The sequence below is a fragment of the Nyctereutes procyonoides genome, unplaced genomic scaffold, assembly GCF_905146905.1.
Source record: "Nyctereutes procyonoides isolate TBG_1078 unplaced genomic scaffold, NYPRO_anot_genome, whole genome shotgun sequence".
In the NCBI taxonomy this organism is placed as follows: Eukaryota; Metazoa; Chordata; class Mammalia; order Carnivora; family Canidae; genus Nyctereutes; species Nyctereutes procyonoides.
The window spans coordinates 50723009-50859334 of record NW_026575044.1 but is presented as its reverse complement, the minus strand read 5'-3'; the positions used below and the strand labels follow the sequence as shown (position 1 = coordinate 50859334).

At 44.4% G+C, this 136326-nt stretch overlaps 4 protein-coding genes across 5 annotated transcripts; 2 read left to right on the top strand and 2 right to left on the bottom strand.

Moving 5' to 3' along the window:
* Positions 1-5756: 5756 nt before the first annotated feature.
* LOC129508578 (prefoldin subunit 1-like) lies at positions 5757-6125 on the top strand. Its single transcript, XM_055323455.1, has one exon. The coding sequence runs from the start codon at positions 5757-5759 to the stop codon at positions 6123-6125; it is 369 nt and encodes a 122-aa protein (XP_055179430.1).
* Positions 6126-29655: 23530 nt separating this feature from the next.
* On the top strand, positions 29656-68829 carry AFG3L2 (AFG3 like matrix AAA peptidase subunit 2). 2 transcript variants are annotated; one of them, XM_055324533.1, is made up of 17 exons: positions 29656-29954; positions 35333-35432; positions 35813-35890; positions 38851-38957; positions 39093-39245; positions 41530-41604; positions 44977-45101; positions 46547-46820; positions 48058-48195; positions 50566-50719; positions 53382-53489; positions 53588-53713; positions 55859-55969; positions 59151-59266; positions 62356-62556; positions 64471-64665; positions 68176-68829. In XM_055324533.1, exons 1-17 carry the CDS (start codon positions 29838-29840, stop codon positions 68416-68418), a joined length of 2421 nt encoding a protein of 806 aa, XP_055180508.1. In that variant the 5' UTR covers positions 29656-29837; the 3' UTR covers positions 68419-68829. The 2 variants fall into 2 exon arrangements, with proteins under 2 accessions (XP_055180508.1, XP_055180509.1); XM_055324534.1 differs by lacking the exon at positions 29656-29954 and having other exon boundaries at positions 35332-35432; positions 35813-35889; positions 38849-38957.
* A 2447-nt stretch (positions 68830-71276) lies between these two features.
* On the bottom strand, positions 71277-88259 carry TUBB6 (tubulin beta 6 class V). Its single transcript, XM_055324535.1, has 4 exons — positions 88130-88259; positions 87673-87781; positions 85732-85842; positions 71277-72747 (listed from the first exon to the last, which is right to left on the bottom strand). The coding sequence occupies exons 1-4, from the start codon at positions 88184-88186 to the stop codon at positions 71684-71686; spliced, it is 1341 nt and encodes a 446-aa protein (XP_055180510.1). The 5' UTR covers positions 88187-88259; the 3' UTR covers positions 71277-71683.
* Positions 88260-113684: 25425 nt separating this feature from the next.
* CIDEA (cell death inducing DFFA like effector a) lies at positions 113685-131335 on the bottom strand. Its single transcript, XM_055324059.1, has 5 exons — positions 131269-131335; positions 122933-123077; positions 121975-122121; positions 116176-116357; positions 113685-114281 (listed from the first exon to the last, which is right to left on the bottom strand). The coding sequence occupies exons 1-5, from the start codon at positions 131304-131306 to the stop codon at positions 114179-114181; spliced, it is 615 nt and encodes a 204-aa protein (XP_055180034.1). The 5' UTR covers positions 131307-131335; the 3' UTR covers positions 113685-114178.
* Between the last annotated feature and the right edge of the window lie 4991 nt (positions 131336-136326).

The following is a 136326-nucleotide window of genomic DNA, read 5'->3' as shown; positions in this document are numbered from 1 at the left end:
GTTGAACAGGCCCGTGGCTGTCAGTGCCCGGCAGTGCCAGACACATACCAAGTGTCCAGTATGTAGTGGTTCTTATCACTATCTAGACCCAGGCCAAGCTCCCCTCCCACCCTCCAGTCTCAGGTGACCCCTGCTCTTCTTCTGGGTCCCCTGTCCCCTAGGCACCTGCTCCACAAGTCATCTCTTCTGTAGCACCCATTTCTCCCACACACAGAGCATTTCACTCCACATCCACCCTGGATTATAAATACAGCCAACTTTCGACTTGAAACCCACCCTCCACAAAGCCCTTCAAATCTCCCCCTTGACTCTGCACCTGTCTGTGCATCCTTAGAGGAGCCCAGGACCTGAGCTCTTTCACTCACCTACTCATCCCAAACAAACCAGGTGGGTTGATTTTTCCTTGCTCGGGATTTGCAGAAAACTGAGGAGCAATTACTAACCACCCTCCACTGAAATAGGCAAATATTTGTTATTTTTAATTAAATGTAAAATGAGGGGCATCTGGGTGGCTTAATAGGTTAAGTATCTGCATTCGGCTCAGGTCATGATCTCAGGAGCCTAGGATCTAGCCCCGTGTGAGTCTCCCTGCTCAGCAGGGAGTCTACTTCTCTCCCTCTCCCTCTGCACCACCCACCACTCATGCTCTCTCTCTCAAATTAATAAATAAAATCTTTTAAAAAATAAAACAAATGTGAAATGACACAATGTTCTTGTTCCATAGATTTATTTGAGCAGAGATAGAGCTAGCTCAGAGGCTGCTGGGCAGACTCACTGCACCCCTCCGCAGTTCCTGAACACTTAGCCAGAGGTGTAGCGAGCTCTGCACAGCAGCCAAGACAGATTCCAGCAGGTGTGCGGGTGTGCTCAGGGCCAGGTGACACACAGGTCTAATCCAGTGCCACCCAACAGCTCTTTGTTGTTGTTTTAGTTTTATGGTTTCTGTAGAACTCGAAAGGTGCCAGTGAAAAGAACAACTGGCCACGTGTTAGTTGGTTAAGCCGAGCACAGGATACGGTTGTTTCCCCAGTAATCATTAGGCAAAGGTGACAACAGATTCTGCTGTTGACTGAACATCCCGTAGCAGCGCAAATCTGGATTGGTTGTTGTCATAGCAGCTGTGGGAATAAAAGAAAGATTTCCAAGGAATGGAGGACTTAGGAGCAAAAGTCATTCCTCACCTTGATCTTTGGCTGAAATTCCTCTTCCATATTTTTTGGCTTGAAAACCAGGGTCACTTGCATGGTTACAGAAGCAATGAGGGAAAGGATGAAGTACACATGCCATCCTAGAAGTTTATGGTGAGAAATGCCAAAGCTGTGTGTGTGAAGCTTGAAACTTCTCTTTAGCTACTACACTCCCCTGTAAGTATTATGAAATTTTTCTCCCCACTTCTCACCTCAGAAGTGTTCACATTTGCTCTTCCCGCTTTGTTATTGCTTATTAAATTCCATGTGCTATCATGGGCTCCTGAGATCATAGGGTCTCGTTAGGGTCACCAGAAACCATCACATTCTTTGATCCAGTGGACATTGTTCAGCCCTGTTCCTCCTAGACCTTTCTAGTGCACTTGAACTACTGAGCTCTGACTCCTTGAATCTCTGCTACCTTGGCTCCAATGACATCTCATTGCTCCGTCATATTCCTTCTTGGTCTCCTTTGCAGATTCCTCTTCTTCCTCTGCCTTCTTCTGTTTTTCTCACTCTACACCTTCTCCCTGAGTGAACTCACCCAGTTTCATGGTTTCTACTAACTCCCAAATTTATATCTTGATCTCATTTCAATCGCAAGCCTCACACCCATCTATCCAGTTACCCACGGGATTTTCCCTAGGTCCATACCTCAAACTCATCATGGCCCAAGAATTTTCTACCATAAGCAAATTCCTTTCCAGAATTCACTGTCCAGGGTTCTGGTATCACCCAGGCACCCCAAGCTAAAGTAGCTCCTTACCCTCTACATCCTACATCCAACCAATCATCAAGTCCTTTGAATTTACCTCTTACGGATTGTTTTAATCCATTCATTCTTCTATATACTCTAAGAGCCAATGTGACTTACTTTTTAAAAGACTTTTTTTAATTCATGAGAGACATAGAGAGAGAGGCAGAGACACAGGCAGAGGGAGGGGGAGAAGCAGGCTCCCTGCAAGGAGCCTGATGTGGGACTTGATTCCAGGACCCCAGGATCACAACTTGAGCCAAAGGCAGACGCTCAACCACTGAGCCATGAAGGTCCCCCAAGCCAATGTAATTTAGTCGTTGTAGTTAAAGGCATAGGTTTGCAGATGAACAGTCCTGCCTTCCTTTCTGCAAATTGCTTGACCTCTCCAAACATCCATGTCGTGATCTATGAAATGGGAATACTAGCAGTAGCTACCCTGTAGGACTTGTGAGAATTAAATGAGAGTACAGGGAAAGTCCTTTAGCACAGTGACTGGTGGGCAGTAACAAGTGTCAGCCATTCTCATGGTTAGTATTGGATTACCATCTGCCACCGCTGAGCTAGCCCAGCCCTTCACCACCTCTCTTCTGCATTACTTGGCCCCCTACCTGGTCTCACTGCTGCTCAGCTAGCCCCACACAATGGTGCCATCTCCAGGCCCAAACATCACTCTTGTGTCATCAGCCTATGTCACACCCCCTTCTAAAGCTATGTTTGACTCCCTCTGGGTGCTGCTCCCTCCCAGGCCCTCCTGTGATTGCTCCTGCATGCTTCCACCATGACTCTCAGTGTACTGTTCTATGATGATGACATCCTTGTTTGTGTTTCTGCCTCTCCCACCAGATTGATGCTTATTAAGGCGGCAGATTTCTGGGTTCCACCTCTTACCTTTTAAATTGGCACTTTGAGGGGAAACCTAGAAATAGGCATTTTTTTGATGAGCAGCCTAGGGAGTGGTAAGGCTCCCTGATGTGGGGAACGGAGTCCTCCACACGACTGTGAGCTCTTCAAGGATGAGGCCCGAGCCTTACTCAGTTTTGTATATCCAGGACTGTCCAGGACCTGGCAAACAGTAAGCATTTGATAATTGCTTGTTCAGTGAGTCAGGGATGACTTCAGGGCAGTCATGAACCTGGGAGTGGCCTGGCTACAGGGCGGGTGTGTCTCCACCTGCAGTAACCAGTGGCAGAGCCATGCAGTCAAGTGCTCCAGGAAGCCAGATGGCCTCTTTCTGAAAGTCTTTCAACTGATAGACCTACTTTTTGTTTTATCAGTTTGGATTCGATATATTGAGATCCTGTGTCAAAATTCCATTTTTACAAGAGTCTGATGCTAAAAAAATAAGTTGGAAAACTGCTGTGCCAGAACACTTTTTTAATTTAGAGAGAAAATAACCTCCAAGTAGGTAGGAAGTTTTAAAGAACTTTTAGAACTGTTTCTTGCCAGCCCTGGTGGTGCAGCGGTTTAGCGCCGCCTGCAGCCCAACGTGTGATCCTGGAGACCCTGGATCGAGTCCCACATCGGGCTTCCTGCGTGGGGCCTGCTTCTCCCTCTGCCTGTGTCTCTGCCTCTCTCTTCGCTCTCTCTGAATGAATAAGTAAATAAACCTTAAAAAAAAAAAGAACTGTTTCTTGCCCATTTGCCATGGATATTGCTTCATCCCAGGATTATAACAAAAATTAGGTTGTGATTTTTTTTTAAAGATTTTATTTATTTATTCATGACAGACACACATATACACAGAGAGAGGCAAAGACACAGGCAGAGGGAGAAGCAGGCCCCATGCAGGGAACCCGATGGGGGACTCGATTCCAGGTCTCCAGGATCACATCCCAGGCCGAAGGCGCCACTAAACCTCTAAGCCACCGGGGCTGCCCTAGGTCATGATTTTTAAAAAAGCTTTTATTTTGATTCCAATTAGTTAACATACGGTGTTACATTAGTTTCAGGTCTACAACATAGTGGGTGAATGGTTCCACACAGCACCTGCTGCTCTTTAGACTCTGATGTGTAATTGATCCTCAAATACAGGTAAAGACTGGATTTACAGAGATTTCACACGGCCGTGCTGTCAGAACAAGATGGCAGAGGTCCATTGGCATCTAGATCTTCTAAGATCCTACATATATAATACCTTTGGAATCCAAAGATATGTTCTCAAGCTAAATTCAGAACTATCCTGAACCTCAACACAGCCAAGATCCTCTGGCACATTACTAAAATAGAGCATATCTCCGTGACCTTTTACTTTCTATGGCGTATGTTTCCATTACATAATTAATTCCTCTTCTCAACCCCTACATATAATTTCTGAAGTAAGTCCCTCCAATACACAGCTTAAATTTTGCTCCTTATTTCTTCTTCTGGGTACTTTATCCCACACAGCCTATGTAGTTTTTCATTAGAAACAGAAGATACCATTTCCTACCCAGCTTGCAAACCACCTTCCCATTATGCCTGCTGGCATTGCAAACGATGGCTTATGACTAAGGGGGCGGTGTCCAAAACAATCATCAGTTTTCTTACAAGAAGACAAGACTGAGCAAAATCTAGGAGCTTTAGATTTGCGTACGGTATTGTGGCCAACACTTTTAGAAAAATATTTGATTGTTGGGGCTCTCGACTAGCTGAGTTGGTGGAACATGTGACTCTTGATCTGGAGGTTGTGAGTTCAAGCCTCATCTTGGGCATGGAACCTACTTAAAAGAAAAAAATTTCATCATTACCAAGTAAAATGGCGATTAAAAAGATTCTAAATGTTCTGCTGTTGTCATTCATGAAATTTGCACTGTTACAACTTGCACTGATGTCATGTCCTTCTTTTATTCATTATTATCTAGGAGATATTAATATTATGTCTCTAGGTTCCTTTACCAAGTTTTTGAAATGCACAATGCACGCTTGTCTGAGAGATGGATAGACCTCTCCTGCCACCTAGTGGGGAAATTCGGCGGCACAGCTCTGCATGAACTGTTTCTGGTTCCTGGTCCCAAACATCTGTAAAAGATTGATTGATTTATATTTTTTCTTTTAAAATATTTTTTATTGAAGTTCTATTCTAAATGATTTTTTAATAAGTTTTTTTTTTTTAATTTATGATAGTCACATAGAGAGAGAGAGAGAGGCAGAGACACAGGCAGAGGGAGAAGCAGGCTCCATGCACCGGGAGCCCGACGTGGGATTCGATCCCGGGTCTCCAGGATCGCGCCCTGGGCCAAAGGCAGGCGCCAAACCGCTGCGCCACCCAGGGATCCCCTAAATGATTTTTTAAAAAGTGTTTGCTTCGTCGTGGATGGAACTGGAGGGTATTATGCTGAGTGAAGTAAATCAATCAGAGAAGGACAATCATATGGTTTCACTCATACGTAGAATATAAGAAATAGTGAAAGGGATTATAAAGGAAAGGAGGGGAACTGAGTGGCAAATAATTAGGGAGGTAAACCATGAGAGACTCCTAACTCTGGGAAACAAAGAGTTTGGGAAGAGGAGGAGATGGGGGATGAAGTGACTGGGTGATGGGCACTAAGGAGGGCACTTGATGGGATGAGCACTGGGTAGCAAATTGAATTTAAGTTAAAAAAAAGAAAACTATTTTAAAAACAACTATATTCAACCTAAAAACAAAAAACAAGTGTTTACCAATCTCTCTGCTAGGAAATCATCCTCTGAATAGATACTGGCATATAGGTATAAAAATATAGATATGCATATAGATACATCAATAAGAATGTTCATTGTAGCGTCTGATGTACAAATAAACTGGAAACAGTGTAAACAGCCCTTGGCGGCGCAGGCGCACCGAGTGAACCAAGATGGCGGCTCCCGTGGATCTGGAGTTGAACGAGGCCTTCACAGGACTTCAAGCCACAGTTATTGACATTCAGCAGAAGGTGAAGCCTGCAGACTTACAGACTGAACAGCTAAACAGAACGAAAAAGCACGCACGTCTTACAGATACAGAGATTGTGACTTTGGTAGATGAGACTAACATGTATGAAGGTGTAGGAAGAATGTTTATTCTTCAGTCCAAGGAGGTAATTCTCCATCAACTGTTAGAGAAACAGAAAATAGCAGAAGAAGACATTAAAGAACTGGAACAGAAAAAATCCTACCTGGAGCGGAGTGTGAAGGAAGCTGAGGACAGCATCCGGGAGATGCTGATGGCACGAAGGGCTCAGTAGGAAATCTCCAGCCCAAGCTTCCTGCCCCCTCCCATTCCTGGCAAGGGCAGGTGGGGGGCCACGTGGAGAAACTTCTCTTCTGCCCTGGTGGACTTTTTTTATTTGGATGATCTCATGACCCTGTTTTCTACTTCATCATGATACCCCTTTGGACCCCAGTTCTGTATTTTTTATCCTGGCTCTATCTGCCACCCCTGTCCAGAACACTCTTCTCCCTTGGGGGTGAGTCACAAACTCCCAGGAGAGGTAAGATGGGAGCCATACAGTAGGGGAATATAAATAATAGTGAAAGGGAATAGAGGGGAAGGGAGAAGAAATGTGTGGGAAATATCAGAAAGGGAGACAGAACATGAAGACTCCTAACTCTGGGAAACGAACTAGGGGTGGTGGAAGGGGAGGAGGGCGGGGGGTGGGGGTGAATGGGTGACGGGCACTGAGGGGGACACTTGACGGGATGAGCACTGGGTGTTATTCTGTATGTTGGCAAATTGAACACCAATAAAAAATAAATTTATGATTAAAAAAACAAAAAGATGGGAGCCATACAGATAGGGGAGTTCTGCCCAAGCCTATTAACTAGTTATGCTCCTTAGACCAATGAAAGGCATGTGTTCCCCCAGCCGCCCTACGAAGTCTGCCTTTCTTGAGCTGAAGGATGAGAACCAAGGGCCAGAGAGGTAGAGGCTTTCAACCTCAACTCCTCCCTGACCTCTTTATTTAAGCCTTTGCTGATTCTTTTGTCCCTTTCTGTTCCTTTGAGTAAATCCCTCACCTTCTGAACCTCCATGCAAATAAGAAGGAAGACCGGGGGGATAGCTGAATTTAAGTAACCTTGGTGGCATGTTGAAAATGTTCTTCAAGAAAATGCAGTAATAAAGCAGCAGCACATCCAAAAATAAAAATAAAAACAAACAAACAGCCCTTGGTTAAAGCCAGTTCTATGTTTACCACAATGGAACTGATTAAAGAATGGGGTGTCACTATATGTTATAAACATACAAAAATACATGTTAAAAAAGCAAGGTGCATAAAGTATGATTTTATTCATGTAAAAATACGTTTTAGATGCTTGTAAATACATATAAAATAGATACAGAAAAAGAACTTTTAGAGAGTTAGCTTTAAGCAGTAAGAATAAGAGATTGAGACTTTTACCCTCCATTTTGTGACTTCATATACTGATTGAAAGAAATTTTATCCTGAACTTATTATATTTCTCAGTTTTATTTGTTCTTGGATATAAAACAAATATGTATTTATTATAGGATATTTGGGAAATAGAAGCATTAATTATTTTTTAAAATTACTTGTAACCTCAGCACTGAGGTTACATATAAAATATAGTACTTCCATGTTTTTAAGTTTTATTTCATTTGGAAATTTTATGGCTCAAAAACAAGCAACAGTATGAAAAAGTACACACAAAGAAGTCTCAGAATATCCATGCCATCCTGCCACCTGTAAATAAGTGTTTTTACTAGTTTCTTGGATGTGTACTCTATCGACCAGCCCCAGCCCCCAGCAGTCCCTGATCCACTCCTTACATTGCTATGGATTTGCCTATTTTATCTCAAAGGATATTCTATCTAAATGGATATTCTATCTAAACGGATTCATACATTTGTGGTCTTTTGTAATAGGCTTTTTTTTCACCAAACATAATGTTTTCAAGATTTGACCATGAATCAGTACTTTATTCCTTTTTATGGCTGAATAATAATCCATTGTGAAGATATGCTATTTATCCACTCATCAGTTGATAGACATTTGGGTTGTTTTCACTTTTTTCTATTATAAATAATATTACTATGAACAATTGTGTAAAAGTTTCTGTGTGGGCATATGTTTTCATTTCTCTTGGGTATACATGTAAGTGTGGACATGCTGGGCTATATGGTAATTGTACATGTAACCTTTTGAGGCACTGACTGCCAGACGTTTCCAAAGCAATTTCATACTTTTACTATCCTGCCAAGACGAGGGTTCTGATTTCTCCACCCTCTCATCAATACCCACTATCTCTTTTCAATCAATCATCCTACAACGTGAATTAATCTCACTGTGGTTCTGATTTGACTTTCCCCAAAGGCTAATAATGTTGAGCATCTTTTACTGTGCTTATTGGCCACTCAACTGTCTTCTTTGGAGGCATGTCTATTTAAATCTTTTGCCCATAAAAAGCTTTAATGAGATATAATTCACATAACATACTCACCTATGTAAAGTGTATAAACAACAGCAAAAAAAGAAAGTGCACAAATCAATGATCTCAGTTAATTTGCAGGGTATAGAACAACCATCACCACAACCAATCTTAGGACATTTTTATCATCCCAAAAAGAAACACATATCCTTTAGCTGTCACCCTCCCAATCTCTTTCCCTCCTCCCATCAGCTTTCGGCAACTACTAATCTACTTCTATTTTTATAGATTTGCCTATCTGGAACATTTCATGTAAATGGATTTGTACACTATATGGTCTTTTGTGTTTGGCTTCCTTCACTTAGTATAATGTTTTAAAAGTTCATCCATGTTGGGGCATATATCAGACAGAATTCTGTTACTTTTTAAGGCTGAATAATATTCCATTACCTGTACATTACCATACTTTGTTTATCCATCCATCACTTGATGAATGCTTGGGTTATTTCCACTTTTTGGCTGTTGTGATAATGCTTCAATTAACACTGCTGTACAAGTATGTTTGAATCCCTATTTCAATTCTTTTGGGTAGAAACCTAGGAAGGGAACTGCTGGGTTGAATGGTAATCCTACATTTAGCTTTTGGAGCAAATGCCAAACTTATCCACAACAAATGCACCATTTTACACTCATATCAGCAATAAATGAGGGTTCTGATTTCTCCACATTCTCACTTTAAAAAAGAATTATTATAGCCATTCTAGTAGAAGTGAAGTAGTATTTCCTTGTGGTTTTAATTTGCATTTTCCCAATGACTAGTGATGTTGAGCATCTTTTCATGTGCTTATTGGTCATTTGTATATTTTCTTTTGAGGAGTATCTATTCAAATCCTTTGCCCATTTTTAAGTTGGGTTATGTCTTTTTGCTACTGAGTTGTAAGAGTTAGTTATGTATTCTGGATATTGAACCCTCATCAGATATATGATTTACAAATCTTTTCTATCATTCTGTAGGTTATGCTTTCATTTCCTTGATAACGAATGACCTTTGATATACAAAAGTTTTTAATGTTGATAAAGTTCAACTTATTTTGTTGTTGCTTGTGCTTTTGATATCATATCTAAGAATCCATTCCACGTCAAAAGTTATAAAGATTTACCTCTGTGTTTTCTTCTCAAAGTTTTATGGTTCTACTTGTTATACTTAGGTCAGTGATCCATTTAATTTTTTGTAGATGGTGTGAAGTACGGTTCAAACTCATTCTTTTGCATGTGGATATCTAGTTGTCCTAACACCATTTATTGAAGAGATTATTTTTTCTTTAATTGAATGGGCTTGGCACCTTTGCCAAAATCAGTTGGCCATAGATGCATAAGTTTATTTCTGGATTCTCAATTCTGTCTCGTGTGTCAATCCTTATGCAAATACCACACCATTTTGATTGTTATATAGGTGAGAAGTGTGAGTCCAACAATTTTATTCCTTTTCATGATTGTTTTGACTATTTGGGGCCTCCTGCAATTCCATGAATTTTGAGGATTGGTCTTTCCTTCTCTGAAAAAAAAAAAAACCTCTAGAATTATGATACAAATTGCACTGAATCTGTAGATTGCCTTGGGCAGTATTTCCATTTAAATAATATTAAAAAAATAAATAATATTAAAGCTTCCATCCCATTAACCTAAGATGTCCTTCCAGTTTGGGGGGGTTTCTTTCAGTGATGTTTTTTAGCTTTCAGTGTGCTAGTCTCTCACCTCCTTGGTTAAATCTCTCCCTACATATTTTATTCTATTGGATGCTATTGTGAATGGAATTGCTTTCTCTTTTTTTAAAAATTTTTTTAAAGATTTTTAATTTATTTATTCATAGAGACACACACACACAGAGAGAGAGAGAGAGAGAGAGAGAGAGAGAGAGAGAGGCAGAGACACAGGTAGAGGGAGAAGCAGGCTCCATGCAGAGAGCCCCACGCGGGACTTGATCCAGGGTCTCCAGGATGACACACTGGGCTGCAGGCGGCGCTAAACCGCTGCGCCACGGGGCTGCCCTGGAATTACTTTCTCAATTTCCTTTTGGGATTGTTCATTGCAAATATGTAGAATGCGTGATTTTTTCCCTATTTTTTTGCGCTAAAATGAAATTATAGTTAGTTAACATACAGTGTAATACTAGTTTCAGGTGTACAATATAGTGATTAAACACTTCAATACAACACCCCGTGCTCATCACAAGTGTCCTCTTTAATACCTATCACTTATTTCACCCATGACCCCACCCACCTCTCCTCTGGTAACCATCAGTTTATTCTTCATAGTTGAGAATCAACTTCTAGGAAGCACAATTGATTTTTGTGTTTTAATCTTGTATATAAAAACTTTGCTGAATTTATTTATTGCTTCTAGTGACTTTTATGGATTCTTATTTTGTAAAAATAGAATTATGTCATCTGTGAATTCAGATAGTTTTACTTCTTCCTTTCCTATATGAATGCCAACTATTTCTTTTTCTTGTCTATTTGATCTGGCCAGAACTTCCAGTAAAATGTTGAATAGTAGTGGTGAAAGTAAGCACCCTTGTCTTGTTCTTAGAAAGTTTTTACTTTTTTACCATGAAGTATGAAGTTAGCTGTGTTTTTTTTTAAGATCTTATTTATTTGAGAGAAAGAGAGAGAGAGAGAGAGAGAGAGAGAGAGAGAGAGATGAGAGAGAGATGGAAAGACAGAGATAGTGAGAGAGAGCATCAGTGAGGAAGAACGGGAGAAGCAGACTCCCTGCTGAGCAGGGAGCCCAATGTGGGACTTGATCCCAGGGCCCCAGGATCAATGACCTGAGCTGAAGGGAGATGTTTAACAGACTAAGTCACCCAGGTGCCCCAAGCTGTGGGTTTTTCACAAGTGCCCTTTACTATGCTGAGAAGGTTCCCATTTACTCCTTGTTTTCTAAGTATTTTCTATCATAAGATGGTGTTGGATTTTGTCAAATGCCTTTCCTGTATCAATAGAAATGATCATTTTTACCATTATTTTAATGTGATGTATTACATCGATTTTCTTATGTTGAACCAACACATTCTGAGATAAATACCACTTGGTGATGATGTATAATCTTTCAAATATGTTATTGGCTTTGGTTTGCTGGTATTTTGTTGAGAATTTGCACATAAATACTCATGAGGGATATTGGTCTGTAATTTCCTTTTCTTCTCATGTCGGTCTTTGGTTATCAGGGTAATGCTGGCCTCATAGAATGAGTTAAAAAGTGTTCCTTCCTCCTATATTTTTGGAACAGTTTGTCAAGGGTTAGGGTTCATTCTTCTTTAAATGTTTTGTAGAATTCATCAGCAAAGCCATCTAATCCTGGTCTTTTGTTGTTGTAAGGTTTTTTATTCCTGGTTCAATCTCTTAACTTGCATAGGTTTGTTCAAATTTTCTATTTTTTCTTGAATCAGTTCTGGTAATTTTTGTGTTTCTAGATATTTTTCCTAAGTTATCTAGCTATCAGCATATAATTACTCATACTATTATATCATTTTTATGTGTGAGTTTGATAGCAGTGACTCACTTTCATTTCTAATTTTAGATATTTGTGTCTTCTCTCCTTTTTGTCAGTTTAGCTAAAGGTGGATCAATTCTCTTGATCTTTTCAAAGAACCAACTCCCGGTTTCATTGAGTTTCTTTACTGTTTTTCTATTCTATTTTTTATTTATCTCTCTTCTAATCTTTATTTTTCTTCCAGTCTTGGGTTTAGTTTGATCTTCTTTTTCCAGTTCCTTAGGTATAAAGTTATGTTGATGATTTGATATCTTTCTTCTTTTTAAAATATAGGCATTTACAGCTACAAATTTCTCTCTGAGCAATGTCTTCACTACTTTCCAAGTTTGGGTATCTTGTGTTTTCATTAACACAAAAAACTGCTGCTTGGGGTGCCTGGGTGGCTAGGTCAATTAAGCAGCCAACACTTGGCTCTGGCTCAGGTCATGTCAGGGTCCTGGGATTAAGCCTCACATCACGCTCCCCTGCTCTCTCTTGCTCTCTCTCTTTCTCTCATAAATAAATAAATAAATAAATAAATAAATAAATAAATAAATAAATAAATAAATAAATAGTTTTTAAAAACCCCAAATCCAAAAAACACTGGTGCTCTACAGCACCATCCTCCTCCTCTTTATGTTATCATAAATTGCACCTTTAATGTGTGTTCAATAACCTAAATTTATAATGAATTTTATGTACTTGTCTTTTAAAACATGTAGGAAGTAAAAGATGGAGTTAAAAGACAAAAATACAATGATATTGGCTTTTATATTTATCTATGTGTTTACCTATATCCTACATCTTTATTTCTTCATACAGTGGAGTTTCTGTTTAGTGCCCTTTCATTTTAACTTAAAATATTTCCTTTAGCATTTTTTTTTGTAGGATAGATCTAATGGAAATGAACTCCCAGAGCTTTTATTTATCTTGAATGACTAATTTCTGCTACATTTTTTGAAGGACAGTTTTACTAGATACAGAATTCTTGGTTGACGTTTCTTTTTTTGTTCCTTCAGTACTTCAAATATATCATCCCCTTTTCTTCTAGGCTCCATGGTTTCTGATGAGAAATTGGCTGTTTATCTTTGATGATCTCTTGTATGTGATGAGTTGCCCTTGTTGCCATCAAGATTATCTCTTTGTCTTTGTCTTCAATGATTAGATTATAATGTATCTCAGTGTAGAGAATGTTGAGTTTCTTGGATTTGTAGATTCATGACTTTCACCACATTTCAAAGTTTTTGGGCCATTATTTCTCCAAATATTCTTTCTGTACCTTTTTCTTTCCTCTGTCTATGACTTCCATAATGCATATTTTATCCTTTTATGGTGTCCCACAGGTCCATTAGGCTCTATTCATTTTTCTCCATTTTTTTTCCTTTGGGGTCTTCAGATTGCAGAATTTCAATTGTCCCATCTTCAAGTTCACAAAGTCTTCATCCTGCTCAAATGTGATGTTGAACTGCCCCAGTGAAAATTTTATTTCAGTTACTGTACTTTTTAGCTCCATAATTTCTATATGGCTCCTTTTAATAATTTGTCTCTTTAATGACATACCACATTTGTTCATACATTGTTTTCCTGATTTTTTCAGTTCTTAGTACACGCTTTCTTTTAGCTCTTTGAGTGTATTTAAGGCAGCTGATTTAAAGTCTTTATCTGGAAAGGAGTTAAGATGGCAGAAGAGTAGGGGGCTCCTAAGCTTGTCTCATCCCTCAAACATAGCTAGATAATTATCAAATCATTCTGAACACCCAAGAAATCAATTCGAGGTCTGAGAGAACAAAAGTTGAAAGTAGAAAAGTAACAACCTTTTGGAAGGTAGGAGGTTCAGAGAATTGACTTGGCCAAGATATAGCTGTGGATATGGTAGTGGGGAGGGAGCCTCCTTATGGAGGTTACCACAAAGTATTATAGGCAGTGGAGCACAAAATCTGCAACTTTAGAAGTCTGCTACCATGGAGGACATGCTTGGCTTAAAGGTGCTTATTAGCAAAGTGGGGCAGAATCTCAGGAGTCACAGCATGGTCTGAGGATCCCCTGGGTGGCAAGAACTGCTGGCATCAACCTGCTGTGCTGTTTCCAGGCAGAGCAGCTGGGAAGCTGGCTGAGAGCAGTGGGTCTTGGTGCCAGCTTTCAGCTCTATTTTGCCATGAACTGCCAACTGCTGCACAGTCATGAAACCACTTTCCTGAGACTGGCCAGCAAACTGCAGAAGTGCAGCAAGACCCTCCCCTGGAAGAATGCATGGGTCCATGCAGTGGACAACCCTAAAATTTGGAGTTTTGAAACTCACTTCCACACCTGAGATAAAAAAAAGCTTTGACATAGGCTGGGTGAATACAGCATTCGGGTGAAAGCTGGGGACACAAGTGGGGTGATTGCTTTTCTATGAGGGCTCACTGAAGAGTGGGGGCTGTGAACTTGCAACTCCCAGGCTAGAGAGTGAGTCACACCATATTCATCCTGCCCATCCTCGCTGAAAGGAGAATACTTTTGTTCTTTATTTTAAAATTTATTTTCTTATTTTTTCAATTCCTTTTTAAATTTATTATTATTTAAAAAATTTTTAGCTTTACATACACACTTTGTATATGCTTTTGTTTATTTTCAGTTTTTTTCTTTTTCTTTTTCTCTCTTTAAATTTTGGGATCTAGATTCTTTTAACAAGGAGACAAAAATGTACTCAGGAGATAGATTTTGGGGGTTGTTTTTGCTTGTTTTTCTTGTTTTATGGTTTTTTTTTCTTCTTTTCTTTTCTGGACAAAATGATGAGATGGAGAAATTCACCCTAAAAGAAAGAACAGGAAGTAGAACTCATGTCCAGGGATTTAATCAATACAGCTATAAGGAAGATGTCTGAATTAGAATTTAAAACAACAATTATAAGGATTACTAGTTAGCCTTGAAAAAAACCATAAAAGACACTAGAGAATCTGTTGCTGCAGAGATAAAAGAACTAAAGTCTAGTTAGGCAGAAATTAAAAATGCTATAAACTGAGATGTAATCCCAAATGGAGGCCATAAAAATGAGGGTGGACAAATCAGAGGAGTGGATCAGTGATATAGAAGATAAAATTATGTAAAATAATAAAGATAGAAAGAAGAGGGGGAGGAAGGTAATGGACCATGACGGGAGACTTTGGGAATTCAGCAACTTATTAAAATGTAATAACATTTGTATCATAGGAGTCCCAAAAGATGAAGAGAGCAAAAAAGGGGCAGGTTTATTCGAACAAATTATAGCTGAAAGCTTCTTTAATCTGGGGAAGGACATAGACACCAAAATCCAAGAAGCACAGAGAACTCCCATTAAACTCAACAAAAGCCAACCATCAACAAGGCATATCAGAGTCAAATTCACAAGATCCACACACAAGGAAAGAATCCTAAAATCAGCAAGAGAAAAAAGTCCTTAACCTACATGGAAGACAGATCAGGTTCATACCAGATCTGTCCACAGAAACATGGAAGGCCAGAAGAAAATGGCAGGAGATATTCAATGTGCTGAATGGAAAAAATATGCAGCCAAGAGGTTTTTATCCAGCAAGGCTATCATTCAGAATAGAAGAGACAAAGAGTTTCTTGGACAAAAACTAAGGAGTTTGTGATCATTAAACCAGCCCTACAAGAAATTTTAAGGGGGACTCTCTGCATGGAGAAAAAATGACCAAAGCAACAAAAACTAGAAAATACCAGAGAACACCACCAGAAATACCATCTCTACAGTTAACACAATGGCACTAAATTCATATCTTTCAATAATTACTCTGAATGTAGGCAGACTAAATGCTCAATCAAAATATAGAGGGTATCAGAATGGATTAAAAAACAAGATCCATCTCTACGATGCCTACAAGAGATTTGAGACCTATAGAGATCTGCAGATTTAAAGCGAGAGGATGGAGAACAGTCTATCATGCTAATGGATGTCAAAAGAAAGCTAGAGTAGGGCATCCCTGGGTGGCTCAGTGGTTTAGCGCCTGCCTTCAGCCCAGGGCATGGTTCTGGGACCCCGGGATAAAGTCCCATATCGGGCTCCCTTCATGGAGCCTGCTTCTCCCTCTGCCTGTGTCTCTGCCTCTCTCTCTTTTTGTGTCTCTCATGAATAAAGAAATCTTAAAAAGCTAGAGTAGCCATACTTATATCAGACAAACTAGATTTTAAAACAAAGACTATAATGTGAGATTATTAAGGGTCTATCCATCAAGAAGATCTAGCTAGTTGTAAATATTTATGCCCCACTCAAATATATAAATCAATAATAAACATAAAGAAATTCATTGATAATAATGTCATAATAGTAGGGGACTTTAACACTCCACTTACAGCAATGGACAGATAACCAAGCAGAAAATCAACAAGGAAATAATGACTTTGAATGACACACTGATTGATTGGACTTCATAGATATTTATAACATTTCATCCTAAGGAGCAGAATACACATTCTTTTCAAGTGCACATGGAACATTCTCCAGAATAGAACACATACTGGGTCACAAGTCAGCCCTTAACAAATATAAAAAGGTCGAGACTATACCATGCATATTTTCAGACCATAACACTATGAAACTTGAAGTCAACCACAAGAAAAAAATTGGAAAGATCTCAAATATATGCACTTACAGACCATCCTACTAAAGAATGAATGGGTTAACCAGTAAATCAAAGAAGAAATTTAAAAGATACATGGAACCAAACAAAAATGAAAACATGACAGTCTAAAATTTTTGGGATGCAGCAAAGGTGGTCTTAAGAGGGAATTCTATCAGACATTTAAAGAAGAGCTAAACCTATTCTATCTCAAACCGTTCCAAAAAATAGAAATGGAAGGAAAATTTCAAAAATCATTCTATGAAGCCAGCATTACTCTGATACCAAAACCAGATAAAGACTTCACTAAAAAGGAAAATTACAGGCCAATATCCCTGATGAACATGGATGCAAAAATTCTCAAGAAAATACTAGCAAATCAAATTCAACCAGTACATTAAAATAATTATTTGCCACGATCAAGTGAGACTTATTCCTGGGCTGTAGGAGTTGTTCAATATTCATAAATCAACCAATGTGACACACCACATTAATTAAAGAAAGAATAAGAATCATATAATCCTGTCAATAGATGCAGAAAAGGTATTTGACAAAATATAGCATTCTTTCTTGATAAAAAACCCTCAACAAAGTACAGATATATGGGATATACCTCAACATCATAAAGGCCATATATGAAAGACCCACAGTTAATATCATCCTCAATGAGAAAAAACTTAGAGCCCTTCCCCTATGACCAGGAATAAAACAAGGTTATCAGCTGTCACCATACTATTTAACATAGTTCTAGAAGTCTTAGCTTTAGCAATCAGATAGCAAAAAGAAATAAAAGGCATCCAAATTGACAAGGAAGAAGTCAAACTTCACTATTTTCAGATGACATGATACTCTGTGTAGAAAACCTGGGAGACTCCTCCAAAATATGCTAGAACTAATACATGAATTCAGCAAAGTTGCAGGATATAAAATCAATGTGCAGAATCTGTTCTATTTCTATACATCAATAATGAAGCAGCAGAAAAGGAAACCAAGGAATTGATCCCATATATAATGGCACCAAAAACACTATCCAAGATACCTAGGAATAAACATAAGAAGGTAAAAGATCCATACTCTGAAAACCATAGATCATTTTATTGAAGACTACACAAAGAAATGGAAAAGCATTCCATGCTCACAGATTGGAAGAACAAATATTGTTAAAATGTCTATAGTACTCAAAGCTATCTACACATTTAATGAAATCCCTATCAGAACAGCACCAGCATTTTTTCACAGAGCTAGAACGAACAATCCTAAAATTTGTATGGAACCTTGAAAGACCCTAAGTAGCCAAAGTAATTCTGAAGAAGAACAAAACTAGAAGCATCATGATTCCAGATTTCAAGCTATTTTACAAAGCTATGGTCATCAAGACAGTATGGTACTGGCACAAAAACAGACACATAGGGTAACCTGGGTGGCTCAGCAGTTTAGTGCCACCTTCAGCCCAGGGCATGATCCTGAAGACCCGGGATTGAGTCCCGCATCGGGCTCCCTGCATGGAGCCTGCTTCTCCCTCTGCCTGTGTCTCTGTGTCTCTCTCTCTCTGTCTCATGAATAAATAAATAAAACCTTTAAAAAAACAGGCACATAGATCAATGGAAGAAAATAGAGACCCAAGAAATGGACCCACAATTATATGGTCAACAAGTTTTTAACAAAGCAGGAAAGAATATTCAATGGAAAAAAGTCTCTTCAACAAATGGTGTTGGGAAAACAGGACAGTGACATGCAGAAGAATGAAACTGGACCACTTTCTTACAGCATACACAAAAATAAATTCAAAATGAATGAAAGGCCTAAATGTGAGACAGGAAACCACCAAAATTCTAAAGGAGAATCAGGCAGAAAGCACTTTGACTTCAGGCCATAGCAACTTCTTACTAGACATAACACTGGAGGCAAGGGAAACTAAAGCAAAAACGAACTATTGGGACTTTATCAAGATAAAAACTTCTGCACAGGAAAGGAAACAACAAAACTAAAAGGCAGCCTACAGAATGGGAGAAGATATTTGCAAGTAACATATCCAAAATCTAGAAAGAATTTATCAAACTCAAAACCCCCAAAACCCCAAATAATCCAGCTAAGAAATCAGCAGAAGATATGACTAGACACTTTTCCAAACAAGATATCCAGATGGCTACAGACACATGAAAAGATTCTCAACACCACTCATCATCAAGGAATTATAAATCAAAATCACAATGAGATAACACCTCACACCTGTCAGAACGGCTAAGATTAACAAGGGAAACAAAGGTGTTGGCAAGGATGAGAAGGGGGAAACCCTCCTGCACTCTTGGTAGGAATGCAAAGTGGTGCAGCCACTCTGCAGAAAAGTATGGTGCTTCCTCAAAAAGTTATAGAACTCCCCTATGACCTAGCAAATTACACTACTGGGTATTTAACTGAAGGATACAAAAACAGATTCAAAGGGGTACATGCATTTCAATGTTGACAACACCATTATCAATAATAGCAAAACTATAGAAAGAGCTTGAATGCCTATCAACTGATGAATGGATAAAAAGATATGGTATATGTATTTGCAGTGGAATTTTACCCAGTCATCAAAAAAAAAAAAAAAAAAAGGAAAGAAAACTTAACATTTGCAATGATGTGGATAGAGTTACAGTATATTGTGCTAAGCAGAATAAATCAGTCAGAGAAAGGCAAATACCACATGATCTCACTCATATATGGAACTTAAGAAACAAAACAGATGAACATATGGGAAGGGGGAAAAGGAGAAAAGAGAGAGGGAAGCAACCATAAGAGACTCTTTTTCAAAAAGATTTATTTATTTATTGGAGAGAGAGAGAGAGAGCACACACACACACGCATGCACGTATGTGTTTGCACAAGCTGAGGGGAAGAGCAGAGGCACTAGGAGAGAGAATCCTCAAGCAGACTCCCTGCTGAGCACAGAGCCTAACACAGAGGTCCATCCCAGGACCCTGAGATCATGACCTGAACCAAAATCTGCAGTCAGATGCTTATTGACTGAGCCACCCCAGTGCCCCCCACAAGAGACTCTTAACAATATATAACATACTGAGGGTTGATGGTGGGAGGTGGGCAGGGTGATGGGTATTAAACAGGGCACTTGTGATGAGCACTGGGAGTTGTATATAAATGATAAACCACTGAATTCTACTCCAGAAACCAATATTGCACTGTATATTCACTAAAATTTAAATTAAAAAAAAGCAGGTGCTTGGTGACTTGGTTGGTTAGGTGCCTTACTCTTGATTTCAGCTCAGATCATGATCTTAGTGTTGTGAGATCAAGCCCTGCATCAGGTTCCACATTCAGTGGAGAGTCTGCTTGAGATTCTCTCTCCCTCTCCCTTGTGCCCCTCCTTTCCCACTTCTCTCTTTCTCTCTCTCACATACATACATAAATGAAAGAATAAAGTCTTTGCCATAAGTCCAACGTCTGGGCTGCTTCTTCTTTTTTTTAAAGTAGGTTCCACATCCAGTGTGGAGTCCAATGTGGGGCCCAAACTCACAACCCTGAGATTAAGACTGGAACTGATACCAAGAGTCAGACATTCAAACAACTGAACCAATGGCACCCCCAATGTCTGGGCTTCCTAAGGAATGGTTTCTATTAAGTGATTTGCTAATATTTTCTCCTGGTACATGCCTTGTCTTCTCATTCTTTTAATGATCTGTTCATTCTTTCAAAAATCCAAAGTTCTCAATTTTGATGAAGACCAATTTATTAAATTTTCTTTTATAGACCATATTTTTGATGTTATATCCAAGAAATCTTTGTCTGACTCAACATCATGAAGATTTTTTAAAATATTTTATTTATTTATTCATGAAAGACACACACAGAGAGAGAGGTAGAGACAGAGGCAGAGGGAGAAGCAGGCTTAATGTAGGGAGCCCAATGCGGAACTCAAACCCCGGGACCGCAGGATCATGCCCTGAGCTGAAGGCAGGCGCCTAACCGCTGAGCCACCTAGGCGTCCCAGCATTATGAAGATTTAAAAGTATTTTTTCTGCTAGAAGTTTTATAATTTGGGGTTTTAGATTTATGATTCATTTTGAGTCAAGTTTTCATTATGCTGTGAATTACGATTCAAATGCCATTCATTTTGCATGTGGATATCCAAATTTTCCAGGACCATTTATTGAAAAGTCTGTTCTTTTTCTAATGAATTAGCTTTATTACTTTATTGAAAATCAATTTACCATGCATGTGTGGGTGTATTTCTGAACTCTGTTCCATCCTATAGATCTATTTGTCTATATCAATACCACTACCCACCATCTTGACTACATACCTTTAATATAAATCTTGCAGTTAAATAGTATTGGTCTCCCAATTTTGCTCTCTTTCAAAGTTGTTTTAATTCAGGCTTTTTGCATTTCTAATTAATTTTAGAGTCAGTTTGTCAATTTCTAATCCTCCAGGGAATTTCTAATCCTGCAGGGATTTTGATTGGGTATACATTGAACATACAGATTAATTTGGGAGACCATTGACATCTTAACAATAATGAATTTCCCAATCCATGAACATGCCATATATCTCCATTTATTTAGGACTTTAATGTTTCTTAGCAAATTTGAGCAGCTTTCAGTGTTCAGATTTTAGTCAAATTGGGCTGCTTTAAAAAAAATACCAGACTGTGTGGCTTAAATAAATTAATTTTCTCAATGTTCAGGAGGCTGGAGAGTCTAAGTTTAAGGATCTGGAAGATTAAATTCCTGATGAGAATTCTCTAGGTTTGCAAATGCCCACCTTCCTGCTGTGTCCTAACATAATGGAAAAAGAAAATTTTGGTGTCTCTTCCTCTTCTTGTAAGGGCACCAACCCTATTAGATTAGGGCTTCACCCTTATGAACTAGTTTAACCTTTATCATCTCCTTTCTCCAAATATAGGGACTCTGGGATCATGCCCTATGCCAAAGCAGATGCTCAACGGCTAACCCACCCACGTGTCCCAATTTGTCTTTATATTTAAGGTGGGTTTCTTGGGGCACCTGGGTGGCTCAGTGGTTGAGCGTCTGCCTTCAGCTCAGGGTGTGATTCCGGAGTCCTGGGATTGAGTCTTGCATCAGACTCCCCACAGGGAGTCTGCTTATCCCTCTGCCTATGTCTTTGCCTCTCTGTGTCTCTCATGAATAAATAAATAAAATCTTAAAAAATAAATAAATAAAGTGGTTTTCTGTATGCAGATACGATTGATTTTTTTTTTTAGCTATTCTGAAAATCTCTGCCTTTAAATTAGGCTGACAATTTACACTTAATATGGTTATTGATATGATTGATTTTTAAAAAAGATTTTATTTACTTAGTCATGAGAGATACAGAGAGGCAGAGGCATAGGCAGAATTAGAAGCAGGCTCTCTGCGGGGAACCTGGGACTCTGGGATTACAACCTGAGCTGAAGGCAGATGCTCAAGTATTGAGCCACCCAGGCATCATGATATCATTGATTTTAATTTCTTGCAATTTGCTTTCTCTTTGTTTTAACTCTTCTTTGTTCTCTTTCTTGCCTTTCTTCTCCCTTCTTTTGGATTGAGTATTCTTTTATTCTATCTCTTCTGTTGACTTTTTAGCTGTAACTCTTTGTTATGTTATTTTTGTGGTCATTTTAGGTTTTACAATATACATCTTTAACTTATCACAATGTAATATCATGATAATATACCTCTCTGCACATAGTATTAGAACATTGGGATGCCTGGGTGGCTCAGTGGTTGAGTGTATTCCTTCAGCTCAGATCATGATCCCAGGGTCCTGGGATTGAGTCCCACATTGGGCTCATTGCAGGGAGCCTGCTTCTCCTTTTTCCTATGTTTCTGCCTCTCTCTCTCTCTCTCTCTCTCCCTCTCATGAATAAATAAATAAAATCTTAAAAACAAAAAAAAGACATTGCAACATTATATGCCCATTTTTCACCTCTGGGCCATTCTGCTTTTGTGACCATACATTTTACATCTATTTATATTTTTTTAAAGATTTTTATTTATTTATTCACACATACAGAGAGAGAGAGAGAGAGAGAGAGAGAGAGAGAGGCAGAGACACAGGCAGAGGGAGAAGCAGGCTCCTTACAAGGAGCCTGACGTGGGACTCCATCCCGGGTCTCCAGGATCACGCTCTGGGCTGAAGGTGGCGCTAAACCGCTGAGCCACCTAGGCTGCCCGTCATTTATATATGTTATACAACCCAGAATACATTCTTATTATTTTTATTTTAACAATAGAATATCTTTTAAAAATATTAAAATAATAAGAAAAAACCCTCTTTTTATTTAAGTATGTAGTTATCCTCTCCTGTGCTCTTCATTCTTTTGTGTAGATCTAGATTTCCATCTGAAATACCTTTCCTTCTGCGGAAAGGACTTCTTTTATCATTTGTTTCAGTAGATCTTGTGATGGATTCTTTCAGCTATTGTTTGCCTGGAAAAGTCCTTAATTTGCCTTTGTTTCTACAGCTATTTTAACTGGATAAAGAATTTTCAGTTGGCAATCAAAAAAACATACTTCAAAGATACTGTTCTTCAAACGTATTGTTCTTTGATATCTTTTGGCTTTTATTATTCCCCGCAAGCTATCAACCTTACCTTTGTTCCTCTGTACCTATATTTTCCTTCTATGGATGATTTTAAGATCTTTTAAGTTGCTAGTATTGAGTAATTATGTTGTGCCTTGCTATAGCTTTCTCCATGTCTCTTGGGCTCATGATTCATTGGGTTTCTTAGATCTATGGGTTTACAGTTTTCATAAGGTCTAGAAAGTTTCTGGTCATTATTTCTTCAAATATTTTTTTCTGTCCCTCCTTTTCTGTCTTTTCCTTTGGGAACTCTAATTACATACATATTAAATCAGTAATTCCACAATTTGCTGATGTTTTGTTAATTTTTGTTGTTCAGTCTCTTTTCTTCTCTGTTTTATATTGGAGAGTTTCTATGGTTATGCCTTTTTTCCCCCAAAAAAATTTTATTTATTTATTTCACAGAGAGAAAGAGCACAAATAGGGGGAGCAGCAGAAAAAGAAGCATGCTCCCTGCTGAGCAGGGAGCCCAACACAGTGCTCAATCCCCAGGCTCCGGGACCAGGACAGACGCTTAACCTACTGAGCCACCCAGGTGCCCGTATTGTTATGTCTTTAAATTCACTAATCTTTTCTTCTGCAACATAATCTGCCATTAATCCCATTCAGTGTATTTTTCATCTCAGACATTGTAATTTTCATCCCTAGATGTTCAATTTAATTTTTATATTTTTGAGTTTCAAGTATCTATTTAATATGTTCAATCTTTCCTCTAGTTTCTTGCAGATGCAGCAAGAGACAAAATTATAACAGAAGATAGTTATAATATCTCTGTTATGTGTCTCTGTCTACTAATTCTATCACTTGTATCATTTTGGGGTTAATTTTCTTTGCTCATTTTTCTTCACATTATGGATCTTCCCAGGTTTCTGGATCCATATCTTAAACTCAGGAAAACCACTAGGCTCTGCCTGGTTTTCCCTCTGTACTTCATTGCCTGGAGACTGTCTCCTATGATAGGGTGGGGTAATCCTAGGGTTCACCTTGTTTGTCCCCTATCTCTCAGCAATTACTATCTTTCATTGCCTGAGGTCTAATGTCTTAAAAATTGTATTTCATGTATTTTGTCTTTCCTCCCTTCCAGTTGTTTCAGGCCCTATTGCTCCTTGTTGTAAGGGAGCAGAAGTTTCTCTCATTTAAAAAAGTTGGTGCTATATCAAATATCTTTTTATCCATTATAGCAGTATGAAACTAGAAGTCAGTTATGAGAAGAAAACTGGAAAAACCACAAACACATGAATACTAAATAACATGTTACCAAACAACAAATGGGTTGAGAGGAAACCAGAAAATACCTTGAGAAAATAAAAATGGAACACAACTTTCTAAAATCTATGGGATGCAGCAAAAACAGTTCTTTTTTTTTTTTATTTATTTATGATAGTCACACAGAGAGAGAGAGAGAGAGGCAGAGACATAGGCAGAGGGAGAAGCAGGCTCCATGCACCGGGAGCCCGACGTGGGATTCGATCCCAGGTCTCCAGGATCACGCCCTGGGCCAGAGGCAGGCGCCAAACCGCTGCGCCACCCAGGGATCCCAGCAAAAACAGTTCTAAGAGAGAAGTTTATAGTGATACACGCCTACCACAAGAAAGAAGAAAAAGATCCCAAGTAAACAATCTAAGCTTCCATCTTATTTTTTTTTAAGATTTTATTTATTTATTCATGAGAGACACACACAGAGAGAGAAGCAGAGACACACAGGCAGAGGGAGAAGCAGGTGTCATGCAGGGAGCCCAATGTGGGACCCGATCCTAGGACTCCAGGATCACACCCTGGGCCAAAGGCAGGTGCTAAACCGCTGAGCCACCCAGGCGTCCCTCTAGGCTTACATCTTAAAGGAATTATAAAAAGACAAACAAAGCCTATAATTAGTGGAAGGAAGGAAATAATAAAGATCAGAGCAGAAATAAATAGAGATTAAAAAATAATAGAAAAGATCAAAGAAACTAAAACCTGATCCATTGAAAAGATAAATATAATCAATAATACTTTAGCCAGACTCATCAAGAAAAAAAAGGAGAGGAATGAAATAAATAAAATCAGAAATGAATGAGGTGAAATTATAATGGATATCTCAGAAATACAAAGAATTATAAGAAGCTATGATGAAAAATTTTATGCCAACAAGTTGGACAATCAAGAAGAAATGGTAAATTCCTAGAAACATGCAATTTCCCAAGGCTGAATCATGAAGAAATTAAAAATCTGAATAGTAATAACAATTATAAGTAATGACATAAAAGCAGTAATTTAAAAACTCCTGAAAAACAAAAGTCTAGGACCAGAAAGCTTCACAGATGAATTCTGCTAAATATTAAAAAGAAAAAGCATTAGTAGTTGTTCTTTTCAAATTACTCCAAAAAATTGAAGACTTTATGAACTCCAAACTCACTTTATGAAGCCAGCATTACCCTGATACCAAATACTAAGACACCATGCAAAAGAAGAGAACTACAGGCCAATAGTCCTGATGAACATAGGTGCAAAAATCCTCAACAAAATACTAGCACACTGAATTCAACAATACATTAAAAGGAGCATAAACCATGATCAAATAGGATTTATTCCAGGGATGTAAGGATGGTTCAACATCTACAAATCAATCAATTTGATAAACTACATTAAAAAAATGAAGGAAATAAATCTCAATAGATGCAGAAAAACTGCATTTGATAAAATTAAACATTCATTTGTGATAAAGGGGGTATAAAAGAATGTACCTCAATATAATGTGTACGGGAGAAGCAAAGTGTGTATATCAATATAACAAAGAAGAAATGTATCTCAATATAATAAAGGCTATATATGACAAACCTACAGCTAACATTATATTCAATGGGGGAAAAGCTAAAAAAGCTTCTTCTCTAAGATGAGGAACAAGACAGGAATACCTGCTCTCATCACTTTTACTCAACACAGTATTGGAAGTCTTAGCCATAAGAATTAGGAAATAAAATGAAATAGAAGGCATCAAAATTGGAAGGGAAGAAGTAAAACTATCACTATCTGTAGATTACATGATAGTATACATAGAGAAGACATAGAAGAAGGTGCCTGGGTGGCTCAGTTGGTTAGGCATCTGCCTTCAGCTCAAGTCATGATCCCAGGGTCCTGGGATCAAGCATGCTTCTCCCTCTCCCTCTGCCTGCCGCTCCTCCTGCTTGTTCTCTCTCTCTCTCTCTCTCTCTCTGTCTCTGTCTCTCTGTCAAATAAATAAATAAAATCTTAAAAAAAAGAAAACCCTAAAGATGCCACCCACCACACACACACACACAACTATTGGAACTAATAAATGATTTCAGTAAAGCTCAGGATACAAAAACAACAGGAAGAAATTGGTTGCATTTAAACCTACTACTATTAGGGATCCCTGGGTGGCGCAGCGGTTTGGCGCAGCGTTTGGCGCCTGCCTTTGGCCCAGGGCGCGATCCTGGCAACCCGGGATCGAATCCCACGTCGGGTTCCCGATGCATGGAGCCTGCTTCTCTCTCTGCCCCCCCCTCTGTGACTATCATAAATAAAAAAATAAAATAAAAAAATAAGCCTACTATTAATGAGCTATCAAAAAGAAAACTTAAGAAAAAAATCTCATTTAAAATTGCACCAAAATAGTAAAATACCTAGGAATAAATTTAACCAAGGAAGTGAAACAAAATACTTGTACTTTGAAAATTATAATATATTGAAGAAAGAAATTAAAGATGACACAAATGGAAAGATATTCCATGCTCATGGATTGGAAGAATTGATGTTATTTAAATGTCCATACTACATGGGGGGATGGGCAAAGTAGGTGATGGGGAATAAGGAGTGCACTTGCTATGATGAGTACTGGGTGACGTATGGAATTGTTTAAGCACTATATTGTACCCTTGAAACTAATGTAACACTGTTTGTTAACTATACCGAAATTAACAGAGAGGCAGAGACACAGGCAGAGGAAGAAGCGGGCTCCATGCAGGGAGCCCGACGCGGGACTTGATTCTGGGTCTCCAGGATCAGACCCCGGGCTGCAGGCGGCGCTAAACCACTGCGCCACCGGGGCTGCCCGAGAAAAACCCCTGGGTGGCGCAGCGGTTTGGCGCCTGCCTTTGGCCCGGGGCGCGATCCTGGAGACCCGGGATCGAATCCCACATCGGGCTTCCGGTGCATGGAGCCTGCTTCTCCCTCTGCCTGTGTCTCTGCCTCTCTCTCTCTCTCTGCGACTATCATAAAAAAAAAAAAATTTTAGAAAAACCAATTCTAAAAATTGTATAGAACCATGAAGACCCCAAATAGCCAAAACAACCTTGAGAAAGAAGAACAAAGGTGTAGGTATCACACTTCCTGATTTCAAATTATACTACAAAACTATGGTAATCAAAACAGCTTGGTACTGGCACAAAAACAGACATAGATCAATGGAATAGAATATAGAGCCCAGAAAAAAACAACATACACGTATCATCAATTAATCTATGACAAAGGAGGCAAGAATATATGAAAGGGAAAAGACAGTCTCTTCAATAAATGGTGGTGGGAAAACTGGACAGCTACATGTAAAAGAATGAAAGTGGATTACTATACACTATGTACAAAAATAAACTCAAAATGGATTAAAGACTCGAATACAAGACCTAAAACCATAAAACTCCTAGAAGAAATTATAGGCAGTAAGCTCTTTGACATCAACCTTAGCAATATTTGTTTGGACCTGTAACCTTAGGCGAAAGGGCAACAAAATCTAAAATAAATAAATACATGGGATTACAGGAAACTAAAAAGCTTTTGCACGGTGAAGGAAACCATCAACAAAATGAAAAAGTAACTAGTAAATGGGAGAAGATATTTGAAAGTCATACATCTGATTAGCAGTTAATATCCAAAATATATGAGGAAGTTACCCAATCTAATATTTTAAAAAACCCAAATAACCCGATTAAAAAATGGGCAGAAGACTCGAATAGGCATTTCTTCAAAGAAGACATACAGATGGCCAACAGGTACATGAAAAGATGTTCAAAATCACTAATTATCAGGGAAATGAAAATCAAAACCTCAATGAAATATCATCTCATACCTGTCAGATTGGCTATTATCAAAAACAAAAAATAATATGTGTTGGTGAGGATGTGCAGAAAAAGGAATCCTTGCACACTGTTGGTGGGAATGTAAACTGGTGCAGCCACTGTGGAAAATGGTGTGGAGTTCCTCAAAAATTAAAAATGGAAATACCATGTGATCCAGCAATTCTACCTCTAGGCATTAGTCAAAGAAAGCAAAACATCAATTGGAAGAGATATATGCACACTTATATTCATTGCAGCATTATTTGTAATAGCTAAGACGTTAGCAACTCAAGTGTCCATTGAAAGATGAATGGATAAAGATGTGTGTATATATATCGTATATATATACACAATAAAGATGCATGTGTGTGTATCTATATACACACACTGGTGTATCATTCAGGTATAAAAAAGTGAAATTTCACCATTTGCAACAACATGCATGGACTTAGTATTATGTAAGTGAATAAGGCAGAGAAAGACAATAATTAGGACTATAAGCAGTGCTATAATTATTAATTTTGTGCTCACAGCACTTTATATGTGTGCAGGCTCATCTTTAGAGCCCATTTCCAAAAATGCAGTATCGGGGTTAAAGAATACATCCACTTGACATTGAGGCAGACATTGCCAAAACCCTTCCATAGGTTTTCAGCACTCTGCGTGGCCACCAGTTATTTCTGAGAATGCCTGCCTGCAGAGTGAGTTGTCAATATTTTGGATTTTGCCACTGTGGCAGGTGAGAAATTCCTTACCATTTTAGTGTCTGTTCTTCCAGATTTTTTTCCCTGCTTGCATATGTGCATATAAGAATAAATTTCTGATGCCACCTTTCAGCTTTCACCCTTTCAGCGTCACCTCCTGCCTTTCCTTTTCCTCCCCATCTCTAACATCAACCACCATTTATATCATACATACTCCTGGCAGAACTCATAGAAACCTGACATGTAAAACTCGGCTCTGAGGTCCTCTCTCTACTCCACAGCCGTGGTGTGCGAAACAGCGTGCAGATGCACTGCGTTCATCAGAGCATCACTTCTCTCTGAAGCGGCTCCCGAGGGGCCCAGGCTGGATGACACGGGCTCCGCACCCTTACCACTGCATGTAGTGCACCGCTGTGGGATTGCTGGGTTGGGTACGGGGGCTTTAGCATCTGCAGAGCCTGGGGCGATGCCGCCAGACTAGGCGCCCAACAAAATAGTTCGCGAGGGACACGCTGAGTGTGAATGCCTAAAGCGCCGAAAACGGCCTAGAGCCCAACAGGCAAGGTCCACGGGCGCCCCAGCAGCCTCCGCGGCTCTCTCCCCGCAGCTCCCGGCAGGCCCCGCTCCCAGCCCCGCCCCCCGCTCGCCCTCCTTCCTTTCGCCCCGTCTCAGCCCCGCCCCGCGCTCCACCTCCGCCACGCCCAGCACCCTCGCGCTCCTCCCCTTAGGCCCCGCCTCCACCCCTACGCCCCGCCCCGTCGGCCTCGCCCACCGCCCTCACTCGGCTTCCACGCTCCTCCTCCTCAGACCCCGCCTCCGCCCCGGTGGAGCGCAGACTTTCCGGAGCCGGAGGAGCCGCCCCCGACCCGGGCGCACGCTCTACGGCTGACGTCAGCACGCCGGGGGGCGGGGCCGGGAGAAGACGCGCGCGTCGGAACGTGGGCTCACCTGTGATCTGGGGACCCGCCGCGCCGTTTGCTGACTCTGCTCTGAGCTGTCTCCCGCGGTCCCGGGCTACCGGTCGCTGCCCGCCCGCCGGCCGCGGGCCGCAGAGCCGCGCCTGCGCAGCGCCCGGGCCCGAGCGGGTGGCGCCGGCGGCCATGGCGCACCGCTGCCTGCGGCTGTGGGGCCGGGGAGGCTGCTGGCAGCGCGGCCTGCCCCCGCTGCTCCTCGCTGGCGTCCGCATGGGCCCCAGCGGGCGGTCCTGCCTCCGGACGGTGAGTCCCAGTGCCCTCCGCCCCCGGCCCGGCCCGACCGGCCATTGGGCCTGCTTCCGGCCCGGGAGAGCAGGGCGTCAAGGTCACCGGCCCCTGGGCGCGCTCGCGGCAGTCCCGGCGTCCAGGGCGGTTCCCCGCGGTGATGGGCCGCGTGCGCCGCGTTCAGTGCCGGGGCGCCCAGCCTTGCAGCTGGTTTACCCCGTGGTCCCCGTAAGCACGCGGTGCCTGTCAAACCCTGGCTGTGGGATTGGATTTCTGAAAGCAGAACCAGATACTCGTGCGCAAGGGAGCTTCAAAAAGATCCTCTGGGGCAGTCCTCCGACTTCATTCAGGGCGAACCCATTTTAGAGATAGAGCAGCCGAGACCTCACGACGTTAAGGAACTCAATCATATCTCCAGCATACGTTGCTTTCTTTCACCTGCTTCCACGGTGTTGGAAGATAGCAGCTGTTGTGCATTTGTTTTAAGGGTCACAGCGTGAGCATGATTTAACGAAAAGCACAGGTTTTGGGGGTAAGCTACTCCAGTTCTCTGAGCTTCCGTTTCTCATCTGTTGAATGGGGCTGTCTGTTGCTGGCATTCTGGGTCTGGCATGTAGTAGATAATACATAGGAACTGTGACTATTAATGACATCACCTCCTCGGATTAGAGAATGTGTGTTTTGTTTCATAAGAAAGCCTGTCCTCAGGAGGAGGCTCTTTTGGTGGTAACCATATACAGGGCTGCACCGTGTGAGCTGTGCTAGTCCGCTTTCCTGAAGTGACGATAGTGTGCTCTTACGGAACCGCGGCCAGAATCTGTCAAGTTCATGTAATGGGTAGTCGGTATCAGCTATTTCAGGAACACAGTCTCTCCTGCATTCTACCGGTTTTTTAGAGACCAGCCTTGCGGTGGTTTACTTAGAGGCATGGGGCAAAAGAGCATGCATAGTGGTTAAGGCCTGGAGTCACTCACGGGAAGCTGTCACTTACTAGCAAGATGCCCTTGAGGAAATTATCTCAGCCTTTCCACTTAAAAGGGGTATTATTATTATTTTTAAAGATTTACTTAATCATGAGAGACACAGGCAGAGGGAGAAGCAGGTTCCCTGCAGGAAGCCGGATGTGGGACTCCATCTCAGGACCCCGGGATAACAACCTGAGCTGGAGGCAGATGTTCAACCACTGAGCCACCCAGGCAGGCATCCTCACAAGGGGGTATTAATAGTCCTGGCATTCAAGATTTTTTTCAAAGCTTTCTTGCCAGTCTTGGAATGTCTTCATCCCCTTCTTACTCAACTGCCTTGCACTAGGCCTAACGTTTTGTGCATTGCAATCCATGTTGCCATCTTACCTTCTTGCCCTCTCCTTTAAACCCTAGAGAATATTGGATTCAGGTAATAAGCTGGTAGAGATCTATCTGCCCTGTGAGTTTGCAGTTTTTATGTCAGGAATCTTCTCTTAAAGCCCTTTCTCTTTTGAGTGGTACTAATGTACTGTGATGCTTTGATGCTGAGGTATAAGGAAGCACCCTGTGCTGATGGGAATACCTGATTGGGGATCTGTGACACATTCCGTGGTGTTGCTTTGAAGATCTGTCTGGGGACATTAGGGCATTACTGTGCTGCCTGCAAGAGAATCTGAAAGAACAGATTTGCCTTTAGGTCTGTGCTGCTGTTAAAGGTCAGGCACAGAGCATAATTCTCACGGTTTTTCTGGGAAAAAGATTTTTTTTTTAAAGATTTTATTTATTTACTCATGAGAAACACAGAGAGGGAGAAGCAGGCTCCATGCAGGGAGCCCGACGCGGGACTCAATCCCAGGACTCCAGGATCATGCCCTGGCTAAAGGCAGACGCTCAACCGCTGAGCCACCTGGACATTCCAAGGAAAAGATTTTGATATGACATGTCCATTCTCAGGTTTTACGCTCAGAAGAATAAGACTGATGAAAAAGCATCTAAAAAATGTTCATACTGTCAAACATAAAAGCTAACTTGCTAAAATGAGGTCCTCTAAACTTAAATTTTGTAAGTTGATATTATTTATGTTATCCTTTGAATGGGCTTGGATTAGATAAGCAGAGAAAAGTTTTATTGATGGTGCCCTTAGAGAAAATAACCTCAGCATTAAAAGCAGTTACAGGATTATTGCTAGAAGTATTCCAGGTCAATACAATTATGAAAATAGAAGGTTTATTGGTCAATAAATATTTATAAAGTACATAGTTTGTGCCTGACTTTGTACTTTATGGTGACATAAAGACTTACTTTATATAGTGGTGTAAACAACCCTTACTCTCAAATAGCTTTCAGAATAACTGGGGGACACCTGGGTGGCTCAGTCAGTTAAGTGTCTGCCTTGGGCTCAGGTCATGATCTCAGAGATCTTGAGTTCAAGACCTGCATCAGGCTCCCTACTCAGTAGAGTCTGTTTCTCCCTCTTCCTCTGCCCTCTGTTGGTGCTCGTGCTTTCTCTCTTTCTCTCTCTCTCCCTCTCTCTCTCTTTTGCAAATCTTTTAAAAAATTGGAAATAATAATTTAAATGTAGGTATCATCATAGGATTTTAACAGTGCTTTTCCATACACTAATCCATTCAGTCCTGAAGGTGGCATCCCTGGGAACTAGTTGGTTCTCCCATTACAAATGTGTAACTGAAGTCCCTAATACGACATGTGTTAAAGATCATTGTTTTCAAAATTCAGATTTCTAGCTTTAACAAAATTAAAAATTCTGACACTGTCTGGTGATTATAGATCCTTCAAATCCCAGGCCTAGATGTGACTTGTAACGCCCTTAGGTCCCTTGAACTCTCTTCTCTGTGCTACCTCTGTTGCATATACGTAGAGGTTTTGTATTGTTTTGGATGTGATATACTATCCTGTAATAGATGTCCTCCGTACTCTCCCTTACACTCCAGAGTTTCTCAGATGTAGAGCTTGGTGCTGACCTCCTGACCTCCACCACTTAGCAGTGCATGACCTGGAGTAGATGGTTCAGTGGGCCTATGTGACTTGATTTATCCATCTTGACTAACAGGTCATTTTAATCTAGACTCTTAATGGATTTGGTATCGGAAAGCTTCATTCCCTTATGATACATTCTTATTTATTGTTAGTGGTTATTTCATAGGCCAAGTGTTCCCAGGGGTCAAGGAGGGCCTAATGTAACAGAAGCTCCAAATTCTGTCACACTAGCATTGCTGTCAAACAGGATCAATGTCAGTGTTTCTGTCCTATTTTGCTGTGTAGAGTTATATATTAACTTGAAGTTAAATCAGCTCATTCTTTGTATGTTTGTTGAAATTTTTTTATTCACATCCCATAAAATTAATCATTTTAAAGTGTACAGTGGTTTTTGGTATAGTCTCATGGTTCTACAAATCATCACCACTGTCTAATTCCAGAACATTTCATCACCCCAGAAAGAAGCCCTATGAACACCAATTAGAGTCACTCCCCAACCAGTCCTTTAGCCCTAGGCAACTACTAATCAAATCAATCTACAGTCTTTATGGATTTGCCTATTTTGGACATTTCATATGGGTGAAATCATGTAATGTGTGGCCATTTGTATCTGGTTCCTTTAGCGGCATAAATTTTCAAGTTTATTCATGTGGTAGTATTTATCAGTGCTTAATTCTTTTTTATGACTGAGTAATATTCCATTGTTTGCATATACCACATTTATGTTTTCATCGTCACTTGGTAGACATTTGGGTTGTTTCTACTTTTTGGCTCTTGTGAATAATGCTGCTATGAACATTCATGTACAAGGTTTTGTGTGGACAGTTTTCCATTTTTTTTGGAGGGGGGAGCAGACTGAATGGATCACGTAGTAACTCTGCCTTTAACATTTTGAGAATGCTGAACTTTTTCAAAGTGGCTGAACTGATTCCCATTCCCACCAACAGTGCATGAGGGCTCCCCTTTCAGCACATTTTCCACATTCTCACCATTATTGTCTTTTTGATTATAGTCACCCAGCACATGTGGTTTTGTGATGTTATATTTTCCTCATCAGACCATAGAGACAATGCTGGTGGTTACTAATACAGATGAACTTCTCTTTAAAAGTTCTCATCTGTATTTAAAAGTTTGTTCTCCCCAAAAATGGTGATGAATTTTCACTTTGCCAAAAGATAGATTACTTGACCTTTTTCATCTACAAATTTGGATGTATCTCCCCCAATGCACCTTGCTTTTAATTGTGGACCTAAAAATTTAGTAGGGAGCTTGTTCAGTTTATGTTATATTGCGATTTACCTAGACTGTATTTTAAAAATATAGCAAAAACACTCTTTCTCTCTCTGTGACTATCATAAATAAATAAAAATTAAAAAAAAAAAAAAAGGGATCCCTGGGTGGCGCAGCGGTTTGGCACCTGCCTTTGGCCCAGGGCGCGATCCTGGAGACCCGGGATCGAATCCCACGTCAGGCTCCCGGTGCATGGAGCCTGCTTCTCCATCTGCCTATGTCTCTGCCTCTCTCTCTTTCTCTCTCTGTGACTATCATAAATAAATAAAAATTAAAAAAATATATATATATAGCAAAACACATTTATTTATTTATTTATTTTAAGATTTTAAGATTTTATTTTTATTTATGAGAGTGAGAGAGAGAGAGGCAGAGACACAGGCAGAGGGAGAAGCAGGCTCCATGCTGGGAGCCCGACGCGGGACTTGATCTCGGGATTCCAGGATTGGGCCCTGGGCCGAAGGCGGGTGCCAAACCGCTGAGCCACCCAGGGATCCCCCAAAACATGTTATTTAAAGCAGAGATGTATCTGTAATGGGCTTGTATAACCAGCATTCTCACCAGGATGGCAATATATTTAATATCTTTAGCAAATGTTACTAGGGTAAAGATTATCAGCAATGTGAGACCATGTCTTCCTTATTGTGGAACTAAGATGAATTTAGTGTTATATTTACAAGCAATACTGTTACAATTTTAGGTGAATAGTCTTGTGCAGTTTCATGGACCCTGCACACAAGACAGCAAGAAGGAGCAGATTTTCTGTGTCAGTTTGTCTTTTGAATGCTACAAATTGAGTAAATAGTGCCAATGTGAATGTGTTGGTAGAGAATAGTAATTGGGCCACAGTTCTAACTTAAGCATGATTTTGAAGTATTTTTGTTTTCTGGATCATAATTTATGTCTCCTGGTTTGGTTGCTGGAATAGAGTGGCACAGTCCCAGGCAACCATACTTCTCCCTTTTAAAGGTTTGCGGGGAGGGGGCGGGCATCCCCTCTGCTAATCTGTAACCACCTGCTGAAGGGAGAAACATTTCATTCACTTTGCCATATTAGGAAAAGAAGTCCTTTTAAATCTTTTATCTTGATATGCCTGTATCAAGTCCTTGTAAATCTTTTATGCCTGTATGTGTCATGTTGCAGCTTTATCGATACGCTACAACTCAAGCAACGACCAGCAGAAATTCTCTTTTGACAGATGTAATTGCTGCTTATCAGAGATTCTGTTCTCGACCTCCAAAAGGTAAACACACTCAGGCGTGATCATAATGTTCTATATTTGTTAAAGATGTGCCAGGCGCAGGTGCTTACTAAATAGATGCATAGCTGTTGTTTCAGGTTGACTCTTCTGTCTTCTCTAAATCATCTCCTACCTCCTTCTATCTGATTGCAGTGATGAAAATGTATCCCCTTCAATTATAACAGTTGAAGGAAATGAAATTGGCATGCAAATGAGGCTTTTTTTCTTCAACACCTCTAGTTATTTAGGTGTTGAGTTATTCCTACACAAGAAATGCTGTACTTTTAGCTTAAGCATTTTAATGATGTATCAGCTTTAAAAATGACCATACATATATAAAAGCTAATGAATTTTAGTTTGAGGGTATTTTTTTTTTCTAACAGGATTTGAAAAATACTTTCCTAGTGGAAAAAATGGGAAAAAAGCTAGTCAACCTAAAGAAGTTACAGGAGAAAAAAAAGGTACTTTTTAAAAAGATAATGTTTGAACTAACTTCTTTCCTCTAGGATATGCTGTTACTGATGGTTTTCACTGAACGAAGGAAGTGTTCTCTTGAGACGGTTCTGAAGTGGAAGGTTACAAGTGCACACAAAATTCCACAGACCCTGTGTTTCATTTCACCTTTATTTTCTGTTCATATTTTCTTGTCATTTTTTTCAAACTGAATTAATTTGAGTTCACCTTAGAGTATTGACTGGTCAATATCCATCATATTTAACTGGAAAATATGTTTTACACATAATCTAAATTGTTGAGACAAATCTTAGAAACCTAATACATGCAATTTATGTGGCACATATTTTTTTGTTTTCAAATTGTTTTCAATACATTGTTCCTCGGAGTTTGTCTTACCTTGGGTTTCAGGTAGGGTATCTTAGAGCTTGGTTGGCTGGGGGAGCTGTGGTGGGTAGGTCCTGAGTCTCCTGTCCCCACTTCACACATATGATAGCATTTAGCACAATGCCTAGCACATTTCATCTTTGTTTTTAGGGAAATGTAGGGAAAAATATAAAACAGCCTTTGTTTTTAGATGCACTTGAATCTAGGTGGAGAGACAAATACATGCTCAAAAAATGCAGGGAGTGAAAGCAAGGCCAGGGGATAAGAGAAAGGAGAGGCACTAGAGTGACCTGGCCAGAGTCATAGGCAATTTGTGTGGTGTTTCCCAGAGGTATGGTAGCTTGTCTTTTTATCTTGGTTTGGGGACAGATTAGGAAAGGTCCATTTTTAAAATATAGCCTATTTTGTACCTTTTCCATATGTGTTACTTTGTCCTATAGTAGTAGGGAATCTTACTGAACTACGTTAGAAATGCACTTTACAGGGATCCCTGGGTGGCGCAGCGGTTTGGCGCCTGCCTTTGGCCCAGGGCGCGATCCTGAAGACCCAGGATCGAATCCCACGTCGGGCTCCCGGTGCATGGAGCCTGCTTCTCCCTCTGCCTGTGTCTCTGCTCTCTCTCTCTCTCTCTCTCTCATTCTGTGTGATTATCATAAATAAATAAAAATTAAAAAAAAAAAAAAGAAAGAAATGCACTTTACAGTTTCTCAGCCCTGTGCTTCATGACAGGTAGGACTTACCTCTCTCAGACCCTGCCTCACCAAACTCGGGTGCAGAAGCTCCTTGTGTGCATCATGGTAGGGTAAACATGTCAGGAACCTCCTATGCTGCAAAGCAGAGGGGTCACTTCACAGTAGTTGAAGATGTTAGAGTAGGATTTGTGATTCTTTGAGGATAGAAAAGGGTGGGGGGAGAGATGTTAATGACATATTAGTTTCCCAAGGCTTCTGTAACAAAGCATCACAACTGGGTGTCATAAGCAGCACAAATGTTATGTCTCACAGTTCTGGAGGCTGGAGGTCCAAGATCAGTGTGTTGGCAGGGTTGGTTTCTTTTGAGTGTCACGAGGGAAGGATCTGTTTCAGATCTTCCTCCTTGGCTTATAGGTGACTATTCTCCCTTGCTGCCTTCTCCTTGTGCATTCCTGTGTCCAAATTTACTTTTTTTTTTTTTTAATAAGAATGCCAATTATATTGGATTAGGATCCACCCATATGACCTCATTTCAAACTTGATTATTTTTCCTCTAAAGATTCTATTTCCAAATAAGATCACAGAGGGCTAGGACTCCCAACACATGAATTTGGTGGAGGACATGACTCAGCCCATACAGTGACTAATTTCAGATTCTTGCAAACTAATTTATGTGGGTAAGGTGTTTTGTTTTCGTTTTTGTTTTTCTGTAGTTGATTATCAAAATCATGCCTTGCTTACAGAAGAAACTGTTAACAGTGTTCACTTCATGAGAGTGGGAAAGGGGAGCACCTACTTTCTACCTTCAAGTGGGAACTCAGGAATTCATTTACCTTCACCTCAAACACAGCTCTGTCACTCACTCAGTGTTACTTAACACTGCAACCAGTTATTACTAAGTTTCTTAAGCTACGCTTTTTTACCTATAAAATGGGTGTAAGTAGCATACTTGCCACGTTATTGGTGTATTGAGCAAGTATCGCAGGATGGTGTGTGTAAAGTGCTGGCATGCCTCCTTGAATGCTAACTCTGTATTACTCTCCTTTCAGCAGCCTTATCAGTTGCCATAAGCTATTTTACAAGAAGCCCCCCCCTTTTTTAGATTTGTATGTTTTAATTTTTTTTTAAATGGAATTTCTCTCTCAAATAGGGAAGATGGCATCATTCACATGTTATTGTTCCTCCTTGATGAGAGTACAAAGAGATACTAGGTTAAATCTCAAGGTGTCAAAGTAATTTGAAAAAAAGCCTGGATTCCAATCCTAAATATACTTCTGATTCCCCAGTCAAGGTCAAAACTCGTTCTAAAACCACAATAACAACAAAATTGATGCTCCTGTCTCCTTGGAGTATAGCTATTCTGTGCTCAATGACTTTTATACTTGGTTTAAATCTAGATAAGGTACAGGATTGGATTTCATTACAAAGACCCAATGTAACTCAAATAACAAAGTTAACATTTATTGCTGTGCCTGATGAAACTCTGCCTTCTTATTTTATAGTAACATCAGACATGTATGTGAGGTATAGCAGAGTGAAACAGTATTTCCTTCAAACTCATCTAAATTTTGAATGCTGAGTGTTGTCATGTCACTATAACACAGGCTGATTCCAGGATTGCTGGTTGATGAGTAGCTGTGACAAAGGACGCTGAAGGGTTTCCTATCCCTGATTCCTAGAAATAAAAGGCTTATGTTTATTTCTAAGCATATAATACAACAGAGAGGTCCCAGCTGTTAATAGTTGGCTCTAGATATATCTTAATGAAAAAGATTAACAAATTATTTTGAGAACTTTTGTAGTGTTTTATTAAGCCATATTAATGAAAACTTTGTTGAGAGATATAAAATGCTGCTGTGCTGCTGTATGTGCCCTCTGTTTATGAACAGAATCAAAGCCAGCTGCTACCCCGAGCCCTTCTGGAGGAGGAACTGGTGGCAGTGGAAAACGAGGTGGCAAGAAAGATGATTCTCACTGGTGGTCCAGATTCCAGAAGGTTTGATTCCAAACTGTGTATTAATTTGGAGGGTTTGGGGTGGCCCCAGGAGAGGTTGGGAGGAAATTGTGTCCAATATACCATAGATCAAATGGTGACATTTCATTCTTGACAGAGACTGTCTCCTTTGCCCAGGGTGACTTTCCATGGGATGACAAGGAATTCAGGATGTACTTTCTCTGGACTGCTCTATTTTGGGGTGGAGTCATGTTTTACTTCCTGTTCAAGAGCTCTGGGAGAGAAATCACATGGAAGGACTTTGTCAATAACTATCTTTCCAAAGGAGTCGTAAGTATTTTAGGAGATTGGTGGTTTATAGTGGTTCCAAAGGTGAAATTCAGTGGATTGGACCGGTAAAGTACAGCAGTCAACTAGTTACCCAGCTTCTTCGTTGTAAAGTTACTATTTTCATCTTGATTTTTTTAAGTGCTGGAAAAAGTACTGCGACTAAACACCCTGTTTGTTTTGGCTCAGCAGTCCCCACATTTACCACAAAATCCTTTTCTTTCACTTCATCTAGAATCTAGCTTTTGATTTGCTCTAAAGATGGAGTCGTCCTCCATCTACTTTCATCATTTTATCATTTTCCTGTGTGCTCCTCAGTCACCTCTTTCCCCCGTTGTAGTGTGCCAGCCTCTCCCTTGCTCCTTTATGCCTTCAGGGCTCTTAATCTCCCATGGACTTGGATTTGGGTAAATAAGTGACTCCAGGTGTTGAAAGTAAGAGCAGAAGGGCTCTTAGTGGGGCCCAGGTAGGGTTGCTCAGGAGCGTTTGTCACTTCTAGCTAGTCTTTACCCAGTGAGACTCTACTCCATCACCTTGTAGATGCTGTGGACTGTAAGACATTTTATGTATTTCTGAGAAAAATCTAGTAAGCTGCCAACAAAACTATAAAATAATACCAGTTGTCAAACGTACCGTAATTTCTTAAAATATGAAAAATGTCCATCTTAGAGTTGATGAAATGAAGTGATAAAGAATGAGGGCTAGGGCTGCTGTGTTGCTATTGGGAAATTATTTAACCTCTCAGTACTGGGCTTTTCATCAATGATACAGATAAAATAAAGGTAAGATCGTAATACTGATAGCATGAAGAATCAAAAGTTATTTTTATTTGTATTTAATTTTTTTAAATTTATTTTTTAAAGTTTTATTTGAGAGGGGAGGGGGCGGTCAGGGGGAGGAACAGAGGGAGAGGGACAAGCAGACTCTGCACTGAGCGAGAGCAAGAGCCCAATTCAGGGGTAAATCACTGGACCCCAAGATCATGACTTGAGCCAAAACCCAGAGTTGGAGGCTTAATTGACTGAACCAGCCAGATGCCCCTCAAAAATTATTTTTAAAGGTTATACAGTAAGATGAGGATGGAAAAAAATGGAAATGATTATTTACTCAGAATTTTGGGGCAATTGTTTCTCTTAGAAGCCAAGATATTTATGTATAAATCCCAGATGTTGTGGGAAGCCAGCTTTCTAAGAAGTAACTCCTGTCCCTGTATGGAAGGGGCTGTTTTTGTCCTTCCGAGGGTGATGACAGGAGCTTTGGGGAAGATTCTCTAGAGAGGCATCTCCTTTTTGACCCACTGGTTCTTTAAAATCAGTCTACTGTTGTCCGAGCAGTTTTACAGGGAGTCGAGTACTTTAGTCACTCCTTTCCAGGTGGCCTTAGGAACAGATAGCCCCCAACCCAGAGCTCCCTCACCTTCCATCAGACTTCCTGCCAGAGCAGACTTCATGACAGCAGGGAGCAAGCCTCTTCTAAAGGCTGCATGCTCCAAGTCAACTCAGAACTTTGCGATGAGGTTTTTAAGTGTTCTTAAGAACCCTGTATAGTTAGGATGTTATAGAAAAAAACACATTTATGTCACTTTATATGCATAGAATGGCAAAAATTAAAGTCTTCTAATAGCAAGTGAGGACATAGACCAATAGGAATATTGTGCAGTGTGAATTGGAGAGCCGCTTTGGAAAGTAGTTTCTCAGTGTCTAGTAAATTAAGTATATCTTGCAACCCAGCCTTACTGAATCTATCTACAGGTACATGTCCAGAGAAATTTGAAGATGTGCCCAAGAAGGTATATGCAGGACTGTTCATAACAGCATTGTTAGTGGTAGTGAACATTTGAAACATTCTACATGTCTGCTAACAGGAGAATGGATCAATAACTTGGGGTGAGCTCATAGAGTGAATACCATGCAGAACTGACATGTCAGCAAGGTTAAACCTCACAAATAGGAAGGTAAAAAAGTTGTAGGAGAATGTATACCAAGCAGGACCATTTTTAAAGCCTAAAAACAGGCAACAGTGAGTGTCTGTTTAGGGTTAAGCACCAGGACGTGCTTTGGGACAGTCAGTACCTAATGCCGAGAATGGCTACCTCTGGGAAGAGGATGTGACTGGTGGCTTCAACAATGTGTATTTTTCAACCAGAGTGGGGAACATGGGTTCTCCTTATGCTGTCATTCTTCTTTGTATGTCTAAAATACCATATGCAATTTTAATGTACTTAAAAGAATATCTCAAGTCCTTTCTATAAACTTATGTCTGAATATTTAACTTTTTTAAATTCCAGGTAGACAGACTAGAAGTCGTCAACAAGCGTTTTGTTCGAGTGACTTTCACACCAGGAAAAACTCCCGTTGATGGGGTAAAAATGATTTTTTTAATTGATGTGGATTAGCTATAAATTAACTTTTCAGATTTAGAGTTGAAAAGCAAACATTACTCACATTGCAGTAGCTCTGTGCCCTGGATGTACAGAATTAGGCCGCACAGCACTTGCAGATTTCACCCACATAGGTGAGAATGTGAATGCTGTATATGTGGTTGTGTTATGAAGACTGGGTCAGTTGTTTTGGTCTGGTTTTGGTAATCATTTGTACGTTTAGGAAACCATGAAATCCCAGTTTTCAGTATTTCAGTATTGTCTATGATTTTTCAAGACTGAGAAAACAATTGGTTGGGGAAAAACTATTATATCTGAATTGCTTATGTTTTTGAGACAGCTTTTAAATTGGTTTAAGAAGCATTCTGATATCTTTCCCAACTGTTATATGATATTGGATTATTTTACTTTACATTTCTTTTCCCATTTGAAAAATAATTTGTATATTCTCTTCAACCAGTATGAAGTCTATTCCAGACACCCTAGACCAAGTTGAGGGGATTGTAGGGGAGTTCAGCAAAGAGACAAATGAAGTTCCCATGGGATTCCCAGCCTTCCCTGGGCCCTGTCTGTGGGGCTGTCCCTAGTGCCTTGGTGTCCTGCTGTCTTACTGTCCTCCCCCCAGGGCCAGACCTCTTTATTAGGTTGCATCCTCCCTTCCAGATGGCTTTGTTGAACTGTTTTTCTAGTCATCCTGCCTGGATGGGGCACCATTTAAGGAAAGGTAAAACTGATAGTGACCACCCTCTGTCTGAAGCACATCGGTAAATAGAGCAATATCTGTAAAGCTGTGTGGCTCTGATATTTCAGTCACTTGTAGGATTATTTTCCTGCCTTCATTTCTGCCCTCCTCCCCACTCTCTTTACCTTATGGTGAAATGTTCATTAATAACTACACTACTTTTTTTTTTCTTCTCAGAACTATTCCTCAGAGGTTTAGTGCTGGGAATTAAATTGGCACTCCCTTTCAAGAGAACAATTTGACAGTGTACATTTCAGCAGTTTTGAAAGTACTCACACACTTAGTCATGTTGTTTCTAGGACTGTATCCTAGGGAAATAATTAAAGATGTTTATACGAGGATGTTCTCCAAAACATAGTGTATAGAGCAGAAAATTAGAAATCGATAAATGTTAGGCACCTGGTTAATGTTAGGGGCACCTCAATTCTCTTTAATCTCGCCCCTGGAGCGGTGGTTCTTCCCTAGACTAGTATTGGCATGCCCAAACATTTATGTATTGAAATTCATACCATTTTATTATAAATTACTTTCCTTTTGTTTCTCCTTTATATTGCAGTTAAGGTTTTATATCAATTTCATAATTTTGCATGTATTTCAAGATTATAAAAGGGAATATTATGAAGTCTTGAAGGAATGGCATCAAAATTGCTAATAGTTTTTGTCCCTGGGTGTTGAATTTATAGATGCTTGTTATTTTCTTTATGTGTGTATTTCCTTAGTTTTCTACAGGGCATATGTTACCTGTTTAATAAAACTTTATTTTGAGCTTTCAGAAACAGATTTTCAGTGTTCTGCTCCTGGAGGAGCAGTGTTGGTTGCTGTGCTGTATAAGCATAGGCTTTGGAGTGTGACAGACTCCGCTTCAGATCACTCTACTCTTTACTAAGCTCTATGGCCTAACTCCCCTAATCCTGGGTTTATTGCTAAGATCAGAACAGCAATAACTCTCTAAGGTTTAGTGCTATATGAGAGCATGAACATCAGTGGGGGTTTTCAAACTAAAGTATGTGTAAGATCATTTGGAGAGCTAGGACCCACCGTCAGAGGTTCTTATCTAGATCTTGTCCCCAAATCTCCTGCTGCTGGTCCTTTATCTGCTCCAGTTCTCTGATGTAAGTCATCTGTTCAGCCCAGTGTCCAGCTGATAGTAGGTGCTAAGTAAGGAAGGGAATGCTCAGTTACATGTAGGTAACCAATTATTGACTTGTTCGGGGGCTTGTAACCACAGGAATTTTGTAGCTTTGACAGTGAACAACTTAGCAAGAACTGTTATATAATTTTATAAGACTTAAAAATATATATATGTATTGCAAAATTTACTCTTATTTTTAGATACTTGGAGAGAAATACCAGAGTGATATTCCCCACTCAGTAGCACTGGTTGGTTAAAAGAATGTGTGATGGCATGTTACTCTCTTCTGTGTACACTTTTGAATTGTCTGAGTTTTATATCATAGATTTATTGTTTTGATATAAAAAACCTTTTTAAAGTGATTGCAGGTTAAAGAAGGAGCATAGTTTTTTTGTGCTATAAAATACAACTAGCAGAGTGCTTGGAATGGGTTCTGGTATATTAGAAACTCCATAAATGTGAGTTGTTATGATATGTTTGTGGTTGTAGAGGAGAGGCAGTGTGACATGTCAGTTAGGGTCACTGGCTCAGGAGCCAGACTGCTTGAGTTTGGATCCAGCCTCTTACTAGATGCATAACCATGGGCAAGTGAAGTCACTTCTATAGTTTTCTCATTTGTAAAATGGGGACAGTAGGAGGGCTGATCTTCAGGCAGTAAACAACTAGCACAATGTGGGGAATGCTTCTGTGCTGGTGGGTAAGTAGCCATTGGCTCAAGCCCTTCAGCTGGTCTTCCCTCACCTGATTTGGTGAGTTACTAAAGAGTAACCTCTGGCACGGCAAAGTATGCTTCTCTTCTCATTGGTTGGTGGGGGTGCCTTCCTAATGTTCAGATTTTGAATATGACTTCTGGCGTGGTTCTGAAGATTGAGTTTGTGTATATAAAGGACCAAGATCAATGCCTGACATTTAATGTTCAGTATTCTTTAGTTGTTATTACTGTGTCACATTAGTTTTTAGTTTGGAAATAGGCAGCCGAGAAATATGTGGGAAATGAAGAAGGAAAGGGATTGTCTTTTTAAATAGATTCTTCATTTCCTTGAGTTTATAGTTGTAGAACCACTAAGGAATGTAGCTTAAATGATTATTTGTAAGGATTTTCAAGTGTTCTCACTGAGTGAAACTTAATCACTGCATCATTAAACCAATCTTTTATTATTGTTTTTTTTTTTCCAATTTCTAAATTTTCAGTATTTCTGAGAAATTCTTTAAAAATTGAACCTTCCGGGATCCCTGGGTGGCGCAGCGGTTTGGCGCCTGCCTTTGGCCCAGGGCGCGATCCTGGAGACCCCGGATCGAATCCCACATCGGGCTCCCGGTGCATGGAGCCTGTTTCTCCCTCTGCCTGTGTCTCTGCCTCTCTCTCTCTCTGTGACTATCATAAATAAATAAAAATTTAAAAAAAAAAATTGAACCTTCCAGTAAATTAAACTTTGATTCCTTTTTGTTCTCAGGATATTTTGTTTTTATGTTTTTACAGCAATACGTCTGGTTTAATATTGGCAGTGTGGACACCTTTGAGCGGAATCTGGAAACCTTACAGCAGGAATTGGGCATAGAAGGGGAGAATCGGGTTCCTGTTGTCTACATAGCTGAAAGTGATGGGTAAGAAGACTGTTCACTGTGCCCTGCCTGGTTCACTGTTCTGTCACCAGGTGGCAGGTTACATATGACATTCTCAAACAGGTCTTTCTTGTTTCAGCAAGAATCATTTTAAATTTAAATTTTAAATCATTGGCAATTTACTGGTTTTTGCTTGTTACTGATTTTCTACACGTTTATATTTATCTTTGATTAAGCAATAGATTGAGGTATGAACATTGTTCGGTAGGATTCTAGCATAAAGAGCACCTTTGTGTTAAAAGAGTGGCATTGCCATCTTTTAACCATCATTTACCTTTGTGTTTCAGAGTTTCCCAGGAATTTTAAGGAACTCTTTCTCTCATCAGAACTTGCTGCTTCTCTTAGGGGCTATTTGTCTTTAATAGGACCACTTACAATTCTGAGTCTTTCAAGAAGGGCCTATTGATTTCAAGAGTCACTTGTCTTTGAGTTCTGTGGGGATTATATTGTCTTTGGGTATTCATCCGCATACCTATACCAGGTTAGAGTTCCTTGCAGTCACACCATGCACATTGAGGTATACCTTGGCTATGGGATTACCTGCTCAAGAGCAAAAGTAGAAATAAATCTTAAATTTTCTGAATATGTGAAATAGCAGAAAAACAGATTGCTAAGTGTGCTAATTGAGCTGGTAGTGTTACTTTGTTTTAGACTTTTTTGTATCTCAGTTTGTATAGACCTAAAATGTACCTCAGAGTTTAGATCCAGATAGCTATCAAGGTTGTTTCACATATGCTATGTCCCTCAACCCCTGGGGCTGTCCTATAATCATTTAACTTTGCTGCTAAAACGTTCTGGAAATCTTTGTTGCACCATTCTTTAAACTTTTAGTGTCATTACATATTTTTTCCCCTCCAGAAATAAACCAAAGGTGAAATTTTCACAGTTCTTACTGCCTGCTATAGGAGCATTTAAAATACTGTAAAAGATGAAAACTTAGTAGATCCTGGTTTTTGTTTTTGAGCTAACCCTTCTACAGGTTTTGATCCAAATTACTTAGGGTGAGTTCAGCTAAATTGTATTATATTAAGCATTATAAGTACGTATCCATACTCAGAGTTGTGTTGAAATTATTAAGTCAGGCAAAATGTATCCCCAGGCTTTAAGTCCTATCTGAGCAGTGTCCTTCAGAGCAGGCACAAGTTTTGTATATGTGCTGCTGAAGCGAGCACTGGCACAAGTTTTGAAGGATCGCTGTCCTGGGAGTCAGTCTTTTAAGTCTACACAAGTGATTCATTAGTGATTCAGAGACACTGATACTCTCTGTTCCTCAGATAAAATATTAGAATATTCAGGTTTTATAAAAATAAAGAATCTATACAGTTATATCCTAAGCAATTACCAAAAAGTAGATCTTGTAAAACATTTAAAAAGCCAAAGATTAACAGACTTAAAAACATGTCATTGTTGTGTGTGGTTTCCTTTAGCTCATTTCTCCTGAGCATGTTGCCCACGGTGCTCATCATCGCTTTCTTACTGTATACCATACGGAGAGGGCCTGCTGGTATTGGCCGAACAGGCCGGGGGATGGGTGGACTCTTCAGTGTTGGAGAAACCACTGCCAAGGTCTTGAAGGATGAGATAGATGTGAAGTTCAAAGATGTGGCTGGCTGCGAGGAGGCCAAGCTAGAAATAATGGAATTTGTGAATTTCTTGAAAAACCCAAAGCAATATCAAGACCTAGGAGCAAAAATCCCAAAGGTAAAGTGAACTTTCACAAGATTATTTTCAAACTATTAACCCAAAAATCTTTTGAATTACTTCTTGATCTCTAAAGTTATAATTTTATGAAGTTTGATTACTTATGACAAAGTAGCTGTCTTATTAGTCTCTGTTTTACTCTGGTTTTTTTCAGATCAGTTATCCTATGGGAAATTTTCTACTTGCATATAGTGTGTATATTCCCAAAAAGATTTGTGTTCTTTTCCCTTAGAAGCCTTTCCTGATTTGCCTGTCTTCTCCCTCCAGTCTGATTTAGATAACCCATCTTGGCAACTTTGCACACGAGCATATTGCCCCCTCCTGTCACTCTGAGCAAGTTTGAGCAGACTGTCTGCCTCTCCCTGGCACTCAGATTCATGGCACAGGTTTTGGTGGAGAAGAGACACAAAACTAATTCTAGCCTCCCCGGCCCCGCAGGGCCCCATGCCCATTGCTGGCAATGGGCTGGACTTACCGATCTTTGTACTCCCAGGGCCAGGCTCAATCATTAAGTAAATTAATCCAGAATGCTTACTTATTTTAAAAATCCACTAATAAGGCAGTCCAGGTGACTCAGCGGTTTAGCGCCATCTTCAGCCCAGGGCCTGATCCGGGATCGAGTCCCGCGTCGGGCTCCCTGCATGGAGCCTGCTTCTCCCTCTGCCTGTGTCTCTGCCTCCTTCTCTCTCTCTCTCTCTCTCTCTCTCTCTCTCTCTCTGTCATGAATAAATGAATAAAATCTTTAAAAAAAAATCCACTAATAAAGTTTACTTTAAAGGAATTCCTTATAAAGAAAATCAGCTTTTCCTTGATTTCCATATCCTGCATATAATGGATAAAAAGTCATATTAGATAATTTGCTGTTATTTGGTACCTAAATACCTAAGCATCTCCACAATTTATAGTGTTTGAGCAAGCACATTTTCTCTTTTTAACTATAGTCACAATTGGTCATTAGATTTTTACTTCCATTTGTGAAATTTTAAAGGGAAGAAAATAAAATGTAATTTGGGAATGTAGTGTTGGTGTCTCCTTGAATTATAGAAATAAAAAACAGTCTCTAATACTTTTCTTACTAATATAAGAGTGTTTTGCCATAGTTCAGATGTTTAAGGAACATTTAGTAAGTATCAGTAGAGTTTATAAATAGATTTATATCTCAGAATTACTGATGGATATGTAATTTAATTTTCTGAAATTCTAGTTAAAGGTACTTTTCCTTCTTTTATATCTGAAGGGTGCCATTCTCACTGGTCCTCCAGGCACTGGGAAGACACTGCTAGCTAAGGCCACAGCTGGAGAAGCCAATGTCCCTTTCATCACCGTTAGTGGATCTGAGTTTTTGGAGATGTTTGTTGGTGTGGGTCCAGCTAGAGTAAGTCTTTTGTTATGTTATAATGGCACAGCTCCTGCCTTCTCACCTTGAGGTTCCCCCCATATATGGAGTTGGTAAAGATGGCCCTAGCCCAGACCAGTGCAGTCTATTAATTGGATTGTCCTTTTGTCATTGAGTTGTAAGAGTTCTTTGTAAATTCTATGTATTAAACACTAGTCAGATACATTATTTACAAATAATGTATCCCCTTCTCTGGCTTCCCTTTCCTCTTTCTGGATAGTGAAGCCCAGAAGCATTCAATTTTGATAAAGACCAATGTATCTTTTTTTTTTTTTTTTTTTTTTTTTTTTTTGCTGTTTCTTGGGCTTTGGTATCCTATTTAAGAATAGATCACCAAATCCAAGGTTTTAAGTATTTACACCTATGTTTTCTTCTAAGAGTTTTATAGTTTTAGTTCCTTCATATAGGTTTGTGATCCATTTTGGCATGAGGTAAGGGTCCATCTTCACTCTTTTACATGTGTGTATCCAGTTTTCCCAGCATCATTTGTTAAAAAGATGGTTTTTCCATTGAATGGTCTTGGCACTCTTGACCATAGATATCCTATCTGCCTTTTTACTAGTACTATATCTTGATTACTATTGCTTTGTAGTAAGTTTTGAAATCAGGAAGTGTGAGTATGGATTAATTTTTAAAGCAGCACTTACATTTTTAACTCTTGAATATTTCATTAAATGTTGACTCTTTTTTACCACGGAGGGTAAACTGCTATCACAGTTGCTTTTCCAAACATTAGGATACAACGTATAATCAGTAACTAGGTGTTGTCATGTACTGGCAGCATTTTTTTTTTTTTTTTGTCAACAGCAAGTGTATTAAGATGAGTCTTACCACTGATGGCATCTTAGGTTAAATGAGCTATGATAGAGTAGTGATGCATGAGTCTTGTCAGGCAGCTAGGAGAGTCTGAGGGAGTTAAGTGTTGATGTTGTTGGAGTGTGGAATCTAATACAGGTGGGAGCAATGGGGGGTGACTGAAGGCAGGAGAAGAGCTGTGGGTGATGGTAATGCAGTGAGCCTAATGGGGTGGAGCCCCTAGAGGAGCTTGTTGTCAGAGAGGCTTGAGCACATGAGCAGGCCAGACCCATGGGAGGGGTTCAGAGTAGACTGGGAAGCTCATTGTTTAGGGAAACCTTGGCAGTGCTGGCCATGGCAGAATGGAACAGAAGGCGATTGAAATAGGTGGGTCAGGGACTAATCAACCAGGAAATACTAAGAAAATAATGCCTAGGGGGTACAGAGTGGAGTGGAAGAGTGGGAAATTAGGCCCAGGGAGTACTGCAACAAGGAGGGTAATGTGTCCACTCCATGAACAGAGGTTTTACAGCAGAATTATTTTGGCAATAGTCATGGCATGTGAAGTAGACTTCAACTCCCACTGGCCTGGAAGGAAAGACAAAAACTCTTCCAGGTGAGAGCTTTGCAGAGACAGCCAAATTTGAGTTCAGGCAAATGGGTGAAGTAGGTATTTAGGGAAGAACATGAGAGGGCCCACCCTCTCTGCTGATCACAGATCTGGAGTTCAGAGGGAGAGGCCCTAGAGGGATGTGATTTATCCTAGGGGATATGTTCAGGGCAGTATAGCAATGAAAACCTGGAATTCTAGGCAGGAAAGGGTGACAAGGAGACTTGGACTTTGGCAAGTGAAGAGGGATGTGAGGCATAGGAGATTGTTTCTGGATCTCTTAGAAGGGGCAGGTGATAGGATGAGACTCTGAACTCTTGGCTGGTAGTGAAGTGTGGGGATGTTCACTCCTTTAATCTACTTGAACTAGTGGCCGGAGGGGATATGTTTAATAGGACAGAATGTAGGTGTAGGGGCCTCACACCTGCTCCTGTAGTGGCAGGGTGTCTTATTCACCCTGGGCTATCTGTCTTATTCTCCGTAGTGATCACTATATGGACATGGTGGGTCACTGCCTTTGCTGTGTGTATATGTACTGCCTAGATCTATTAGTCTCTGCTTGTTAACAGCTGCCTTGGGCATGAAATGCAAACCCTGGAATAGTTTGAACTTTTAAACTGAATATAAAGTTTCTAGTTCTACAGTGTTATCTTTTTGTAGGGCAAAAACGTATAGTATTAAGTTGCTATAAAAATAGCAGATAGTGCCTTTGATATATACAGTAAGTTATAATATTTATAGAAATAACATTTGCTCACTTTAAATCAGTTACCCACCAACTTCATTTGCCACCTCTTTGCTTCCTACAATTTTTAAAATATGTACTGTATGCTATAGTATGTAACAAAAAGATTTCCTATTGGATGGAAGCATGATGCTTATTTTAGTAGGAGGAAAATAATAATCACTCATCAAGTGACTTTAGGGGTTATATTTTTATCCAGGTCCGAGACTTATTTGCCCTTGCTCGGAAGAATGCCCCGTGCATCCTCTTCATTGATGAAATAGATGCCGTGGGAAGGAAGAGAGGAAGAGGCAACTTCGGAGGGCAGAGTGAGCAGGAAAACACACTCAATCAGCTGCTTGTGGAAATGGATGGTGAATATTCAAGTCTTGTATTTTAAACTATACTTTCTAATTGTTTTCCATATATCTAAAGTGAGAATTCTTGTGCTAATAAAGAGTACAAATTTTTAAGAAGTATTCTCTAAAACAGCCCTTTTTTAAAGGCTCTTCTGTACCAGTGCAGATAATAGCAAAATATTCTTACCTTGCAACCTGCCATAACTTAATATTGGTGTTAAGGTAGTGTTTGTACCTGGTATTGAAGAAGAGAAAAATTGGTGAAATGATCCACGAAAGAATTATAGTCGTTTTTTGGTTTATTTTATTTTTTTAAAGATTTTGTTTGAGAGAGAGCAAGGGGAAGGGCAGAGAGAATCTCAAGTAGACTCTGAGCTGAGCCCACAGCCCACCATGGGGCTCCATCTCATAACCCTGAGATCATGACCTGAGCTGAAATCAAGAGTCGGATGCTTAACTGACTGAGCCACCCCGGTGCACTAATAGTCTCATTCTTGAAACCATTTATGATTCTCAAGCATGGTAAACCATGCATAACTGAGTGTGAATTTGGCAGAGTTTGAATACTCTACTAAGAGAGTAGCCATCGTTCCACATTAGTCAGCCTTTTTCTTTTGTTAGGAAAGCCAGTTTGTAGGATGTAAGAATGCTTCCTGCTGTAAGATGCATGGATGCTGTTGTGTGCTCAGAGAGCGTGGTACAGTGCTGAGTATTGAATAGCTTTAAATGACGGAGCTGGGCATCATACAGGCACTTCTCAGAGATATTCATGGGTTCGATTCTAGACCACTGCTATAAAGTGAATATCATAATAAAGCAAATGAAATTAATGTTTTGGCTTCCTAGTGCATATAAAAGTTAGGTTTACACTATCTACTAAGTGCAGTATGTGTCTAAAAAAATGTACATGCTTTAATCAAAAAATGCTTTATAGCTGAAAAACACTGGCCATCATCTGAACTTTCAGTGATTTTAATCTTGCTTGTGGAAGGTCTGGCCTCAGTGTTGACAACTGCTTGACTGATCAGGGTGGGGGCTGCTGAAAGCTGGATGGCTGTAGCAATTTTTTAAAAGAAGACAACAGCGAGGGGATCCCTGGGTGGCGCAGCGGTTTGGCGCCTGCCTTTGGCCCAGGGTGCGATCCTGGAGACCCGGGATCGAATCCCACGTCAGGCTCCCGGTGCATGGAGCCTGCTTCTCCCTCTGCCTGTGTTTCTGCCTCTCTCTCTCTCTCCCTGTGTGACTATCATAAAAAAAAAAAAAAAAGACAACAGCGAAGTTTGCCACATTGACTTTCCCTTTCACAATTTCTCTGTAGCATACAATGCTGTGTGATGGCACTTTACCCATAGTAGAACTTCTGTCCAGATTGGAGTTAGTCCTCTCAAACCCTGCTACTGCTTTATCAACTAAGTTTACATAATATTCTAAATACTGCAATTGTTTTTTAAGATTTCATTTATTTGAGAGAGAGAACATCAGGGGGGCAGGAGGAGGAGCAGCAGGAGAAGCAGACTTCTACAGAGCAGAGAGCCCCATGTGGGCTTGATCCCAGGACCCTGGGGTCATGACCTGAGCTGAAGGCAGATGCTTAACCAACTGAGCCCCCAGGAACCCCCTCTCCCATTTTTTTAAAGAGAATTTATTTTTAATCTCTACACCCAGTGTGGGGCTTGAACTCATAACCCCGGTATCAGGAGTCACATGCTTCACCAGCTGAGCCAGCCAGGTGCCCCACTTTATGGTAATTTCAATAGTCTTCACAGCAACTTTACCAGGAATAAATTCCATCTCAAGAAACCACTTTGTTTATTCATCCCTAAGAAGCAGCTCCTCAATCCATTGATGTTTTATCCCAGAGCTCTTTTGGGGCGAGGGTCAAGGCATTGACATTTGAGAAGTGGCCGATAGAACCGAGCAAGTTGAACCTGGCAGAGGTTGGAGGTGGAGTTTGATACCTGTCTTCAGATATTCAGTGGGTTGTTCTGTGACCTAGGAAGGCTAGTTAGACAATTTGCAAATTTAATAGCATTGATTTTATTTATGTGGTTTTGTGTGTGTGTGTGTTTTACAGTTTTTATTTATTTATTTGAGAGAGTGAGTGAGTGTACAAGCTCAAGCTGGAGAAGGGGCAGAGGTAGAGAATCTCAAGCAGACTCCACTGAACACGGGACCGACATAGGGCTCCATCCCATGACCCTGAAATCATGACCTGAGCTGAAATTAGGAGTCAGACGTTCAACCAACTGAGACACCCAGGTGCCACTAATCTCATTGATTTTTAAAACATTTAAAAAATGAGGATGCCTGGGTGTTTTAGTCAGTTGTCTGCCTTTGGCTCAGGTCATGATCTTCAAGTCCTGGGATCAGGCTCCCTGCACATTGAAGAGTCTGCATCTCCCTCTCTCTCTCTGCCCCCTACTCTTGCTCCCTTACACACACACACACACACACTCTCTCTCTCTCTCTCTCTCTCTCTCTCTGTCTCTCTCTCTCTCTCTGTCTCTCTCTCCTCTCTTCCTCCCCCTCCCTCCCTTCCATTTCCCCTCAACCCCCTCCTCAGATAAATAAATAATAAAATCTTTAAAATTTTTTTTAACTAAAATCTTTGGTATTTCTGTTTAGAAAAATGATGCTTAAAGCTTTAAGTCTTGCATTTTTGTTATCATCTCTTTAGGTTTTAACACAACAACAAACGTCGTCATTTTGGCAGGCACCAATCGACCAGATATCCTAGATCCAGCACTAATGCGTCCAGGGCGCTTTGATAGGCAGATCTTTATTGGTGAGATGATCTTCATTTGGTTCAGTCCAGTTCTTTTGAGGAGAGATGTAACTTTTTCACCATGATTTTTTTTTTCCCTTTAAAAATAATTTCTCAAGGACCACCGGACATAAAAGGAAGAGCCTCTATTTTCAAAGTTCACCTCAGACCATTGAAACTGGACAGTGCCCTGGAAAAGGAGAAACTGGCAAGAAAACTTGCATCCTTAACTCCAGGGTTTTCAGGTGAGTAGAACAGAACCTGCTCTCCTGTGTTAGAAGTCCTGTAAGTCATTGATATTTGCCAGGTACCATTTTACTTTTACCTCTCACTCTGGGGCCTTTTCAGGGTATATTTTTACCTTTTTACTGTGGGAAATTTCAAACATATATAGAAGTTGAGAAAATAGTATAATGAACCCCTCTGCGCACCCATCACTTAGCTTCAAGAATAATTATTAATTCATCTAGAACCTAGCTTATATGTTCCAGCCTCTTCCTGCTGCCTCTGGATTACTTGTATGTGGGTTTTGTTTTTGTTTTAAGATTTATTTATTTGAGAAAGAGAGAGAAGCAGGCTCCCCACTGAGCAAGGAGTACTATGCAGGGCTTGCTCCTAGGACCCTGAGATCATGACCTGAGCTGAAATCAAGAGATGGATTCTCAACCGAGTCACCCAGGTGCCCTGTTAAGTTTTTTTTAAACAACTCTAATGAGATAATTTCACATACCATAAAACTCATTGGTGAATTGTAAAGTATATGATTCAGTGGTTTTCAGTGTATTTACAGGGTTACGCTGTAACTGCTGTAGTCTAATTTTAGATAATTTTCATCACCCCAGAAGAATCCATTAGTGCAGCCACTCCCTCTACCCACAGCCTTAGGCAACCCCTCACCTACTTTCTGTTTCTATAGATTTTCTTATTCTGGACATTTCGTATAGAAAGAATTACACAAAATGTGATCTTTTTATGCCTGGCCTCTTTCACTTAGCAGAGTGTTTTCAGAGTTCAGGCGTGTTGCAGAATGTATCAACACTTCATTCCTTTTTCTGGCTGGATAATGTTCCATTATGTGGATAGACCACATTTTCTTTACCTGTCATTTGGGTTATTTCCATCTTTTGGCTGTTAGAGATAATGCTGCTATGAACATCCATGTGTAGATTTTTGTGTGAAATGTACATTTTATTTCTCAGGTTATATACCTAGGAGTAGTGCCACTGAGTCACTTTTTGGGGAACTACCAAACTGTTTTCCAAAGTGGCTATGCCATTATGCATTGTCACAAGAAGAGTTCCAATTTTCCACATTCTTTTTTTTTTTTTTTTTTAAATTTTTATTTATTTATGATAGTCACACACAGAGAGAGAGAGGCAGAGACACAGGCAGAGGGAGAAGCAGGCTCCATGCACCGGAAGCCCGACGTGGGATTCGATCCCGGATCTCCAGGATCGCGCCCTGGGCCAAAGGCAGGCGCTAAACCACTGCGCCACCCAGGGATCCCAATTTTCCACATTCTTGTCAGCACTTGTTATTGCCTATCTTTTTTATTGTGGCCACCCTAGTGGTATTTCATGGTTTTGATTTGCATTTTTCTAATGACTAGTGATGTTGAGTAGCTTTGCAGGTGCCTATTCCAAGAGTGTTGTTGTTTTTTTTTTTTTTCCAAGAGTTTTTAAATGTAAAATGTAAGTCTTTCTTAAAAAGCAACATTTGGAAAGTCTGAGAGGATTATATATGTAAGTGTATGGTTCTAACCAGAAGAAGCTAGGCTTCTTAAATGTCGCAGGGTCCTAACTTTTTTACTTGTTTTTTTATCTTTGGATTTTGGAATTTATAACATTTCAGTATTTGTTTATTGAGTACATACATGTCTTATAGCTTATTTAAGTTACCATATACTTTATCTGAAAAGTGAATTTAAAGAGACTTAGGGATCTGGAAAGCATTTGGCAAGCTTCGTGTATTTAACTTTTGTTATTTAACTGAATGCCCTGAGTTATTTTAATGCTTATGTTTTAATTATAGTTCAGCGTGTTGCTTAATATCCACATCAGTCACTCTCCCAGCAGAGCTTGTAGAACTAGGTTAATTAATGGGCATTTTTAAAGACTGTCTTAGTTGACTGTTATATGAGCCATATTGCCTATAAAGGTAGCTGCCCGTAATTACCTACTACTAATACTTTCATCTTAATTCAAAGGGCAAGGATTGTACTAGGTTATTACTGAATGCTAGAACAGCTTAGGGTTATCATGAATCGAACTAAATTATGTTAGACACTTGTTCAGTCTACTGCTAGTTGAGAAACTGTGTCATACATGATGTGTGACTAATCAGTTCGAGTATATTTGGTGAGTAAGCTGTTTTGTACATTCATTTTGTAGGAGCTGATGTTGCTAATGTCTGTAATGAAGCGGCCCTCATTGCTGCAAGACACCTTTCAGATTCCATAAACCAAAAACACTTTGAACAAGCAATTGAGCGAGTGATTGGTGGTAAGCAAACTGAACATAACTGAAGTGAGAAGGCTGATAAAATGAGTTTTAAGCCATGGGTTTCTCTGTTTTGGCAAGATCTAGAAGCAGAGAAGTCTATTCACCCAGCCCTGGGGCTACCCATGCCCCTGCTGTGTTTCCTCAGTGCTACGAGTCCCCTGTTGCCCTTGCCCAGAGTCTTGTGGAGATGGATACTAGTGGTTTGGGTGAGTCTGAGACAGCACCCCACACCACGCCTCGCTTGCATGGGCAGCAAGCTGCAAGATATCTTCCTCTGAATTATACCAGTCTAGTGTTTTGAAAATGCTCACAACCTTCCTGTTTCCAAAAAATTGTATTGCCTGAGTTAAATGTGCTGTCTTGCTAAGTATAGGTGATGGATAAATAGGTGTAACATCTCTTTAGCCCGGAAATGCTCACCTCACAAGCACAGTCGGGAATACACATAACATGTTTTTCTTGCTTTCTAGGCACTTTATAATTTAATACCCATAAAAAGATAATAAGTAATTTCAGAACTTGTGCATTCAAAGAAAGAAAGGACTCTGTAGTCAGGCAGGGCTCTACAAAAGAGGCAGGATTTAAACCAGGTTCAGTTGAAAGAGGAGGTTGGTATTAGAGTGGCAGGAACAGAAGGTGGTTTGGTTACACCCTATGTCTTAGGGAAAGTAAACCAGTCAGAGTCGAATTTCCTTTGGGAAGTAAGGCAAAGCTAGAAATAATTGTTTTTTAAGTCTACATTTTAGAAAGCCTTGAATGTTAAGCTCTAGGGCTTTTTAAACTGTTGTACTGTGGCTGGTATTGAAGTAACGTGGAATTTTTCCTGAGCTGTTGAGTAGCATGATAATCAGTGGTATTTTATTTTTAAAAAGATTTTGTTTACTTAGTACAAGTGGGAGGGAGGAGCAGGCTCCCCACTGAGCAGAGAGCCTGATGTGAGGCTTGATGCCAGGACTTGGGATCATGACCTGAGCCGAAGGCAGACACTTAACCGACTGAGCCACCCAGGTGGCCCAATCAGTGATATTTTAATAAAAGGAATCTGACTTTGAAGAAGAGGGAAGCATCTGAAGGCAGAGAACCTTGTAATCATTAATATGAGATACTGGGTTTTAGCATAAGTAGTTCCAGTGGTGATAGGCAAAAATAGGACAGCCTTATAGACCATGGGAAGAATGGGGTGCTTCCAAAGGCAGCTGGTTTGGCTGATAAGATGTGCAGAATTTGAGGCGGGGCAGGCTGTCCACCTGGAACTCTGCAGCAGCAAGGTGCCACAGGCTCTGGTTCCCATGGTGTGGAGGTGGGTGAGAGGGCTCAGAGGGAAGGGCCCACACAGTAAACACTGCCTGCATTTGGTAGCAGAGAGGAAAAGAGTGAGCCAGCAGAGTGCCACAGGCCCAGAAGGTGCAGCAGCAAGACAAGAAATAGATGCCATTAAAGGAAACCCAGGAGGTTGCAAGAGATGAGAGACAAGGGCAAAGTTACGTTTATAAAGCCCTTGTCAGCAGAATCAAGTGATATAGGACATGGATGGAGGAGGAAGACTTTAGATTTGGCAACGGGATTGTTTTTGGTGACTTCTGACATGACAGTTGCAATTAAGTAGATAATACAAAGCCAGATTAATGGAGATTTCAATGAGGATCTAGAGGCTAGTATGACGATGTATTTAACCTGGGTTAGGGGCTACATAAATAACCACTGAGTGAATGAAGAGACTACTTATTCTAGAAATTTGTTACTGAAAGGAGAAAAATCTAAGTTTAGAGTTGTAAGTGGAGTTAAAACAATTCACTGTAGAGGGAGGTGAAAGCTGTGTGTCTGTACCCTTTAGGTGGGGGAAGAGCCAGTTCTCAGTGTGAAAGAGGTCAGAGTGGCAGGGCCAGTAGGGGCCCTCTGAGGTCCATAATTACCTGCTCACAGCTCAGCTACTGGAAACCAGTCAGGAGCACTTGTTCTGTAGTAAGCTTACTGGGAAAATGAAAAATTCCAGGGATAAACCGGCGGAGGGGGGCAGGGTCCTTGTTGTCTCACATAAGCAAGAACTGCTTATTGCTTGTAACTCACTTTTTTTTTTTTTTTAAGATTTTATTTATTTATTCATGAGAGACACAGAGAGAGAGGCAGAGACACAGGCAGAGGGAGAAGCAGGCTCCATGCAGGGAACCCGATGTGGGACTCGATCCTGGGTCTCCAGGATCACACCCTGGGCCAAAGGCAGCGCTAAACCGCTGAGCCACCAGGGCTGCCCTATAATTCACTTTCTTAAATCTCCGCCCTTGCAGCTCTGTTATCACTGTCTTGGATTATGTCTTTGGGAACATAACATTCCTTTTTTAATCTTTCAGGCTCATTATTAATATGTTGTCATTTGAGAAATTCAGATGCCTTACCTTGAAAACTTAATGACTTGTCACAGTGTGATGATCTGTATCAGTACAAACTTTGTAGTTCGTTTCTGTGGTACAAAGATGTGAAGGAGGTTTAGTATCCTCCTAGATCCAGGCTACAGAAAACTTGTACTTGGATGAGGGGTCCCCCAGCTGTGTAGTCAACACATAGGCCCCACACAAGGTGGTCTGTTGGTTTAGTTTTCTCATGTCTGCCTCACTGCTGGCTTTTGGAACCCCCAGGGCCAGTTGATTAGTATGCCGGGTGCTGCAGCATTGGCCTAGCTGACTCGCTGACTGGGTACTTTCAGATCTTTAGCTAGCTCCATTCTTCCTCTCATTTGCCTTCCATCAGGAATAGACTGCCTGTTGTCTATGTACCAGACTGCCTCTTTGTTTACCCAGCACTTGATTATTCCAAGTACCTGTGTCAAACAGGAGATCATTCCAGACCTCTTTGCTTTCTCTGACTTTTATGTTTTAAATTGACCTACGTGCCAAATTTTATTTTGCATTTCTGGTTCCCAAAACAAGATATATGGCTTAAAAGAGTGGGTGAGTTAGGGGAAAAGTGGGTGTAGGGGTAGTGAATACATTTTGCAAGTAGCTGGGGTATTTTGGAGTTGGTTCTTTGCTTTTACTCTTACCTTGGTTGGGAATTTCTGGATTATCATAGGCAGCTTAGTCTATAAGTCACATTTTAGATAAGGTAGTGTGTAGATTGTATAACTGTCTTTTTACGTCAGTGCCACTGAGGCAGTGGTTTTGGTTTTCTGTTATTATTTTGTCAGGGTTAGAGAAAAAAACCCAGGTTCTGCAGCCCGAGGAGAAGAAGACCGTGGCATACCATGAGGCAGGGCATGCAGTTGCCGGGTGGTATCTGGAACATGCAGACCCACTCTTGAAGGTAAAGCAGTTTCTGTCAAACAGTGAGTAGGCCAACTGATCGTATGAGCAATTATTTGAGGGAGAAAATTGTATTCCCATGGAGGATAGATATATAAAATTGACTGTGATGTCTGGTAATGATGGTGAGATGAAGAGCTTATGCAGAGAAGTTACAAAGTTTGGAAAGAAAACTATTTAAGGGGACTGACCACTGTCCAAAGCAGATGAATACTGGAGGAGAATTTTCTTTTGAAAAGCAGTTGCTACAAGTGGGTTGGAATTGGGAGTCCATGGCTTTCTTGCCTGAGGGTTTTTTCCACGGCCACAGTGGTGGAAAAGCTGGTCTCATATTGAGGCAGCAGAGGAGAGAATTTAGGATTTTGAAGGACATTGGAAATTTAACAGAATCCTGGAAGGAAGAAGGCTACAGAGGAGTGAGACCCAAGTCCCAGTAGAAACTGCCCAGCTCCCGGCTGACCACTACACTATGCCTGCACAGAGAGACCCCAGAGAGCCTGGCAAGAAAGAAAGCAGGACCAAAGGGAAATCTGAAAGATGGGTGCAGCAAGTGAGATTGTTAAATTTTTGCTTTTTCAACTGGGTGTGGTCCCCAAACTGGTGCAGCACACACAACAGGAAGGATCAGTCTGACTTGCGGTGTCAGGGGACCACTGGCAGTGGAGGGGAATACCCTGAAGCAAGGGAACCACAGAGAAGAGAACATTGAAGTGTATGTAAAACATCCTAGACAGGGGTGCCTGGTTGGCTCAACTGGTAGAGTGTACCACTCTTGTTGACCTTGGGGTCATGAGTTCAGGTTCCGTGTTAGGGTAGAGCTTACTTAAAAATATACATATACATACATACATAATACATATATACATACCCAACCAAACACCCTAGATAATCTACAGAGAAGCCACTAGAACCGATAAGTGAAATAAGCAAGGTTACAGAATTCAGGATCAGTATACAAAGATTGGTTGTATTTCTGTATATTAGCAATAAACAATTGGAAAATTAAATTTTAAAAACTCAATTTTATTTACAACAGCATCCAAAAACATGAAATATATAGGGATACATTTCTTGAAGTACTTGTAGGATCTGTATACTGAATGAAACAAGACCTAAATAAAAACAGAAATATGCCTTGTCCCTGAAATGTTATGATCACCGAGATTTCTGTGAAGTTTCAGCACAATCTCTGTTGTAAATATAGCAGACTTTCTTTGTAGAAATTGATAAGCAGATTTAAAGTTTGTATGAAAATACAGGTCAACTAGAACAGCCAAAACAAGTTTGAAGGGGGTTATACCCCCAATTTTAAGACTTTGTATATAGCTACAGTAATGAAGACTAATATTGTGAAAGGAACTAAACAGATCAATGGGATGGAATAGAGCCCAGAAGTAGGCGCTCACACGTAATTGATTAATTGATTTTTAACAGAGGTGCCAAAGTAATTCAAGGTGAGGAGGATTGTCTTGCAACAAATAGATCTGGCAACTCAGTGTTCATTGGGGGGAAAAGCTAACACTGGCTCTCAAATTGTATGTAAAAAATTAATTTGAAATAGATTGTAAAAGCTAAAACAAGAACGTTTAGAGGAAAACATAGGTCAAAATCTTTGTAACCTTCGGTAGGCTATAAAATATTTTAGTACACAAAAAACATGAACCACAGAAGAAAAAGTTGATAAATGGGATATCATCAAAATTGAAGATGTTTTTGTCTTTGAAAGACACTGTCAAGGAAATCAAAGGCAAACCACATAGTCTGAAAAAACTTGCAGTATATATATGACAAAGGACTTATATCTAGAATATATATATAAAAAAAAAAAAACTCTTAAAACTTGAAAATAAGCAACCCGGTGAAATCATGGGCAAAACATCTGAAGGTATACAAATGGATATTAAGTACATGAAGATACTCAATTTCATTAGTCATCAGGAAAGTGCAAATTAAACCACAATAAAATACCACAGCATAACCATTGAAATGGTTAAAGTTAAAAAGTCTGTCCTAAGTATTGGTGAATTGTCACTCTAGCTGGAGCTCTCATCCTTTGCTGTTGGGAATGTGAAATAGTGTAACCATTTTTGTAACCATTTTGAAAAACAGTTTGGCAGTTTCTTATAAAGGTAAACAAATGCTTCCATACAACCAAACAATCTCACTTCTATATAATCACCCAAGAGAAATAAAAACATGTCTACACTGCTAGATTCATAATAGCAGTAAACTGGAGACAACCCTGATGCTATGCACCAGTAAAAATGAATGAACTATTAATACATATAGCAGTGTGGGTGAATCGCAGAAAGAGTTAAGAGAGCAGACACAAAGTACATACTATATGATTCCATTTATATGGAGTTCCAGAAATTGTGACTAATCCATAGGGACTGGTAGTGTATGTCTAGCTGCCTGGAGCTGGAAGGTGGGGAGGTTAAAGGAGGGGAGATAAGACTCACTGGAAAAGGGATACAAAAGAACTTTGCAGGACAAAGAAAAGACTTTCTATCCTTGTGGTAGGAGGTTGTGTTTGTCAAAACTCATGGGATTGTTCAATTGAAAATGGGTGTATTTTTACTGAATATAAGCAGTGCCTCAATAAAGTTGGTTTTTTAAAATTTTAAGGAATTTATTCAGTGGCAAAAAGCACTAGGAAAGAAAATGAAGGCTCCTGAGCATCTAGGTCTGCCTTTCCCTTCGTCCTGTGAAGGAGGATGTGGCTGGAGCTCGTGAAGTTGAATGGCATCTAGGCCATGTTTGATCAGGAGTCCTCACCAGCTGTGCTTTTATCAAGACTGAATGATCTCAATTGTGTTTTATAAAAGGATGAGAAATACTTTCTAGAACCCTAAGGTAAAGTTATTCTAAAAGAAAATACTAAGTTAAAAAAAAGAAAATACTAAGTTATTCTAAGAGAAAATACCCCCTGAACAGTCAACTCCTGCTAGATCTCCTCTTGCCAAGGCTGGAGGGTTGCCTAGCTGTTGTGCTTATTTTTCATCGGCGAGCTTATCTATGTATAGGTAAACATTAGGGTCACCATTTGGTGGTGGAATCCTCAATGTTTTATATGTTTTCTACTTGCAGGTCTCCATCATCCCGCGAGGCAAAGGACTAGGTTATGCTCAGTATTTACCCAAAGAACAATACCTGTACACCAAAGAGCAACTCTTGGACAGGATGTGCATGACTCTGGGTGGCCGGGTGTCGGAAGAAATCTTCTTTGGAAGAATTACAACTGGCGCTCAAGATGACTTGAGAAAAGTAACTCAAAGTGCATATGCTCAAGTAAGTATAGAAATGGAGTGTTTTTCTTCCTTGCTTTCTCAATTTGCACGAGTAATGGATATTTGTGGTTGGCTCTAAAAGAGTACTGTTGTGTTTAACTGGCTTATGCTTTTCAGGTAAGAATTCTTAAAAGAAATCTTTTTTTTTTTTTTCTTGGTAGAATAGTATTTAAAGTTTACAGATTTCTCGACTATCTGAAAGTAGAGCATTCCTGTGAATCCTTTTGGAAGTTGAAATGGCTCAAAGCAAAGAAGCACTGTTCATTTACATGGAAAAATTTGTGAATGTTCCCAATTCCCAAAAATAACCTGTGGTAGACTTCTACCTTAGATCACATCTTGCTAATGGAGCCTGGCAGTGCCAGTCACTGCTTGGGTTGTGTGCTGCCTCTGCTCTCTTCAGAATAAATGCTGAGTGCTCTTTTCACCTTTTTTCATAGAAGGGAAGGTCCACTTTCAATTTCTTGTGTTAAGAAAAAGCAGGTACTACTGTAGGTCTTTCATAAAAGCAAAGTGGTGTAGCACAAACTTTCAAAAGGCAAGGGATATCTGTAATACTGAGAGTCTGTAAAGCATGTATGCAGAATTTAAAAGTTCCATCATAAGCCTGTGTGATCCCATGGTGCAACACTGCCTGTACTCTGGCCTGTCCCTACGAGCATCCCTTCTTGACCCCCTCCCTCCCTGCTGGACCAGCCACTCTCCTGACTGGTTACTGTCCTGCACAGACTTTGGGTATCTCTGGTGCATACATCCCCAAACAGTATAGGTTTGCTGTCTGGGCACCTCATGTAAATGACTTTCTTTGGGAACTCCTGTTACCCATATGTCAGCTCTTCTCCTGGTCTGTCACTTTTTCAAGTCTGAATTTTTAATTTTTAAATGACTTTTTTTCTTTTTTTTTTTTTTTTAACAATTACCTTCTGTTTCTCAGGGCATTATTTGTTGTGGTTGCATGCTCTTGGGTTCTTTGTAGCTTAATGTTCATTTTTAAAATAGCATTTTCTTTTATATGTAACTTTTTCCTTAAGGTTTTTTTATTCTTACGTTGTTCTTTTATTTTTCTTTCATTTTCCTGATTTCCTTTAGCTTTTTTGAAGTAGTAGGTTACAGGCTCCATCTTTTTATAGATGTCTTCCCATCGCACTGTCATCATCTAGGAAGATGTTATTCTGTTCCTTACTTTTTTCTTATAATTACTTCTTAGACATTTTTCTATTACCCATTTTACATGAAATGTGCTTTCCTGACCTCTTAAGAGAGAGGAGGTTAAGACAGCTTTTTTAGTTTTATAGCTTTAGAATTCCCTTTTCTGTTGTTTCCATGAAGATTTTAAAAACATGGCTTTCTGAGTTCTCTTGGCTCTGTTCCTGCTTCTCGCTTTCATCTGGGCCCTCTCTTGTCAGTTTGGATTTTACTTCCAGAAACTTCTGAATGTGGGGCTTTGTTAGTATTGGGGGCTCATAAGGTCCAGGCTAGAGGCTGTGGGTTCAGGAACAGGAAAATGGCAAAACTCCCTTCCAGGGTCACTTGTTCTCAGGTTGGCACTCTGACCTATTCAGGAAGAGCCTGGAAGGCTTGAGTTTTATCCTCTTGGGTCTCTCAGGTTCTTCCTGCTTCTCTACTTTCCCTCGTGCAGGGAAAAGTGTCTTGCAGGTCTCACAGATGTTGTCCATGGGCTTCGTGTCTTGTATCCCTAGTCCAGTTTAAAATACTATCTCCTTTGCTACCCCTGTCTATACAGAGCACCTTGTCTAAGCCAATCCAAGGCTGCCAGGTACGTTTTGCCTGGTTAAAGAGTAGTATTACAGCGAAGCATGCAGAGTTAATGCCATTATAAAGACTTCCTGCCATTTTATAAGGCGGCCTGTCCGCAAAACCAGATGCCCACCACTAATCATATATTCTTTTTCAGATTGTTCAGTTTGGCATGAATGAAAAGGTCGGGCAAATCTCCTTTGATCTCCCACGTCAGGGCGATATGGTTTTAGAGAAGCCTTACAGTGAAGCCACCGCCAGACTGATAGATGATGAAGTACGAATACTTATTAATGATGCTTATAAAAGAACAGTGGCTCTCCTCACAGAGAAGAAAGCTGATGTGGAGAAGGTAGGTGCCAGTTGTATCAGTAATTCTCTACATGGTTAAAGTGACGGATTGACTATTTGGGTTGGTTTGTAGACCTTAGCATTCCCTGTAACTGGCTAACTCTTGGATTCCTTTCTTCTTTCTGATTCTGTGTGTGCTCTGTCTCTGTGAGGAGGTAGGAGTGCAGTAGTGAACAAAAGTAGGACACAGCCCCGGCCCTTGTGGCTTTTAGCAACGTGAGTGCAGGATTAATTGAATCTGCTAATAACCACAAAATACACAATCGAGTCAGCCCTCCTCCCTACCCTGTGTTTTACTTGTTTGTACTCCTCAGGAAGGAGTACAGTGGACTGACAGTAATTTACCATTGTTTTTTTTTTTTTTTTTTTACCTGGAATAACGAGGTAGTGATGAAAGGGCAAATAAAAGCTAGCCCAACTAGATTGGGAATTGGCACATGAAAATTACCTTTGGCTTAATTATGAGGTTTTGCGAATAAACACGCTCTATGTTTTCTCCATATGATAGCACCTTCCAAAGGGAGAGTTTCCTTCTGAATTCAGTGGATTTTTTGCATCCAGTAAACTCTTTAATTATGAGGGATTGACACAGATAAAAGAATAGTCCAAGATACACCATTCCATCAGTAAGGCAATCCAAAAGCATCCATGCTGTCTCTTCACAAAAGTGCCCCAGTGCAGGTGGAGCGAGCTGGTGTCCGGCACACTGCAAAGCATGCACAGAAGCTCTGAGGAAGGAAGATCAGAGTGGTCGGGGAAGGCTTTGTATAGAAGATAGAACTTAGATTTTATGTAGAAGGATAGTCAAGTTACAGTGAACATGGAGAGGAGGGGAGCAGATGGCAGCGTGGAGGGACCTTCAGTACCCAAGTTCTCAATAGCTAGCTAGAAAGTTTAGATACACCGTTTTAGAAATAAGATTGACCTTCTCAAGAGTGTTGAAATGGTGACGTTCATCATTTGAAGGGGAGTATGGCAGCAGTGTGCCAGCCCAGGGGAGTGGCAGAGACTGCTCAGAGGCTGCTGCAGGTCTCACATTCCTGACATGGTGCTAGGGCTGGCAGTGGAAGTAGGGCAAAGGCAGATCTGAGAAACCAAGATTTATTGGTTAAATGCATAGACTGAACGAGAAGAAAGCCCTTGAGATGACTCCTGGTGGCAAACATGGCGGGGGCTGGGGGTGGAGGGAATCATTCTTGAACCCAAGAGAACATGGGCATTGGACATTTGCAGTGAAATTTGGACAGGAGGTCCAGGCTGGAGATCAGATCTGTTGGTGGTCCATCTCATAGCCAGTTGTGGAAGACAGTGGAGGAGCTCACTCAGGACCCTGGCTGCAGGAGAACAGTGTGCATGTGCAGATTCAAGAGGAGGATGCCACGTGCACACCACAGATGCCAGACAGGTCCAGGGAGTCTCACACAGTTATCTGTCCTTCTGCATGTACAATGCACATACTGCTAGTGGTAACAAAAGCATGTTTGGGAAAGGGAAATTGGTTCAGTGGAGTGAGGATCTTGAGATACTGCAGACTTCTGAAGTACCATCTGGCCCATTCGAGAAAATTAAATCTGTGAGGAGTAATGTTGAGTCAGCCAGGAGATACAGAGCCATCAAGAGGAGAGGTGGCTGGAGGCTTTGCTGGTAGGACTAGTGTCCTCCATTCTGGGCCTCTGTTTACTCTCTGGGGACAAGATAATACGTAAGGGTTAAGCTTTAGGAGAATAAGGGTAACTGGCTAGCTTCACCCATTGTCTCCTGTGTACCAGGCACTGCCTAGATGCATGAACTTCTGTCCAACTCCCTGCAGCCTCAGGAGTTTGATATGTTACCTTCCATTTTACAGAAGAAACCAGTACACGGAGGGGTTAAGTCCCTTTACTTAAGGTCATGCAGTTGGTAAGCAGCAAGACCAGGGTATGGGCCCAGTGTCTGCAGAGTCCTTGCCGTTAACCTCAGACCAAGCCTGTGCTTTTGCATGTGGCTGCTCCTAATTGAAGGGTGCCTTAAGCACACTGGGTTTTAAAGATGTATGAAATAAAGAATGTAAAATATCTCTATTATTTATATCGTTATATGCTAAAATGTACATGTATACAGTACATGATACTATGTTTGGGGACACCTGGATGGCTCAGTCGGTTTAGTGTCCATCTCTTGATTTTGGCTCAGGTCATGATCTCTGAGGGTCATGAGATTGAACACCACATCGGGCTCCATGGGAGGTCTCCTTCACATTCTCTCTCCTTCTTCCTCTGCCCCTCCCTTCACTTTCTCACACTCTCTCTCTAAAATAAAGAAATAAAATCTTTTTTAAAAATGATGCTGCATTTGGTGTATTGGGTTAAATAAAATACATTATTGCACTGTAAGTGGTTACCCACAACTGTGTAAAATAGGCAAATTGAGAAGTAATAGTGGTTTAAGAAGAAAACCTGGTTACGTTTTTAAGTTCTTCTCTCTTAGAAATATACACAAAAATATATATGGATAAAAATATGACAGTTGAGATTTTCTTCAGAGTAATCTAGGGAGTAGATGACTCTAAGTTGAGGACTCTCAATAGTGCCCACATGGGGATTTGTTAGTCATTTTCTGCTTTTGTGCATATTTGCAGTTTTCCATAATAAGGCTTTTAAAAATTGATAAAACAGAATAAAATTGCTTGATTATTTGGCATCTCTTAAAAACATGCCATCTGGTTTAAAGTACAGATAAGTCAAATTTCTAAGTAGGGAGTTACCTCAGGAACTAATGAATCTATTTTGTGAAGTCAGTTGATAACTTTTACCCTGCTTTGCTGTCTTTGTGTGATGGTCTGATGCTCTAATAACCACGCCCCTGCTCCCCTGACACCCTCCCTCACCTCCATACACATAGGTGGTCAGGTGTCCCTTTCCTGGTGTCCTGTTAAGATGTATACTGTCAAATTTGTGGTTCAAGCATAGAAATGACTAGAACTTCAAGATACATGTTTTCATATAAACCTTCCTGGCTTCCTTTTGTATCTCTGCCCTTATGTGTCTGTTTTTTTCCAACTAACTTTTTAAATGTTCTGCTTACCCTATTTCTACCCTTTCTCCCAACTTGCACTTGCAGCCACTTTTATAACTTTGTCACGTTTCCTTCCAGAACTTTTTTTATATAAGCACATAGAAAGATATATATTTCTCTCCTTTTAAAGGCAAATATAGTATACCATACAGGATGTATGCTTTTCTCACTGAATATGTCTCTCCAAGATGTTTATAGAACAGATTCTTCATTACAGGTGCATAATTGTTCATTGTGTCAATGTATTGAAATGTAGTTAGCCCCGCCCTTACTGGTAGACATTTGGTTTTTCCAACAGTTTGTATATTTTACTCTAAAATCCTGCGACTTGTCTATATCTTTCTCAGTAGGCTTAAATCCTGTTTTGGAATGGGGTTAGCTATAAATTTAAAAATCATTAGCTTTGCAAAGACTTTTGCTGAGTAATTGCATTTAATGGGAATTGTTCATGTTCCAGGTTGCTCTTCTGTTATTAGAAAAAGAAGTATTAGATAAGAATGATATGGTTGAACTTTTGGGCCCCAGACCGTTTGTGGAAAAATCTACCTATGAAGAATTTGTAGAAGGCACTGGCAGCTTGGATGAGGATACTTCACTTCCAGAGGGCCTGAAGGACTGGAACAAAGAACGGGAAAAGGACAAAGAGGAGCCCCAGGATGAAAAAGTGGCCAACCAGATTCAAGATGGGAGACCGTTTTAGTTCGTGGTTTTGTGGTCAACTCTGGCTTTCTCAGAGGAATAAGGCCACTGGGAAGTTGATCATAACCATCTGCTGACCGGGTTGAGATGGTGGGAAGAGGAGTCCTTAGTCCTTAGCCTCTGAAGTCACAGCCTGGGTGCAGGGTGACTTTCTGAAGGCCCAGGAGAATGTGTCCCCGAGCCCATCAGGCTCTCAGACAGTGGCTGGGAGCAAGGAGAGGGCACCCAGCACTGCTCCCTCCACTATCCGTGGTGCCAGCTGATGTGTGACGGGGATCGACCATGTGTGGAGGCTTGCCAGTGTGGGAGAGGTGTATTTTTCTCTTTCCATCACCCACGCTTCATTCCTGTTTCCCTTCAGAGTTTCCCTCTGTGGATGAGCTGTGAAATTAAATTGGAGTCCTGATAAGAATATTTTGACTTAATACTTTAAAGATTGAATCCAGATCACATGTTGCTGTTTTAATGGAATGGTTTTCTACGGAGAGCTATAACATATCTAAAAATATGAATGTATTATGTAAATATGGCTTCTTTACATCAAAAATAAAGTGTACTGTACTTTTTTCCTTCTGAATTCAACAAAGGGTCGCAGTTTTATGCTTGGGGTCTTTTCTTTTAGAAAGCATTATGGAAAGGAATTAAGTATTCTAACTGTGGAGAGAAGAATCCTTCAAAAGCCAGTCCTACTGGTTCTTACCAGCACCCGCAAAAGGCTTGGTAACTTCTAGAATTGTACATTCTGGAATGATGAACTCTGGATATAAAGAACGTTGATAGGAAGTCAGTACAAGAATCTGTGACAATGGCATCAGTTTACATCCACACTAGGCTGGTGGTGACAAGATGTGGTCCTAGCATCTGGGTCTGGAAGACCTTGTGGGACCACGGCAGGTCTGGCAGGCTGTCTCAATCCATCACATGGATCTCAGTTATTTCAGCTTGCCTTGTGTGTTGATACAGTTAAGTATGTTGTGGGAACAACACAGACTTCAGACATAGATTCAGGTGGCATCCCTGGAACAGACAGTACTGGACAGACCGGGAGGGAGGTGTTATGGGGAGACTGCTGTGGCCCAGGAGCACTCCTCCAGGTGGCCCAGAGGTGCTGAGCTCTAGCTCACTGGACTACAGAACCATCTGTGAGGACACCGGTAACTCAGTGTGACGGGCATGGGGCCCTCCTCAGTTTCTGCTGTAGTCTCCACTGCTCAGTGCAGTGACCTACAGCTGTAACAGATCTACTGCCTCCCTTCCTCACAGGATGCTGTGGGAGGTGGTTCAGGGAAGAATTGTGTGAAGGCTGTATGATTCACTTGGCCATCAGGGTGTTCAGTGTTCTGTTCTCCACACAGACAATGAAGAGACTACTTCCTTGTACCACTGCAAGGAGAGGTGCCAGCATGTGCGGAGCTCTGATGGGCCTTGGCTGTGAGGCCTGTGTAGTTGAATGAAGTGGATGGTGCCAAACATGGGTCAGGTTTGATGCAGTAAAAAAAGGGACCAAGCTGTACATGAGATGGTCAGATGGTAACTCACCTGCATTCCTAGTTCAAGCTTGTGGAGTCCTGGGAAGGCAATGGCCTGGAATAGCTACCACAGCCATCCGCGGGGTTCCTGGTCTGCACCCGGAAGCCCACAGCACTGTGGTGAACATTGTTCACGTTGGCTCTTGCACGGAGCCTGACTCACACTGGGTGCTCACAGCACTTGTCCTTTCTCTCTTCCAAGGTCAGTCAAACCTGGCATACTTCCAGGTTGGATGTCGATGGTAAGATACTTACTTTTACTGTAGTTGCACCAAGTGTAGTTCCCCATTGTTGGGGATCCACTCGAAGATTTCTGTGGAAATAGAGCCTGTGCTCACCGCAGTTCAAGTCACGCTGCCATGTTTAGTGATTCCCTCTCTGTCTGCCCAAGTTTGGGGTTCAGCACAGCATAGATAATTACTTGGTGTAAGCCATGGAATCACTGAGCTCAGGCCTTCTGTCAGGTGGGGGAGCTCGGTTACCCTGTGTGATGACCCCAGATGGAAATGGTTCCAAATGACAGTCATTTCTTTCTCAATCCTTGTCCAACAAAGGTCAGAGGGGGCTGTGCTCTGCAGTCACTGGGACCCAGATGGGGGAAGCCATCAGAGAGAGGCAGAGTTGAAGGTCAAGTACTAGCCTTTAGAGACTTGGCACCTGGAAGTGACATTCTTTTGGCCAAAGTCATGTTCACAGCTAACTTCAAAGGAGCAGAAGGGAGAAATAAACCAGCAACACTGGTGAACAGCCGTGTGTGCTAATTACTAGTAGGACTAACCTGGTCATGTCCTGTGGAGTTTGACTTTATAAGACCTCTTACGGAGGTTGTGGCAAGTTAATAGAATCTGACAAGTGATCTGTTTTATAGAAGACAGCCCTCAACCTCCGTGCTGAGCCTGAGCACACAGCTCCCAGAGCTGGCCCTGCCAGGTCCTCCCTTACCCATCAGGAGCTTGCACATCCCCCTTGCTTTGGCTGGAAGCCTGGAGCCTCTGGCAAAGGCTTTTTTTTTCTGTAGCTCCTCTGGCAAATCTTAGTGCAGCTGTTAGGGAAGGCTGGGACTAAGTAGCCCAGGATCAAAGATTCTGTGGGAGGTCTACGCGCTGGCTGTAAAATGGGGACAAGGGGCTTTTATCTGTGTGTGCGCTACTCTGATACTCAGGAGAATTCTGGTGCCACCCTGAAGGCCTGCAGTTCCAGGAAAGCCTTTCCTCTGAGTTCAATCACTGAGTGGCAGCGGCAGTTCACCCCAGGAAGACACAGGTACCCAAGGAACCATGGTAAGCACGCAAACAAATCTATCATGGAAACAGCTGGAAGAGGCAAAGGAGGAGTTTCAGTGTTTTATTATGAATAGGTTGTTTTAAAGTTCTAAGGCAACACTGCACAGCTTCAGATCCCATCACAAAGGATGAAAAAGACGGTTTCTAACCTCCTGGCTAATTCTCAGCAAGGCTGAACGCTTAACAGGGTGAGAGGTCAATCCATTTAGCCCTTCACTGGTGGCCCAATTGTCGTTGGGAGTCCTCCAGCAGGAAGTCTGTCACCTGAGGTTTTGATTGGGTAGGACAGGGCTGCCGATTTTCCGTGTACTTCCTTCCTTCCAGAGGAATTTCGTTGCGTTGGTGAGGGGCCTCTACCCAGGTATTTAGAGCTGAGCGCCTTGCAGGGGCCCTCGGGGTCACAGGCCCCGGAGTTAAGCCTCTGGGTCGCGGTCTGTGAGGCTCGGCCGCTCCTCTACTCGTTGATCTCCTCTTCATCGTCTTCAAAGGCTTCTTCTCCGTCGTTGGCCGTGGCGTCCTGGTACTGCTGGTACTCGGACACCAGGTCGTTCATGTTGCTCTCGGCCTCGGTGAACTCCATCTCGTCCATGCCCTCGCCCGTGAACCAGTGCAGGAAGGCCTTGCGCCGGAACATGGCGGAGAACTGCTCCGAGATGCGCTTGAACAGCTCCTGGATGGCCGTGCTGTTGCCGATGAAGGTGGCGGCCATCTTGAGGCCGCGCGGCGGGATGTCGCACACGGCTACCTTCACGTTGTTGGGGATCCACTCGACGAAGTAGCTGCTGTTCTTGTTCTGGATGGCCAGCATCTGCTCGTCCACCTCCTTCATGGACATGGGGCCGCGGAAGACGGCGGCCACCGTGAGGTAGCGGCCGTGGCGCGGGTCGCACGCGGCCATCATGTTCTTGGCGTCGAACATCTGCTGCGTGAGCTCGGGCACGGTGAGCGCGCGGTACTGCTGGCTGCCGCGGGCCGTGAGCGGCGCGAAGCCCGGCATGAAGAAGTGCAGGCGCGGGAAGGGCACCATGTTGACGGCCAGCTTGCGCAGGTCGGCGTTGAGCTGGCCCGGGAAGCGCAGCGACGTGGTGACGCCGCTCATGGTGGCCGACACCAGGTGGTTGAGGTCGCCGTAGGTGGGCGTGGTCAGCTTCAGGGTGCGGAAGCAGATGTCGTACAGGGCCTCGTTGTCGATGCAGTAGGTCTCGTCCGTGTTCTCCACCAGCTGGTGCACCGACAGCGTGGCGTTGTAGGGCTCCACCACCGTGTCCGACACCTTGGGCGACGGCATCACGCTGAAGGTGTTCATGATGCGGTCGGGGTACTCCTCGCGGATCTTGCTGATGAGCAGCGTGCCCATGCCCGAGCCCGTGCCGCCGCCCAGCGAGTGCGTCAGCTGGAAGCCCTGCAGGCAGTCGCAGTGCTCACACTCCTTCCGCACCACGTCCAGCACCGCGTCCACCAGCTCGGCGCCCTCCGTGTAGTGGCCCTTGGCCCAGTTGTTGCCTGCGCCCGTTTGCCCTGCGACAAAGCACACGACAGTGAGGGCCTCCCCAGAAGGTCGGCCCCGGGGACGGAGCTCGCCGCTCTTCCTGCTTCCGTTTATTTATCTGACACGGAAGAGAGACCACGAGCAGGGGGAGACGCAGGCTCCCCGCGCAGCAAGGAGCCCGCTGAGGAGCTCGGTCCCAGGACCCTGGGGGATCCGGGCCTGAGCTAAGGCGGGCGCTTAGCCGGCTCAGCCACCCAGGCCCCTCTGTTACTTCTACTTTTACGATGGTGATGCAAAAACACATCTTTCAGCCCCAAACTCAATTCCATGGAAAGCAGCACCGGAAACAACCTGAGTTGGCTCATTCTTCTCTTCTGTGTCTGGGCGAAATCAAAAGGTTTTGCCACCAGGACGTCCCAAATGTTGCCTTTTACCTAAGGCGCTTTTCTTAATCCAATATACTTGGAAAGAGTTGGGGAATGGAAATATTAATTCCAATACGACTTTGCCAACATGATTTTTTAATTAAATGTTTTAAATATATTTTTACCGGAAAGAATTTTTAGGATGAAGCTCAGCTTATCCGAGTTATGAAAAATACAAGCCATATACTCTAGTTGGCAAAGGCAGTCCTAGTTATCAGGGAAGTCCTCTGAACTGAACTTACATTCCGTCAGAAAAACATGAGTTTTTCAATCCAAATCAATAGGTTAATACAAGGATTTCAAGGATTATTAAAAAAAAAAAACACTGAGAACTAAATTCTAGAGCACAGTGTAGGGTAAATTATGAAAAGCAGTCAGCTCAATGCTCAGTGCTGACCTCCTCAAGCTTATGATGAACCTTCGTCTTCCCCCACCTCTATGCCTAGGCTTTGCCCCTCTGATGGCGAGAGGTAATATTTCTATTTAATAATAAACTATAAAGACAAGGCACTGCTGTTTCTCATTTTTTAAACTGGTATCAAGGCAATGCACTATATAGCCAAAATTATAAGTTATTTAAGAAGCAAGGAAGATGATTAAAAGGCATTGTGTTTATTTAGTAAATAGGGTATATCAAATCTAGTTTATAAAAGAATGTATAGGGGCCCCTGGGAGGCTCAGTGGGTTAAGCATCTGTCTTCAGCTCAGGTCATGATCCCAGGATCAATGGATCCAGCCCCACATTGGGCTCCTTCCTCGGTGGGGAGCCTGTTTCGCCCTCTGCCTCTGCCTCTGCCTGCCACTCCTCCTGCTTATGCTTGCACTCTCTTCTTCTGTCAAATAAAACCTTTTTTAAAAATTCCTTTAAATTTTTTTTAAAATAAAAAGAATGTACAAATAATTTAAAAATAAATTTGTTAGCATCCCTATCACACTTTCCCTATGTATTGAATCAAAAGAACCAGGATGCACCACAGGAGCCGGCAGGTGATCTGACTGTGTCAAGTGGACATAAAAAATGAAAGGAAGCAGAGATGCCAGGCCGGTTTGTCCTTCTGCTCAGAGCTAGGACAGTGCTGCAATCATACTGTATGGACCTCTCTCCACTTATTCCAAAGATGTTCACTCGATTTTTGTCTATACCCAGCTGGTGGCAACAACCCACAATCACCATCCAGAACCCAGCTTCTCTGCTCTAGGCAGGCAGGTCCATACCTGCCACCGGGCACACCAGTGGGAAGCTGAGCCAGAGAGCAGTGACCCCATCAGGCTGCCTTCCGGGAGTGGCCCAGTGCTACATCAGGGAAGACAAGCGGATGGGGGCCCTCTGAGGTCTGGTGCTGGGCCCCCACATTTTGCCATGGACTGTGGGTGTGGCCTTACAGGGGCCTACTTTGGAGGAATGGGTCTTATCTCAAAGTCGCTTGAGTCTTCCACAGCATTTATCCGTGCTAAACACTGTGGGTGTTAGGTGGAAGTCTGTAAAACAGGAAAAATAACCAAAATCCTGTGATTCCTCAGTAAGTTTAAAATATATTGACTCCTAGCAACTTGTATCACATACAAAGGGATAACCTCCTTAAATATCTAACGAAGTCCTACAAATCAGTAAGGAAAACAGTAACTTTTAGGAGAATGAGCAAAGGATATAAACACTCCACAGGGAAGGAAATTCAAATAACTTCAATATTTGATGCATTCCTTACAAGAGAAATGCACATCAAAACAAGGAGATTCAATTTCTCCCCTGTGAAACCAACAGAGCTCCAAAAGCTGGCGAACACCACTGGCTGGGGCTGGGGAGGCCCCTCCATCCATGGGGCTGCGGGGGTGCATGGACTAGACGCTGTGGAGAACAACTTGGCAGATCAAAATCAGTTCCCTTAGGCTCAGCAATCTTACTTGTACAAATTTGCTGAGACAGGTCTATGTGCACGTGTGGAAAGTGACATGTATCCTTTGAGACGATACGTGCTGAGACTGAGGAGAAGTTTGTAATAATAGTGAAGAAAAAAGGAAACAGTCTAAATGTCTTTTAACAGAGGACTGGTTAAATCAATGCTTGTTTCTATCAAAGGAACAAGCGCAGCCATCAGCCCTAGTACTGGGATGGCAAGATTTTCAAAGTATATTGCTAAGGGAGGGACCCCAAAATACTAAATGGTGTATGTTGTTGGCTGTGATCGTATGTGTGTCACAGAATAAGCACGGGAATCCCACAATGCCACCTCTGGGAGGGAGTCTTGGCGGCCACCAACTTGGAGTTGGGATGAGACCAACTTTTCACTGTAGACCCTTTTGCTCCGTTTGGGTCCTGGGCCAAGTACATGTTTTACTAGCTAGCAAACTGAATATTTTAAACTTTATTAAAAGATTTAAAATGCATTTAAGAGGGACCCCTGGGTGGCTCACTGGTTGAGCGTTTGCCTTTGGCTCAGGGCATGATCCCGGAGTCCCAGGATCGAGTCCCACATCAGGCTCCCTCTGTGGAGCCTGCTTCTCCCTCTGCCTGTGTCTCTGCCCCTCTCTCTGTGTCTCTCATGAATAAATAAATAAAATCTTAAAAAAAAAAACACATTTAAGAAATAAACTGGAGAAATACACAGTAAACTAATAATCGTGGTTGGCTCTGAAGGACGGGATAAGAGGATAGTTAAGTTACAGCATTACATATTGCTTATGAAATTTTAACTCAACATGTCTCTTGATAATCAAGAGAAAATTAAAATATGAAAACATGCCTTTAAGGGAAGTTTTAAAAATCTCAGTAAATGGAGGCATTACTACATGAGGACACTCACTCAGCAGCAAGGCACTGACTGTCACAGGGGGTGTCCCAGTTATGTTGATGAACTTTTCAAGAAGCTGCAAAATGGTACATGTAGCATGATCCCATTTTCTGAAAAACCAAGTCAACTGCTAGTTGGGGGGGGGAGTGGGGGGACATACGCACAAGTGCATGTGTCCATAGGAAAAGGTCAGGCACCATGTATAGCACCAGGTATCCCCAGGGAATCAAATCTCACTGTCATCTGTATAAGGGGTGAGGAGGTTCCATTTTGATACTACAGATTTGTGTATTTGAAGAAAACATGTGCAAACAGTTTTAACTTCATGATGAAAACATTAAACACATTTAAATATTAAATATTAAAGAGTGACATGTCCAGGAGGGCACACTGCTCATGGGAATAAGACACAGCTGGCCCCTTGCTCCTTGGTCTTAGCCTTACGTCACAAGGGAGCTCAGCCTCTCACTCTGGTTGTCCTTGCCCCACCTGCTCAGAGGCACCTAGTGGATGGGCCTGGCGGCCCCGGGGCTGCTTGAGGGCCCAGGCTGGGCAGGAAGCAAGCCCCTCCGTGCTTGCAGCCACCCCGAGGGCACTGGCCCCTTAGCCTTCTCTGAGGCCATCTCCTGGTCTAGGAGGTGACCGTGCCCCTGACCAACAGAGGGTCTCTTTGGTCCCGCCCTGAGGACTCACAGATGGCCACTGTCCCTCCTATCCCTCGCTGGCTCCTGTCCACACCTCCCCACCAATCCAGCAGGCTGCGGCCCGGCCAGGTGCACCAGGAGGACAAGGTGCGGGGCTAGCCCACTCATGGAGCTGGGGCAGGACGAGCACACCTTCCCAGAGGAAGGTAGGCGAGGGCAATTGTCAGAAAGGCTAAGGAGGCAGCCTGGGTGGCTCAGCGGTTTAGCGCCGCCTTCGGCCCAGGGCGTGATCCTGGAGACCCGGGATTGAGTCCCACGTCAGGCTCCCCACATGGAGCCTGCTTCTCCCTCTGCCTGTGTCTCTACCTCTGTGTTTCCCATGAATAAGTAAATTTTTTTTTTTTAAAAAAGAAAGAGGTAAAGAGATGATTTCATTAAAACGGAGTAGGAAACAGCAAGTGACAAGTAGGGAGCTTCAGGCGGGCCTGCAGCCACAGCAAGGGAAGCTCGAGGAACTAGAGTCTTCCTTCAGCTCACACGGCTGCCTCAGCTTCCTTAGTATTTACAGCATGAGTAGCCGTGAGATGTCCTCTGCTCTCGACAAAAGGAAGAAGCTAGTGACTTCTGAAAATATTTTGCCACTGTCTCATAGCAACAGATGTTCCCAGTTAAATATTTGGGGGTCATAAGTTGAACATGTTCTGTAATGAGCTGTTGTGACAGTAATCGCGGCTCGGGCCCGAAGAACACAAGGCTGCAACCTCAAGCTTCGGCAGGCGGGTTGCAACAGGTCCCCAGGGCTTTCTCAGAGGCCACCCTCTGGCTTACCTCTTGCTCACACTGGGTGACGATTAAGTACTCTCTGACCCCCTCTAGCCCCAAATCTGGAAGGGAAAGTTACATGTGCAGAAAGAGGCTTTCTGGTGCCCCATTTTCTCCTGTAAAACTCACTCCCACTGTCTCTGCAATACAACAAGCAATTTGTTAAGAAAAAAGTCTTTTTTAAGGTATATTCATGTTCAAAACTTAAGCACAGATAACTTTCACTTTTAAAATTATACATTAGTTCAAGTCAGTGTTTTTTTAAAAACTACTTCAAGGGACACCTGGGTGGCTCAGCGGTTGAGCGTCTGCCTTCGGCTCAAGGCGTGATCCTAGAGTCCCAGGATCAAGTCCCACAGTGGGCTCCCTGCATGGAGCCTGCTTTTCCCTCTGCCTGTGTCTCTGCCACTCTCTCTCTCTCTGTCTCTCATGAATAAATAAAATCTTTAAAAACAAAACCAAACCACTTCAAACCACACCTAGTGATAGAATGACACTGGTTCGCTGTAATCGGCCAACTCTGAAAAGTGAGCTCTGAAGCTACTGGGGGATGGACAATCTCCTAGACAATGCTGCCTCTTTCATTAAATGGAGAATGACTTAAAAACAACTGTCTCCTCAAACAACATACTCTGTTTATATATTCTGGATACCTCTCCATTCCCTATAACAAGCATGCTATTATTTTAACAAAATAAGCACAATTTACAGTTCTTAATTAAAAATAATGTTGGCCTAGCACATGAGAAAATGCTCCGCACATTTGCCATCAGGGAAATACAAATCAAAACCACAATGAGATCCCACCTCCCACCAGTGAGAATGGGGAAAATTAACAAGACAGGAAACATCAACTGTTGGAGAGGATGTGGAGAAAGGGGAACCCTCTTGCACTGTTAGTGGGAATGTGAACTGGTACAGCCACTCTGGAAAACTGTGTGGAGGTTCCTCAAAGAGTTAAAACTAGAGCTACACTACGACCCAGTAATTGCACTGCTGGGGATTTACCCCAAAGATACAGATGCAATGAAACACCAGGACACCTGCACCCTCAGGTTTAAAGCAGCAATGTCTACAATAGCCAAACTGTGTGGAAGGAGCCTCGGTGTCCATCGACAGATGAATGGATAAGGAAGATGTGGTCTATATGTACAATGGAATATTACTCAGCCATGATAAAGGATGCATACCTACCATTTGCTTCAACGTGGATGGAACTGGAGGGTATATAATTATTACTTCACTGGAAGGAGTGAGGTAAGTCAATTGGAGGACAAACATTATATAGTTTCACTTGTATGAGGAATATAAGAAACAGTGAAAGGGATTATAAGGGAAAGGAGGGGAACTGAATGGAAAAAATAGAGATGGTGACAAACCACGAGAGACTCCTAACTCTGGGAAATGAACAAAGGGTTGAGGAAGGGGAGAAGGGTGGGGGGTTGAGGTAACTGGGTGACGGGCACAGAGGGGGGCACTTGATGGGATGAGTAATGGGTGTTGCACTATATGTTGGCAAATCAAGCTTCAATAAAAACAAATAAAAAATAAAAATCCTGTTGGCTTTACATTAAAATTTTTTTTTTATTGCAAGTAGGCTCCACACCCAATACCAGGCTTGAACTCATGACCCTGAGATCAAGAGTCACATACTTTACCTACTGAGCCAGCCCGGCACCCCAGTATTGGCTTGAAAAATTACTTTAAAGCTATTTCACATCAGTACAATCTGCTAAAATTTTTAAATATTCTGAATCAAAAAATGATGCATGTTCTAACAAAGAAGCAAAGATACAAAAAAGAATCCTGGAGACAGTTTAAATGCCAATGTCATTTCTAACATTCTTGAAGGTTTACAAGGAGAGTGGATTAGATAATTAAATGGTCTATGTGAATTTGTTCTTCAACTATTTTGTCTCATTTACGGACAGCTAGAAAGATGAGAAAGATCTTTCTTAGGCTCTCTCAGTTTTTAGTTCAAATAAATTAAACCAAAGAAGACTTCCACCATCACTGAAGTTGCTGCCATGAGAAACTAGCTTAGTATGTCAGAAGTTTGATCCAGTTTCATTAAGTCTCTTTTTTTTTCCATGTATATTTTTTTGTTTCAGAAAGCCTCTTTAAAACCTTAACAGGTCTTGGCTTCACAGGAGTGATGGCTGAGGGGATGCCTGACCCTGAGCAGACATATGGGCTGGATGAGAGACAAGGAAGGCAGGGAAGGCACATGGCCTCCAAGGTCCTATCAGAAACCTCTTCTAGAAAGCGCCAACAAGAGCCATCACCTCATCAATGCCGACACTTCTCGTGACTGACTTAACCGCATGTGAAAGGCTTTGAAACATGCTTAATATCTACACACCTACCACCCATTTTAAGAAATAAAACATAACAAAGTTCCATGAAGCCCAATGTAACAAGATGAGTTTGAACATCTTAAATTTAAACAATGTACTATTAGATAATGCTTTTCTATTTTTTCTTAAGAAGGGGAGCACCCGGGTGGCTCAGTGGTGGAGCCTCTGCCTCCAGCTCATGTTGTGACCACCGGGTCCTGGGATCGAGTCCCACTCCCTGCGGGGAGCCTGCTTCTCCCTCTGCCTGTGTCTCTGCCTCTCTCTGACTCTCATGAGTAAATAAATAAAATCTTTTTTAAAAAAGGCAAAAAAGGTTGTGTGTGTGTTTCAGTTAACAGCCCCTTCCTGTGGGAACACGGTTCACTGAGTTGTATTTTGTATTTAATATGGGGTCTTTAGGTTTCTCTATGTGTAAGTCCTGTTTATGGGAGTACAAGTTTCTTTTTTCTTATATTGACAACTTATATAGTTTATACGGACTTGCCAAGTTCTTTTTCCATTTCCTGTAAAGTGTTTCTTAAAGCATTGTTAGTTATATTGCTCAGAGTCCCTCAGTTGATACGTTTCTTTAAAAGTTAAATTTCAGGCAAAAGCAGAGCAAAAGCTGCATTCTCAAACACTGCTGGTGGCATTAACCCAGTTGAAAGACTAAAGAAGAATGTATAATGGGCTTAAATATGTTCACAGGCTCTAACTTAGTAATTTTACTCTTGAGGATCTATTCTGTTGACAGAGTTAAAACACAGATCAGTTTATATGAACCAAGATGCAAACATCTAGATTCCATATTACTATATTCTTTCTTTTTTCTTTTTTAATTAAGTAAGCTCTACACCCAGACTAGGGCTTGAACTCACCACCCTGAGATCAAGTCTCATGCTGGGCAGCCCGGGTGACTCAGCGGTTTAGCACTGCCTTCAGCCCAGGGCATGACCCTGGAGACCTGGGATCGAGTCCCACATCAGGCTCCCTGCGAGGAGCCTGCTTCTCCCTCTGCCTGTGTCTCTGCCTCTCTCTGTCTCTCATGAATAAATAAATAAAATCTTAAAAAAAAAAAGTCTCATGCTCTGCCGAATGAGTCAACCAGGCACCCCTATATTCTGATTTTTCTCTCTTAGAGCAAAACTTGGTAAGAAACCACTCCCTGATTATTGTCCATTATGAAATAAATAATTACACATTATGCAACTATTAAAATCAGAGATTTTAGAAACTATTAAACTTTTAGAAACATGAAACATGGCTTAAATATAATATTCAGTGGGGAAAAAGACCCAAGGGATACAGTGTTTACAAATAATGAAAATCAGCAAACAGGAAGAAAAGGTAAAACTATACCTCAATGCCAATGACCATTATACAATGATGATCATATAAAATAAATTTTTTTACTCTAGTTCTTAATTTTTAATAATGCAGTTCTATATTAGCTTTTGTTGAAAAAAAAAACAGTAAAAATTAAGATAAATAAATACAAATAATGTAGAACAAAGTGGGCTCTCCCTTTTATGATGATGACCACTGTGTCCTGGGCTTCCTTTTTTGAATTTAGTTGCCAGAAACCCAGAGCTTAAATGAATTCACAGCTGCAACTGAAATAACTCTCTCAGTTCACTGGGTGTTTTAGACGGCCACGTCTATGGCTGTCTTTACATTGTCTTATGTCCTTCCTAGGAGCAGGAAAGCCAGGCATTTTACATAAATAAAGCTTTACCATATTTTTATATATTCAAACTCAGCAACTCATGCATCCACTTCTAATGTGCACCTGCCCCAAGAAGGGCACCTCGTAGGAGCCGGCTTTCTGGGAGGGCCCTGCGTGGACAGAGGGGGACAGCCCAGGTTTCCACTGTATATGCCCCCCTCCTCGTCCTTGTGAATCTCCTAGCACGTACTGCGTATCAAACAAAAAGTACAGCTGACCCTTGAACCACATGGGCTTAAACTGCACGGGGCTGCTTAAGCAGATTTGTTTGATAAATAATCACAGTTCCGTAAATGTATTTTCTCTTTCTTATGATTTTCTTAATAATACCTTCTTTTCTCCAGCTGACTTTATTATAAGAATATGGGATATGTAACCCTCACACTAGGTGTTGATCTACTGTTTATGTTGTCAGTAAGAGTAGGCTATTAGTAACTGGGTTTTGGGGAGGCAAAAATTATAAGTAAACGTTTGTGCAGGGGGTTGGCACCCCTCCACTTAGCCCTGTGTTGTTCAGGGCTCAACTGTATACTTTGCTTAATGATGAAATCTATTCATTTTGTGAGTTTCCTGAGACTGAGGTAGATTCAAGAAACCTTAGCAATCCTCTCAGACTCTTACCAAAAATCACTTAAGCCTTCAAGGGAAGAGACCGAGCAGATTTCTGTGTGGAAGTGACTTTTATGCACGTGGAGGAGACAGGCTATCACTTCGCTCGGATCCTTACAGAGCCTGGGATGCGTGGGGGCCCTTCATCCCTCACACTAGCGGCTGAAGGAGCCCCAAGAAGGAAACTGGTAGCACCAGAGGCGCCAGAGGCTGAGAACAGCTGCCAGGTCCCCCTCTCCTTGTTCAGTGCTCTCTTATTGGGTACCCTAACTCAGTGACCCAGCGCAAGAGCCCCATAGCTGCTAGTGATCTATACCCACGCAGTGAGAGAAAGTTCAAGATGGCACTGATCTGTGTCAGGAAGCAGAGGGGGGTGCCTGGGGGGCACCTGGCAGACGGTGGAGTGTCTGCCTTCAGCTCAGGTCATGGTCCCAGGGTCCTGGGGTGGAGCCTCATATGGGGGGGGGGCCTGCTCAGCGGGGAGCCTGCTTCTCCCCTTCTCTGCTCTTCCCCTGCTTCTGCTCTCACAGGCATGTTCTCTCTCTCTCTCTCTCTCTCAAATAAATAAATAAATAATCTTAAAAAAAAAAGGAGGATGGGGGCAGTTGTCCTTTTTTCCTTTTGGGTATACGGGTACTAAGGTTCTTCCAGTTGAGTCTCTATCACAGGTGCTGAGAAAGCAGTCCCCTGAACTGTCAGAGACCGATCCAGCTGGTGGTAAGGGCAAGGGGGCAGAGGCCGGCAAAGAGGTTCAGCTCTTCTAGAAACCAATACGCAATGTCCCTAATGCATGTGCCAGCATTTCTTCGGGACAAATTCCTTGAACAGAAACTGTTGAATCAAAATTCTTGATTTGCTGAATCCATTAAGTTGTTCTCTGACAATGCTTAAAACTTACTCTCCCCAACAACCACACCAGTACTAGCAGTTAGTTTTTAAAGTACCACCCAGTCTGTTGGGAGATGAGCATCTTGTTTTAATGACTCCTCCTCATTCTCAGTTACTAGAAAGTTTTGTCCCTAGGTATTTATAACTTTTGCTGCTATTGTGAATAGGATATTTTCCCATTATGTGTTATAACTGATTATTGCCTTTAAGGAGATCAGTTTGTCTCAGGGCACCTGGGAGTTTACCAATTTCAGCACTGAGAAGGTAGTGTCCTGAGAAAAACCTCAGTTCCCGGCAGATCAGGACAGCTGGTCACCCCACAGTAATAACATCTGAGTCTTTATCTTGTGTCTGGCTGCCTCACTGAGGTCTTAAAAAGTGCCAATAACTATTCATTGGATAGCCTATCTGAAAAATCCAAGAGAATCATTCCACCTTCAAATAATAATTTTGTCTTTTCCTTTAAATGATCTGTATCTCTTTTCTTTCTCTGGTCTTTGTGCACTGGCTAGAAACTTCAAAACATGGAATACAATAGAAGAATAGAAGAAGACACAATAGACATCTTTTTCTCATTTGTGACTTTGCTGGGAATACTTCTAATGCTTCACTGGTGAGTGTGACATTGCTATGGATTTGGTAGATAATTCTTAAATAGAGGGAGTATCTTTCTCCTTCCAGCTTGCATGTAAAGGTTTTTGTCCTCTACAAGTCAGGGGCCCATCCTGAATTTTATCAAATATTTTTGGGCACCTATGAAGATGTTGTCTCTCTTAACCTATTAGCTGACTTCTCAATGTTGAACCATCCTTGCATTCCTATGATGTTGCTAATATTTATCAAGCACTTACTGTGTAGGAGATACCCTAGATACATAGGGTTTAAATAGCAGAGGATTATCTGTTACCCTCAATGAAATCATCTCCATCTGGTGCCTTCTGAGGAAGGGATTGGAAAGTAGATCTTTGATAAATGTGGGGATCCCTGGGTGGCTCAGCGGTTTGGCCCAGGGTGCGATCCGGGTTCCCGGCATGGAGACTGCTTCTCCCTCTGCCTGTGTCTGCCTCTCTCTCTCTCTCTATGTCTATCATAAATAAATAAATAAATAAATAAATAAATAAATAAATAAATAAATCTATCTTAAAAAAAAGATCTTTGATAAATGTAATTTCTATACCACCGTTAACTTTAAGCCATGAATCAGCCTTAAGGGTCTCTCATTTCCTTGTAAGACATTTTGCCTTTTATGGGCACCAAAACTGTGTTTGTTGTTGATTGAGGTACTTCTGTTGCCAAGTGGTATTGTTCTCTCTAGGCACAGTTCTTATTCAATTACACTGGTAATTTTTCAGAAAGAACATGAGTGAATGTGTGGTTTCCAACATTAAAATATGATTGTCGATGGAACACTTTCCCGTCTGCCACACATCCTGTAGGTTTCATCTTGGCTCTTAGGGTAGAAGTGGTTATGAACGGCCATGTGTTTGTGTAGTGCGTAGTGTGTAGTGTGTAGTGTGTAGTGCCTTTGCACTTTCTCTCTTTATCCCTGTCATTCCATACAGTACCTCTACTGAGGCCTGGAGGAACTGTCCCATATGTTCCATGAGGTACCACTGGCCACATTTAATTATTGAGCACTCAAAATGTAGCTAGTGCAACTGAGGAAATGAATTGATTCTATGTAATTTTTATTATCTTTAAACAGCCACTTGTGGGCAGCAGGGTAGAGAAGGGTCTTTGCTTGGGGCCAAATACGGCCCAATCTTTGAACTAGCTCTTATCAGAAGCTCTGCCTGTCCCGCTGGTTGTGTTGTTGTCAGAGTGACAGGGAAGGGGATGATACCCAAAGGATTCGTGAATGTTCATCTTGCTGAGTCACCTTTATAACAGGTCACTGCCAGATTCTGCTACAAAGTCATCAGTTTGTGTACCAATGAAATCTTTCAGAATTCTGCTTTTCTTGCATAGTTTGAATTTTTCTCCTTTAAGTATTTTTTCAAGTAACATTGACTCTAAAAACCATGGCTACAGGGTGACAGAAGCTTGTAGTACTAATGGTGCCACTTCGTTTAATGTTACATAATTTTCTTTGGGAGTGTGCAGAGGGACAGGTGCTTGACCATGTCTTGGGTAGAAGAAGGGAGGGGAGGAATTGCCCAATTCTAACAAAAATTCATATGGTGCCAGCCTTTAAGAAGAAAGCAGAGTAACTGTCTATAGGTCATGAAAGAGAAATATAGGTATAAACACACTGCAGTTAAAAGGTGAGCAAAATAGGGGGCAGCCCTGGTGGCACAGTGGTTTAGTGCCGCCTGAAGAAGACCAGGGTGTGACCCTGGAGACCGGGGATCGAGTCCCACATCAGGCTCCTTGCATGGAGCCTGCTTCTCCCTCTGCCTGTTTCTCTGCCTCTCTCTCTTTGTGTGTGTTTCTCATGAATAAATAGAAAAAAAAAAGATGAGCAAAATAGGAACCAAAACAAATGATTATTATCATGTTATGATCATTTATAAGGGGAAGAAAAAAGTTCATGTCTAAAAAAATTTGTTAAATCAATAACTATCAATATAAACATTTCATTTGGAGACACAGAGATTGCTTTCCTAAAGAAAAGCTAAGAATTAAAAATATTGTAATGTAATGACACTGGGGGCTGCAATGACACTGGGGGCTGCTGATTTCCATTCTAAGCTTTTCTTTGTCTTTCAGTCTCGCCCATAAATTAGTTTGATGCTTAAAAAAAATAAAAAGAAAGCAGGAAAGATGGAACCCACCGAAGATGAAGTTGTCAGGCCGGAAAAGCTGCCCAAAAGGCCCAGACCGCACACTGTCCATGGTCCCAGGCTCCAAGTCCACCAGGGCAGCCCTGGGCACGTATTTCTGAGCTGGAAGAGAACAAAGCCCACCCACAAGGGTCACTTTCTGGTTTCCAGAGTGATGCGCTGCTGCACAGCAAGTCCCCCCAGTGAAGCTGCCCGGATGGTACAAAGCAAAGTTTCTTCAGAGACAGACCCGGCTTTCTAAGAATCAAAGAGCCTTAGCACAGGGAGGAGCCTGTGGGAACACAACCCCACCTTAAATTGCCCCAGCGAGGAAACCAGCCCAAGTGTGAATGGGCACAGGAAGTTCCAGGAATAAGCAGGATGAGAAATCAGGTCTCCTGACTTCCTGCCTCCTGTATTTTCCACTTCACCCTGACACCTCTTTCCTGTTGGAAACTGTACTTTTTCAGCCCCATGGAAATAAAATATCTGTTGCAGCAAATTGCCGTGTTGCTCTGACATTCTTTGCACTTTGGGGCACCTCCTTCCTGTACACACGTGAATCCAAGCTATCGTCGTAGCACCTAGTTATAGGTATGATTCCATGGGCTGTTCTGGGACACACTTTCATTTACGAATGAGTGTAGTGTAGCCTTTTTGCTAGCAAGCACATTTTGATGCCTACTGGGCATGGCTAATGCGCTTGTACATAGGATTTGCCCCTACAACTCCTGCTACCCACACACCCAGACTGAAGAAAGGACATAAACAAGCAGGACCTAAGGGTTAACAGGAGGGACAATGTATAACTAAAATTTTCTTTAGTGCTACGTAGAAATTTCATATTCTATGCCCTGCTGATCCAGACCTTTTCTTAGAGCTGCTGAATGAATAAAACCCAGTGCTTTCTGTATCCTGCTCTTCACAGCTTTCGAGCAAACAGCAAGTGACTCCAAAAACCAGAGTAATTCTGGGGATATGTGTTGTGTATGCGGAAAGGTAGCATCTGTCATTTTCTGGATGTTCTTTGAAAGTCTTAATTTTTGGTTGTTTTATGAAGGGCACTTATCACATTTATAATAAAAATTCTAACAAATAATGTATACATGTAGCCACAATAACAGGGCAGATATCCAGGGCGGTGGTGATATTATTCCCAAACTTGGATAAGCCACAGCCCGGAATTTTTACTGAACTCCACCAATTATCCAGAGTTGTCTGTAGTTTCAGCTTCCTGAGAGCACAACATGTTTTTGGAGGTTGGTAAAAAAAAAAATCAGAGAAATCATTTAACGGGGCGCTTTTCAGATTTTTAGCCAAGAGATACATTTTAAACCGAAAAACAAAGCAAAACAAAAAGTCAGTTGTGACCCAGTAAGTGATTTCACAACACTAACGGGTTGTCTAGTTCAAGAGTTCAGGCCCTGTGATAGGCCAAATTCGACTGTTTGAAACAAACTGAGGGCGGATTTCCCGCCCCGGGGGAGGTGAGGAAGGAGTCAGTCGGGCATCCCGCCGCATCCCGGGACCCTTTTTCAAGGACAAACTACCGTCGCGCGAGGGCGGCATCCTGAGCACCAGCCTCGGATCGGTCGAAGCCCCGGGAATCCCGGGCCCCGGAGCGGGGAGGCCGGGGTCCCAGAGGAAGACGGCCAGGTCCAGGCGGGGGCGGCCGGGGTCTGGGGGGAGGGAGGCGGGGTCCCAGAGGGGTTGGCCGGGGTCCGGGCGGGGGTGGGCGTGGTCCCACGGCAGGAAGGCCGGTCCGGGAGAGGGGCGGCCGGGGTCTCGGAGTGGGGAGGCCGGGGTCCTGGCGGCGGTGGCCGAGGTCCGGGCGCGGATGTCTAGGGTCCCAGGGTGGGGTGGCCAGGATCTGGGGGCGGGGGGGGGCGACGGTTTTGGGGGGGGGCGGCGGGGTCCGATGGGCAAGGGCGGGGTCCCGACCGCGCGACTCACAGGATGACTCATTGTAGTAGACGTTGATTCTCTCCAGCTGCAGCGCCGAGTCACCCACGTAGCCTCCGGCTGGGTCGATGCCGTGTTCATCGCTGATCACTTCCCAAAACTTGGGAAGAGGGAGGCGGGGGGACAGCAGGTCAGAACGCGGAGCCCGGGGCGTCGTTCGCCGCGACTCCCGCCAGGGCTGGCCCGGGGGGCGGGGTGCGCGGGGCTCGGCTGCCGAATTCCAGGCGCGCCTCCGCCTCCGCCTCCGCCTCCGCGGCCGCTCGCAGCCGGGGTGGGGACCGGGGATGGGGCAAGGGGGCCCTCCGCGGCCGCGCCACTCCTCGAGCGCCTTCCGGTGCCGCGCAGGGCCGGCCTGGGCTCGGAGGACCCCGGGCGCGCACCGGGGGGGAGCCCCGACGCCCCGGGGCTGCCGGCCGCCCACCCGCAGGGAGCCCAGTGCCCGGCCCACCTTGGTGCCGATCTGGTTCCCGCACTGGCCCGCCTGGATGTGCACGATCTCCCTCATGGCGGGCGCCGGCTCTGCGCTCGGGGCTCTGGCTCTTCGGACCCGGGCGGCGACTGCGGGCCCCGGCGCGCTCCCCGGGACTCGACCCTCCGCCCGCCCCCACCCCCGTCCCGCCCGCCCCGACCAATGGCCGCGGGCCTCGCCCTCCGCGGCCGCGCCCCCGCCGCCCTCCCCGCACCGCCCCCTCCGCCCGCCGCGCCCCCGCCCCCGCCCCCGCCCCGGCCTCCCGCCCCGGCACCCCGCCGCCCGGGCACCCCGGCACCCCGCCGCCCGCGCCCCCTCGGCTCCCGGCCCCTGGGCCATCCTCCCGGGGCGTCTTCGACGCGGCGCTGCCCCCGGAGGGCGGACAGGGAGGGGCCCGCGGACCCTGCCGGGGAGGCCAGGCCGGGAACGGGCGGAGGTGGGGTGAGTCGCCGTGGACTCCGAAAGCGGGGCGGCGGCGGGGAAGGACGCGCGCGGCTCCGGCGCTCCCGGGCCGCTCTGCTGCCGCCGCCCTGCGCTGACCCTCCCCGGCGACAGACGGCTCCCGCGGGGCCCTGGTGGACAGGCGGGCTCCCCCCGGGCCGTCGGCCGGGTTCCGGGGCGCCCCGAGCTGCGGCCGCGCGCGGCCCCCGCGGACCCCCACTACCCTCATGGGCCCCCGCTGGCCTCCCCCGCTGGGCTGACCCCCCGCTGGCTCCCGTGCCCGCGCCCTGGGGTCACACCCTGCGGGGAGACGGGCTTTAGGGCACAAAAGTGGAGCGTCTCGCGTGACTCTGACACTCGTCCCCCCGCTTAACCTTGGGCGTTCTTAGGTCCTTGCTTTGCCGCCTCTCCCCTGGGAATAGGGGTACCCTCCCATTCCGGCGACTCTGAGTCGTGTGTCGTGGGGTTCAGGTAAAGGGAATACCTGGCTGCACGTGACACTGAACACACACACATCCACGCGCGCTCGCGTACCCCCTGCCCAGTTGTCCACGCAGCCTCTCCACTGGGAGTCCGCGATGAAAAAGCTCTTTGGCCCCGGGCGGAGGCAGAGGCCTGGATTTCTACCTCTGCCGGTTCCCTCAGCTTCCCTGCTCCGGGTGCGGGGTGCGGGGTGCGGGGTGCGGGGAGCCTGCTGGGCCAAGCGCTGCCTTGGGCTGTTGGGAGCGGGGCGGGCTCGCGTGGAGGTTCTTTAGGTAAATGCAGTCCTGGAGGAGGAGACTTTAAGCGCACAGGCCTCTCCTCCAGGCCGCGGAAAGACAGGCCGACTCCCTGACAACCAGCTAAGCCCCCTCCGGGACTTGGAGACAACCGTGCCTAGGCAAAGCATGGCCCCATGTTTCTATTATAACACGGTGCAGCCCTGGCCTCTCTCTAAACTCCAGTCCTCCCATTTCCCAGCCCCTCCTGGGCACCTGTTCCCTTCACACCCTCCAACAGGTAGCAGGGTCCTCACTGTAGGGGCTGGCCCCTCTGCCTCCCTGCTCAGATGCCCTCATTCTCCCCACACCCCTCTGCTTGCCCCACCAGCCTGACCCCCCTGCTGCCAGCCCTCTCTGTGGGCATGCTCACCACCCCACCCACCCCCCGCCCACACACACACCCTCCCCCGTTGGGCCTACTGGACACTTCTAGCTGGCGGGGCTCACTCACTCATGGACTCATGCGGCAGACACTTAAAGTGTGCCAGGGGTAATCAGGGTTACATCTGGGCATGAATTAGGCCCTGAGGGAGCAACGTCCCTCTTCCAGGCCGTGCTGTGTGGTAGAAAGGAATGACCACTGGGTGGTGAGTCAGGGTGACTCGGATTTCAATTCCGGTTCTGTTTCCAATTAGCTTTGTGTTCACTCAAATTCTCAGTTTATTCATGTGTAAAATGAAAGGATTATTCCAGGGGCTGTGATTCTGTGGCACCTTCCGTTGGAATGTACATCCACCAGAAACTTTTGCATGAGTTTCCCTGTGTGAGCACTTTAGGTAGGGAGACTCTGAAGAGCCTGGACTGCACCCGCCACCCCCAGGCCAAATGGAAGCGTTAATGCTCTGTAATCTGCACCAGCAGTTTCTTTTTAGGTGTATGAAAACTTTGGGAAAGTCCTAACAACCCACACCAATGTGTGGTTAGAAAGAGGTAGAGAACTTGAAATATTTTTTTTTTCTTTTGGAGTTTTCCAAATGTTTCTGATTTTAAGGATTAGTTTCTTTCACCTCTGGGTCCCTGGCCCTGGTACCCTCCCGCATCTTCTGCAATGCCAGGGAAGCAGGTGAGGGGCCCCAGCCTTGCCCACACTCTGTCAGACGTTCAACCTGAAATGACCCGGCTGTCCTCTTCTGAGTAGCCAGCACCCTTATTTCAGCTGCTTGTGGCCATTGCTCAATTTAATTATTGACTCCAAGTAAATGTTCATCTCCTGGTACTGAACCTAGTGTAGGGAGCTGGGGAGTAGAGGGCCTCGGGTTCCTGAAAGAGCCTTGCTCAGCTCCGGTCACTCAGCCCCTGTGGAATCAAACCATTAAGCAGCTGAAAGAAAAGTGTCTACTTCAGGAGCTTTGGTGGTTTGCTGAAATAGCCACGTTTTCAATGCTAGTCCTTGGGTGGGAATTTGAATCCGAGATATTTGATGGAACCAGAAAATAGGTGTCAGAGTGGCTTCAGGAACACCACAATAACCAGGATTCAAAGGGGGAAAGTTGATTTATTGGCGTTTCTGATGGACACTCCTTGTTGACCAGCACCCCAGCCTACCATCCACATCACAAGGGTGGGGCTGACTAAGGTGACTTAGGCTCATTGCTGCATGCTTTTCCACAGAATGTACAGAATCATCACAACAATCCTCTGTGATAGATGTTATTGCAGATGAGAAAACAGAGGCTCAGAGCGGGCATCACCTTGCTGACAAGTGGGGGACAGGATCCGATCCCTTGGGGCTGGAGAAGAGGACACCTGTGTCTAAAGATGTTAAAATTGCAAATCAAGCCTACAAAAGTTTTAAAGAGTGCATTCTGTCCTCCTGCCTTTTCCTGTCTGGAAAGCCAGGTTCCAGTGTAGGCTTCTCAAACTGCCTGAGGATTTGCATCAAGAGTGACAGCGAGGGAGTGCTGGCTCCAGACTCCAGCCCCAACTCTCAACTTGCCCTCCTCTTTCCCCCTTCTCTCCACCATCCCACCCTAGGAAGGCTTTTCCCCCTTCTCTCTACCATCCCACCCTAGGAAGGCTCTTCTGTGCTCCTGTGAACACCCCAGTATCCCCAGCTCCTCTACAGCCGGGATAGGCCACCCCTTCCTGCACGTCAATATCACTGTCAACCATGGAGGGGGAGGGGGGCGTGCTGGGAGCAGGCTGGAATGCTTATGGGGGGGCATCCTCCCGTCCTGGCTGCAGAAGTAGTGGTGAGGGCCCTGAGTGGGCACATCCCAGCAGCGGTGCAGGGAGGGGTGCAGCCCAAGGCAGGGACCCTCCTGTGTGTGGCAACACATTAGCAATAGGTACCTCTAGATAGGTCTTCATTTTATTATTGTATTACCTGTCAACTTTCCTATAGGTTTGTAAACTTCTCAAACGAAGTGACAGTGGCAGGGAAGGACCCACGAATGAAGTAGCCCAGTGAACAGAGGACACAAATGGCCTGGCCACAGTCTCAGTTTTTGTTGTTACAAAGCTGCTGCCGGGATCCCTGGGTGGCGCAGCGGTTTAGCGCCTGCCTTTGGCCCAGGGCGCGATCCTGGAGACCCGGGGTCGAATCCCACGTCGGGCTCCCGGTGCATGGAGCCTGCTTCTCCCTCTGCCTGTGTCTCTGCCTCTCTCTCTCTGTGTGTGTGTGTGACTATCATTAAAAAAAAAAAAAAAAGCTGCTGCCAAGAATATGGTCTTGAGCTATCCTGCCTTCACTGGGCATGGAGATGGGATGGCTGAGTACAGAGTTAGTTCCATGTGGCTGAGAAAAAGGCCCTCTAAGAGAGGAAGAGGACCTCCAGGAAGGGCTTCCAAAGGTTGGAGGTTTTTGAAAACAGAGCATTGTCTCTCTCATCCATTCTGAGGCCAGTGTGAAGAGAGAGGGAAGATGTGAATCCCCATTCAACCTAGAGCTCTGGGTGCCCCTGTGCTGTTGGCTGGGCAGTTGGGGGCACAGCTCCTCTGGCTGTAATCCAACCCCACCAACATCAACCGAACAGCTATGTGTGCCAGGTGCCGTGTTGGTTTGGGAGCCAGGAAGCTGCTTACGCTACCTAAGAAAGGTAGGCAGATGTGCTGAACAAGTGAGGAGGCTGGGCCCAGCTCTCACATGCAGCCCCTGTCCCATCCGGCTCAGAGTTTCCATGATTGGGTTCATATGGACAGTGGTGATGGTCGGGTGACGTGATGGCACACACCTACCCATGCCCCCCCTCCTGCTGCTTTTGTTTTGGGTTGGGAACAAAAATAAAGATCTTTTTTTATATACCTTTGCTAGACAAGACCGGTTTGGGAGGTGTGCTTAGAGAATATCTTTGTTTTTATGGAATGGCTAATTCCCTGGAGGGCCACAGGAAGACCAGGTGGTGTGGGCCTGCCTGCAGCCTGTTCTGTTCTACATGGAGAACGAGTTGGAAAGTTAACTGTGACTCTTAACCTGCATCCTCAAAGTTCTAGGTTTCGATGAAATCTGTTTCCTCATCAGCCGGAGTGAGTAAGGCCAGACGATCTTAAAATTCCCTTGCAGCTCTCACGTCCTCTGACTGATCAACTCCTCTCCTCTCCATAAGTCAAACAAGAGCCAGCTGTTCTAAAATGTGACCCCGTTGTCCCATTTCACCTCTTTCTTAGGAAGTAGTGAGCCTATGTCCATCAAGCACACAGTGAAGAATAAACATGCGCGTGCAGAACTGAGCGTAGGAAGTGACGAATACGACCTGCCATCTATGATGGTGTGGAATTGTTGCCAGGCTGTGTGGCAACGAGGCAAGAACGGCGGCAGCAGCAGGACTTGCTGTGGTCAAGTGGCTTTACCCAGCCCAACCTAACTTTGTTGCTATTGTCCCAGTCGCCGACTCAGCTCCAGCCCTGACTGTTTCCTCTGCTACTATGCACAATGTAGCCATCTTCCTTCTGTTCTGGAAGGAAGGCTGTGTGTGAGGTGCCAGATCCCTGGGGTCTGATCCCTGATGTGGCCTCCAAGTCTCCGCTTCCTTCTCAGTCATGTGAGAGGGCCCAGTGGCCAGATGCAAAGACCTTGAGCCCAAACATCCAGGGCTCCCCCAGCACACCCAGGACCAGGACCTTCCCCCCTCATTCTCCCTCACCCTGGCCCCTTACCTTGAGCACACCTGCTGCAGGGTGCGTGGGCTTGGGGGCTGAGGCCCACAGCAATCAGCCCAGGTGCTGTGGAGGAGGGGAGGGAGGTGCTGGGACAGCAGAGGCCCTGATGCCCACCTGCCCAGGGGAGGTGACAGGCTGGAGGCCCAGGGGAGTAAGGACAGGCACCTTCATCCTAGGATTTCGATTTTTATTTTTTTAAGATTTGATTTATTTCTTTGAGAGGGAGAGACAGCACATGAGCAAGAGAGAGAGCAGGAGCAGGGGGAGAGGGAGAAGTAGATTCTCTGCTGAGCAGGGAGCCTTACAGGGGGCTGGATCCGAGGATCCAGAGATCATGACCTGAGCCCAAGGTAGATGCTTAACCCACTGAGCCACCCAGCCACTCCATTCCGGGTTTTTAAAACCAGCTGAAGCAGGACAATGTTCAGGGCTAGGCTTGGGCAGTTTATATTTTAAAAATAATCTTTATATTAGTTTCCCAGTAAAAACTTAGATGCATTTTGCAAGATGAAAATTCTGGAGATCTGTTGCATAGCACTGTGAATATGCTGAATGCTACTGAATTGTGTGCTTAAAAATATTTAGGATGCTACATTTTATGTTGTGCACTTTTTTAAACCACAATTTTCAAAAGGGGTGGGGTAGTAATAGACCATGTTCACAAAAGTTGGAAAAGACTGAAAAGTAAACAAAAGACAAAAATCCAACCCCCCAAACACCATCAATTAATGAATTAATTAACATTTGGACATATTTCCTGGCAGTCTTTTTTTTTTTTTAAGTTAGCATATAGTGTAGTATTAGTTTCAGGTATAGAATTTAGTGATGCATCATACCATACAATAGGCGGTGTGCATCACAAGTGCCCTCCTTAATCCCCGTCACCCATCTACCCATCCTTCGCCCCACCTCCCCTCCAGCAACCCTTTGTGGCAGTTTTATCCTACAACTAGTTTTCTTTCTTTTTTTTTTTTTTTTTTTTAAATATTTTTTTTTTCTTTATTTATTTATGATAGTCACACAGGGAGAGAGAGAGGCAGAGACACAGGCAGAGGGAGAAGCAGGCTCCATGCACCGGGAGCCCGACGTGGGACTCGATCCCGGGTCTCCAGGATCGCGCCCTGGGCCAAAGGCAGGCGCCAAACCGCTGCGCCACCCAGGGATCCCACAACTAGTTTTCTTAAACTTAAATAAGTTCATGTTGTCTGTGGGCTTTGAAACACTGAACTTTGTAAATGTAACTTCTTTGCATTTCTATGGTGCTTCATAAAAACCATCCTTAATGCACATTTTATAGAGTATTCTAATCCCTTCTGTTTGGCTATCTGGGTTGTTTCCTATTTTCCACTACTGTCAATAATGCTTCAACAAATATCTTTGTGCATGAAATATTTTTGAATTTAGGAGATTGGTTCCTAAAAGTGGAATTACTGGATTAAATGCTGGTATAAAGGGATATATTTTTAAAATATTTTATTTATTTATTCATGAGAGACACACAGAGGGAGAGGCAGAGACACAGGCAGAGGGAGAAGCAGGCTCCATGCAGGAAGCCCGACGTGGGACTCTGATCCAAAGGCAGACGCTCAACCACTGAGCCACCAGGTGCCCCTAATTAAAAGGATTTTTATCCATGTTGTCAGTCCTCTTTCCAGAAGAAAGGCAGAGAGTAGCAGTGCAGGAAGAAGCTTATTGCAATCTAAGGATGAGAATCTATTTGTGAAGAGGGAGATCCTTGCCAACCCCCAAAACCTCCTCTCCTGGTCTCTGGATGCCTGGAATTCTTTGAGAGAGATGAGCCTGTGCTTTTCCCTTAGAGAAGGAAGATGTTAGGGGCGCAGCTGGAAGAGACCTGAGGTCTGATGTGTGTGAATGAAGGTACGGAGCTCTGCCTTGATTGGAGAGGTGATGGTGGTGGCCCCTGGGGGACCCAGCATGTCCCTGAGGAAGGGAAGGACACTCCCACCAGCTCTACCCAGAGTCGGCCCCAGTGCGATGATGGAAGCTGCACCACTACAACTCTGTATGCCCCGCAGACCCACTTTTCTTGCACCCCCCTCCCAGGACCATTCCTGATGTTCCACGTGAAAGTGTTCTCTCGATGTGGCTTCTGCGGAGTCCTCTCCTTTGGAATAGTAGAGCGTATAACTCCCCGACTAGGAAAGTGAGATGAGCACCCCCCCCAAAAAAAAAGAAAGTGAGATGGCTGGGATCAGTGCCTCGTGGAGCTTCGGGATTGGACAGAGCAGGTTTAATTTCAGCTCTGCCGCATGGGGGAATTGGGGCCACAACTCCAGCCTTACCTGATTGTTGGGCAGATTGTGTATTGGGTGGGTAAAGGGTCTTGGTTAGCACCTGGCATAGAGCAGCCCCTCAGCACGAATGTCTTCAAGTAGGTGCCGTATAAATGTATGAATCGCTTAGTACAAGAACTGCAGGATACAAGTTCATTCCGTTGCAGCCATAGGGCTATACAAAATGATGTTAAGTAAAATAGAAATCGACGTAAGTGACTGTGTGGATGGGAAGGTTGTGTGTGTGTGCGTGAGAGAGAGAGAGAGAGAATACTTAATTACGTTTTATTTAAAATCAAACAAATAGGGGCACCTGGGTGGCTCAGTCCCAGATGGAGCCCCATGTCGTCGTCATCATCATCATCATCATCATTGGGCTCCCTGCTCAGCGGGGAGCCTATTTCTTCCTCTCCCTCTGCTCACTCTCTGTCTTGCTCGTTGTCAAATAAAGAAAAACAATCTTTTAAAAAATCAAGCAAATATTTATCTGGTTGATATAATAGTAAGTGCTCAATTCTCTCTTGGTCAGGGAAAAGAAAGGAGAGGGCAGGAAGAGAACAAAAAGGAGGAGACAGACAGGCAGACATATCTCCATGCTTAAAAGGAAAAGGGGAAACAGAGCAAACAGGCTCTGTATTTCCACACGTGGGTCTGCCCCTGGGGGTGCAGCCACACTTGTCTCTCCCAGGGCTCTCCCCTGCTGTGCTGGGCCCCCTCCCTGGCAGGGCCTGGGCAACCAAAGCTCCAAGGCCAGAGCCACAATGTGTGTCCTGTCTGGTTCTGTGGTAGGACACTATTTTGAGTGTTGATGATTCATTGATTTATTCACTCTTTTCGTGGACAAATGTTGAGTGTTTACTGCATCTCAGACACTGAGCCATGATTGTCATGAAGTTTTAGTAACTTCTGCAGCAGATAAAAAAAGAAGCAACAATTATAATAACGTAATGCTCTGGAAATAAATAGTTGCCATTGTTCTTACTTGACAGATTTTTTTCCCTTGTTAATATTAAGGAAGAAACTGATGGAAGAGAATGAATGAGTCTGCCCAGCAGTGTGTGAGAGAGGACAGGTATGGGGGCAACATCACGGAAGGAGAATTTCAACAGGACTTACTTGCACCGGCAGAGCAGATCCCCCATGCCTACCCCAGGAAAGCATGAGAATAATCGACCCAAAGGGCCCGTTCTAATGAGATTCGGGGCCTCCCAACAGGCTGGGAGGCCCCAACAGTGAGGGTGGGTGGCCGCATGATGCCTCCCACCTTCAGGGCAAGGAGCTGACCTTCGCACGAAATTCAGGAGGTGGGATTTCCTGGGGACCTCCTGAGATCTGTGCCTTCTCTTCCTGAGGTTGACCAGAGTATCTAGCCTCTCTTGTGTGATGAATCCACTGAGCATTTGTATACATACAGGATACATTTATTGGTGATAAATATCTTATAGGCCTGAACTTGTGTCTATTGATTCCTGGAAAAAAGATTTAATTCAATTTATCCCTGCCCTGAACGCTGACCCTTGTTCCCGCTATGGAACTTTATTTTCCTGTGACTTGGACACTGCTGTGGGTTCCCCAGCCTGAGCCTCTGAGGTTTCTCTATGCAGCCGGAGCCTCCTGAGGAGCTGGAGCCTCTCCCTGTGCAGCCCCTACTTTTTCTTGCTCCCCTAAGTGGCACTTCTACCTGTATCGTCTGCTCGAACCTCCGGCAATATGCTCCATTCACCCTTGGGACTTTGCCTGTGCCTCTTCAGGGGCCCTCAGGCTGCATCTCTTACCTCCTCCTGGGTTGTGTCAGCTGTCCTCTCCCTGCCCTGGGACACGTCCCGGGTGTTTGGACCTGTTCATCTTCTTTCCAGCCCTTCCTATCACTAACTGAGCTGTTACGTAATCAAATGGTGCTGGGAAAGATAGAGCTCTGTTGCATTTTCACAACTAGCCCCACAGAAGGGACCGTTTGAGTTTTTGCTATTTACCCCTGTAAATATTTACCCCTTGGATCAAATTAAGTTACTGTGCATCACCCCCACCTCGAGGTTGGAATACTCTGATGTGCTCTTTTTCTGGTCCCAGACTCCAGATGGACATGACATCGCCACACAGGTATGTCAGGATTGAACTTCCAGGCCGCCCTGTGTGTCTGCCCCAACCTCATCGTCATGCGCTCTCTGGATGTCTCCATGATCACACCGTCTAGGTGTCCCACATTTAGAGGTCTTACCTTCTGGACTAGATTGTAAATTCCCCAGGCTAGAGACTAACTTCCTGTATGCTGTCCACAGTGCTTAGCATACTGCTGATTATGCACCTGCACCCAGGAAGTGATTGTAAGAGTGTGACAAGAGTGGAGTGGAAGAAAATGTGCAAAAGTCATTTGCGCAGAGGACTTTCCTTTTCTGAAGGGAGGACCCAGAATATTATGATGGGAAACGAGGAAAAATTTAGTATTGCCTCCCTGAACAAAGAGGTGTCCACCAGAATTTTCTCAGAATTAAATATAAATTCAGGGGATCTCTGGGTGGCTTAGCAGTTTAGCACCTGCCTTTGGCCTGGGGCATGATCCTGGAGTCCCGGGATCGAGTCCTGCATTGGGCTCCCTGGAGGAAGCCTGCTTCTCCCTCTGCCTGTGTCTCTCACGAATAAATAAATAAAAATTTTTAAAAAGAATTAAATATAAATTCAGATGGCATTTTATTTTTTAATTTTTTTTATTGGAGTTCAATTTGCTAACATATAGCATATCACCCAGTGCTCATCCCGTCAAGTGCCCCCCTCTGTGCCCGTCACCCAGTCACCCCATCCCCCCACCCACCTCCCTTTCCACCACCCCTAGTTCGTTTCCCAGAGTTACGAGTCTCTCATGGTTTGTCACCCTCACTGATATTTCCCACTCATTTTCTCTCCTTTCCCCTTTATTCCTTTTCACTATTTTTTATATTCCCCAAATGAATGAGACCATATGTTTTTCCTTCTCCAATTGACTTGATTAACTCAGCATCATACCCTCCAGTTCCATCCACCTTGAAGCAGATGGTGGGTATTTGTCGTTTCTAATGGCTGAGTAATATTCCATTGTATACATAGACCACAGCTTCAGATGGCATTTTATTTTTTAAAAAATACTTTTTTTCTTTATGATAATCACACACACAGAGAGAGAGAGGCAGAGACACAGGCAGAGGGAGAAGCAGGCTCCATGCACCAGGAGCCCGAAGTGGGATTCGATCCCGGGTCTCCAGGATCGCGCCCTGGGCCAAAGGCAGGCGCCAAACCACTGCGCCACCCAGGGATCCCCCAGATGGCATTTTAAACGCAGAGTCAGAATGGTTACAGCTGATTATGATCAACCAGTTATATGCCTGAATTCTGCGCCTCGTTCTCCCTCACTGAGCTAGTTAGGGACTGAGTTTTCTGCTAGCCATGGCCTGGCCCTGGGTGCTCCTGCAGGGGTGGGCCATCTGGGACCCCGGGGCGGGGGGCGGGGGACAAGCCCTACGGCCACTGCTCCGGGGCTCTGCAGCGGGTGGGTATTCCCACCTTACCGGCTGGCTAGGAGCACCTGGTGTAACTGCATGAAGACGCCTGCAAACCCGAAAGTGCCAGACCAAAGCAATGTGACGTTCTTCTCGTTCCTTCTCTATCGTAAGAGACAGCTATTTGGAGAGTTCAGCTCACTTCAGACTGGTGCCCTCCCGCTCCCAGCTGTCTCAGCTGTCCTCAGGAATTTTGTGGCAGCCCCTCCCTCGCTTCTCAGCTGGCCTGGTGATTCAGGAAGCATCGCTGTCCACCCACCCTGCGGGCTCACCTCCCAGTTCCTTAGTCCGTCCGTCCTACAGTGTATCTGTGACTCACTGCCAAATATATGCTACCCGGCTCCCTCACTTGATCAGGAGAGGTAAGCCATCTGGTGCCGCGTCCACAGTGCTCCGGACAGGGAGCACGGTGCTTTATGCAACACATCTCATTTAAGGACTGTCCTTCCCAAGGCGGGTCTTGGTCACTCCTTTACAGATGACGAAGCCAAGTAACCTGTCCTGGCCTCTGGCTTCTTGGACTCTAGCTGCTGCATTTTCTTTTCTTCTTTGATATTTTATTGTATTTTAGTAGGAGCACTTACAGTGACATCTACCCTCTAAGCAAAGCATACACTGTAACATTATTGACTATAGATACTAGGTTGTCCCGCAGAAGTCTAGAACTTACTCATTTTGCTCAACTGAAACTTTCGGCCTGCTGATTAGTAACTCCCCATTGTCTAGATCCCAGCTTCTTTTTTTTTTTTTTCCTCTTTTCTTTCTTTCTTTTTTTTTTTTTTAGATCCCAGCTTCTTAAACAAGAAACCCGCTGTCTGTATCTACACTGGCTAATGCAACAGAACTGTTTCAGCCGCAGTAGAATTGATTGGAAACTGATATAACAGAAACAACTGTTTTGCCCAGTGTTTATTCTAGGCAGAGCTGGGAGACACAAGGCTTCCCTTGAGGGGTGAAATTCTCCCCCTGGCCATGCTCTTCCTCTTCATCCTCGCTGGCCGAGAGCCTGCGTTCACCCACCAGACACGCACCCTGAGCAGCCAACCTCTGCTCCAGACAGAGGCCAGGCCTTGTCCCTCTCTCATCTGGCTTCCACTCAACAGAGCAGCTGGAGGAGTGGCACCTCAAGGGCTCCCTGACTATTTTTATGCAGCCATCTGCCTTCTGGAGCAGGCCTGGCAGGCAGCAACAGGCTCGAGGAATGCCACAGCAGGTGGGTGACGCCCAGACAGCTGAGGACGCCCAGCCCTGCTCCCGACTGTTGTTCTGGGGTTGCTGGCAATGTGGTGCAAGGATATCAAGAGGGAAAAGAGTGCCTTTTTCGTGTCACGTCATAGCCTGGGGTGATGTGGGTGCCCTTTGTTTCTTTTCTGTTTCTAGAACAAGCTAAGGCTAGTTCTGTCCTGCCAGTGCCAGGGCCCAGGTGGCAGGGCCGGGTGGGGAGCACAAGCGTGTGGGGCAGAAGCTTGGGCCACCTGCTGACCTCAGAGCCATCAGAGGAGAGAGCGCAGCAAAAACACTCTGCAGAGGGGATGCAGTCAAAGAAAAGCCTTGGGCCTCAGTTGTTATAAGACCCTGGGGTGTCTCTGCAGCCCACCCTGACTGAGAGCTAAGCCTGCGGCAACGCGGGGGCAGGTGGGGCTTTTCTCCAGAACATCAGACCTATGGTTAGAGGAAGGGCTTGTCTCACTCACAGCTCCCTGGGACAGAGGAAGCATCAAGAAACAATCAACAAGGGGCACCAGGGTGGTTTAGTCGGTTAAGTGTCTGCCTTTGACTCAGGCTGCCATCTCAGGGTCCTGGGATCGAGCCTCGCATCTGGCTCCCTGCTCAATGGGAAGCTTGCTTCTACCTCTCTCTCTTTCAATTAAATAAAATCTTAAAAAAAAAAAAGAAGCAATCAATAAAACCCCCCTTTTAATACAGAAAATTTTAAACATATGCAAGTTAGACATAAGATACTGCACTCAGCTTCATGTGGAAGCATTTCTTTTTTTTTAATTTTTTTAATTTTTATTTTTTTATCGATTAAAATATTTTATTTTTTAATTATTTTTTATTTTTTTAAATAAATTAATTTTTATTGGTGTTCAATTTACCAACATACAGAATAACACCCAGTGCTCATCCCATCAAGTGCCCACCTCAGTGCCCATCACCCAGTCACCCCCACCACCCAGCCACCTCCCCTTCCACCACCCCTAGTTCATTTCCCAGAGTTAGGAGTCTTCATGTTCTGTCTCCCTTTCTGATATTTCCTACCCATTTCTTCTCCCTTCCCTTCTATTCCCTTTCACTAATATTTATATTCCCCAAATAAATGAGACCATATAATGTTTGTCCTCCTCCGATTGACTTACTTCACTCAGCATAATACCCTCCAGTTCCATCCACGTTGAAGCAAATGGTGGGTATTTGTCGTTTCTAATGGCTGAGGAATATTCCATTGTATACATAGACCACATTTGCTTTATCCATTCATCTTTCGATGGACACCGAGGCTCCTTCCACAGTTTGGCTATTGTGGACATTGCTGCTAGAAACATCGGGGTGCAGGTGTCCCAGCGTTTCATTGCATCTGTATCTTTGGGGTAAATCTCCAGCACTGCAATTGCTGGGTTGTAGAGCAGATCTATTTTTAACTCTTTGAGGAACCTCCACACAGTTTTCCAGAGTGTCTGCACCAGTTCACATTCCCACCAACAGTGCAAGAGGGTTCCCCTTTCTCCACATCCTCCATGTGGAAGCATTTCTTAAACAAATCTTGACAGTGTACCTCTTTTCCAATAAAAGAGAAGAGAAAAAAGGGTGTGTTTGTGTCAGATTTATAGTAAAGGCTTAATTTGCCTTTTTCAGGAAGAAATGGGAAAATAAATGGGTCTGATATTTTGAAGATAGTATATTAGATTTCTGTTACATCTTTCTCCTCAATGTGAAGGGTGTTTCCTTCCCAAGCATTTACGATGCCTGCTACCTGCCAAACCCCATTCTAGGCTCCCTGTTCGCCATCTATAGCCGGGAAGAGGTGGATAGAGGCATCTGGAACCCTGGGAGGGCACTGGTGGGACTTTGAGGAAGGCACTTAAATTCTAGGGTTTTTTTTTTTTTTTGAGATTTTATTTATTTATCTGACAGAGAGAGCACAAGCAGGGTGAGCAGGAAATGGAGAAGCAGGCAGCCCAGTGCAGGACTCGATCCCAGGACCCTGGGATCACGACCTGAGCAGATGGCACCCACTTAACCAACTGAGCCACCCAGGTACCCCTAAATTCTAGAGCCTAGGCTTCCTCATCTGCAGGGTAATCATGATAATGAGTATCTTTATTGTTATGAAAATCAAATACAACTATCTTTGAACTATGGAAGTATTTCATAATGATAAAAACATTCAAAAATTTAGAGTTATTTGAACGTGACTGACCCAAGAAGGGTCAGAATCCTTCTTGGTGGCCCCTAAAACTGCCCTCCTTCTACAAGGAGGGGTTGGAAAATTGAACTGAATTTTTGCCACACACCCCGCCCCCTCCCCGCAAGGACTCTGGTAGCAAATGGCTGTTGGTCAGTGAGGAGCCGGGGTGGGGGGCTGGTTTGGAAGCAGAACTCCCTGTCTTGCTCTTCCTGCCCACCCGGCCCGGCAGGCCCCCTCGGGCCCTGTGGGCGTGTGGAGGGCAGTGTTCATAGGCCGCAGGCCCTGAACCCTGCCTAAAGCAGTGCCTCAGAGAATGGAAGGGGCATGGCCGGGGGTGGGGGTGGGGGCCCAGGAGCAGATGGGGCCCCCACGAAGCTGTCCCTGAAGTCTTCTTGTTTCTACCAGATGTGGTCTCTGTACGGGCTCTTGGGCTTTCTGGGGGGCAGGGACCATGGATGCTGCTTGGACCAGCCTGGGCTGTGTGGCACGAAGGCGGTTTTATGTTTGGCAGTTCTGTCCAGACGTTGTAAGGTCCAGTACCAGCTGTTCCTCAAAGAAAGGTTTGCTTGTCTCACCTGAAGAACAGGAAAGGGGGCACCTGGGTGGCTCAGTGGGTTGAGCATCTGCCTTTGGCTCACGTCTTGGAATCAACCCCCAGGTCAGGCTCCCTGCTCAGAGGGGAGCCTGCTTCTCCCTCTGCCTTCCCCCTCTTCTGCTCATGCTCTCCCTCTCTCATAAATAAATAAATAAATAAATAAATAAATAAATAAATAAATAAAGTCTTAAAAAAGAAGAAGGAGAGATGCCTGAGTAGCTCAGTGGTTTAGCGCCGCCTTCGGCCCAGGGCCTGATCTTGGGGTCCCGGGATTGAGTCCCGCATCAGGCTCCCTGCATGGAGCCTACTTCTCCCTCTGCCTGTGTCTCTGCCTCTCTCTCTCGCTCTCTCTGTGTCTCTCATGAATAAGTAAATAAAATCTGAAAAAGAAGAAGAAGAAGAAGAAGAAGGAGGAGGAGGAGGAGGAGGAGGAGGAGGAGGAGAGGAGGAAGGGATGCTCTGCAGGGAGGAGGAGCGCCCACCACAGACTTGCATAGCCAAGACAGCAGAGGCAAGCCCTGGACTCTGGCATTTAGGGGACGCGATTGCTGTTGCTGAAAGACCTGGTACAACCAACTGCGCTGAAACCTAGTGATTTGAACAACGGGCATTTCTTTTCTTGCCCAGCTGCCACCTGGCTGGCTGGCAGCTCTGCTTGGGGCTGCAGGTCATTTGCACGTGGCTCCAGGCTATGGGGCAGAGGCCGTCCTGTGCCACACGCCTCATGTTGGGCCTGCCGAAGGCCACCTGGCCAGGTTCTGGACCACCCTGAGAGCGCCCGGGGCAGGCCAGGCATGCACACTGAAGGCCAAACCCGCCTTCGTGGGGCTCCAGCACCCCGCAGGACCTTACACCCCACGAGGAAAATACCTCGTCTCCCCAGGAGCTTAAGACACGAGTCTACCTTGATAGCCGCAGTGAGGAAATCGTTTCTCATGGTTGATAAATTGAGTTAATCTGAGTGTCTGTTGTTTTTAAATTTTTTATTAATTTATTTGAGAGACAGTAAGAGCAGGGTTAGGTGCAGAGGGAAAGAAAGAAGCAGACTCCTTGCTGAGCTTGAGTGCCTGTTTTTAACCCCCATTGTCTTTTTTTTTTTTTTTAAGATTTTATTAATTTATTCATGACAGACAGAGAGAGAGGCAGAGACACAGGCAGAGGGAGAAGCAGGCTCCATGCAGGGAGCCCGATGTGGGACTCAATCCCAGGACTCTAGGATCACGCCCTGGGCCGAAGGCAGACACTCAACTGCTGAGCCACCCAGGCGCCCCAACACCTATTGTCTTAATGCAATCTTATAACATTGCTTTAGGAAGGAAAAATAACATTATGCCCATTTTACAGATGAAGAAGTTAAATCTTAGCAATATCATTTAACTCCCCCAAGGTCACTACAGCTGGCAAAATAGCAGGACTTGGAGCTAGCACCTACATATTGTAGAAGTCTTCAAGACAACATCTATGTCTGTTAAACACAGGGGGATTTTAAAATATGGCAAGAACTAGAATCATAAAACTTTAATTAATCAATCAAAATACAAAATGAGAGGGACACTTGGTTGGCTCAGCCATTGAGCATCTGTACTTGGCTCAGGGCATGATCCTGGGGTCTCTGCCTCTCTCTCTCTCTGTCTCTCATGAATAAATAAATAAGATCTTCAAAAAAAACAACAAACAATAAAATAAAATAAAATGAAATAAAAAACAAAATACAAAATGAGGGAAGCCTCAGTAGCTCTGTCAGTGAAGCATCTGACTCTTGATTGCTGCTCAGGTCGTGATCCCAGGGTCCTGAGACTGAGCCCCAAGTTCGGCTCCAAGCTTAGCAGGGAGTCTGCTTAAGATCCTCTCCCTTGGCCCCTCCTCACCTCATGTGTATGCACACTCTCCCTCAAAAAAGAAATAAAAATGATTTATTTTTATTCCTAGCTAAATAAAACTATATATTCTAAAACTCCCAGTCAGGTGATATAATTTGTAGCATAATTTGTCAAATCATTTTAGCAATTTTCAATCACTTTCAATTTTTAGGAAATGTTCATCTCCTTGTATGAATTGGTGGCTGCTAGCTAAATGATGCCACTGTCTGAGCCATGGTCTGACACAGGGAATGACGTCGGTAGACATTGGGTGACTTGTACGGGGAACTGCTCTTCACATCAATGGTATTGCTCCTGGTATTCATGAGTTCTACAAAACTAACCATAATCCCATTCAAAGGACTTCTAGACTTCGCTAATACTGCCTAAGGTTTTTTTTTTTTTTTCCTAAGGTTTTATACAATGTCTCCGTCATTAACCAAGCCATGAAAACGCTTTATTAGAATGCCATTATTTAGTAAGTGGCTTCATCTTGTTGATTTTTATTCATTTTCAAGCCATGGAACATAATTCAATAACTTGAAATAATGAAAAACATTGTTAGATTTTTCACTTTTGTCATCAAACCACAAGTCCATTGTAATGTAATTGGTTAGACTTCATCAATGGGAAAAATGGTTTTCTCCTGAGTTGACATTTCATTGTGTGTATCTGCAAATGGTTTTTCCTGTACCTCCATTTTGAGAGTGTCTTCTCCTTCAAGCTCAGTTTATTTTAAATATTTGATCACCTTTATACTTTATGGAATTAATCTGTCATTTTTAATAACTGAACATTTTCTTTCTGATACAATGAAAGGAAAAGAATATTGGCGCTTTTCCTAGGCTATAATGTATAGTTTCCAAATGTCTTTTTTAGATTTTTTTTTTAGTGTTTTTCTTTTCCAAAATTTTAAGGACTTTCATTCCAGTTTTGTATTACTGTGAATATACAAAGCATGATGTGGTTTTCACAGAATGACCATTGAGGCCTGACCAGTCTTCTTACTTTATTTCCCAGCTTGTCAGGTGTATTACACCTTTTAGAACAAATAGGAACATTAATCAAAATTGTTGTATCTCCATCTCATAAAAACCAAGTCAAGAAAACACTTCACTGGAAGAACATAATCCATATAAATGTTTTCTTGAAGTTCTGTCTGAAAATGCTTGATTTTTAAAATTTTTTTAATTTTTAAAAAGATTTTATTTATGTATTTATTCATGAGAGGCACAGAGAGAGAGAGGCAGAGACACAGGCAGAGGGAGAAGCAGGCTCCTTGCAGAGAGCCCAACGCAGGACTCCATCCCAGGACCCTGGAGTCATGCCCTGGGCTGAAGGCAGGGACTTAACCGCTGAGCCTCCCGGGCATCCCTGCTTGATTTTTCAAAAATATTTTATTTATTTATTAAAGAGAGATTGAAAGAGTGCGAGGCATGGAGGAGCAGAGGGAGAGAGGGAAGCAGGCTCCCTGCTAAGTAGGGAGCTGGATGCGGGGCTGGGATCATGACCTGAGTGGAAGGCAGATGTTTAACTGACTGAGCCACCCAGGTGCCCGGAAAATGCATGATTTTTAAACACTCTTACGGAAAAAGTTAAACATAAAGAGAAAATGGTGTAATGAACCTCATGGACATATCAACAATGGTCAGTTCCGGAGTACCCTTGTTTCAGCTATATTCTCATTTATTTTCTGCTCCACCCCCAAGTATCTTGAAGCATATCCCAGATATCATTTACTTTGTCTGTAAATATTTCAGCTTGTAGCTGTAGAAGGTAGGGAGTTTTTTGGGGACTATAACCATTATCATTTTTATCATTATTAATTTTTTAAAATTAATTTTTAAATCTGTTTGTTATTTTAACCATACAATAGACAACCCTAAGAACTTTGGTGTCCTCTAAATGCCTTCCATTTGCTTTATCAGCTTCCTTTGATTACATTTTTAAAGTTTTCATTATTATAAATGGCTTAGAGTGTGAATGGTTTTCCTTATCAACAATTATGTTTTCTTTCAATTATGAGCTTTGACATAACACAATTGCCATGCTGAGATATATATGTTTTTAGTATTTTCATCTTGAATGAATCAAGATTTGTGTCTATCAATAATAAGTCACTTTTTGTTGTTGTTGTAATGATTGTTATTTTCACCCGAAAAATAAAATTTAAGGGAATTGGAAAAAATGCACTTGATACTGGTTTCTGTCTTTCTTTTTAATTCTCTCTCCAGCAAGAGGGGGAACTTACAAACCTGAGTCATTTGCAACTGAATAGCTCCCATTACTTTAGAAAAACATCTTCACATTCTTTGAGAAGTTCCACCCTTGCAATCAGCCTGAGATCTGACTCAGAGTGAGTGGATGTTTCCTTCTCATTATATAGGTTCAAGATATTGCTCAGGGAGGCTGTGCCCTGAGTCAGAATGGAGGTGGGCTAGGTGGAGGGGAGAGGAACTCACATGGCAGTTTCCACTAAAGCCAAGCTTCTGAGTGGGAGTCCAAGTCTCATTCTGAGAAGTTTTACATTATATTTTATTTTATTATTATTTTTTTATTTTTCATTTTTTAAATTGTATTTTAATTTAGATGATCATGTTAAGCATCATATGTGCATTTCAGTCTTCTGTGTATTTTTGTGCTTATTGTAGTGTGCCATATAATTCTCCTAAGAAAAGAGTAGAAGGGGACTTCCTTCCTTGATTTATTTATCCCATTAATCAACAAACATTTATTGAGCACTTTCTATGTGAAGATGCTGCAGCAGGTGCTGGCAGATGGTGGCACAGCACTGTATGAAGGGAAGCTTTGCAGTGACCTGAGCAAACCCAGGGTTCTCATAGGGCAAGTCAGAGTCCCATTGCAAGCGGCCATTTAACTTCAGCAAGCATCATCTACATTAAATTAATGCTGTTAACTTGAATTTAGTGTTATTTTTCCGGTTTGTATTTGTTATGCAAATCTGAAAAAAATAGCAGTCAGAATAAAGGGTTCATATCTGATTTTGTTTGTACATATTTAAATAATGTTCTAATGAAAATAACAGATTTTCTTTGGGCTTTCCCTCCCTTAACAGCATAGGTGCACACATGCACACAGCATGTGCGCACACACGTGCAAACGGCATGCACACGTATACATACACAAGCACACACATGCACTCACACGCCTGCATGAGAGCACACACTCCAAAGGCCTCACTGAGGTTTCCAGCACGGCCAGAGGCACTCTGGGACCCAGGACCCAGGAGCCTGGCAGGAGATCTTCTTACCCTCCCAGAGGTTTAGAAGCCACCCGGGGAGGGATCCTAGAGATATCCTTCCTGCACTGGCAGCTCGGACCCCCAAGAGTCCCCCCCACCTGCACGCCCCCTCCTTGCCCTGGCCCCAGACACTGCCTTTGTGAGGGATGTGACCCAAGGATGAGGACAGAGCACAAACGTCCTGGGAGGGGTGGGCGGGGCTCTGCACACACCCAGGACACCGTGACATCAATGACTCACGTGGAGGCAAGAGCTTGGCCCTCAGGGGCCATGCTCCTGACCCGAGTGCCCTCATCTGGGCATGATTCGTCCCTTGAGAAGAGAGGCCATCTTTTCTAAAGCAAAATGCTATTTGGGGTTGTCCCCCTGTGGGACAGGAAGGAGTGGAAGCAACATCCTTTCAGATTTTATGTTGTTTGTATGGGTGAGGTCTAACTATACACCTATGAGACAGGGGTTGGCAGGCTGGAGTGTCCACCCTATTCCCACTGTCCCCTCACTGAGTTCCCATGAATCATGGCCAGGTGGACAAGGAGGATGTGGGGCACAGCATGTGTGACCAGGGTGGTGATTTCAATGCGTAGGCAGTCTTCCTGCACACCCCCGCCCCCGCAGCCCTCCCGGGAGGGGGGCAGATTTGTAGTATGACCCTGTGCTTGCTATGTGGGGCACAGAAATAGAGGGCTAGGTTCACTCAGAAAAGATGGAGTGCTTTTAGGAAGGGTCAGATCCTGGATCCTGGAGCCAGAGGCCAGGGAGTTGACACGTGCGTGGACCTATATTCCTTCTCCTGGAGGAGCCTGGAAGCCAGCACACCTTGCAGTAGTCCATGCCAGGCACACAACTGTTGTATGGTGGGGGGTCCTCAGGGCTCCCTTGTTTCCCAGCAGTGGAGGCACAGAGACTCCGCGCAAGTGGGGCAGGAAATGTGCAGAATGACCTTCATAGGCTGAGCTCCAAAGCCAGTGGGCATCTTGGAGGGACACCTGGGTGGGACCCAGCCCTGCAGGCTGCCCAGACATATTAGCCCCCAGAGCCGGGGCACGAACAGCTGGGGAGTGAGGTGGCGCGGCCACTCAGTGGAACAGAGGCTTCAAGTAAAAAGTAGTGAACTGACAGATTTTAAAAGCCACACTTCTCTAAATGTTGTGTATGTTTCATGTCCCCACCCCTACAAAGTGGAGGGGGAAGAGCTCCTCTCCTGTCTACTCATCTGTGTCCTGGGCTTTATTTTATTTTTTTAAAATATTTTATTTATTTATTCATGAGAGACACAGACAGAGGGAGAGGCAGGCTCCTTGTGGGGAGCCCGATGCAGGACTCGATCCCGGATCCCCAGGATCACACAGGCAGTGCTAAACCACTGGACCACCAGGGCTGCCTGTGTCCTGGGCTTTAAACTTGCTCTAGGGATGCCTGGGGACTCAGTGGTTGAATGCCGGCCCTTGGCGCAGGGTGTGATCCTGGGGTTCTGGGATTGAGTCCCCCATTGGGCTCCCCGCAGGGAGTCTGCTTCTCCCTCTGCCTGTGTCTCTGCCTCTCTCTGTGTCTCTCATGAATAAATAAATAAATAAAATCTTAAAAGTAAAATAAAATAGGGGCAGCCCGGGTGGCTCAGCGGTTTAGCGCCACCTTCAGCCCAGGGCCTGATCCTGGAGACCCGGGTTCGAGTCCCGCATCGGGCTCCCTGCATGGAGCCTGCTTCTCCCTCTGCCTGTGTCTCTGCCTCTCTCTCTCTCTCTCTCTCTGTGCCTCTCATGAATAAATAAATAAAATCTTAAAAAAAATAAAAATAAAATAAATCTGCTCTAAGGGGTGCCTCTGTGGATAAAGCACCTGCCTTCAGCTCAGCTCATGATCCTGGGGTGTTGGGATTGAACCCTGCATCAGGTTCCCTGCTCAGTGGGGGGAGCCTGCTTCTCCCTCTCCCTCTGACTGTCCCTCCCTTCTGCTTGTGCTCTCTCTCTCTCTCAAATACATAAAATCTTTAAAAAAATAAAAACAAACCTGCTCTAAGAGTTTGGGGTCAGCTGTGTAGCTGGGAGGCTGTCTGAGGCACGTTTCTACTTTGTCCTGTCTCTGAGGCCAGGGAAGGAGCCACCTGGGAGCTGGGCTTTTCTCGGGGTGTGACAAACATACGGACCCCCAGAACGAGCCTGGTGTCTGCAGTTATTCATGTGAGGGTGGTTCCAACTCTCTTGTAGAAACTAAGATAATTGGAGCAATGAACAGGAGTCCCACGAGAGAAAGGAGAGGGATGCTCCCCAGAGTTTTATTTACATATGGTTTATTTATCACAGAGGAGTCGGGAACCCGAGGTTTGGGGGCAAGTCACTATGGCTTGTCCTTGGGCCATGAGCATGCCATGCATAGCTTCCAGAGAAAGGCCACCTTCTCCCAGGCCTGGGCGCTGAGGGAAAGCCACCCATGTCCCTCCCGAGGAGGGGCAGTGGCAGGGCCAGGCTCTGGCTCCCTCTGAGAGGAGCCCGCTCTGAAGGGTGGCCATGCACACCTCCACCGTGTAGGAGGAGAAAGAGAACTTTCCTTGAAAGAAACTGGATTCCTGTTTTAAGATCCCCATGTGACAAAGCCTACAAGCAGGGTCACTGACTCGGGGCCGAGGCCTGGGTGGAAGAATAGAAACGTAGCGAATTGGAAAGTGACAGGCTGACTAAAGGTGCTCTGTTAACACTTTTTAAACCTGTGCCAAGAACGTCTGTGTGGAATGGAATTCCTGGACCACCCTGCCCTAATCCTAACTGCAGAGATGAAGGAGGAGTCTTGTGACAGCAAAGTCTCTTCACAGCAGGGAGTGAACTGGAGTCTCCTGGGCGGTGAGGTGACTGCTTCAGAAGTATTTCATGCTAAGATCTCAGTCTGCAGCAGGCCTGCACGCTGTCCCCTGCTCACCTGCTTCCCTGGAGGAGGTGCCAGCATGTGTGGGGACGTGGAGCTGTGTATGTGTGACTGAGAAAGGGGCTCACTAGTAAACATCGGGACGCACCCAGAAATGAGAGGTCATGAGCTCTGAGTGCATAGGGATGATTTCTTGTTTCCTGAATTGTGCTTCTAGAAGTCAGTAAGTCAACAGTACCTGGAGAGACCTCGAGCCCTGGGAAAGGACACACGCCACCGGAGCGGATTCAGCTAGTGACTTGGTTATTGGTGACATCCCACGCCCTGTAGCCGATTCTCTGCAGGCTGCACCCTGGGTGGACCTCAGCCCAGCAGCCAGTGGCCCTTCCTGCCAACCAGGGGGATCACACCTGTCTCCCAGCTAGTGAACTCCATGTGGGGTGTGGAGGTACTAAGATTAGAACAAGGAAGTGTCCTATTTGGAATGCGGGTCGCCTAATTCTAAGCAGAGCCATGAGGGAGCTGCACCTGTTGGGACCCTGCCCAGACATGGAGCAGGTCTTTATGCTGCTAGTTCTCTCCCATCAAAGCCTCGTGGAGGGGCCTCGGAAGCCTTTGATGTTCACAAAATCAGCCTTTGCCCGCCTGTCCGTGGGCCTGGAGCTCCAGAGCCCGGAGGCCGGGTGGGCCTTCCCCGAGAGCTCTGCGGGGCTGCAGCCGGGGTGAAGGCAAGGGGACCTCCAAGCCCTACGTAGGCTTGCGGAACAAACCCTCTTTCTGGTGATGGGGCGGCCCGTCCACTGTCCTTTTGCTTCAGTCCCCCACCTCCCCGCAGACCAGGGTGCCCCGAGGAGGAAGAGGACGCGCCGAGCGAGGGCGCCCGCTGAGTCAACAGGATCAGCACATCAGGGAAAATTCCTTTTTTGGAAGCCGGGCAGGCAGGCTGTCTCCGGACCGCAGAATCCTCGGGCAGTGACGCAGGCGCTCAGTGAGGGAGAGGCAGGGGCGGGCTGCGCTCCTCCGGAGGTGCGGGGAGCCGGCCGGAGAGACCGAGCCGCTTCTGGCGCCGGCCTTCCTCCCGGAGCGCCGGGCCCACCCGGCCCCGGCCCGCCGGCCCCGGCCCCGGCCCCGGCCCCGGCCGCCGAGGCGGGGTGCTCCGCAGAGCTCCTTATATAGGAAACTTCTCGCAGGGAGGCTTTTGAGACAGCCCAGGCACCGCGTCCGACCGGGCCTTCTCTGTAGAGCCACCTCTGCAGCAGCAGCTCCTCTTCTAGAAACAGAAACAGAAGGGGGAAGGGGCTACCGAAAACGCCAGTTTTGTCACGAGGCTAAAAGCAGAGGTTGTGCTTTGAGGACCGCTGTGCGGCTCCCTCGCGCTTGCCGCTCCCGCCTGGAAAGGGCCGCTCCCGCCGGCAGCCGAGCGGGGAGACCCCGCGGGGAGAGCCCGGGGGAGAGCCCCGGGGAGCGGCCGCGGGGCCGGGGCGGGCCTGCCTGTGCCGGAAGGACGGGGAGGCCGCGGCCCCGGCGCCTGGGCAGAGACCAGGAGAGGATGAAGGCCCGCAGGGTAACGTTCCCGGAGAGGAAAACCACAGATCTGAGCAGCAGTACATGCTTCTCCAGCACCTTAGGAGACAAATTGTGTTCACCTTTTTTTTTTTTTAAGATTTTATTCATTTATTCATAACAGAGAGAGAGAGAGAGAGAGAGAGAGAGAGAGAGAGAGGCAGAGACACAGGCAGAGGGAGAGGCAGGCTCCATGCCGGGAGCCCGACGTGGGCCTCGATCCCGGGTCTCCAGGATCATGCCCTGGGCTGAAGGCGGCTCTAAACTGCTAGGCCACTGGCGCTGCCCGTGTTCACCTTTATTCTAGCAGCAGCGCCCCCATTTCCTTTGGGCCACATTGCCCCCATCCCATCTCGGTGTTTGGGGCGAATCCCTCTGTATCTGCAGGACCTGGAATGTGGCCTTGCGAGTCACCCTCTCCCTGGGCCCCTGGGAGGCAGCCCCAGGACTTCCTGCTCCCGGGGAGGGGGGCCTGCATCTCACCTTCATGGGGGAGGGCCAGCCGGAAGATGACGCCAACTCAGAGGAAAACAGGACCAAGAGCTAGACAGATTCCTGGCTACCTCACTGGACGCCTGTACCCAGCAGTGCCTGCAGCTACAGCCACCACTCCTGGGTCACAGCTGCCTGGGTCACTGTCCTGCCACTCGCAACCACGGATCCCGGCTGATAACCGGAGCCACATTAGCAACCAGCACCATGCATCAGGCCTGAATTTCAAGCAGTTTTGGGGCAGGGGTATGTGTTTTGTTTTAAAGGCTATAAGTATTGGTTGAAGACTTCTAGAACCTCAGGTTCTTAAGCCTTTGGATCCCTTTGGGGTCATTCAGGACTCACATAAAAAAACAACAACAACAACCACGCAGTAACATTTGACAGCTCATTAGTTTAACAGAGACTTAAAAGTGATTATATCCATCAGCAGAGCACCCCTGAGTTTTGCTTATATATAGAAGTTTGTTTGGAACATGAAAGAGACACAAGGAAGCATTACCCGTGTGAAAAATAGCTCTCATGGTCAGTTTACTGCAGGAGGTGAGGAGCTGTATGGCCTCATGCGAGTTTGTGTTGCTCAGGACCCACCAAAGGAACCTGCTGTTCAGTCCTCCCCCCACAGAGGCCCCTTCAGGGCATCCCGCTGTGCAGCCCCCCCTTTCATGTGCATTGACTCCTTTTCTTTCCCTTGGGTGACCCTCCTGAGCACAAGTGACCCGCAGTGTATGAGTGTATGTGGTTCAGGACAGCAATATCTTCAAAATCATCATTTGAGAGGGAACGTTTGGGTCAGGAGCCTGCGGGGTCCCCTGCAGCTTGCCTATCTGCATGTGAACCCCCGTCTGGAGCAGGACTTGGGAGGAGCCTACTCTTCCGTGTCACCAAGCACTCGGAGCATGTACGAGCTGGTGTAGATGAGCAACTGTCCAGTCACCTGGGCGGCGTGGGACAGCAGCCGCAGCAGGCTCCTGCAACAGAGAGGAGACAAAGGCAGTGCTGGGCTGGGAGTTCTGGGCCAGCCTGGGGGCAGATAGTGCACGAATTCCTCAGCAGCCACCCCCCCCCCCAAGTGCCCTCCCAGCAGGCACTGCTCCCATTGGATGCTTAAGGGCCTGCTCCCCAGCCTGCCAGGGCTGGCTGATGTGCAGATGCTGATCCAGGAGCCTGGGACCACCTTTCCTCGAGCCACTTCCAAATGTGGCCTGTTGTTCAGTAATTAGGACGCATGAAGTAGGCACACCATGCTCTTGAGAGCACATGGTGTGTCCTGTGCTTAGGCTGCTTGCTTACTTTGGCCACTTTGGGTGTGTGGGGCTTGTTATTAAAGTCAGGCAAGTCAGGCATGAAAGGAGAAGCCAGGCTGAAGGAGTGACCCTGTGACTCAGTTTGCTTAGGGTGGCTGGGACATCCCAACTGTGGCCTGTTCCTGGCATCTAAGCCCTCAGGCTAGGCCTGGCATTCCTGTTATTTCAGATGAAAAAAGTGGCTTTAACTCGAATTCTTACTCTCTGGAGTCCACAGCAAAAGGATTTCATTCCAGTTTTAAAGGCCCCGGGGGTCAGTGGCACTGGTCGGGGTGGGGAGGGGTCCTGGCCCCGGGAGCCCACCATAGGACCTGGGTGTGATGCTTTCAGTGTGGCTGCTTGTGGTGCCATCAGATCTCGAAGGGTAAGAATTAGGGACAAGAGGGCCAAATCTGCCTCTCGAGAAAGACTTTGCTGAGGCAGGATTTTGGGGGAGATTTACTGTCTTCATTATACTTTTCTAAGTTGACATAATGTTCTTATCTCACTTTAGAAAATCAAGCAATGAAGCTATTTTCTCCCATCTCAGTAAGAAGAGGAAGCTCTCCCAGGAGTCCAGATTTCAAAACAGGGACAGGGACAGTTGTCTATGAGTTGGCAACTGGTAGGTCTGAGCAGGAAACAGAGGCCACTGGGAGCCGACTCTAACCCCAGGCCCGCAGCCCCCTCAGAAAAGGCCAGTCTCTTTTCCAGAGCATTTCCTGCCCCACACTAGGCTCAAGGATGCCCAGAGTGGTGCTCATTGGGCCATGGAGAGAAGGGACCAGCTCCCTCTGAGAAGCAAGGGGGTGGGGGGCCACCCGCAGGAGCTGTGCGGGGAGCAGCGTTTTGTCAGGGCCACAATCAATCCTTTCAGACTAGCTTCAGAGGCCTCCTGTCACTGTGTCTCCCCCTCCATCCCTCCCTCCACGGCAATTAGGTATTTAAAGAGGCTCAGAGAGGTTAAGTGGCCCCATTAAAGGTCACATAGCTGGCTGCTCAGAGGCAAGGCTGGGAGGGCCTGCAGGTGGCCCCCTCGGTCCAGGGCTTGGGGGCGGGCTGTCCAGCCTGGTCACAACTACAGAACGTTTCTGGGGAATGTACAGAACGTGTTCAGATTGATCCGGGGTATGGATTAGGGTCTGTGTTCTACAGGCGCCCCTGGGAGGCCATGCTGCCAGCCTGGCCCCCGTCGTGGGTGACAGTATGTGGCAGGCCCAAATCGCAGGGACTCCAGCTGCCATTGCTTAGAATAAAGGCTTTCAAATGTACAGCCCTAAGTTTTTAAAAGAAATTCAGTTCTTCTCTATATTTATGCGTTAGTTGTTTCCATTTAGTATTTGATGGTCCCTGGAGAAAAAAAAGCCATATTTTGGCTCAGGACGTTGTTTTCTGACTTAAGTCTATGGCATACACCTACTACAGAACAACACGAGTTCGTGAACGTCAGCAGCTGCTGCTCAGGTCAGGGCCTCGGCAGGGCAGGGCTGGGCCGTGCAGAGCAGCAGGCGGGGCACGGGCCACCTGGGTAGGGCCACGTGCAGCTCCCAGACCCCAGCTGAGCCCTGAAGTCTGTTACCTCAGCAGGGCTTTGACTCCAGTACAGCGGATGTCGTAGGACACCGAGTACATCTCATACATGGTGGCCTTCACGTTGAGGCAGCCAATGACATCCTTGGGGGTCAGCTTGTACAAGTCGAAGGTGACTCTTGCTATTCCTGCCTTCTTTGGTTGCTGGCGAGCTGGGATGTAGTTGGCACCCTAGAATCATAAGGGGAGGGAGAGACTTTAGGAGCATCTTCAGCTTGGACGTGCAAATTCTATCATTCTGGGTTTTTGCTAGTTTTGACTTTGCTGTCCTAAAATCTGTTAGTGACAGAGCTGCTAATTGCCTGAGGGATATTTTTAGCAGATCAATATGCTCCTATGCTGGCATGTCCAAATCCTTAAAGTATTCTTCCCTAAGCTACTTTCAGTTTAGTGACTTGAGATGAGTGCGGTTTGGCTCTGGGGCCTGGGCTGTAGGATCCGGGATTCACGGGATGGCTGTGCTACTGACACGCGGTATGGAGCACACGCAGCCCAGTGGTCACTCAGAGCCACTGTGGTCACTTGATTGACATGGGCGATCTCATGAATGTAGCACAGTCTGCTTAATGAGGAACAGGCAGCAGTATTTCCATTTCACAAGAGGCTGCCAGGCAGACAGCTTCAGCCTCAAGGGTGAAAACCTCCCAGGGCTTCCTGTGCTTTCTAGTCACTGCCCTGGCAAAAAGCAGACCTCCTGGGGACACAGGATAGTCATCATGTAGGTCCTCCTGAAATATCAGCTGAGCCTTCAGGTCAGAGGAGAAAGTCAGAGACCTCTGTCGAGCCTTAGGTTTATAAGGAGCAGTAGAACATCTTCCCCACAGAAAGCTTTGTAGAAAGCAAGGGAATGAAGCTGTGCCAGGTACAAATGTCTCCCTAGGGCTTGCTCCTCACACAGATTTTGTAGATTCAGAATTCAAGTGTATACAACCAACAGTGTTACGGTCTCAGGAACCTCTGGGGTTGAGAGTAGTTGAGGCTAGAAATGTTAAATTCATCAATAACAATAATGACTATATGTGAAGTTAAACCATAAATTCCCCTAAAAGTACCCAGACCCTTCTTGCTGGAGCCACCCTGCTTACCTCCCACACATGTTGACATATGCAACAAGAGACTCTGGGGGTAGCCCATTGTTCAATGCACAAGAGGTCCTGCTGCCTCTTTATGGGGTATTAACTGTCCCCCGTTTAGGAAACATTTTTTTTTAAAAAATAGGCTCAATACCCAGTGTGGAGCCCAACGGAGACTTGAACTCACTACCCTGAGATCAAGACCTGAGCTGAGATTAAGAGTGGGACACTTGGCACCTAGGTGGCTCAGTGGTTGATTGAGAATCTGCCTGGGATCGAGTCCCCCACTGGGCTCCCTGCAGGGAGCCTGCTTCTCCCTCTGCCTGTGTCTCTGCTTCTCGCTCTGTGTCTCTCACGAATAAATAAAATCTTAAAAAAAAAAAGATCCTGGAGTGAAAAGAAGAGGCTTTTTTTTTCAAGATTTTATTTATTCATGAGAATACAGAGAGGAGAGAGAGAGAGAGAGAGAGAGAGAGAGAGAGAGAGAGGCAGAGAGGCAGAGACACAGGCAGAAGAAGCAGGCTCCATGCAGGGAGCCCGACACAGGACTCGATCCCAGGTCTCCAGGATCACACCCTCTGGGCTCAAGGCGGCGCTAAACCGCTGAGCCACCCGGGCTGCCAAAAAAGAAGAGTTTTACCTGTGATCAATCTGCCAAAAAAGAAGAGTTTTACCTGTAATCAATCCAGCCACTGTTCTTTCTCACTGCCTCATGCTCCTTTCTGACCTGTAGAAGTTTGTACCTTTAGTCCCCCTAAATGTCTTCCTGAAGTTTTGGTCTTAAGTCAAAATCGAGCCCTCACAAAGCTAACCCGCTGGTGACAGGGGTTCCTCTGACTTGCTGGCTAAGAAGGAAGAAACGAAGGCCTAGCTGCCAGGTGGGAGGGGGCTCTCGGTTCGGCTCCCCCACCAGGCGTTCCGGGCACTCAGACTGAAGACGGGCGACCCCTGGTGGCTATTTCGGGCCGGCCTTCCCGCTGACGTTAAATCCAGGGGGCCTCACTGATTTAAGAAGATAGACACGCCTACAAGGTGGGTAGGATCTTACCATCAGCGTCCAGGTGCCCATTTCCACTGGAGGGAGGCTGGTTGAAAGGCCTAAGTCGAGAGAGGACACCCACGCCCACTCGCTCATCAGGCAGGCTGGTAGGGGCTGGGCGGCCCACCAGCCCCTTGAACACACCACCCTGAAGGATTATTTACACCCATGGCCTCTAGGCGCCCTGCCCACCGGCTCAGTCTCCCCTCGCTAACCCAGTGTCTGTTATAAAAACCAAACACAAACTACCCTTCCCTTCTGAGCTGGTTTCCTGTTGCTCTTCTAACTACAACAAATTTAGTGGCTTGAAGCAACAGAACCTAAGACCATAACAGGTTGGCAGTCCACCGTGAGCAAGCAGGGATGCTTTCTCCCCGAGGCTGCCAGGAAGGACAGGGGCCCCCTCGCCCTCTCCAGCTTCTGCAGGCGCTCCCATTGCTTGGCTCCTCACCGCTCCTCTCCTCTTACCCTGCTTCTGGCCCTCACTCTGACTCTCCTGTCTCTCTGTAAGGACCCCTGATGACACAGGTCCCTGGATTATGCAGGACCATCTCCCCAGCTCGAGATCCTTAACTTAACCACCACCTGGTAGGTCCATTCGCCAAGTAAAGCAACACCTCCAAAACATCCAGGGATTTCAATGTGGGCATCTTTGCAAGGCTGTTATTCTTTCCACAAGATCTTTCTCAAAACAAAAGTAGTCCAGCTCTAGGTTGCCCCTTCCACCCTGGTTTGGGCAACCAAAAAGTCCTTAGACATTGCCAGATGCCTCTCAAGGGGTAAGATTGTCCCCAGTTGAGAACCTCTGGTTGATGGATATCTATAGGTTCTATTGAAATCCACATAAACAAAAACCATTTGGGGTCATCATTAATTTTTAGAGTATAAAAGGGTTCCGAGGTCAAAAGTTTGAAGATCACATGCTTAATGGATATGGCTTAATGTGATATTTTCACTCAACAGAGTTGATGAGATTTACTCATATAGATGCTGATAGCTGTACTCCATGTACTCCAATATACAGCTCAAGAGCATCCATTCAATAAAGAGACACTGGTGTCTTTATGTATGTGTATTTACAAAGAAACACATGGCTGGGTATCTGTGTGCTGGGTGTATGCCTAGGAGAGGACTTGCCAGGTCATGGGTGGTGTTTCAGTTCTATGGGATAGAGGTACAGTTTTAACAGCTGCTGGTGGGAGTGTAAAAGAGTTCACTGCTCCATATCTTAAAAAGAAATGGAAAGAAGTGGAAAAGCCTAATAATACCAAATCTAATGATATAAAAGATTATCTTCTTGTGGTCTTATGTTTTCCTAATCACCAATGAGGTTGAACAGTTCTCCCTGTGCTTTATTGTCCATTCCACAGATACCTGTCCCTTTTTTTTGTCCATTTTTCAGATTGTCCATTGTTTCCATAATTGATTTCTGCAAGACTCCTAAATTTAACAAACACTAATCCTTTGTTGGACTATGTTGAAAACACCTTCTACCCACTTGTGGCTTATTGTTTTACATACTTTTTGTTATCTTTTGACAAAATTATTAATAGAGTGGAATTTATCAGTAAAAATGGTTTATGCATTTTCCTGTTAAAAAAACCCAACACCCTAAGGATGTCCAACATGTATCAGACCTTCTCAGGTAGGTCTCCAACTTCCTTCATGGTTTCTACCTCTACCATCTTGTGCTACACATCATGGAAACTTCTTGAGACATATCTTATGTGCTGTCTATCTCCATTTACTTTGTTATATTTTTCATTTCCAGAAATTTTATTTGATTCTTTCAAGTCTACTTTGTCCTTTCTGATTACCTCCTGTTCCTTTTTACTTTTGATTACCTTTTAGATTTCTCTGGACATTTTAAATACACTTATTTTATACTTTGTATCTGATGATTCCAACATCTGAAGTCTTTGGAGGTCTGACTTCATTATGTCTGCTTCATCTCACATACAGTGCCTTAAGTCCTTACATCCTATGATTTGACTGTGAACTCACATTTGTTGGAACTTTAGGAATGGAAACTCTTTGGCACCTAGATCAAGGCTCATTCTGAGCCTATTTGATCCTACTGGTTACATGGGGATACAATCAACACCAGGTCAATGGGAGGGTCACGGAGGGCGGAGGGACCAGTTGAGTAAAGAGAACTCAATGAATAAACTCTTTCCATTGATACTTCCCTCTCCAGGGCTCTGGAAACTAAACTCTCAGCTTGGATGTTTTTGGAATCAAAAGTCCTGAAAATGTCATGAGAGCAGCTTGTGGCCACAGATTCTTAGGAGACACCTTTAGGATTCTCTGCTTTGTGTGGGCATCTCTAATCTGGCCCCTTACCTTGTATCAGCCCAAGACTTTGTCTCCTGTCCTGCCAGCACCTGTCAAGACTGTGGCACTTAGTCACTGAGGTGAGTGGATGGCCACAGGTGAGATGCTCACAGGTAATCTACTTCTCCAGATTCTGGCTCCCATAAAGTTTTGGCCTCTGAGGAGTTTCCTTTCTTGAAGGTCAGTTAGGCATATAAAATCAGTTTTAATGTGTTGCTTTACGCTTTTAGGTGTTTTATGGTGGGACCCAAGGTATATATACTCCATAGTTTTCCTGGACATAGAAACCTTTATTCAATCTCTGTACCTTTGAGATCACTCTTCAGTCATACACATACCCCTACTTAATATCACTGGCTATGTTAGCTTGCTGGCCTCCTCAGGACAGAGACAGTGAAGGGTCACCAGGTCATATCTGCGTGCTTTAACAGGATCTGTAGCTAGTTACTGGCCTAAATCTGTTCCTTAGAATTATTTTCTCCAAAGCTAGTATAGCCATTCTAGAGAAAAGTATGGAAGTTCCTCAAAAAGTTGAAAATAGAACTACCCTACTTACCCTAAAGACACAAATGTAATGATCCAAAGGGACAACTGCACCTCAATGTTTATAGCATCAGTGCCCACGATAGCCAAACTGTGGAAAGAGCCCAGATGTCCATCAACAGATGAATGAATGGATAAAGAAGATGTATCTTAGTGGATATATACCATGGAATCCTTCTCAGCCATAAAAAAAAAAAAAGAAAGAAAAAAAGAATTCTTGCCATTTGCAAAGACATGGATAGAACTAGAAGGTATTATGCTAAGCGAACTAAGTCAGTCAGGGAAAAACAAGTATGTGATCTCATTCATATGTAGAATTTAAGAAACAAAACAGAGGATCATAGGGGAAGGGAGGGGAAAGTAAAACAAGACAAATCAGTGAAGGAGACAAACCATTAATCATAGGAAGCAAACTGAGGGTCACTGGAGAGGGGGGAGGGATGGGGTAACTGGGGGATAGGCATCAAGGAAGGCACGTGATGTGATGAGCACTGGGTGTTATACAACAGATGAACCACTGACCTCTACCTCTGAAACTAATAATACACTATATGTGAATTAATTGAATGTAAGTTCTAAGAAAAGAACTATTTGCTGTAAATCATACAGCCCAGGCTCACTAAGATGCTTAATTACCTAGAAATACTTTTAAGCAACCTGTTGAGGGTAGCAGATTCGGTTATCAGGTGAATACAAAGTACGTATCTAGAAAGAGGGCAAGTCAACACCAAAGTGGGGAACGCTCTTTTGTGGGTAAAAAGTCTACCCCGTAGCTGCTTGGATATGTGTTTTTGCTTACCGGTGTCCACTTCTGCCCTTCTTCCAAGATCATGAAATGTGTGTTGTCTCCTAAGGTCTGAAAGAAATCTTCCGTATCCACCACAGTGCCATCTTCCTCCAACACCAGAGTGACCAGTCTGCTGGTGATAACTAAGGCCTCCAGGGTCTAGGTGGGCAACACATTGGAGACATAGAACAAAGCAGGACACTCTGCTCTGACCACTCAAAGCTACTGATTAAGTTATGGCTTCAGAAGTACTGTCTGAAGCTGCTAAAATTTTAACAGTAGAGATCTACTTAACAGGTGTCTATGACTCAGCCTTTGCTTAGAAAAAGAGAAGTTAAGATTTTTAATGGATTTATTTTCTTCAGAGGCTTCAGTGGCATGAGACAAATGAAGACATCAGGTAATATTTACAGTTTCTAAAATTACTTATTTTGACAAATAAAATGAATAACGCAGCAATAAGATATTTAAAGAGCCTTAGTCTCATGCTACATATTTGAACGCTTGCTTTGGGATCTGCATGTTGGATGCTCGTTTCTTATTTCCATGGGTGTCTTGGTCTGGGTTATGCATTCATAACCCAACTCCAGACTCTAGAGAGTCTGTGATTCTTCCTTATTTGGTGATCTGGTGGACACTGTTTCAGATTCAAGACTATTCTTCCCTGAGCTTTAAAACTGAAAACAGATTTCCAAAGCCTGCTGCTTCCCCGTATCCTCCCTTGTTAAAGAAGAAAGGCTACATTGTCAGCTGATGACAGTTTTCAAGGCCTTTGCTTCTGCAGCTAAATCTTTCATGGTTCAAGGAGAGATGCGATAAAGTTCCCTTTCATTCTCTTCTCCCCTCTGACTCTCTGAGGCCACAAGAGTGACATTTGTCTCTGGACTGGCCTAGTACCCAAGCCCCAAGCCCTGTGTGTGGTTCGGGGCCCTCCCTCGGGCAGTAGGGGAGGTGCTGTGGCTCCTGGCACCTTGCTGAGAAGCTCCTTCAGACTGTCAGCCATCACCCCTCGACGGCTGCTTCTGTCATGGTTGGAGACCCGGAAGGGGCGAGCCGAGTGCTTGAGGGGAGTTAGTAGGACTCTTTTGGTCTGTGATCCCATAAATGTCAGGGGCCTGGAAATGGAGGAGAAAAGTAAAAAAATATCTTGGACGTTATCTTCAAAAAGAGTCTTTGAAGAGAGATTGGAAGTACACAAAATTAAGACAATTTTAATATTTGCATCTGAAAGAAAAAAATCCATAGTTGGGAATTACTGAAAATTTTATATACATATATATATGTATATATACATATATCGCCTGGTATCCAAAAGACAAACAAGTACTATATATAAATAAAAAGCACAAGCATTATCACACCTATTTTACCAGAACATTCAAAGTCCTCATAGTAACTGTGTGAGAAATAAGTGGTAAGGTATCACAATCAATAAGACATAAGAATTCTATTCTGCAAACGTGGCTTTTACAGCTGAGATCTTAAAAGAAAAAAAGAAAAAGATTTCCAGAGGCCAGGAAGTGGCCAAGCAGAGTTAGAGAATTAGATGCACACACACAAAAGTCACATACTGTACAGCAAGACTAAGCCAAGAATTGAAAAAGCAGATATTGGTCACTAAAGAAATAAACGAACTTTTAGAAATTAACTTAGAATAAATGAGAAACAACAGAACACTATAATAATTGTGGTTGGAACAACAAGAAGGAAAAGAACTCTGGGCCTTATGTCACGTGACACTGGAGTAAGTTCCACATTTAACAAAGAATTAATTCAAAAATTCACATATTAAAAAAACTAACATGGAAGAGTTAAATAACAAAACTAAATCAAGACAGTTTTCCTGAGGAAAAGAATCTCTTATCCTTGATTATCAAATTTTAGTTACTTCGCAAATACTACATACACACACACACAAACACACAAATACTGTTTATGTAACATTTTATATATATGGGATAAATGAGAAGCTTACAGCTTTAGTAGTTATTTAACACTTTTGTTTTTAAAGATCTTTTTTTTTTTTTTTAAGATTTATTTATTTATTCATTCAGGGAGAGCAAGAGAGAGGCAGAGACACAGGCAGAGGGAGAAGCAGGCTCGATCCCGGGTCTCCAGGATCACACCCCGGGCTGCAGGCGGCGCTAAACCGCTGCGCCACCAGGGCTGCCCTGTTTTTAAAGATCTTAATTTTAAGTAACCTCTATGCCCATTGAGGGACTCGAACCTAAAACCCCAAGATCAAGAGTTGTAGGCTCCACTGACTGAGCCAGCCAGCAGCCCCAACAAACATTTATTTTGTTTCATAAATATTAATTCACTTCATCCTTAGGAAACTCTGTAACATAGTCCTGTTTTTCTCAATTTACAGATGAGGGAAATCAGGCCAGAGAGCTGCCCCACAGACGGTAAGAGCCAGAGCTGGGATTATGACCCAAGTACCTCTTTCTTCTTGGCTTCATAAAGGTTATCTAGATGCCACACACTAAAGAGTAACACAAGTTTACATATTGGGGAACATATGAGGCTTTTGATAGCAATCAAAGAAATGCAAAGCCACCTTTGACATACTACCATATGCTTTTAAACAAACATACAAGAAGTTACTTAAAAATAACTTCATGAGTGGCAACAGATGCACCTTGTCAGTAGCACTAGGCAGGGCTTCAGTCTCTTTGGAGACCAGTCTAGGAACATATAGTTTGCATCTAGGACTGGGGGCTGTTTTACATTTAGGAATTAACCCACATAGAAATTATTTAAAAGAACATAAACATAAGTTAGCAGCATTTCAGGGGGCTCTTGCTTCGTGTCAGGTGCTGTGATAAAGGACATGTGACCTCATTTAATCCCCCAGCCCCTGCGGGAATAGCACCTCTAGCTGCACTCTCCCTACACCTGAATGGTGCCTAACAATTTCAGGTGCTCAAACAATTGTTGACAATTTGGACAAATAATTGTACAGTGACATTCAGGAGAATGAAACAAAGGGCTTTATTTTTAGGGCAACCTTGTCGAAGATACAGAATGAGGACATCACTGATGCTTATAGTAGCTTGTCTAGATTTGCCCTATGAAGGCTAAAATTCTAGAGACTTCTGTACTTTTTTAAAATAATTTTTAAAAAGATTTTATTTATTTATTTATGAGAGACAGAAAGAGAGAGAGAGGCAGAGAGACAGGCAGAGGAAGAAGCAGGCTCCATGTAGAGTCTGCAGGATCACGCCCTGGACTGAAGGTGGCGCTAAACAGCTGAGCTACTTGGGCTGCTGGACTTCTGTACTTTTTGGGAATGCCTATCACCTTGGATTTAGTACTTTATTTTATAGATATCTGTACACACACACACACATACGCATATATTGTCATTTATTTGTCTATGTTTTATTTTCCCAAGCAGATTGGAATTTCCTTGTGGACAAGGCTTCTTTGTTCTATCTCCCATAATGCCTAGACTAGCATTAAGCATATATGTTTTAAATAGTATGTGGTCTAACTTGAAGCTCTACAAATGCACATAGTGAAAATTTAATGATCTGCCAAGTAGTTTTCTATACGAAAAACTGATAGTATAGGAATAAACCAGCTCTCAAAAACTGTCAGCTTAGGGCAGCCTGGTGGTTCAGTGGTTTAGCGCCGCCTTCAGCCCAGGGCCTGATCCTGGAGACCCGGGATCAAGTTCCACATCAGGCTCCCTGCAGGGAGCCTGCTTCTCCCTCCGCCTGTGTCTCTGCCTCTGTGTGTGTATGTGTGTGTGTCTCTCTCATAAATAAATAAAAAATCTTAAAAAAAATTTTCAGATTAAGTTCATGCTCATAGCATGAGAGGCCAATTTCAGGAAGGTTTCTATAAGAATGAGCGTCCCTATGCCCCAGCTACAAACTGGCATCCTAGGAATCAGACCCAGGTTGTTAGCATGGATCTGGTCTAAAGTGTGTTCAGCCAGCTTCACATTAGTGCCTCCCACCTGCTCACGTCTGAACACTCACCTTGGCCAACTTGTGCTAGCTCCTAACATATTAACTCATGATCATTGGAACTTTACAGGGAAAGCATCACTCCATTTCTCGAATGGGAAAACTGAGGCTCAAAATGGTTTCTCAAGGTCCATCGGTTAGGAAGGAAAAGACAGCCCCCTTCTGCCAGCAGAGTGCATGCATTATGTGTTCCTGGTGAGGCAACGGCAAGGGGGCTGCACCAGGTCACTGGCCTCGGATGTAGATGCCCCATTGGACTGAGCCGAGACCCACCGAGGGAATCCAAGCCTTGAACCGACACAGTATGGGGCTGGCAGACAGCCTCTGAACTTTTGCCTTGATTGCAAGAAGTTACACCAGGTTCCTCAGTTACACAAACCAATGAACGAGATGCCCACGTTCTGCTGAGCTGACGCTGCAGAAAACCCACCCACTGTTCCACCTCTGGGGATCTGGTGGACGGGGGAGGGAAGACTTTCCATATTCTGCTTTACATGTAGGAGCAGGCTTTGTTGGCAACCTGTTCGTGGCACCTGAAACCTCCTCCCTGGCGAAGTCCCTCTGAGGAGGAGAGAAAGATACTAGCTCCACCCGATGCCAGACAACTGTGCACATTAGCACATTACTTACCAACTTGACAAAGCAGACTTGCTAGATGAGGAAAAGTGAGGCTCAGGAGGTTAAGAAACGAATAAGGTCAGAGTTAACAAGTGCTAGAATAGGGGTCTGAATCCAGCTCCCATTTTTGTACCAACACGTCTGCCCTACAAGGTGAAAACCCGCTGATAGCATGAGGCCACCCTGGACCCTCACCAGCAAGGGCCCCTCTTCTTCCCACAAAGCAGAACTCATTGCCATTGTCCATGAGTCCTTCTAGAATCTGTACTCACTGGGGCCAGGATCTCTCTGTACATTTTCTGACTTCCCTATAGCACCTAGCCTGCTGTTGGCATGCAATTTATTCACCAAGTAAAAGACTGGCTAGGACAAGATCAGAGAAATGGGAGAACAAAGTTCACGTCCTGGAACCTCAGGTCCAGGTGCTGGAGGCCAAAGGCACACCTTGTAGGCACGAACAGCTTTGACCTAGTTAGTTGTGGTCTTACACCTCCTCATTGGATGCAAACAATCACGTCTTAGTAAGCACCAGTGCTCCAGTCACCCAGTATAGTTGATTATACAAAATCCTTATGGTCCTTTAACTTCGGACAAGATAAGTGCTGGCAGCCACTTCTGGTCCTCCCTCTACACGCTGCCCTCAAGATAGCCATCCTCAAGAAAAAAGGATATACAGTCCATTGTTCTCCGTGCCCGTTCCGTTTCCTAACCGGGAACTGGATCATTGTTGGAGAACAGGCTTATAGAGCACAACTAAAAAAATCCTTGAAGACATGAAAATTAAATCCTTCCACTCCTCTTAAGGAACAAGATGAGTGATTTGATGATTTTATTTTATATAAAATTGAGGCTCTTTTATGGATAGCATAAAAAGGGGTTAAATGAAATTTTATATACACTAAGCCAACTTAACAATTACTATAGGAGTATTTACTAAAGGAACAGCAGGATTAACTAGCTAGCTAATAAGCAAAACAATATCGATCCAATTCACTCCTGATCCTCTTAATAGGACGATTTATGTCACTGGCCATCAGTATGATGCCTAACACCTGTTGCCAGTCTCCCCTCAATATTTTAATATGTCAGAGTTGAGAGAGGAGCTCTGAAAAGCTTTGGATTAGATCCATCACACGTGAGTCACCCTCTAATCCCTGGGAAAGTGCAGACAAGCATATGAAGCAGGAAGGAAACAGCTCACTAAAAGGAAAAGAAAAACCAGGAAACAGGGTGTTCGAGGAAGCAGATTGTTTCGGGGAAATCAAGACAAAAAGAGAAGTCAGGCTTCATAGAACATTCTTAAAAACTGGGAAGGGGCATATCTCCCAGAAGTGAGGAAAACAGAGAAATCTTTGTATTTTTCCCAGAGTGAACTGAGGAGTCTCAACTAATAAACATGTGGCAAATAAAGCCATAGATGGCTTTTTGCTCCAGGAAAATGAAGCTAGCTGCCACAGGGCATTAAAAAACAACAAAACAACAACAACAAACAAACAAGTTTTTATGCCATCTGAGGGACTGATATTTATTCCAAAAGTGGAATAAGGAGGAATCGGGTAGGCCTGGGAACAAAGTCTTCCCCAGAGAAACATCTTGGGGTCAGCAATGATGAGGTGGTTCTGTAAGTCTGTCTAAGCGCCTGCCCAGGGAAGATCCTGAGTGAAATGAATGTTTCAGTGTCTGAGTGGCCCCACATTTTCTTGTTAGGTGGAAAGGAGGAAACACACAAGAGTAAGCAAGTGCAGAAGTGGGTAAGACAAGTCAACTGAGCACTACCTCCAAAGCCTGGTGATGACAAGGACATTAGGGAGGGAAGTGATAATGTCAAACCCGGCAGTGCAGAGAAATAGAATTGAAAATCAGTCATCAGGCCTGGCTGGATCTGGGTGAGCGGTAGGCACAGTGTGAGGGTCTAACTCAACGGCAGCAGCTGGAGGAGTGTCGGCCTTAGTGATGTTTCCTGCTCCCCAGCAGCTCCAGAGCCTCATTATGGGCTTATGGGCTACTCACATGGGGCACCACTACCCCACAGGGACTGCTGCCGGCTCCAATCTAGGCCTTGGCCACCCTATCGAAATGCTTGATGTAGTAAGAGGATTCAGTGTAGGACCATGAAGTCTTTGGACACTTTGAAATAGACCATGGTATATCATTAAAATAGGCCCTGGAAGGAGGAAGCCTCAATAACCTGGGATTTTCACTGGTAGAAAATGCACTCCGTTGCTTATGTCACTAATAAGAAGGTGGTAGGTGGTAAAATGTGTTCTGAGATGCCAGCTGTACAGGACATAGAGTTCCTTGGTCAGGGAAAGGGAAGATGTACAAAATAGCAACAAAAGCAGCGATGTTTGCACACAGCGTAATGTCTGTCAGCCCTGTAACAACTTCAAGGTCGGTGGGCATGCTCTCACCGACAGACACAGGCTGAGCAGCTTTGTCTGTGGCCACACGCACTGGCGAGGACATCCTTGCCCTCCAGAGCTCGGCTGAGAGACCTCAGGCTGCTCTCACCATGAGCAGGGATCACAGGCCATTAACAAACCAAGGCCCAGTTTAAGACTTCAGAATTGCTGACTTTAAAAAAAGATGTGAATGTGAATTGACTTATTTCTTTGGCAAAATGCAGTTATCTACTGATGAAAGACAGCGTTGGGGTCATCTAGGTTAAATTAAGGAACACCGAGGAGACAGAAAACACGGCCGTCACCTGTCACCTCGCTGTGGCTCACAGGGGTCGTTAGCCTGGACGCGGTTCTGAAGAAGGACAGGGAAGAGACGGGCTGTCCTTCAATGAGTAGTATGGACTGCTTTTCTTCCAGTTCAGTGGGGAAGCAGGTAGATTCCTTTCTTTCTTTTTTTTTCTTCTTCAAAGAACCGCACAGTGTCCCCAACCAACGATCACTCACTTTTAGTTTGCCAAGCTCAGAGGGAATGTGGCTTCAAGTAGACATTTCCTTAGGTTTTGATTTGGCACCATTTTACAAGCAAGTCAATTCCACACACTTGACCTGGTGGAAACCTCACATGCATGCATTTTGGATTTTGGTATCCTGGGGGCGGGGGCAGGTGGAAGGGCAGGGTCAGCCTTAATTCTGCAAGCTCTGCTCCCTCCTCGGTGCTCCAGGCAGTCTCAGGGAGGACCGAGAGCCTCCTTACCAGTCCTTATAGCTCAGCCCACCACCTCCCCAGGGCTCACAAAAAGTCGCAGAATGGGGGTGTTTGCATGTTTGAGAATTGCACTCCCGACTGTTAACAGTTGTCGTCCCCTGGAGCGGGATTATAAGGGGAGGAGGAGAGGAACCAAAAAGGCAAGAAATCCAAGGCTTTCCCTTCATGCTCACATGTGTTAGTGAAGATGCATGAAACAAGTTTCTCACCCTCCCTGGTTCCTATCACTTGACTTCTGTTTTTTTTTTTTTTTTATTGGAGTTCAATTTGCCAACATATAGTATATCACCCAGTGCTCCTCCCGTCAAGTGCCCCTCACTCAGTGCCCGTCACCCAGTCACCCCAACACCCCGTTTTTGTTTGTTTTTAAAGAGAAAGCCAGTACTGTTCAGTCAGACTACCTTCACGTATTGGAAGCTATTTTTCTAAGTACTGAGTACTGCACACAGCAAGGGCAGCTGCCAATAGATCACAGTAGTTTTGTAAAGTGACCCTCCCCTGCCACCCTTCCCTTCACCTCCCTTGCCCCTCTGCCTTGTGGTACAAATGGGATTAGTCACCTCTGAAAACTTGCATTTTCCTCTATCCTTGGAGTATTCTGAAGATCTTCAAAGAAGCACTGGCCCTTCCATAAATCTATACTTAAAAGTTACTTCCAAGAGATATTTTATCAACAAAGACAGGCCTGGGTATGTCAGGATATGAAGATGAGTGGAAGCTGGGTTGGGGTGGCAGGAAGTGCTGCGGTGACTTCAGCCCCCAGGGGGTGGCAAAGCCCAGGAAGGAGGATGACTCCACTGGCCTCTGCGGGCCCAGGGTGGCGTTCTCGAATGTGGTGAGGACGGGGAGCGTTTCCCCCCAAAACACCCCCTAGGAAGCCTCGGTGAGCTCATCAAGCAGAGGTCGGGCGCGTTCAGAGCCCAAGGGGCGCTTTTGGCTCAGTCCGCCCTCCCCGTGGAGCCCAGAGGCCTCCCTCATCTTTAGGGGTAAGTCTGGACTATCCCAAAGGCGCGGAGTGTCCCCCCGGCGCCCCAGCTCCCGTCGATCCTGAGGTACCCTGGAAGCCCTGGCCCGCGCCCCGTGGAGGCGCTGCCCGCCTTTCCCAGGACGAGGCCCTCATCTGCACCTGCTGCCGCAGGAGCAGCAGCGAGATATTCAACCACTCCCGCTCTCACCACTGTCACCTGTTCCGTGGATGCCCGTGCGCCTCGGGAGCGCCACACCCGGCACTGCAGCCAGCCGGGGGAGGGAAGGGGCCCGCGGCGTGGGCACCAGAGGTAACCGGGAGCTGCGTGGGCTGGGACGGGGCCTCAGGGCGCAAGGGGTGCAGGCGGACCCCGGATGGAGGGAGACGAGGGGTCTCACGGAGGGGCCAGGCACAGGGACGCGGGGCGCAGGACGCTCGGGGATGCAGCGTGCAGGAGGCGCGGGGCGCAGGGGGCACGAGGGGCGCGGAGGCTGCGGCGCTGCGCGGGGAGGGGGGCGTGGGGCGTGGGGCGTGGGGCGCAGGGGTGGCCGCGAGCCGGGCCAGCGCCGCACTCACCTGAAGAGGGCTCCGGCGTAGTCCCGGGCGGTCTCCATCGCTGGGTCCCCCTGGCGGGCTCGGCCGCGGCTCGCCCGCGCGCTCTTAAAGCCCCGCCGCCAGCCCCGCCGCCAGCCCCGCCCCGCCGGCCCGCCCCGCGCCCTCAGCGCCCAGCGCCCAGCGCCGAACTTGGGAGCGCCGGGTCCGTGGCAGCCCGGGCCCCTGGGGGAAGCGGCCCTCGCAGACCAGACCGCTGCAGAGGATGGTGCCCGCGACTCTCGGGCCCCAGCAGCTCCGCGGGTCCCCCGCCCCCCATGGCCACTGGTAGCCCAGGTTTGCCTCGCGCTTCCCCGAGACGGGGTGACTGGGGACATCACCAGCCTGCGCAGTGATGACAGTGAAAAGGTGGATGTGTTGCTTTCAAAGCCAGGCCATGGGGGGAGAGGCCCGGGCGGGGGAGATGAGGTGCAGGATGAGGTGTGTCCCCCGCCCTGGTCGCCCTGGTCGCGCTGGGTTGGCGCCAGGACTGCAGCCCCCTCTCCGGGCTCCGCCGTCCCCATTCGGCCCCAAGCTCTGCAAGCCAGTTGGCAAGGTGAGAAGGTTGCTGCTGACATCTGGACACATAGCCCTACAGGTGCTTCGGGAGCCTCGGCTGCCTTCCTGTTAGGTTGCTTCATGACTGTATCATGGGCATTTGGGGGCAGTGAGAAGTGACTCAGGACGGAGGGGTAAGGGAACCGTTGGACTTTGTTAGTTTTTTGGCTATAGGTAAGAGACTTTCTCAGAGTAAGAAAGTCAGGAGAAAAACCAAGCCAGGGCAGAGGCATATTTTGTTCACGGCCTGCTTGCAAGAGTCACCCTACCAGAAGGTGCACCTCTGGCTTGTTTTCCACCTCAGAAGGGGCAGGGGGCTTGCCAGGGGTTCCATGGAGCTCTTACCTACACAAGCAAAGCGGAAGTCCCTTGAGTAGGTTAGGCAGTGAATCAGTCCCTTACTTCCAGTCCTTTAAAAAGCAGAAACTTTCTAGGATATAGAGTTGCTAGTGCAGACTATCCTGCACATAGTCAGGTGACTGGTTCCGTAAATTCTTAGTAACTGCCAACTGTCCTATTGTGAGTGGTGTTTCCAAAGAGCTGTAGCCTGACCTGTGCCTTCCTTCTCCTGACTCATCTCGGTTTTAGCACATTGACCTGGTCACCCAAAACATGTCTCCTTCTGTCTTCATTCCTCAGTTTAGCTCACAGAATCAACACACATTTCTTCCCCTTTAGGGTCCCTGGGGTCAACAAACTTCATTTGACTTGCTTGAAGGGGTGTTCAAGCTGAAAGCAATTTCCTTCCAGAGTCCTGGACTCCACAAGGCCTGCTGGGAACTCCCCAGCCCCAGAGCACAGCTGTTTTCTGCTCCACACCACGGGAGGGGGGGGGGGGTCGTACCTTCAGAGATCAACAGGGCTCCTCCCACTGATACCTTGCTGTGGACTGAGAGTTTGTGTCCCAACCCCAAATACATATATTGAAGTCCTAATGCCCAATGTGATGGTATTTTAAAAGGTGGGACTTTAGGAAGCTGCTTCAGCCATGAGGATGAGGCCTTCACGAATGGATTAGTGCCTTTTGAAAGAGGCTCCAGAGAGATTCCCCCTTCTGCCGTGGGAGGACACAGCAAGAAGGTGCCGGCTATGAACCAGGAAGAAAGCTCTCACCCTGATCTCAAGCCCCCAGCCTCCAGGATTGGAAGCAATAAACTTCTGTTGTTTCTGAGCTATCCCTCCTGTGGTATGTTGTGATAGCAGCACACACAGACTGAAATATTCCCAGTCTGATAGATGAGAAAGGGGTCCAGGCAAGTCAACTCAATTCACCTTTCAGGAAACTTTTTATTGTGAAAAATTTCAAATGTAAAGACACATAGCAGAACATTACATGAATACCCTTACGCCTGGGGCCTGGGCTGTTAGCATTTTGATATATCTGCTTGTTATTTATCTGTATTTTTATCCAACCCCTTCACAGAAAATTCTTCAGCTTGCATCTCTGAACCAACACTGACTTTCTCACGCTTACCACAGTGACGTTAGCACTCCTAACAAAATAAAAATCATCTCTTACTAGCACCTGATACTCAGTCCATAGTCAAGCTTTCCAAACACTCCCGCCTTACATGTAAGGCACTTTTCTTGTGCTGAGATACAAATGTATTAGATTTGCTCTGGAACAGTGAAGGAGATCCTGACACCCCAGTGGCCAATCAGGGCAACAGGTGCAATTAACTTACCTATTTCTAGGGTCTAGACCGGCATCGGATCCCAAGGCACCAATGAATGAATGAAGTGCTATATTAGGAGTAACATGCAAATGCCAATTGCAAAGGGAACCAAGTGATGACTTCTGCCCGAAGGGTGTCCACGAAGGCACCTTGGAGTTGAGGCTTGGAGCGTGAGAGAGCAAGTGGAGCACGGGGACACTACCCTGCATTGCTTGGCGTATCTGGCATCCTGGGTGGATATGTGGGGGCTTCCAGAGGAGAATGCCCAATGACCACTCAGGGGGGCCAGCTGGAGTGAATTTGCACAGCTCTGAACGTAGTGTCTGTTGCTCTCAGAGGGGAACCAGCAGAGGTGGCAGGGTGACCTATTCAGATGTAGATTTGAGAAGGCCACTCTGGGGTGGCTCAGAAGCCAGACAGGGCCAGATGGCCTGCAGGTGATCCATCTGACAGATGTCAAGGGCACTGATGGTGGTGGAGGGAGGCGGAGCAGGCAGGGAACATTTTGCAGGACCCGGCGATGGACAGAGAGAAAAGCAGCTTGGAGAGACTCTGATAATTTTAGCTTGGATAGCTGGAGAGGCAGCGAGGCCCTCACTGAGAGGAGAAACAGGTGGAGAAGCAAGGTTGTAGCTGAGATTGACATTATGCTGAAACCCCCTGGCCCATGGGCTCTTCTGGGCAGAGAGGGGCACCGGGACCTTGGGCCCATGGCCCACACTCCGATGGCCCTCCAGGAGAGGTCCCAGCTGGGAGCCAAGGCTGGCCAGCTTCCTGTCTGCTCCCAAGACGGAACCTGTGCCATACATACGAGTGGGGGGGTCATCCCAGGAGGGTGTGTGGAGAAGGAAGGGAGCGCAGAGGCATGTTTTGCTCCTAAGCGTGTGGCAGCCAAGCCCAGGAGACGGTGGAGACGAAAGCGGGTGAGAAACTGCACGTGCCAGCTGTGGGGGAAGGTGCCTTTCTAGCACATTTCCAACCTCTGGCTGTCACGCAGATAAGCTCCTTTCTCATGCAACATAATTTAATACATCTTTATTTAGCAACTACTATGTTCCAGGGCAACTGAGAGATTGGAAGTCCGATGTTTTGTGCAGACTTCAACCACAGTTTGTTGACAGAGTCCCTATAGCATCTGTGAGCACTTGACCTCCCTGGCTCCCTGCAGCTCCATCTGGGAGTCCACGCAGCCTGGTCTCATTCTTTCTCCCACGTGGGGCTTCACCTCTTCCTTTCAGAGTCCTGACTGAGCATCTTCTCTGGAACCTGGGCTCCTAGCCCTACCTCATTCCAGTGTGACCATTGGCAGGTCACCTAATATCCCTCAGGCCACAGATCTTCATCCGTAACAAGGTGCAGGGCTCCTTCTCTCAGGTGGGTGGGGAATCACGTCCTGTAAGGGGAGGGCCACGAAGATACAGTGCCTGGCACAGTGCTTCATCGTGTGGGTGACCAAGGCCGTCATCTTGCAGGTGACGGACAGCTGGACCTCAGCTCCCAGCCAAGGGTCAGTACCTGATATGGAAGCTGCTTCTCATTTATTGGGACTACAATATGGAGAACGCAGATGCCTAAAGCTCTCAGAGACACTTGAGCAAGCATCTAACCCGTTTTTTTTTTTTTCAGATTTTATTTATTTATACATGAGAGACACAGAGAGAGGCAGAGACACAGGCAGAGGGAGAGGCAGGTTCCAAGCAGGGAGCCCGATGTGGGACTCAATCCCGGGACTCCAGGATCACACCCTGAGCCAAAGGCAGATGCTCAACCACTGAGCCACCCGGGCATCCCCAATTTTATGTTTTTTATAACAAAGTGGATAAAACAATGAACACTGAGTCTGGCCTTGCAACCTCCAGATTCTGTGATAGTGGGTAAGTTTTCTTTGCATTTCTTTTATGATGAGCTTCACTTTATTTCTAGTAATCCCTGGCCATTTGTATTCCTTACCAACTCTCAGTGGGTTGCAATGAGGGTTAAATGAGATAAGCTTTTGAGATACATTGTCAGCTGTCAAGCACCAGGAAGTGTTAGGTCTTATTATGGCACTGATAAGGAAGTTGAGCTCTGGAAATGGGCTAACTCGAATTCTGCTGACCATATAACCAGGGCATCTTCTGCAGATGCCGGTAAGGTAAAGAATTTCTTTCAATTTGCTCCATTATTTCCTGTAGCCAAAGTGCCCAGTATTCTCCTATTTCCATGTTGCTTTACTATTAGAGAAAAAAATCCCATATATTTATTTACACTAGGGTATAATGGTTGCTATCCACTCAGCAAACATTTACTGAGCATCACTAGTTATTCCCCCACCCCAATCCATTCTCTGCTCCCTTTCACCCCGCCTTGGGCTCCAGGATGCTGACCCTTGGGGTTGCACTAGAGGTGCCTTGCCCTTTGGCTTCTGATTCATTTCATTAATGGGAGGTACTGGTAGCCTTATTTTAAAATTAAAAACTATTATATTGCAGGAAAATATGCATATGATAAAGCATAGTTCTTTGTTGTACAACTCAGAATTTGTATGTTTATAAGACACTCACATCAAGATATAGAATATTTGCAACACCCCAGTGGGCTTCCTCTTGTCCCTTCTTGGCAGTACCCACCCCCTACCCTCCACCCCCCACCCCCCCTGCCCATAGCTATAACGTTATTTTGGCTTCTATCACCACAGATCAGTTTTGCATGCTCTTGAACTTCAGATAAACTGAATCCTGCAGGATCTTCTCTTTTATACTTGGCTTTATTTGTTCCATGTTTGTCTGTGAAATTCATTCACATCGTTGCATAAATTAGTAGTTTGCTC

Bases quoted from the DNA above. Each gene is read 5' to 3' on its own strand.
- LOC129508578 (XM_055323455.1), top strand. From the start codon at position 5,757: ATGGCGGCTCCCGTGGATCTGGAGTTGAACGAGGCCTTCACAGGACTT.
- AFG3L2 (XM_055324533.1), top strand. From the start codon at position 29,838: ATGGCGCACCGCTGCCTGCGGCTGTGGGGCCGGGGAGGCTGCTGGCAG. The intron at 39,246-41,529 runs GTAAGTATTTTA...TTTAAATTCCAG, and splicing joins ACTATCTTTCCAAAGGAGTC to GTAGACAGACTAGAAGTCGT. The intron at 53,490-53,587 runs GTGAGATGATCT...TAATTTCTCAAG, and splicing joins TGATAGGCAGATCTTTATTG to GACCACCGGACATAAAAGGA.
- TUBB6 (XM_055324535.1), bottom strand. From the start codon at position 88,186: ATGAGGGAGATCGTGCACATCCAGGCGGGCCAGTGCGGGAACCAGATC. The intron at 87,782-88,129 runs GTGGGCCGGGCA...CCTCTTCCCAAG, and splicing joins GGAACCAGATCGGCACCAAG to TTTTGGGAAGTGATCAGCGA. The intron at 85,843-87,672 runs GTGAGTCGCGCG...GTTCTCTTCCAG, and splicing joins CTACTACAATGAGTCATCCT to CTCAGAAATACGTGCCCAGG.
- CIDEA (XM_055324059.1), bottom strand. From the start codon at position 131,306: ATGGAGACCGCCCGGGACTACGCCGGAGCCCTCTTCAG. The intron at 116,358-121,974 runs GTAAGCAAAAAC...TTATGATTCTAG, and splicing joins AAGGGCAGAAGTGGACACCG to GGTGCCAACTACATCCCAGC. The intron at 114,282-116,175 runs GTAACAGACTTC...TCTCTGTTGCAG, and splicing joins GGAGTCAAAGCCCTGCTGAG to GAGCCTGCTGCGGCTGCTGT.